The sequence below is a fragment of the Clavelina lepadiformis genome, chromosome 5 (genome assembly GCF_947623445.1).
Source record: "Clavelina lepadiformis chromosome 5, kaClaLepa1.1, whole genome shotgun sequence".
NCBI lineage: Eukaryota > Metazoa > Chordata > Ascidiacea > Aplousobranchia > Clavelinidae > Clavelina > Clavelina lepadiformis.
In genome coordinates this window covers 6,359,243-6,482,131 of record NC_135244.1, presented here as the reverse complement: position 1 = coordinate 6,482,131, position 122,889 = coordinate 6,359,243, and the positions used below count along the sequence as shown (strand labels likewise).

Below are 122,889 nucleotides of genomic sequence, written 5' to 3'. Positions count from 1 at the left end.
AAAGGATCAAGTGTAATGTAAACAATTAAAGCAACTCTTTTTAATCAAAATAAGATAAAAACATTTTGACCAGCAAGGTGAATCTCGGTAGGTTACGGTACTTCATGGTAATCAGGGCTAGACTAAGCTAGGCCAAGGGTAGGTTACTATGGCACAAACTGGCTATCACATCTGGTTATTTTACAGGTGCTATGTTTTTTGTTTTATGCGTTATTGCCGTAACTTTGATATTTTATTAATAAATAATATTTGAAATTGGTTGAAAACACAGACTTGCTTCGTTGTTACACAGTTTATACCGCGTATAATAAGGGTGTGTTTGAAGATACTTGATTCAGTAGTTTATTTTGGACACACAAACTAATCAGGCATAAGAGATGCTCAACCAGGCCTTTCTTGTCAGTGTCAAATTGAATGAACACGACAGTTTATTGGGCATGTCGAGAGAAGCACTCTTTCTCTTTAGTTGCAGGTGTGCCTTCGTCATCACTTGATGCTTGTCAGTCTATATGAACCTTATTTGTAACGGCATTTTGTAGTCATTGTTGATTGTTCCGTCTTTCAACCCCTATTGCTAGTTGTTGTTGTATTATTCTTTTTTTTAATTTTTGTGGTATGTCGCCCGAATTTGGGACGGTTCATCAGGACCATATGTTCGTCACTGATCACAGTACAATGCAAAAGGATTTGTTGAAGTTGCTTTGGTCGTAGCTATATAGTTTCAGCTGCACGTTTGTGGAGCTTTCTACATTATTAAAGTTGGATTTATTAATTGTTTACGCATTTTTATTTTAAATCAGGTTATGAGTTGATTTTATTGACAGAATGACAATGTTGACATGACCACCTGAAATGTTTCGGAATTTCCATCCAAATCAGTTCTTTTGCTTTTGTTATATAGTTTATTTCATATTTACCAAATACGCATAAAATAGTCAGCAATATATAAACTACAGTGTTATGGCATAGACAATAGAATTAAATAAAGGTTTGCTATTAATTTAGCATATTCAGTCCATGCAGCTTTCCTGTCCACGGGGGTAACACTATCAAATGAAGAAATATAAGTTCACAATCCATTGGTCTTGCACGACTTTCATAAGGCTGCCATCGTTATACTGATCGCTTTGCTGACATTAACAAATTAAAAAATAAAATAGAAGAATAATAAAGAAGAAAAATATAAACGAAAGATCGTAGAAATGAACTTACTCGAGCACAAATCATTTATTCATTTTGTCAAAAGATTCTGTTTTAAATTTGACCAATTGGGCAGTCTTCCAGGAGTTGTGTTGCAGATAAACAGAACGATATTCCTCTAGATCAAAGATTGCATTTTAGGAGCAAGTTACTTGTCCTTGTTAAACGAAGCGACACTCATAAAGCGCATAAAGTCGCTAAATTTGTGATCGTCAGTGGCGGCAGGTCGAATACCGGCAGCTGCGGCGGCGGTAAGAGAAGGCATAAATGAAGACGATCCGTAAGGAGAAACTCCGCCAAAGAGTCCTCGGATGGCGGGGTGTTGGCCGTAAGATGATGGAAACGGGGAAAGATTTCCCAAGCACGACATCGGCATCTGTCCCGGCAATGGATAACGTGATCTTATTGAGGAATTGCTGAACTGGCCCAGCTTAAACGCCCCATTAAAGTTAGTCGCTGGAATTTTTCCTGCAGTGTGCGCTGAAAAGGAGTTGCCTGCTAGCGAACCGTTTACAAAAGGATAAAATGCGGTTCGAGCATCCAGTGCCGGTGCACCCATTGAACCCTGTTGGAATTTGTAGGCTTGCGACAAATCACCGATGGGAGGTGTGCCTGGTGATATTGCGTCACCGTCAATGGTTGGATGAGGGCTCGTGTTGCAGCTTCCTGCTATAAAAGAAGGAAAAAATATTAATATTATTACCCTCTATCAATCTTTATGGCGCACTGTTGCTATTTTTAGGACAAAAACATACCGCTTTGTTGAGATAGGTTAATGGGATCTCGTGCGTTATCACGTGTGTAATTTAACTGAACATGAGAATTTGTTGCGTTGTCTCTCGGTGATCCCAAATGTGGTGAAGTTTTTGCAATTTTATCTTCAAATTTTAACACCTGTAGGATGATGAAACATATGACTTATAAATGTTTGAAAAAAACAAAGAAAATATTGAATTTTTAAGGTAGTGCGCAACAATTTACAGGTAGTTTCGTGCTAATTTTTACTACCCACATTCGATGCTAGAAATATACTGTAATTACCTTTTGTATTGCTTTCACCACATCGCCGTTGCAGTTTTTTAAAATTGAAGACAATTGCGACGCGTTGTGTTTGGGAAAAACTCGACATAACATCTCAAACCCGCCACTGTATGAAAAAACACGATAGATTTTCTGGGTTTCTTTTTATTTAGATTTATTATAATTATAACTTACAGCGAATTATATGGACTTAATATTTACAGATTAACTTGACTTTATACAGTAATTTAGTTAATTGAAATTACCTTGTTGCGTCTTGGTTTTGCGTTTGTGTTAGCTGGCTTGAATCGTATAGCTGATTTTCGGTTACGTCACTGGCCTGGTCAGCTGAGTCAGTTCGTGACAGAAGGGAATGCTTTTCTGGCGATTCGTCGATATCCAATGCAGGCCCCTGACTCGCGTGAGGTTTTTCAGGACTGTATCGACTTTCATTGTACGCCGGTGAGCTGTTTTCACTCATACCAAAAGGGGGACTCTTCCTAGGGTCGTCCGATCGCGGTGAGCGAGTGACGTCGGACTTTCTCTCCGTGTCGCCATTTTGATCGCTGTCCGAATGAACAGATTTGGCCGAGCTGTTGTCCAAGTGCGGTTGTTGCTGATGTACCGGTGATGACGACACGAAACCGTAACTTCCATTGCAATCATTTGAGATATAATCGTCGTATCTCGCACGTTTCGCGCCTACGAACGTACGTATTGTGATGACTTTTAAATAACAACGCGTTTAAGGTTCAAGTCATATCTTACAGTTACAAAAACTGACCAGGGAAGTTGAAAAACACGCAAAGACGACGCACCTGATGATGATAACGGGTCGCTGCTGGCTTTGTTGTGAATTTCATTTTCAATAAAGTCTTTTTTCGGCGATCGTTCAATACTTGCGATGCGTTGCGCGTTCAAGGGCGAAAAACTCTGGGTAGCTCCGTAGAGCAGTTGCAGTTCTCGTGTGTTATTTTCCTCTTGGGCTTGCTGACGTCTTAAAGCAACCTATATTAGGGTAATATTAATTAAAAGATGAAACAATTTCTGTTTAAAAAAAAATTTCCATATTTAAAGAATACGCTATTAAGAACAAACTTTTGAACTTTTGCTGTACATTAATTATTTATTCTGATTTAGACAGATTTTAAAACAGCGGATATAAAATATTCCTAAATTTCTTTTTGTTTTTATTCATAGTTCTACTTTGAATGTAATCTTCATAAGCAACCGTGTATATCCTACTTTGCAAATTTTCTTATTTGGTTTACTTTACACTGTGGGTATTACCTGCGCTGCCATTACTCTTTGTCTTTCAGCAATCAAAGTGCACTTTGCACAGAGGCAGTCTTTCCAACGACAATATCGTTTGTGACCCTTCAAAGCGCTCACTACCCCATGGTTTCTGCATCTTGCACATTTCGGCGTTCTTGGGTATTTGTCCGTAGCCCGAAGAAGTAGTGCTGCGGCTGCCGGATTTGAGACCGCTTGAGACAGGTTGCCGTAGTCATGGGGAGACGATGGTATGTGATGCAAAGCTGTTGCTTTCATTCTTTTTTAGACTTTTTTAGAAACAACTGTAGCAAAATAAATCTATGTATGGAAAATATTTTTTTGTTAGACTAACATAAATTCATATATAAGACACGTTTTAACATTATGTAACAAGTAATTTAAACGTAACTTTTAGATTAATATGTTATGCTCAGTGATATACCATCCTTACAAATAATGCTTTCTGCAAAAATGTCTTGATTGCTTTTTAAATAAGAATAAAATTTTAACAAATTTTTCCAAATTTACTATCCTTTAACTAAACTCGTTTAGGAATATATGATGGCGAATTCGCGACGGATAAATGATTTCAATTTTTTCGTTCTACACGCAAAATTACCCAAAATTTTAAAAACTGTTCTGTGCAACCACTCATACTGAAAACCTTGTCTTTACAATACTGCTTCTTGGTCTTGTTCTCTGACAAAATGCCGTCCAAAATTCTTAATAGACATGTTATATCCCTCGACAACAAATTAGTGGTTCGCGCATAAATAGTAATTGCCTTGCTGTTAGCGCTTTTTTCTAGCAGCTTTTTGTCACTTTTTCTCTCGTTTTAGGACGAGCTTCGAATTTCTCTCGCGCGGTTATTGGTGACGGAATTGTTTTATTGAGTTTCTTTTTTCAGTCATCGCGCTGGGACAAAAATTATACAAAAAAGCTTATTGCTCTAGCAACTGGTTTTAAAATCGTGTAAATATTTCTATGACATGTTTGCCAAAACAAAAACTAACAACTTAATTAACTGCACACCACAAAAATTTTCGGTCACATAAGATTTCGTATATATCAGCTCACCACAACAACGTTGTTTTGAGATGCGCCCGACGCATGATCACCAACCTCAACTGCACCGATGGGTGAGGAACCGCAGGAAATTATATATATATGGTATATAATTGTTTTGCCCCTCAGTTAGCAAATAAACCATTAGCACGTGTAAAGCTATCGACTAATTGTTTCCTCTTCCCATAATGTTATGGGGCGTGTGGATCTTTAAGAAAAACATCGTCCAGAACAAAGAACCTGTTTAGACAATGGTCTCCATAGGACCGGACACAAATTAAATGAACAATGGAAGTAATGGGAAAATAGCTTGTTTTGATGTAAAACAAACTTGATTTTGAAAGGTATGTAAATATGACAATAGATTATTTTGTTTAACTTTGTATTTCTAATTGTTGGGAAATATTTTGACAATTACTTCGAGCAAGAGAAGTCAGAAAACGACACAATGGACCCAAAAATAAGCCGATTTTCACATACACACATAAAGCATCACCAACACAAAATTGCTATTTCTTTGCGAATAATAAAGTATTTCTGCTTAGAATTGGCAGATTACTCTGATTTAATCAGTCCACCAATCTAGGAAGTATTATGCGATCTAGCTAGATCACAAAGTGTTCTTTTAACTTAGACGTTATACAATGACATATATTGTCAATAGCGCTGTTTGCAATTGTTTGCTTAATCGTTGAATCAAATCCTTTTGCAAATACGGTATACGCTCAACATCAAGCTAATGGATATTGAATCTACTTTCATACATTTCCCCTTATAATATCTGTTGTATTGATTACTAAACTAGGCAAACACAGGAGTCAACGTCGTATCTATCACTTACAAAAGAACGGTGCTGGTCAAAAGTATTAGAATCTATGAGCACTGGTACCGGAGACAACCCTTTGACGTATAGCACGTGAAAGGTGTGCTTTTCTCAGGTCAAAAGTTCACTGGAATCCTTTGTGTAAGAAATTATCCATAAAGCTACTATAGTATGAGATTTGCAAACATCGCCCATTGCAAGATATGTGATAATCGATCAACGCTCTTAAGTTTGAGACATTAAAATCGCCTGAAAGTTTCCATTCATTGTCAGCCGTGCGATTCGAAATGAATCAGAGTTTTTTACTTCTTCTTTGTATGTTGAAAGTGTCACGACTATCAGCAAATATTTAAACAGATGAATGCAGGAAAGCGTAATCTGGACCAAATCAGGCAAAAATTTCTTCCATCATTTTCTTGGGCAAACTTTTAACCTTTTCTTTGCCGATACTTACAACGATTCATGTTTTTTGGTAACATTTACCTAAACGTGATGAATTATTTTTTTGGGTTTAGATAGTAGAGTCATTAGGCAAACTCAGCCTTCTTGTGACCAAAATACCAAAGACTATCAAAACCGCAACCACGTTTCCAATGTAGCCAGCGCGATAGCGACTGTTTGAATCTACACTCTTGAATTATATAAACAACAATAATGAAATAATGGTCAAACATGTACTGAAATTGTAAAGGAGAAAGTGAACCCAGATGGCGTTGCGTTGTCATTTAAGCGTTTAATCCCTAAATAGTTGTTTGTCTAATCGTGTGTGGTAATTTGACTCACTTGGTTAGTTAGAATGTAAAGTCATTATTGGGTGGTCGGTTTTTCGCCTCCAAACGTAAACCAATATCTCAAATCGTGTATACTGTTACCGTTAAGTCTTGTGATGATAAACAGTTTCAAACGTTTCAAAGCTATTTGAATGTAACGCCATTAAATTTTCTGTCTGCTCATCTGCTTATAATCACCTTAAATTGTCCCAAATTTCAAGAGCTCAAAGCATTACGTAAATCAGTGGACTTTTTCATGCTGTTTTTGTTATATTACGTTACCGCGGTAAAAATGGAAGCATATATAAGACAACGAATAAGATTATGTCTTTTGTTAAAGCAACTTTGCTTCGTCGCGCATCAGGCTGGTTCTCGTTTGCGACCGTCATTTTGTTAATGACATTGACTGAAGAATCCCAAAAAGTTTTACAATTATATGCGAATAACAGTTGATAAAACAATTAAGTTTGTCTTACCAATTTGCTAGACTTGCACCAGTTCCTCGGAGTAAATATTTGTTTTGTTTCTGTCACTTCCTTCCATTTTTTGTTAGCAAGAAAAATGTTTGTGTCTGTCCCCACGCGCTTGACTTGTTTTTGTCTTAGATAAAAACAAGCAAATGGGAATGATATCCTCTGGTATTTAAGACGACAAAAATACGACATGGCGTGACCTTTAAAAGTAAGTTTGTGCTAACACCTTTTGTGTCATCCTCAGTTTGAACTGACTAAATTAGCGCTATGATAACAGCAAGGTGTGTTTAGAGGTATGTTTGCACAGTAAAATTAACTCTGACTTATTACGCCTGTACGAATTTCTTGTCTATCGTTTTAAAACTTCGAAATTAATCAATATTAGACCCCGAGAAAAGCGTACCTTAAAATAAGCATTAACCTGCGCTAACAAAACCCGCCACACGCAAATGCGCCTGACGTAATTTATCATGCACTTCTGTGAAAATGAGCTGGAACAAGTTAATTTAAGCGCTTCTACTGATCTTCGGCAATCTGAAACGTGTCAACATCGCGCAAGTCGTGAAGAGGCGTTCTCAATCGATAAGGTTACATCTTAATTGTGACACTGACAAGTCATTTCAAAGGGATTCTCGCAACTAATCGTATGTGCGTGGGGCTACCATCATGATTTAGGAGCATTCAACTTGGAATCGAAAAAATTTTGGATCCACTGCTTGCTAAGTGTTGTCACATAACCTGTAAGACAATAGGCACAGTTGTCAGTCTCTCCTATATGTCTCATATAGTTGGGATTTTAATGTGTTTATGTCACGTAAAGTGAGTGTAGCATTCTAAAGAAAGTAATAATGTCTCTGCTTTCGTTGGATGACACCTTTTGGAGAGTCCTTGAGGTGCTCTTGTTCTGTCTTGTGAGTTCACATTTTTATTATGTTGCCAACTGAACCAGGCTCAGCTATTTTAATCACAACTTTGTTCTAGCCTAATAACGTCACCAAGAAAGGAGACGATCCCTTTCAAAGGACTTGTATTAACAGACACCCACTCGATGACATAAACCAATCCCGAGATCGAGACTAACTCATAGATCGTTGCTTTTATCATACGCGTAATTAAAGTTTTGTTCGTTTATATATTTTTCCTTGTTTGCCTAATTATTAAACATCGGGTTTTATATAGGATAAATAAATTCGTATGATATGCTACGTGTTTGATTATTTATTTTACACTAAAACTATTTTCAAATAATGTCATCGAAACGAAAAACAACTAGGCATCAAATGTTAGACATTTCGATCTGACACTTAAGACTCTCTGATTACTCTTCAGTATTGGAACGATGTTTTTCAACAATGAAATTTTAATTTTCTTTTCTCAAATCAAAAGTTTCGCCGATGCTTCTTCACAATTCGAGTACTATCATTTAAAATATCTCACTGTATTTGCCAAGCATCATAGCCAGGGCATGTTTTAACCTGTAAAACTTACTTATTTGCACAATGTTCACAAGCATTCTTTTAAGGAGCGTGTTTGGCGATGAAGTGCCTTTGGATATTATATTGGCGATAATCAGAAGCAATATCAAATATTCTCCCATTAATAATAGTTTTTGTCCGCTTCAAAAGTACTCTTTGACATATCAGATCTTCTCAGCATTGTCCATCAATAATGAAAATAGCGTCTATTATGTAGCCGAGACGCGGGTGTATACGCTGCCCGTCATCTACCTCATGCGATTTAACTCTTTAATCTCGCATTAGCGCACGTGCTTACAATTTCAACGTTTGACCTGTTTTATTCGAACGCACGAAACAATAATCCCCTGCTTTCACTATATGCCTATAATCTTGCTATAGCATTAATAATGCTTGTCTTAATCGCAGGTGTTTTTTTGTTTTGTCATCGGTTTTCGCTCGAATAGATTTTTTTTTCTTTGAGCGGCTTACGACATGAAGCAATCAACTATGCAAATTGCTGAAAAGGAACAAAGTTTTACACGTTTTACTTAGTTTCATTATTCCTTAACGTACGGAGATTTGTCACAACAAGTTTTCGTTTTACAACTAAAAAAGTTTTAGAAATTAAAGTTTTAAAGGATTTGCCATAAACACGCACCTGCGTGTAGAGATTTGAAGTGATTGTATTTTAGCACCGAATTAGCTTCTGTTTCCAAATCTTTTTAACTTGATATGCGGTTAATCGCTAAACTACTGACTTTAGTAAAACTATAAAGACCACATATAAAAATTAATCCGAGTATAGCACGAATTGGCAAAAATTCCACGTATATACTATCCAGTGACATACATGGCAACATCAATTTTCTTATTGAAATTGTCTAAATCGTTTACAGGTAGGCAATGCACCTGCTAGAGTAGCTACAGCCACAAACCTGAACACGCCCGTCTAGCTTCGCCTACAGTTTACGATTGTTTTATAGGAATTAACTAGCCTTAAAGTACATAATAACTCCTGCTTAAGTTGATTTCGATTTTTAAATATACAACCTACAATTTGGAATGGGATCGTTTAGGATTGACTAAGAAGATCATTTTTGGACAACCTGCTATTTGTATGGAAACAATTTATCAAAGCTATTATTACGCTCTTGTAACTTAACCACATTCTGGTGATTTCCACTGAACAAATCAACCTCACCACGTCATATTATCATAGCCTTGTATTTTATCTTTGCTATGTTTGTAGTTTGTATTAAAGCTAGACATGTACAGGTGAGGTGTAATGCGGAAGGTAATAATACTTAACGGATTAATGTTAGGTTGTCAGTTGGGGTACAAGCAGTGTGTCTCAAGTGTATTCTCGAATTAATTTGTCGATGTATGACGTACACTATAGCAATATCTGTAAACTGACAACCAATTACAAGTGTGTTTTCCCGCAATTTTGTCATGTTTTGTTTTAATGCGTTGTCATTACGTCATATGCGTGGGCTAAAGAAATTGGATTCGGATCTAAGTCAATGTATCTACTTATTGCTTGAAATGATGTTGGCATGAAAATGATGTTAGTTGACAATAGCGCTCACGCTCTTTCTTACGTTAATTTCTTTATTTGCTAAAATTTTTCGGTATTTCTTGCTTCCGACCAAACTTGGATATAAAGAATAGCCCATTTGAGCCCGATAATCCAGCAATTAAATAGATTTGTGACAAAACACTTAAGGTTTGTTGGTGGGTGGAGGGTATATTTGGTGCTCCGGACTTTTCGAGAAAGTAATTGACCAAGTTGGGTGAACGTCTATTATATTGTAAGTACATTTCACCTGTAACACTTGGAAGTACTTTTAGGTAGGGCAACATTATCTATCTAATTACTCGCCAAATTTACAAATTCACATGTTGCAACGTTGTTACCTTAAAAAATCATACACGTAAGCAGCCTATTATACAGCTGCACCATGTAAACAAAAAACGAGCTCCATATTTTCGTTGGAAGACCTTTTTTGTTTTTACCTTAATCCTTTTCGACAGGTAATTTCATCGAATTGCTTATCAAAACCTTGTAGCGATTGTCTCTTTCCAAGGAGCTAATGTTTTTATAAGGTGAATCAAGTAGAGCGATGAATTTAATTCAATTGTAGTCGATAAGAAAACCATGATTTACCATAAAACTAATTCAAGTCAAAACTGTTTTTTTTATCGCGGAAAACTTTACATTGTATCCATATGATTACGACATGATGCTTTCACATACACACCCTGGATATCTTGCGCGTTTTTTTCTCAGCTGAAAGGAAATGCGCGGGTTTATGGGTTGGATTACTACGATCCTCTGGCGTCGCTGTTACACTAACAACATTGATCACCGCCCAAATCGTCATCGAGTCGAAAAGCCTTATACAAACTTCGTAACGAATGTTGAAATAATAAAAGAAGTAATTTTTTACTAATCATTTCTAAATCTCCCCTGCTTACACTATGAGCAAGAGGGAATATAACGGCTCAAGAGTTCATGGCGTACAACGTATTTTGAGACTTTTCCATAGGCCAATATGTGTACAGTAACATCATTATAAATCTGACAAGTACGGACATAAAATATTCGCGTTACTCGACGATATTGGAAGAGCTTGTTTTGAAAATATTCTTATCCCCTATACACAAACACACAATCTCATGTAGGTCTCCATAATGGGAAAAGAATACGTTAACGGTGGCAATGATAAGTATCCATATCGTTTAACAGGGCCAGGTGTTGTTATATACTGTTATTGCGTCCGGTATCTTTGCCTGTATACTAAATAAGTTCGGTGTCGGTGATACTATAACTATATGTTAGATCAAATTAAGAACGAAACGAAATTAAACGTACTCGGGATGGTTGAAAACTTGATATACAGGTCGGCTTTGCTGGACATCTGGCAAAGGGAAACACTACTAGGCTGAAGACGATTTGGACTGTTACTCGGATCTGTCCGTTTTTCTGATTGAGATAAGATTACTTGTCTATTAACGTTAACAAAACGTCATTTCACCGTCTGGCCGTTTTGCTTAACCTTTAAATGAAGCGTTCACCTGTGCCGATGAACATATTTGGTTATGCAACAAATAAGATATACATTGAAACGATTTTGTTAGGGGCCTTCGTGCACCTGTATTTTCTAGCAACACCCAATGCAAGAATCCAATTCGGATGTGTCAAGTTGCCATTGGACAATTTTTTTTGCCTAACAATTTTGATTTCAATTTTTTTTCGAAGTGGAAATTTTTCGAATTGAAAAAAAATGCTATAATCGTTTTATACACCATTTACTTTCGTTATATGTTTTTTGGGCCACTGATCACCAATTTGGCGTGGGCGAAATTTGGGCTTTGCCTGATAATTATAAGCAATATTCTTGCGACAAACTCGTTTTATATTATAACCAAAACGTTTATATTTTTGAACTGAAGCGCTTGTTCGTCGATATTTGGTGCTGTAAAATACAGCAATTATACGCGTAAAGGAATGCGTTATCCTCGGTCTTCTGTTTACACGCGCCTAGAAAGAGATGACGCAACGCACTTCACTCTGAAAGTGGCAATTAGCTCGACCGCGTCACGTGAGATTATATAAATACAATTTCATGCAAGGCATAACAATTAATAATCTCTCGGGTGGCGGTGTGATTCCGTAAACAAATCTTTTGACAGGTTCAAACTGATTAAAATGCCGATTACCGCGAGCAGTTTACCGTTGCCTGATTAAAACAATCGCATTAATAGCTGGCCTTTTTGATCTGCGATTGACATCATTGAATGTTTTGAAATACAAAAGAGCAAATCAGGATTTCTCTGTCACAATTAAAACTACATTTAGTTGCTTTGAAAACTAACATCAGTATTACATGATGTTTCTGGTTAAACGCGTTACACGTCACTGCTGTTTAATCTGATAATGACTGTTGTTCATCGTTTAGTTGTAAATCCTGCCAGGTGCGTTGAACGAAACGATCCAGTGAACCAAAATTTTACTTGAAAAATCATGATATGTTTAACTTTTTACATTTGCAGCTATAGTTTGGATACTGCGAAGAATTATCGAGTTCACTGTTTATCTGTGAACTTATATTGATAAAATAAGTTCTACTTTTTGTCCAGGTCTATACTTTGTACAGCATGTTTTTGGCTTACTTTTTTGTCGTAAATAAATTAGACTAATATTGTTTTTTTTTTGAAATTCGACTAATTACTTATATCATCACTTGCAGTGATTTACAAAAAAGACATCACAGTCATCGACCGCGAAGCATGAAAAATAATTTTTTCAGCTGACAGGCTCGGTTTTGAAAGACGCACCTGCGCCTCCAATTATCAGATAAATCAGAGTTGCCGTTTCCAATTGTTACAAAATCCACGTCAGCTTATGAAAGCAACATAAGAGTCGGTAAGGGAAGGTATAAACATGGTGCTGGGTTAAGCCAAAAGGAAGGGTCGCAAACGATTTGACGACAGCCTACTGGGCTTATTTTCAAAACGCTGTGCAGTATTTAGTTGGAGTAATGAAAAACATTTGCATGCCCTGAATAAATAAATAAATTTGAATTTGAAACCTGAATCGCCCTAAACTTCTGATCCTCTTGATCTTCTGGAAAGTTTTGAAGTGAATGGTATAAAAACTAATGAAAAGCAAAAAAGAGGACTTTCCAACGGTACTACATATGTGTTTGACACCATTTATTCAAGAATACCTGTGAAAGAAATGTTGCTAATTGCCGATAGGTCTAATGAGTATTTCTAGAATGTTAACCTGAGAAATTTTAAAGAGTTATGGTTTGGTTAAAGTCGACAACTCGCTAACACCTTGATGTGAGCTTAATATAACACGTACTATATATGCGGTAAATTTTAATCTGGTGAACGTTTTGTTCATAATCAAAACTCTCAATGAATATTGTAATTATTTTGAATAAAACTAACATATATGTAGGATTTTAAGTTAAAATGTCTTAAATAGAAACAATTAAGTTACATCGATTTTGTTGGAAATTTTTGTTAACTTCATTACCTTTGCTATACAGTCTTCTTTTCTCCTGCCTAATCCTATGTTGACAATTCTGGGTGGTATGCTACAATTTCAAACCATGGGACTATACCACCAAAGTAGCATGATTTTGTACAGGCGGCGCTTTATTATAATCGAAATTATATGTTTCTAATAGCTTGTTGGTGTGGTTAGCGTTTCACTTATTCTGGTATTACTGTTTGTAATACTCTTTAGTCCGAGTGGGGGGAAAATAACCCCAAAAACCTGCCGAAATGTCTCATATAGGTTTTCGTTCTCCGTCTCCGTTTTGGGGCAGTTTACCTTACAACCCGGATTAAACGCTACTTACTCCTGAAAACGTTAGTCTGTCGCGTTGTTGGGGATTAATTGTAAGAAGCGCTTATTCTTTTAACGTTTGAACCGGGGGACCACACACGAATGACAGGACGAAATGAATCAGTATTAAACAAAATCAAGATAGCAAGAAATTGTTTTCACAGAAGCAATGACGCAAGTGAAAGTTTAACATTTAAAAAATAGAGCCACGTTTTTTGCTTCTTATTTTCAACCGTTCTTTGCTGAGTGACGGCTCTGATCAAAACTCACAAGGTACACCTCAGGAGAGCCCAATGAACACCTGCGCCGGGTGGGTCAGGAGAAAAAGTTACAAAAATAAATCAGTTGAACGCGCGCCTGAAAGCCAATTGTCAACTGACAACTGTCATGACGTAACGAGCGAGCATCTTAAAACAAATACCAACAACTTGGTTGATGTGGTCACTAATGACGATTCGATGATGCAGCAATGATGACGACTTTGCAAAATCAAACTACACAGATATACGTCATAACCGGCAAAACTCTCAACACCCTTGTCTCGTCACAAATAACAGCAATGCTAACATTATGGCATATAAAAATATGTTGTTATCTAATCTTGCAGTGACTAGAACAGAAACTCGAAATTCTGGTTAACACAGAGGCTATCCATTGGTCCTGGGAAAATGCTTATTACAAAATATGTAAAAAAGGTAAATCGAATTCCAAAAACTTTTATGTCGAAATTTTGATTATATTTTATTGTTTTTTTCTTATTCCCTGTACTTAAACGGCGCTTTTTATCACAAAACTAGTCCAAAAATCACTCTTTATGGCCATCCTTTTGTGTATATAAAAAGTTCTAAAATTTAAATGAACTAGGTCATCAGCTTCTTGTATTGACAAAGTTTGAGCGCAGTGCTTAGCGTTGTTATCACGGATATTTTCCCGAAAATTGTCAAACTTCGAATAACTGGAAGTAAAGTGATGGCTCGTTTTAGCCTGGAATTGCGAGTTTACTCTGCATTGATTCATTATGCTGTTGTAAATTTCGAGAAGACTTACATTAGAGTTTTCACTGCATTTGAATTTCTACATGGTTACCTTCAGTTTTTTTTAAGGTTATAGGCTTTGGCGACCGCTATAAGTAATTTTAACAGACCGCGAATTTTAAAGACTAACTTGCTTAATTTCTGCTGTAGTTGCAGAAGTATAAATTATTAGAGACCGTTGGAAAAACTTAAGAGACGGTTTTATTCAACCTTGCAGTTGTTTTTATTTGCTTGAAAATAGTTTTACCACCAGGTTTTATGAAATATATCTTTATTGAGACGTTTTATTTTTGTAGGTGTACTAACAGGGTCATTCCGATGTCCTCTAAAAATTATTTTTGATATGTTCTTATTTTCAGCAACTCTTTAACTCCATCTAGTGCGGTAAAACTACGCAAATTTGAAAGATACTGGAGTAACCGGTCGCTTTTCAAGAGCACAATATAAACAGAAAAATCCTACACATCATCTTATGAAAATCAATTCGTATTATCCAAGCCCTCGTGCAAAATGCTGCATTGAGGTTTGTATCCTTTTTAGATTGATTTTTTTCCTTCTATGTAAAATGATTTCTAAAATATATTAAGCTTGTCAGGTTCTGTGGATAAACAAATTTTCCATAACAGACAGAACATCATGCTTGTTCTATATAACCCTACGCGTTTTGCATTGTTTCGTTCACATCGTAATAAACTTTGTATTAAACCTGGGCAATTACAAACATTTAGATCCAAACTAAGTCAAACGTTGTAAAAATATAGAAATCACTCTCAACCCCATGTAGAGGTACAACACTAACCGTCAAGTTGGGACAATGCGTTGCATCTTAAAGCAGCCACTACACTGTCAACAAACCGTTTCTGAATGACAAACCGCTAAGTCTGCCAATTTTTAAGTTATCACTTATTAACTCATGTCTTTTGATTGTTAGTATAACAAAAGAATATCAATTGCAACGTCAAACTAAAATCTAGTCATGGAGCAGCAAATTCTTGGCAGAATTTAAAATTTGTGTTCTTTGTTCTTTCAATAGCTCAAAACACAACGTAAGCTAATCTTTCGTCAATATGTCAAAAATAATGCGGCAATGTAATGGACATAAACAAAAGTAAATTTTGTGCTAGCTTGTGGCTGTAAGAAATTTTCACGCTCTCCTGTCATGGGTGATATTACTCTAGATGTAGAAAAATGCTTCATGCTATATTTGTCGCGATACAAAAAAATCTTTAGCGCATTACTATAGGACATTCTCTTAAAAGACAAAACCTGTCACATGTTTAATTAAAATATTTGCAATTTAGTAAACAAATTTGAACTTCTCTTTATCCTCAAAAATAACATTCGTGTTGTGTGATTCATTTGTGTCTCCCCTTTTAAAAACTGCCTTAGAGGATCATGCTAAATGATATTTTGTCACCAGAAGAGTTGCCAAACTGGATTTTACATCAGCCGTTGTGAAGGCAGCACAACTATGGCATGCCATACTGGACAAAAGTAAAAACCTTTTTGTGTAAAGTAAATGTGTTGGCTAAGTGAGACAAAAACGTGTAATCAGGTTGCTGTTGGTGACGTAATACCAAGCTGTTGTTCATGACGTAACCAATAAATGCTCAGTTTTTCTACAAAGTGAGCAGCTGATGTGGATTTTGTTCCAAGAAAAGTGTGCATTGGTTTTTACAAAAGAATATATCAAAAATTGGTTGTTTGAGTAAAGATAGCGTTTGCCAGTTTTCAGCAGCAACCAACATCAGGGTGCTTCTCGAGCATTACAGGCTGCTATTCATTACGTCATGAACAGCAGCCTGTCAATTATAAATTATTGAGCAGTAAACAATAATAAGGTTTTATTTGAAAACAGCAGGCTGCTGTACAACAATAACACTCATTCTTCTAATTACGACCCTCCCTTTCTAAACCACTAGTCAGCAATTACATGACGTCACCAATAACCGGATGCTATGTCAATCAGCAACTACGTGACGTCAACAATTTCAACGTGCCACTTAAAAACAGCAGGCTGCAAATGATGAGGTCACAGTAAAATTTTAGCATGTGCTCAGTTAAAACTGCTATTGTAATCACGGACGTAAATTAATTAATGTGTTAACTAAGAGTGAAAAGTGGTGGGTTGGGATCGTTGTTGGCCAAAGTGGACGAAAACGTTAGTCTGTGTTTTGGCTTGCTTCTGCTAATGTACTTGCAATTGCAGACTGGGTTAAGGCTATAAGCTAGCTTGAGTAACTAAAATTAGTCCGACATAACGGTTTTCACTTTTGTCCAATATTGCTTGCAACAGCACAACATGTAGGCTACGGGCAAACACGCGCAAGGTTATGCAAACAATAGTTACCTTTTGATTTGAAGGCGACAGTTCGATTTTGTGTAGTCAAGGAATGTAGTCGAGGAGTGTAAGCCGCGGAGGCAAACTAGCTTATTTGTTAGATACTTTGTGCGTATTGTATACGGTTAAAGTACAGCTTGGATGCATCCCGAAATGATAGTCTGTAGTAGTGTAGTGTAGTGTAGAATTGCGAGATTATCATCATATACTTGTAAAAAGGTATGGCAGTCTTTTTAGTAACGTTTGGCCAAGGACAGTTATAGTAAATTTTCTTGTTAGGATATCGTTGACCGTACCTGACGTAATTTTCGAGCTAGTTTAATTCAAACGGTTATTACCAAGTATGCTGGAGGCATATAATTATAAGCTGTAATGGTTGTTTGAATTATTAGAACTTGGCCTAGTTATAAGCTTGTTAATAAATGACTGTGGTTTTGTAATGGCATTTAAGGTTTACACTCAGCTGTTGCAGTGCGTATTCAGGGTAGCGTTTTTAGTAACTTTCATTGAGCATTTCGCACGTAAAAGAAGCACATCAGACGGAAAAACGCACCCGAGGCTTATATTAATAACCAAAAAAGATTTTATTTATAACCAGCATGTCAAGGTATAGGGTTTCATGTTATGTTCTAGTGTTTCATGTTACATTTTTTCACAACAGCTACAGATTCTTAAAATACTTCTGAGACAAAAATTGTAGCACGGTACATCAACACAGGTATGATGGAACAAAACAGTATGCATGGTTTTACTGAGTTGATTTTGGATTTGTTACGTGCAAAATATTATTTGAATTTAAGCGTCCGTTGTATAAAGCAATAGAAAAGTTTCTGTGTAGGCCGGTAAAAAGTATTTCCTTTTACTACAGTTTGCTTTAATTTCTTTACTTAGCTAAATATGGTGCGAGGTTTCAGATTGTGAAAAGGAAGCAAATTACAGTTTCTTTGCGGCTAAATTTTTGTATAAGTCGTAAACTGCAATCGAAATTTTCTGCTGTATGCAATTTTTGGGGTTTGAACTAAAACCCAGTGAACGAAAGCCCCATTGAACTAAACGTCCACCGGACACAAAACAACAGCGACCAAAAAACCTAATGGTTATCTTCATGTCCATCTTCCACCTTCATGTAGTTGATTTTACTTGCTTATTTTCAGTTTATTCCTAGGTTTTATGAAAATGTGTCTTCGGTAAAACGTTCTTGTTTTGTAGGCAACAGTATCCTTTCAATAGCCTTTAAAAGTGCTTAGTGATATATTTTTATTTTCAGCAACCCTTTAACCCCATCTAGTGCTGTCAAAGATCCTTCTATTTTAAAGCTGCTGGAGTAGCTAGCAGTCGTTTTCCAAGAACATAATAAAGACATAAAAAATCCTTTATACGTGAAAAATAATATTCTCAAGTTGCAATTTGTAACTCATTGTTTGTCTGACACTATGACATTGTCACTTTTTGCCAATAAAAATAAAAAATTCTGCACTGGGGACAAAAGTCTTTAGCATGTTCATTTTAAAATACTGTGTTTCAGTGAACAACTCTAAACTTCTGTTGATCGTCAAAATGTCTCGACTTTTAAAAGAGATGCTTTAGTGATCATGCAAAACTATGCTTTGTAACCAGAAGTGTTTTCACACTAAGCTTTTGATTCTGATATGTCGCATCAGCCGTTGTATATAGGCGGTACAACAAGCACGAGCATATACGTGTAAGTTTGTGCAAACAATTGTTACCGTTTGATTTGAAGGCGAAACTTAGATTTTGTTTAGTCAAAGAATGTAGAAGAGTGTTACGTGACCGAGGCAAATTAGCTTATTTCTTGAATATTTTGTATGTACCGTATATGGTTACAGCTTTCAATTGATGCACCCAGAAACGATGGTGATAGTCTGTAGAAGTATTGCGAGAATACCATCATGTTTTTGTTATAGGGTTTTTGGTATGTTCTAGTGTTGTATGTTATAGTTTTTCGCAACAGCTACAGATTCTTTAAAATTTCTCGGGCAAAAATTGCAACGTACAATGTATTAATACATCAACAGAGGTTTGATGGCACAAAACAGTGTGCATGGTTTTACACTGAGTTGGTTTTGGATTTTTTATGATTATATCATTATTATTTACTTAAATTATTTATTTTGATGATTAAATAATTTATTTAATTTAGGCATCCGTTATATAAAGAATAAAAAAGTGTCCGTGTAGGCCGCCAATAAACTTGACTCTTCATAATTTTCTTTTTTTTAATAAACATAAAATTAAATGAGTTTATTTAAGTTTTCAGAAATTTTTAAAAATTTACTTGTACTGACATTAATTTATTTGTTTGAATTTTGTTCCTTTTTGAAATTTATATTAATTTTTTTAAATTTACACTAATTTTTATGAGTTTAATTAAAATCAAGACTTTTACAATAGGTAGCAAGTGATTTGGCAGGAAACTCACTTTGGCTGAGAATAAGAAACGAACAAACCAGCTAACTACACGTTTTAAATGAGTTACCAAGGCACCGGTAACCTACTTCACACTGTGTTTTGCTATATTGCAATCTGACAGATCATTGAATGTTTACTAATAACTTCCAACTAACGATTAAAGGAAATGACCTTGGCTTTTAATCTGGTTTAAGTATGCCAATGTAACATATTTGTATTATTTGAGGCCATGATCAAGGTAGCTATATATAACCGTAAATGAGAAATTTAATGAACACTTCAAAAATAAGTGTATTTTTCACTATTGCTGCCGAATTTAAATGCAATATTAATGATGTTGTTGACGTTGTCGGTTTTGTGCCCATACGATGGAACTACAACATTTTTGCAGTTGTTGCTGTGCGTTTCTGGTCAACAGTAACACAATATATCGATGCACGTAAGTGTATAAGTCAAATACTTGTCTGCGGCACTGCGGGAGTAAAGGAGTATACGAAAAATGTTTGTTAAACTGCACTTCTGTAGATTAGTTGTTGTATTAATAGAACACCACGAATGTTCAAAACGCCACCATTTGAATGTCACCGATGCCCGCCATTTGAGTATCACGTGGTCGGCGTCATCGCGTGCTTTGTTGGTTTTGCGTCACTGATTCGTAACAGCGGCGAAACTTTGGTTTTGCTTGGTCAGATACTGTACATGAGATTGAAGAATGAACGTGATGGATACGATTTAGCTTGTGTTATAAATGTTTTAAACAGCAGAGTTGCACTGCTATGATTGTGCGTTCTTCTGGCTGTCGTTTCTTTTTCACCGAAAATATAGTATGCCTGCATTCGAGGTTAATTTTTGTAGTTTACTGTTAACCTAGTTGAAACGTTACGACATAGAAAATTAAATCTTTGTTTTAATCAAAAGCTAGGTTTCGTTAAACGTTGAATACCTTTATCTTTAAGAAAGGGTTTGTGACGTACGTACAAAAAAGTAGTTTCTTTTATTTCATGAGTTGCCTGATGAGAAGGTTAAGCTGTTTGCTGTGATTTTCACAGTAGGCTACACCTGAAGAAGCAAGCTCATGCTTGCAAAAGCTCGTGTCGAAAAATATAAAGTTAACCTTCAGATTGCCAAACTATATCCTGTTTCTTATTTTACTTCAAAGTTTGGCTAACGCGGTTCAGACAATATTAAATTACTACAGTATTTTTGATGGTACCAAGTTCAGCTCTCGTTGCAGCAGGATTTATTTAAGGTAACGTTTTAGCGAAAAAAGTCCAAAAAATCTCAAGAGATAATTTAACGTAACAAAGTTAAACTTTTCAAAGGTGCAGGTTTCTAAATCAGTTTTCGGAACACTATTGAATAAGATTCAATAATTAAACAGTTTAATGGATTTCTAGCAACTAAAAATTAAATCTGATACGTATAGGCCTATTTCAAAAAATTATACCTGTTCTGTATAGTCATAGTGTATAGCCTATGTATGCGTATCTATAACAATATAACAGCGCAACAGTGTGCTTTGATATGTAAATAAATTCGATACGACGGTTGGTAGCCTATTTGCGTGGGTGGATAAATATTGGCGGTTAGGTTTGGTGGCAATGAATGAATTTGAACTTAATGGGTTTCCACAATTCCAATCAGATTCTATTTACTTTACATTGCAATATAGATAGAAAATATATTGCATATTAACGTATTCATGTATTATTTTTCCCTGTATAACTATTGAATATAGTTAAGGTATTAGTAATTAAGTGTAAGGTATAGGCTACTGTCATTTAAAAAAAGTAAAGTTTGATTGGAAAAATTATATAGCTGTGCATTAACGATGAGCTTTCCACCAATTCAATTGATGTTGCGTAAGTGTAAATTATTTCTTTTCGTTATTATGCTTCTTGCTACCAAGTACAGTATACTGTACTGTATATACGCGGTCACGCAATAATTTAAACAAACATTTTTTCAGCTTTTGGATATGCTTCAGGAGTTAGCGTACCATATGGTCGGAAGGGCCTTAACACTTGACACTATTTTTTGGATCTGTTTAAACACCATATGTTTTGTTTGTGAACCGCCCACCGCTGATAGACCGTATGTGTTGCTTTCGTCGTGGAAACGGCTTTGTCGGCTCGGTAACCGAGTGGTTCGAGCGCTGGCCGCTCAGTGGACCTGGTGGACAGTCGGGCAATACTATATACACATCTAAAACGAAAATAAAAAATGTGTGATAGTGGGAAAATGCACAAAGGCCAGCTCGATAACCGAGACCCCAGCGATGAGAGATAAGACTCGGTCCGAAGATAAACATTATCATACAATATAAGAAGCATGTTTCAAAGTTGCACAGTTTTATTCCTTAATTACGTCATGTAAAGCTTTGTATAATTAGTAGGGATGGGCCGATACGAACCCAAACCCGAATAGATTCGCCGAATATCGCCTTTATGGAAGATTTGGGCGAACAGGAATATCAACAATGGCGAACCCGAATACAATATTACTTATAAATTTACTGACTTTTGTTAAAAATGATGATCTAGTTTCTCGACAAAGCTAAACTAGAGTCAGCAGTATTTATAATAAAGGTCGTTTTCCAAACGATTTTGCTTTTTCGATCATTTTTTAAACACTATTTTTCGAAAGAAAACGATTTGTTCATCGATTGCGTCATTTTACAAGCAAGACTTGACTACTTTTGGATGAAATTTTATTGTTTGGTTCTATTGCGAATAGATTCGGGATTCGTTCGTGTCGACCTTCATGATATTCGGGTTCGCACGAACCCGAATATTCTCACTCGCGGCGCATCCCTAATAATTAGGCTACCGCTATCTCATTGTATCTGGTTTATTTCATGGTTATTCTTTGTTTTATGTTTCAGCACAAGCAATTACAGTGCCAACAAGGCCAGGCCAAGTTCAAGTATGACCGGTTTTATAACTATTATAAACTGCTGAAGTTACTATTAATTGAATGTGTTGGACGCAAAATGGCGATATAGGCCTACGGTCACTCTAAAAGTGAATATAATTCTCCTTTTATATTGTATACATGTTTCAAATAAAGGGATTTTATTTAGGTAACCAGTGAAATACAAACAGTTCTGCAACCAGATTCGTTTTTGAAACATGTTTATGAAGTATGGGAAATGAATGTGCTTGTGGTATGTTTCTGAAATGCTAATGTCTGCATTGTTTCAACCAGACCACATTATTGGACATGGAAAATTTTTTTTTGCAGATGGCAATGAACCTGAAGAAATTTAAAAGAGAAAACTTAAGGTAATCACACAAATGAAACACGAAAGAAAATGTTGCTATACATTTTTTGCATGTGCAGTGAATTTTTTAGGTTTAAGCAAATTCTGGCGACATTGGACTTAGATTCAACTTAACTTTTTTCAGGTATTTAGATAACTGTGATCAAAATTTATTTGTTCAAAATCTAATAAGCTCACTACCGGATTTACAGGTACTGCATTAGGTTTCACTCTTACTCATGATTTGTTAAGCCTCCAAATTCTTTCTCAAACTATAAAATAATTATTTGGCAAAAATCAATAAGTATTGTCCCAAATACAAATACTGCTAAAAGTCTACTTTGAAGATAGTTGGTGTTTTAATCTTACACACATTTTTATGATCGAATAAATACTTTTTTCCCAGTTGGGTGACCTCGTAAAGATAAAGTTAAAACATCGCCAATTCATTCAAGCTACTGAAGCCGGATGGAATCATGTCATGGCCTCGGTAAAGCGGTTTTCCAATATTTTGTTTCTCTAGTATCATCAAATAAAAATTCTTGCCTATTAACTACTTTCAGTACTCTTTCAGGTGGATGGTTGTGCAGGGCGTGTTATCGGTATTTTACCGTCTGGCGAAATGGATGCCGTTGTGTACTTTAGAAACACCGATAGAAGGTAATGGATACAGAATTTTTTCTGCAATTTTTAACTTGAAAGTGTACTTGTATCAGACACAGCAAACAATTCTAGATCAATATGGGTGTTTAAAGTTTTAGAAACCTGCACTGCAAGACATTTATTCATTAATTGATTTGACTGAGAGCAGACAACATCTCATGCCCCCCTCCCCCATTGCCTAGAAACATATCTTTGCAAAAATGTGAAACGAAGTCTGCCCACTCCGGAGTCTCCAACCGGTATGTTCAGCAGCAAGCATTGAAGCAACTGTCCGTATCAGAGCGAGGCCTTGTTCATGCCTATGCGTACCATCACCCAATAATATATACTGCAGCTGAAGTTCGAGGGCATAATTTGCAAGTTCGTTGTTATGGAGCATTATGCCCACAAGAATCGAACCGTAGTTCTCCTCCAAGAGACCTACCGCGCCACTGCAGATAAACTAGCTCTTCGCCATCTCTTCGGTAAATCTCTGCCTGCTATGGAAATCATGTGGGTGTACATAAACGTTCAAGGAATGGGTTTCATGGAAATCGCAAAATTATAGCATATACGGCGCCTTGAATTTCGATACCATCAATGTATACAAGCTTGAACCCTCACGAAATCCTCGTCACTGCCTTTGTTTCCTTCGTCCTGTATAAAAGCTGATTTAAATGCCACCAGCATGTTGATTGAGAATAAAATAACACTAATTTTTTTATGTTAACAATAACATGAAGACTGCCTGGCTAATTACACAATTAATAACAACTTGGCTTTCCTTCTCAAACTTGGCCCAAACGACACAGCCGTTTTTTCTTCAGGTCTGGTTAACCGGAACAAACCCCCGCATGGCATTAACAAGCATTGACTATGACAACCAATCACCTCGCAGACGTGTGTTTGAGAAATCCCCGTAATTCTAACGTCAACCCTCGCTAATCACTACATGCAACTTCACGATATCAGTTCCAAGAACCCCAGTGAATCGATGGAACTTTAAAAAGGCAAACTGGAAGCGTTTAGCCGACGAGTCCGCATCAGGTTTACTATTTCCCGACTCTTCAAACCAATATTTCTGCAGCGCTTTAATGTACTTGTGGCAAGGAAAACCTTATAATACGGCCACCACACCAATTACGCGCCGTGCTAGAACTATTAATTAGAGTCTCTTTACCGCTTCTCCCTGCCTTTCCAGACACAACTTTGAGGAAAGCAGCCACAACTTTTGGCGAGGCACAATGTTAAGAAACAAGAGCGGTGGACGAAATTCGTCAATGCCGTCGACTTTTTACATTTCAGCTCAAAGGCTTGAGCATTCTTAACAACATTACTAGCTGATCTAACGCATTATTTTCGTTCGTGCCACGTCTCTACCAACGTTTTCACTTTTCATCTTATAGTGAAAAGCGGTATGCACGGAAGGAGTGACCACGAGTCATTTAGATTTGCGACGAAAAAGATGTCTAAACTGTGGAGGTAAGGAAGGCCTGACTGTTAAAACATATTTGGTGACTTATTCCCAAAAAAGTTTTCCGTTGCCCTCCAGCAAACAAAGCTTGGTAAGGCTCCGGGTCCATAACACATTTTCCCGGAACTCAATGCTGGTCCTGGGATGAAATCTTTGTTGTACAGAAATCTTTGTTTTGGCATGAAATATTTCTTTTCCTTTTGCTTCCTATACCACAAAGTTACTGTAAAACTCAGAGATGGACACTATCAGTCGCGCTCCAAAGCCTGGAGACCTGGGAAAAGTCGCGATGAGATCCGGGGAGTTATCGTCCAATATCTTTTCTGTATCTGCCCCTTAAAAACTCTAGAACGTTTGATCTACGTCACTCATAATAGACCCCTCTTCTCTCGTGAGCAGACCGGATTTAAAAGTGGGAAGCCAACCGTAGCAAAGGTCATTTTTATAATTCAAGACGTCGAAGATAGTTTTGGGGCTAAGGAAAAGGACGACGCTATATTACAGCTGTTTATGATACAGTATGGCACCGCAGCCTTATCTGCAAGCTGCTTCGTCTGCTACCGGACAGTTACATAGCTCATATGAGTATGGAGCTTACCACCGGTCAGGGCTAGCAAATTAGGCTACAACACTTGAAAGACGACATTCCACAAGGTTCCGTTCTAGTTACTCGATTTCTCAACATCTACACCTTATGGGCGTACCCAACACGATGTGGTCTAAGTCACGTCTCCTGTATAAATCTCCCGACCATCTTGTACTTGGTCCGGAAATTGGAAACAGCGAAGGGGACTTTTTGCGAGGACATGACTACAATATTATCTTTATACTACCAGAAATGTAAGTTGAAGCTCAGCAAAATTTAAATGCTCTCGACAACCATCCATTTAAAAAATAAGGAAGCAAAGTGTAAGCTAGTGGTTACCATAAACATGGCGCCTGCTATGCTCTTCTGTCCTGTTTTTAATGTGTTAAAACGCACTGCCACTGTTATTAGCTCACGCCGGAAACTTAGGTATCCGTGCGGCCTGTTGGTCGGACTACAAATAAAACATAAAATGGCAGAGAAGCTTGGCTATAGACTTTTATTTTCAGTTCCAACTCCCACTTCCTCGGGCTTTTGCTGCTTAGGAAGGCTTGTAGTTTTTGCTAAACCCTCTGCGAACCGACGTTGTCGATTACAGTCAACTTTTCACAAATGGGGAGTGGCAAACTTTGTGGTCTGTGATGGTGGCGCAGAGAAGCAAATAGCAGACCAACGTGGCAGCTTTCAGCATTGATCTGTCTGCGCCCTCTTCTGTCTTCCCCACAAAACTATACGGTCGGAGTGTTTTGGACGACAGCACTACCCAATGGCTGCTCGACTCCTACCCTAACATCTAGTCAGGGTGGCCTAAGAACTATCAGCTCAAACGACGACTAAGTCTAAGCATATCACAACCATAAATCTTGAAGCATTAATTTTTGTAGTGGTTATATATCGTGCGCAAGCGATAACATCATTATTTGTTATTCGCGCTTCATTATTGTATATTTCATTCTTATCTTCGTTTTTCTGTCTAGTTGGATTGTAAGCAGATCTGCTCTTGAAAAATGTTGTCAATTGGAACAATGTTCAGAATGCTTAGACAATTCTCAAGACATACCGGTTATTTTTTAATGATTTACAGTTATCTAATACAATCGTATTGTTCTACCGTATAGTTTTTATATAACTTAACAATCGTCTGTAGGCTTATAAGGGCTGTCATCAACCACAAGACTTATTTCCATTCTTGTAGTTTACGTTTAAGTCATTAATGTCGAATATGCTTTCTGGTCATTTGTAGATCGGTACTGACGTTCAAATCGATCCAGAATTGCCAAAAATGGTCATAAAAAATCTGCAAGCTTCACAATCACTCGAATTTGCTCAAGTTAATAAAGTAAGTCGTGTTATCATTTAGGCCTATAGCTACTGTAAACCGGTCATCGCCCGCAATGGTGACTTTTATACTCATTTCAATGTTTGTTTTCGATGTTTCATTTACAGTTAAGAGATGCAATGAAAAAAATTGTTGCCTACGACATTAAAGGGACTGCAATTGTCTCCATTGATAACTATCACTGGTTGGTATTTCAATTTCTTTCAAATATTCTAGAGCTGTCAAAAGATATGAAGTTGGTGATTCTTTTATTCTTTCAGTTTACACGTTCATCCTGCTCTGCTTAATGTCAGTGGTTGCAATGATCAACATTCTGCATCTCCGTCTCAAGTGATTATTTAATGTTATTTAATAAATCCTTGTATCATCAGAAAATATGTATCGAGTATATCAGTTAACGTTTTAACAGCTAACGCTTTCGGCCGTTAAGTAATAGGAAAAAAGACATGCATTTTTTAAACAGAAATTTTTATTTAGCCATCGCGAAAGTATCCTTTGAAAAAACAAGTTGTTCTCAAAAAGGACATTGAAAAGCTTATTAAGCTTCCTTTATGGAATTATCAGCTAACAAAGGTTTTATGGTTCAATTTTTATCGCTTTTGGTTCATAACTCTGCGAATACATCATCATAATTATAGTTATATCACTTTGCAGATCCTTGGCTGCAGAGGTGAAGTTTACTACCACGGACCCGGCAAACAAATCGGAGTCAAAGTTAATGATACTGGGTACTCGTAGTTCTTATATGCTTTATATTAGCTGTTGGGCCTACAGTTTACAACGGTTAAAAGTTTTACAGGAAGGCTATACAGTACTATAAATAGATACAACAGTAAAAATTCACTGTATACATGACTTTTTAATAGCACTTCCAATTTCACAATTTGTTGCAATTATTTGGCCAACCAGAATTACAACCTAGCCAGGTGCATGACAAATATCAAGTTGGCAAACGAATTTGAATTAAAACAGGCAAAAGTTTTGTTTTAGCAAAAAGAATTTTGTAGAAAAATATGCTTTACGTGGTTAAAATTAAAAAAGAAAGGTGATTAACTTTTTTTCAAAAACTTCTTGCTAATCTTAATTTAATTGTTTTCTCATTTTATTTTTGTTAAGCTGGAAATAAGTTATTGCCAGAAAATACTTGTTAAAACTTGATGCTGGTGTTTAATCATACTCCCAGATGCTTACCGTTATCTGTATTTAATTGTACAGATATTTAATAACGGAAGAATTTATTGCAAGTACCTGGAAAACACAGGATAAGAGACGAAAACGACATGCCAGTGAAGGTCGTGGTTTTAACAAATCAGATTTGTTTCCATTTCAGGTAAAATAAACGAATGATAAAAGAACATCTTACGATCAACATGAGGTCATTATAGTTGGTCTTGGTCTTATACTCGTATAGCATAATGTTTGTGGCAGCCGGCGTCTCATTAAATGCGGGACAAATACCGTATTATTGCCAAGATATTGGCATATGAAAAGAAAGTTACATCGTAGGCCTACTATGGCTACTAACTAAACTACTAAAGGAAAGAAAGTAGGTTTTTCCTTTCCACTCAAAATCAAATTACAATCTTCCGTTACTATAACCAAAAGGTTCATGCTTTATAAAACTATATTGTTCCGTTGAAAGTTCGCTGTAGGTATACTCAAACTATACACTTTACTGTTCAATGTTTTCTTTGCTGATGACGACGACATTGCTTCCAAGAACAGTTGCACTTAGAGAATTTTCACTGCTTTAATACTTTAGTTATTGGTAACTTATCGTTTAACCGTACTTTTGCAGTATGTAGCCTACATAAAAGTAATAAGCTGTTTATCAGTATAAGCTAAAGGTTAAAATATAGCCCACCAAAAAATGACAAATGTTTGTTGATGCAAATACTAAGATAAGCCCAAAAGGCAACGCTTACTCCTTCGGACGCAGGTGGACGACATTTTACGGCTGAAAATGACCTCAGATCCCCGTTTTGAAAGATGGCGTAAAGAGCAAAGAATTCCAATGGAATATGCAAAGGTGAAATACTAAGTTTTTAGCAGACTTAAACACTATTTTCCTTGTAAATTGCACCGGTTGTACAAATTTTAGTTATACATTTATGTATCACTTGCACAATTGTAAGTTTTGTGTTAAATTTAAATCAACAGGTATTGCGAGATGAACTTTATGTAGTTTTGGGGTATCCTCAACCAAGAGTGGTACTTGTTCGATGCGGAACTGGCGTTCCTGTGCGGTACGTGGACTTATTCTTTCTTAAAAGATTACGTCAAAAATCAAAGGTCGATGTTATGTATCCTTTGCACAATACAGATTAGGCGTTCCCAACCGTCTGGGTCAGTTTCATGTGAATGAACTTTGCCCTGTTTCCGATGAAGACAAACTTTGCTACAAGAACCTTGTTGAAGACACGAAACTAATAAAAGTAGGCTGCGACAAATATTAGTAACGGTAGTTTATTTATGGCTTCCTCTTTTGAAATAACATGAAATAATGCCCGCTGTAATTTGCCACTTATGAGGGCACCATGCGTTGTTTACAATTGATGCGCCGTCAACTTTACATTAATACAGTATTGTTAAAGACCTGTGTCATCATTGAAAAAATAATTTTGTTATGTGGTCACGTATACTCATATAGTATAGTAAAACACCTTTCCAACAAACTGCAATATTTGACCGATAATATTTGCCTCCGTATTGTTATTTTCTATCGCCCCAGAAATTTTAGAGCCCTCGATTAAGTATTTTTGTGTACTAGATTCATCAAATCCGACCTATGACATTCTTAATGAAGTGTTGCTCAATTTTTTGTAGGTTGGTGATGAAGTTGCAATCTATGGAGCAGAGCATAGTGAACTCATCAAATCAATTCTTGATTTGTTACCTTCGACACATCTTTTAACCAGAGAGCTAAAATTGGTAATTTAGCAGCATGATGAACGTCGTCAAAGTACTGTCTAAAAAAGCTGGTGTTTTTGAAAATTTTATCGTATGGTACGTCATCAGCCATCTACAGTATATAGGTTATATTATATACAGTATATGATATTTTATAACAGGCAATGACGTCAAAAGCCAAGCTGATTGCGTTTGATGATGACAAAGACTTGGCCATATTGGAATATTACGATAAATCACTTTATTCCTGTCCATCTACGTATATTGGACTTCCTTCTAAAGATCTCGACTGGGTGGTGACTTTAATTCATTTTCGAATTTAATTCATAGTAAACTGATCCCCTTCGCATACCCTGCCAACGACATTTATTTTTGTCAATAATACTTTTTTACATACACAAAGGATTCAGATCAGCCGCTCGCTTCGCAAGCTCACACTGAGAGTTCTAGCAAGTTACTAGAGCGGCAAGACCAATTGAAAATGCAAAACTTCAACCAGGACCAGCAGGCGGTGTTATTATCTCGTCATGGTAATATGCAGTCAGGAGAGCAGGAAATGGAAAGACCAGTTACTTTATTCGACACGGCAAAAAAGGTTGATCACAATGTTGTAACTGATTCTATTCTCTCAAAACTTGTCCTCCGATGTGTATAGATAGAAGTAAGCTTATTTTTTGTATCGTCATCTGTTCAATTTAAAATGCTGTTTGTATGTGCGTATGGCTTTTGCATAAACATTTATTGTAGTCATGCATGATACAAGTAGGCCCAAATTCGAAATTTTCCATATAGGAAGAACTTACAACTTCTTCCGATGAGCATTTAGCAGCACTTCATGTGACATCGCCTGCTGCAGATGCGTTGAGCGAGGAAGAAGAGGAAAGTGGAAGCGCAAATGAGGTTCAAGTTAATGAAACGTTGGAAAGCGTAGAAAGTCATCTTGGAGGTAAACAAATGTTAAAAGTCAACTGTTAAATATTCAAAACAAGCAAAATTTGCATATAACGGTTATGAATACAAGTCCGAAGCTATAGTTGCAGAATAATTTATATCAGGATAGATTAATTTCAGGTGGTGATCAACGCTTGTCAATGCTTGGTGATAATGAAGATGAGTTACGTAACGAACAGGATATTTATCCAACTACCAATGACCAGACTGTTATTAAAAAAAACGTACTGTACACAGCCCAAACCAAAGAAATCATTCTACGCTGCAAACTCCAAGAAAATGCCTCGCAAGCACCAGCAAATGCATTTTCCAGGCAATTAAGTAATGTTTGTCAAGGCACTGAAAGTTTGAGACCTAGTTTTCCACAATATGTAAATAATTATAATATTAACAATTCCACTTTTAACGCACCTGTCAACTTTGGTAGTAGCTGTGAGTGATCAAACTAAAAGATGCTAATCTGAATGTTGTGGAGTTTGTCATGCTCGTATAGACTTGAATTGCTTGTATATTCTACCACATTGCAGAAATTTGATTCGAAATTCGAAACCAACCTAATTCATCAGGAAAAAGTAAATCTTATTTATACTACATTAAACTTGCAACATTTTCTCAGAATTGTAAAACGTATTTCAAAACTGACTCAAGTTGATTAAGGCAGCTTTGGTACTATTTTAGCATTAGATACGATGATTAAGATTATAACATCACCACACACACTACAACTACCAAATTTACTTGTTGGTCTGATTATGAATTTTAGGCTTATAACCAAAAGCAAGGTCTCAACATACTTGGTATTTATTGTCTATATGAGAAGTCAGATTCATATTGTCTCAGTAACCAAGTGTACCAAGCACTTTCTGTTTATAAATTCGTAATACCAAACTAAAGGTGGGCTTGAAGATAATTGACTTCACTCGGCTTCTCGCCCGCTTGATTCAAATCTTCACCAACATGCTTGAGTTAAGGCTGCACAAGAAAAAATACCAAACTGCGATTTTTAGGGCTGAAGATAAGCCAATTAATAGATATGTAAGTTTGAATTTTATAATGCTAAGCAAAACCTGGTAACAAAAAACTGACCATAACTTTTATTTCCTTATCCTATGCTGCCACAAATCGTTTTTCGTAAGCCTGAGATTTATCACTTGAGGCCGTTTTGGTATGCGCCTGATAACTGCAATATATTTATAAGTTTTATGTAATTTTGCATTAAACATTTCAGAGTGTATATCCCTTGTGTGTTGTAAATGACTGACGCAAAACTATAGGGGAAAGTATATAGCATTAATTGAATAAGCACAAAACAACGAAATAAACTGCGATAACTATTTCGAACGATTTTGGCCGTTATGCTGTTTTTTTTTTTTGAAATTATAAGATTTGCTGGTTTTCAATTTTTTAAACTCATTCTGTCGAAACAGTAAAATGTAAAAGATAAAACTTTAGTAGACCTAGAGCCTTATGTAGTCCAGGGGTAGGAATGTGGCGGCCTTTTGAGCGGTTATTGCGGTCTTTTTACGATTTGCTTACTGCCAAAATAACAAAAAGCTACCTTTGTATTATTTTGTGTGAGTTGCGGTCTAACTGGCCCCTAGATAATTTAAATGCGACCACACCCCTGATATAATCTCATGAAAGCACTAAACAACGTTATAGGTGACATGGTACTGCTGTTTTGAAATCGTTCCGTGAGAAACTATAGAATTTAAAAACTTGTAGCATTATTAGCAACGTGCTTCTGCAATTTACATGAAGCGTCATAGATTCGAACTGGCATGGAAAATTGTAGTCTACACGTTAGACCGGGGTTTTAAATCCCGATTTTCATTACGTAAATTATGACGATAGTACTCTAAAGGTATTTGACCTTTAATGATGCTAAGTAAACCTGGTAAGAAAAGTTTTTATTTTTTGTGGTGACACAAGTATGCCGGTAAAATGTGGATAAACATTTTGGGTAAAGTTACAAAGCAAAATAGAGTGAACAAAAATTTTCTTGAGATGCTAACCTGTAAATGTTCTTTTCAGTAATTTGCTTTATGATGTATATGTTACATCATAAAAGTTTATGTCTACTGTATATTACATTTCATAAGAGCTTAACTTTGTAGTTGGCAAAATTTACTTGGCACTTGGAACGCTTTTCATTTACTGTATGTCTCATAACTGCAATGTATTAGTGATTGTTTGTAATTTTCAGGCTTGTCCATGGGACATTTTTTTCTGTCCCATCCCATCCCATCCCATAGCAATTCATGCCTGTCCCATCCCATCCCATCCCATGCCATCAAAATACAATTCAATAAATGTTATTAAATTTATGGAAATTTAAGTCTAATGTCTATTAGAATTGACTACATGTACAAAGAGAGATACAAAACGACAAAATTTATTGACTTTGTTAACTTTAAAGTTCAGAAAAGTTGTCTATCTATGACAATTTATTATCATTGGTACTCATATTCCGAGTCACTGTGCTCATTTAGCAAATTTTCAATGCCATGGGAATTGCAATTCGTGCTGTCCCATCCCATCCCATCCCATGGGACATTTCCCATGGACAAGCCTGGTAATTTTGCAATGAACATTTGTGGCTTTTATATTTACTTTATGCGCCAATAGCTTAAATAAAATTACACATGAATTTACAAAATATCGTAGTGGCATAAACATTTGTGCAAAATGTACCTTACTTTTGTAATGTCAGCGCTATAATGGTACAGCTGGTAGCAAATTTCAAATTGAAAGTTAGTCATTAAAGTGCTTTTACCGATTGCTTTATACTATACATTGTGAAACAAATTTCTTTGAAAATACGTTAATAGATGCAGCGATGGTAAACAAAATTTTAAAAATCAGTTTTCTGAAGCAACAACAGCCAACACCAAACAAATAATGTTATAAATTCTACTGTAAGCACGACTTTAACTGTAACCTTTGCATTATAGAGACTTGCCCCCTTTTCTGAAAAGCTGACAATAATCCAAATCAGTATGTACTTTCAACCATATAAGCATTGCATTAATTTGGGATTTTAGCGAGATTCATATAGCTTTTGGAATACAGTGTCGCGCGAGGTATTGTCATTCATGGAAGTTGGTTTTCGAGAAAACCTTTTTGACCCATGATAATTATACAGTAATAATTATAATTATTATACTATGAGCAATACTTTTAGAATAATTAGCAACACTGTTAGAGCTTTAGAACGACTTTAGAAAATTCCATTAGTTCTAGGCGCGTGGCAACAAAACAACAAAAGTGCCGTTTTCAACAGAAACTTAAACCAGCTATGAAAATTTAAAATAATCACTAACTCTGCCGCAAGCATTCCTATAGGCGTCGTGATTTTGAACTTTTAATTGTAAAAGATGCACATAGCGTATATACGTTGCCATCCCAAATTCCTTCTCACATTTCAGATAGGCTTAAACTGTTAAAATTGCTCATTATATCTTCTGTCATTTTGTTTGTCGTCACTGCGCGATCATCAGCTTTTGTTGCCCAAAACGAGAATCGTGAGTTTTTGAAGTATATTTTACCAATATCTATGACATAATTTAGCATATATAAACCTATAGCGTTACGTTTTCACTATTTAATAATGAAGTAATGATGTGGGAAAAATTCTTTTGAAAATCGTTTAAATTAATGCAATGCTCTCTATCAGACTTTTATGTTCTATAACTATTTGCTACAGATCCTTATAAAGGTTGCTTAATACTTCCACCAAAACCCAGAAATGGCCTCGTTTGCTACAGAAGACTGGGATATTCCTGGACTGGTTTTATACTGATGTCGCGATTGTTTTACCAAGTGTGATATAGCATATAACACCTGCTTCAATGGACAGTGGGTTAATGAGAGTAAGTGATAGTTCTTTTTTCAATATACCATTGATGTTGTGACGCAAATTTTGGCCAGCGTTAAGAGTCTTAACGAAAACTCCATACCATGTGACTGTTGATGGTCGTTCAGGTTAATTGATTTCTACCGTATTACATTACCTTGTTGTCTTCGTTTACTCTGAAGCTGATTTAATGTGGCTCGCGAAATAGGGAAAAACCCTTGCCTGGGGCAAAGACATGCATGACGTGACGATAATGCAGAATGCATCAGTCCTGGCGTGGGATTTTACTCGTGTAAGTGTAAGTCGGATATTCTGGAGATGGAAGAAGATCCGAGTTTTTAGATCATTGTAGCCATTACTACAGAAAAGGAAACGGCCTATACACAATGGATGTAAAAGTAATTAAAACTGCATCATACAAATTTAAGTTTCTTATTTTTTCTTTTGCTTTGCTTAAGTTGCTTATTGGCCTAATTTAACCAACGTTGTACCAATCCATTTGTCTAATTATTGATATAAAATTTGTCTTGTTTAGCCATAAGCTCTGATACCTATTTATACAAGTATTCGTTCATATCTAAGTTGTTCAAAAAACTAAAGTTTAGTAGGTAAAATACTTTTCTGTCAGGAATTTGCAAGAAGCCATTCCAGTGGCCAAATGCAGATTACACCCTCAAGCAGGATACTAATGAAGAATCTGACAGAATTTACTGGAACTATAGCCCACCGTACAAACAACAAAATGCTTCAGACAACACAGCGCCACAGCACAGCAAATTTGTTATGAGGGGTTTCGGTCGGACAACTTGCATCTGTCATGTCATGTCATGTAATTGTACCGGCGATCTACGTTTTACAAGCATCTTACCAGTAGCACCGATAGTCGAACGTCCTATACCGTTATAGCAGGTGCATCGAAATTTTAAACAAAAAAGCTTTTTTACCTGGTATATTCTCCTTGCAATCAACGCAGTATATTCAGTAAAAGCAATACGTGCATGTATAGGCTATAAGTTATGCGGAAAACATGTCTGTTTAGCCACATTACTTTATATCCATTTGTTTGCTTTCTGCTTCTATGCTCTGTCAGCACATTGCTTCATTTGCTTTTTACATCAGTGGTAAGAAAAGGTGTTGTAAACAAATCTAGTTAAAATACCATGTTATTTATTAACAATTTTCACAAGAATTGAACGTCGAGGCAGTAAACGTTCTACGCAAATTTTGACAAAACATCTTGAGCATCCATCGGCTTTCTTGCCAGTTGCTATGTAATGTAGTAATGAGTGATCTCATAACGAATGGTGCAGTTTCAACGTTTCGTCACCACGGTAACCGTGGAGTTTGTCTCAATCATTTTCATTGAAAGTAGAATGTTATGCTTTGCAAATGAAAAACTTTTTCTAAGTTCCAAGAACAATTGGATTGTAACATTTTTTCAAAGGCACTGTAACCTTTTGCATGTAACGCAGGTTATTCATGCTCGTCTAACAACGTTTGAGACTGCACCTTTTTAACAAAGCATATGTTAGAAAAAAATATTAGATATGAAATAAAGCATGTCTGAAAATTTTATTTATTCGAGTTTTGCATTCAGTGTCACTCTGCCACAATCCGGTTGCATCTATCAGCAGCAAAATTACTGCATCAAACCGTCTAACGTGGAACGTTGGAGAGAATGTTACTCACAGTTGCAATGACCACTTAGAGTTGATTGGTAAAATGACTGTGACGTGTGAGGCGGTTGATTCCTTCCCAAACCCACCCATATGCGTGTAAGTAGAGAACCGGACTTCGTGGGTTTCAGCATCGTACAGTTAGCATTTACATGGCTGCACTGAAATCAAATGTTAAGAACTGTTTTGAGATAATAATACATCGTTGTATTTTCGTAGGCCTGTCACTGAAGGAAGCGGATGAAGATCTTTACAAGTCTATGTTAGCGTAAATAACTAAAAAAATATGCCGATGACAGCTGTGCATGGAAGACATATGGAGGCAGAGATTAAATAACTGTTGAACCATTAACGCTGTTGCTTTATTATATTCATCAAGAAAAATATGCTTATATTACCTGAATATGTCATTTTTTTCGTCATAATTGATAAAAAAACAAAAGTCGGCCATTACGCATGTAACAGACTTGCAATTAGATGATATAAATTATATACAGAAGGCGAAAATGGAGTCAGATAGTCAAGTCACAGAGGCCACTAACTATTAGTGCCGCGCACACAAAAGTCATTAAAACAGTATGGGCCAACAAAATTACCAGTTCAGCATTAATGAATAATAATAATACAGTATTTATTTTACATATGCAATTGACTCAATACCCGTCAATACAGGTAGTCATAGGCCCATCAATGGTACGAAATATAGGCTAATAGACACGTACATCTTACATCGAAAATTACCTGAAAAGTGGAGGGACCTAGGCCATAGCTACATGGAGGCAAATGAGGTACTTGCCTTCGTAAATTTTCTGGAATTCTCTCTCAAGACATTTTTGGAGCTAAACTACATTTAACGTATTTTTCGGCGGCATGCTTGACACAATTGCCCTGAAAAAATTTTACCCAGGCAGCGGCCTTGAAAACCATATGAATCCAAAACCGAATAGATTCGCGGGACATCGCGTGAGTGGAAGACTCGAGCAAACACCAGTACTGTACTGATAAATAATGTTACTTAAATATATCGACGGATGGGAGAACTGAAGATCTAATTTGAAGGTTAAATTTATGAAGAACAGTAAACCTTATACAATAAAAACATTTACGAAACGAATTAAGGTTTTCATTAACATTTGATTTTATTTTAAGAGAAGAAACAAATATAGTATAAACATTAAACATAGGCTACAAGTTATTGCGCCATGTCATGAACTTTGGGTGCATTTGCTAAAACTACATTACAAGACTGCGTTTCTCATGCATATAGACATGCATTAATTTTCGACTAGCTAAGTTTCCTTTCATTAGCTAACAAGGAAAACCAATCGGAAATTTTTTTAAGGACGTTGTACTGGTAACCGCCTCGAAGGATCAGGTAGACACAGCAAAAACAACACAGAGCCTGATTTCATTGTATTAGAGATTCTTTGCTGTTAGACAGACAAAACGTAATTAATGAGTGCAATGCACCGGCACTTACATACACACAAAAAATATATATACGGGAACTCCGTCAAGCTCATTGTTACTACTGAATACAGATTTCAGTTTACATGAAAAGTTAGTAGGTACCTATTCTTTTAAACACATCTTATTACCAACATTGGTAAAAAGCCTTTCTTGTAAGGAAGGCAGCAAATACTTGCAACTCAAACACGTCAGGAGTACCAATCAAGCCTTGAACATCATCTCACTACAAAAAACGTTAAAATATACCTCAAACGGTGATTGTACAGTAATTGTTTGGTGACTTTAAAGGTTAAAAACGAGAAAAAAAAACAAGAAAAGCCGGAAAAAAGTAGGCGGCATTGGCCAAAAGATAATTGTGTCGATTTTGCTTCTAACAACTCAATTTTTTGACTTGCAACATTTCTGTGCAATTACGTTGATAAGCAAGAAATTATAATGGAACAAACAAGATTATATCGCCTTCCACACCACAGATACTGTATACCAAACAACAAATACACGTAATAAATTTACGACTGCAACCTGGGCCTGAAACTGGACGAAACTGGGCCTGGACGTTGCATAACTTCGTGAGTTATAAAAACTGCATTAAAAATTTTTAAAAATAAATGTTACATAGACACGATTAAAAAACAACTAACACATTTACAAAGATGTTTAGTTCAACAATGCATGATGTACGAAACTAATAACGTCAAATATGAGTAAAAATCTAAAACACAACTAATTCAGCTAGTTAAGCAAGGATTAACACAGTTCAACATTGACACTACACGCATTTATGTGCATAAGTGTTATTGTGAATACAAACAGTTAAAAAAATCAGTTAATCACACAGGTTAATAGATTCCATTCTACATAAGAGCGACAAAATAAAAGCAAAAACACAATTGTTATAATTTTTCTCCCTGCATCTGATCTAAAAACAAACACACATTCTACTAATACAACATTTAAGGAGATTTTTTCAATTCAGGCGTTCATTTCAGCTCAAGTCTTTATGATCCTTTACATTTATTGCAAGCCTCTTCAACAGCATGACGTATCACTCGAGCCGCCTCGTCCAAATCTTCCTCCGACATTTCCACCGACACCGCAATACGAATACTTGCTGGCCACTCGGATAGAAACTCCTCTTTCAATCGACTCGCAACAGTGATGCAAATTCCGTTTTTCATGCACTGTACAAGATGACGAGCGAGAGGTTATTGTCATGTTCATAGGTGAATGTTGTACGGTAAGACATTGCAAAGTTTGTATAAGAATAAGGGTATTCTCTACGTGATTTAAACTTAGTCATGATACACCACTAGTAACAACTCAAGACGGAGCTGCAAGCATTTCCTGATGGATGCATATTTTGGTTAGATTTAATTTGGCACTGTTGAACAGGAAAGGCCATCATTGCCTTGCCAAACAGCATTACAACAGTCAGTGTGCCCAAGTTTCAAGGCTGGAACATTTAACTGCGAGTCCGTCACGTTCACCATTACATCACGAAGTTAGTATACTATTAAATTAATACTAAGGGACTCGATATTCTTATTTTATATCAAACTAAAATACCTTATCAACGACATCGTGGAGAAATTTTAAGTCTTTTTCTGGAGTGACAGGATGCAGTCTTCGAAGATGGAAGCATGGCGATTCAGGATAACCAACAAGCTCAATTCCTTTTATTCTTAAAATAGACATGATTGATAAGCATTGAAAGTCAGTAAATATAACAAGAAACTATTGGTAAGTATCAATCAATAACGATTAAGTTTAATTGATAATAGTTGGCATACACTGCAGCAGACAAACTGATACGGTAATGATATGCGAATATTGTGTGCAGCAAACATGGTTAATTTTCAATGTACGCAACATACCCTTTCAGAAGGTCTTGCAAGAAGGCAGCTTTTTGCCTTAGCTGAGCAAAAATATCTGAAACAGATATTTTTAAAACAGAAATGACATCAATGAAATACTATAAAATAAAACAAGCGTGAATATGTGAAAACAAGATAATGTTTACAGCATTCAACAACACAAGAATTACAAGTAATTGCTGGTTACGATCATGAAATAGTTTTTAAAATAACTGTTTTATATAGGTTTAAACTTGTTCATATTTTTCACCTTTTGACAAAGATAGACTCTACCATGCTCATGCAAGGAATTTGACAAGCCACAACCTGACAATGCAATGCCAACAAGACAAGTTAAATGTTTTCTACCTGGGTTTTCTTCACTGATATTCAATCCTTCGATCGCGGCTCTTGCAAGAAGAGAGGGTAAAGAAGCAGAGAAAACATACCCCATGCCGGACAGGCGCTGGTGACCTACAACATAGTGGCGACCACAACAAAATCCACCCACTGATGCAAGTGAATATTCCATGCAGGCGACCACCAAATCTAGTTTTGACACCTGAAAATGTGTTTATTGTCACTATCATGACTTCAAAGGCAACAACATCCAGTTTTAATAGTTTATATAATGTATAGAACACAAGTGACCAAACATTCGCATCTGCTTTTGACACATTTCTTGCAGCACATTACACATTGGTAAATAAATAAAAACGGCAACTACTGTGGAAATTAATGGTTCCCAATTGCAACCATTGACTTTCTTGGAAACTAAACTTAAAAATTTTTAAAACATGCTTCTATGTTACGAACTTGTACAAACTGCATGTGTATCAAAAATGCTGGTGTAAAAATTATTGTTGAAAATATCAAATAGATTTTCAGTTAAATAACATTAAAAGGAGAACTTAAGTATTCGTACCATCTGCGAAACAATTGTTCAATTGCAAGTGTCTGGTAAGTATTCGCTGTCCTTGGTGACGAGAATGGTTAGTTGCAAATTTATAGTCTAACCCGGGCATCAAAAACACTAGAAACTTGTTCATATAACATACACAACAAAATTTACCAAAAAATTTTCCTAACCACATTATAAACAAAATTTACCGGAATATTGAAGTGTTCAGTAACACCTCGACCATGATCCCCAAGAACACCAAATGAGAGAGATTCTTCAACAAAAAGTCTTACTTTGTACTTAAATTTAAACTCTACAAGTTTAGGCAAGTCACAAATTTGACCGGTGTTCATGTAAATCCCTTCCACAACCATGAATTTTCTGATGACTGCCGCCTTCTTGGGATTCTGGAAATTTTTAAAATATATCAAAGAAGTTCAAATTATGCATTATTAAGGCTAAAGTAAAGCAGGTTATAAATTGTTTAAGATAAATTGGCCCAGACAGTCTACATGTGCAGTGCTTGACAAATAATGGGCAAAACACAAACTAACTTTTTTATCAATCTTCTCCTGTTCTATAAGTTTATCTTCCAAATCATTCATATCATTGTGTTTGAAATAAACTATTTTGCTTCTAGATGCTTGTAAGCCTTTTTGAATGGCAAAGCAAACGGCTTCGTCCCTGTAAAAAGTAAAGCAAACATTTTCTTTTACTTCTGAACAGTGCTACGTAAACGCGGAAAACTGAAAGTCGTTACACAAATATGATATCTCCTCTTTTTGCATAAGCAGGAATTGCACTAGCGATGGTTGCAAATCCGTAAGAATAAATCAGTGCTTCTTCGGCACCAATAAATTTTGCTATTCTCTCTTCCAATTCTAAATGGACATCTATAAACAAACAAACGTTTGTTGGGTATTTAACTTATCACATATAAACCAATGACATAATTTACAAAATCATGTCGACATTTAGTGGGATACTGGGAAAATGTACCAACCAAAAGTGCCATAAAATCCTCTTGGTCCACATGTACCCACACCGTAAGTACGAATACATTTCTCTATCTTTTCTTCCACTCTTTTGTTGCCGACTAGACCAAGAAAGTTCATGGAAGCAAAATTTTTGCATTTATAACCATCAACGACAATATTCTTTCCCACTTGTCTAAAAAAAGTTTAAACTGTTGGTATTAATATAATCTACACATTAATGAAAGCAAAATCATAACCACTAACGTCAAATGGAGTTGTTGTTAGTTGTTATGTTAGTTTTTTAAATTTCATACATCACTTACCCACTAACTAGCCGATAAGGTCTGGTTTTAGCTAAAGTTTTCTCCAAAGGTGGTACAAGTGGTTCTGGTTGCCAAGAACCTACTAATTCTTCCTTTTCTTTTTTTGTTAAGGTTTCTTTTTGGTGAATCTTGTAACTTTTTGAAAATATTAAACGTAAAATCCAAATCACCAAGAGACCCTCAAGAATGAAGTGATAAAAGGGAGCCTGAAACACATAGACCTCTTGTAATAACCAACACATTTCTAGTATCCCTTACATTCTATTGATACGCTAAAATGTATCAAAATAAAGACAATAATCAGCCAAAACAATTGCACGAGCTAACAAAAACTAAAACAAAAATATACGATTGAGTAAGACATTTGACAAAATTTATTTGTCATATGCCAACATTTTGAAAGGATTATGAAATTATATATAAAATTATTTATATATTTGATTAAATAGAATACCTGAAGCGCAGATTGAATGGCTTCAGCCACAATCCAAGGTTTATCCATTTCCATTTTATATCAAACAAACAAAGAAGCAATATGTACAAATTAAAATAATTAACAAACTAACAATTACACTGAAATGAAAATAATTGTTACATGCTAAAACCTTTCCATCATTTTACAGCAAGGCAAATTAGATGCAGTAAATTAGACGCAATAAACTAAGACTAAGCCATACAGGAAACACACAAAAAATGACTGCTAGCAGAGTCATAATGAACATGTTATATAACTCAATTTGCGCAATAAACCATGAACAAAACATTAATGACAACAGGAAATAGTACGGCAGAATTTTGATTAGGTACATATGCAGCTTAACTAAATTGTTACACAAATAGCTTGCACAGTTCGACTTAATAAATAAATTTTGCAACACGGCATTAACAAAAAAACTCAACTCAAGTATCAATCAAAATTAAATCAAAATAAAATCACTGACACAAAAAGGAGAGCAAATGGACGAATAATGTGAAATGTTACTGAAATGTTTATTACGAGGATCAATGGCTAAAACAACATCATGAGCTTATTGGCAGCAATTTCATCTCGGTGAGCAGCACAATTCTAGACAGACTTATTTATGCCATATGCTACACTGCAAGCAACAATTGTAACACAGTACTCTTTACTGCAATGAGTACAAAATAAAATGCATGATGATTTAAATTAAGAAACACACTCATAGTGCATATATGGTGTTATTTTAAAGAACTTCGATTCACAAACATTAATCAGTATAGGGATAATGTATTCACTTGAATAATTTAATTCATGACAACGTAAAGCTATTCATAAAACAAATTCAGCAAAATTTGATTGAACATTGTGAATTAATGGAAAGAAAGAGGAAAGTTACAAACGTAAAACAAACAGCAACAAAAACGTTGAATTTAATCTTTTTAAACAACAGTAACTGCAATAATCACTAAGAATCGTAAAATAAATAATTCTTTGCAATAATCAAAACTATAGTAAAATATGTAAATTTTATACATTATATATGATAAAGCAAAGGTTGAGTTGTATGACAAATATTATGCATTATTACATTTCCACAAAAAGTAGCAGACTCTGCAATTACCAAAGCAATATCAGTACGACTTAATATGTCATTAAGTAGAAAAATCATGCAAAACAAGCTTTATTGCAAACTTATGGGCAATATGATTTATGTAATAAACAGCAACCTTAAAGCACAATAACTACACAAAAAACATAAGCCAAGTACGAGCTACTGTAGTACCTATATAGGATATATATATGAATCCATCTGCATTATCCTACAAAACACATTTGATCTCGAAACTAACATAGCCACAAAATATTTGAAGCATGAAATTGTTAAACAAAAGAATGCTGATTTATATTAAGGTGATTATGATATTTTGCTAAATTTTGACTCAACCATCATGAAGAAAGAGGTAAGGAAAAAAATTAGAAAATATTGTTTGGTGTGTTTGACGTTCTTAATTTTACAGTATGAGTTGAAAAGAAAATTTTGCAGATGTAAACAGCACATTTAATAGTGCAAGAGTTAGCATCAGCAACCAGCGTGTTCACTGAAAAGATATGTGCAACAAGTTATAAAGAATATATTAATGCATTCAACTTTGTTCTATGATGCACAGCTACAAGACTAGTTATTAAAAGTATAGGTATTAAACTGTAGCATCTCTGATAATATTTGCTGCCCTTTCTAGTTCCTCGTCTGATATTTTCACAGTGACAGCCACTCTGATGCTTGGTGGCCAGTTAGAATTTAACTCTTCATCTTTCAATCTACCAGCAATGGTGAGACACAGATCATTTTTTGAGCACTGCAAATTATAATGAGGTTTGAACATTTTTACTTGCGTTTGTATGGATTAAAATTCAGAAAAATTTGCTCGAATAATGGACAGTTTTAATTTTATTCACAGCATAACCACTGCGACTTTCCACCTTTAAATATCATTGTTTTTGCAGCTTGATTTCAATTTTATATTCTATAGTCTATACAGAAGTTTACTGAGCCATTGTTTTCATACAACCTTATTCACAATATCCTGCAAAAACTGCAGGTCTTCTTTGAAAGATACTGGATCTTTTCTCCTGAGATGAAATGCAGGTGAGTCTGGATAGCCAACCAGTTCAATGCCTGGGATGCTGATGACAAATTAACTGTGCGTGTTACAAGCAACAGAACAAGAATCAACTATCGATAAAAATAAGACATGGAGGAAGATCAACCGTTTAAGTTAAATTTACAATAATTGGATAATAACTTTGACTGAAAGTCGTTTTTTTTGTTAGTGAAAGATAAGCTACCCATTAAGAAGTTGTTGCATTTTCCTTCCTTTGTATTTTAACTCCTTAAGCATATCTGTAATGAAAAGTAAGCTTTTGCAAATGTGAACAAGATCTTACAGCATAACATGCTTTAAAATTTACCTAATTGTTTTCATGCTCAGACAATGAATGCGCCTTGCACATATATAATGTATTTTTGGACACTTAGGACACATAGAAACAAAATGTTGGGAGTTTTAATTCGTACACAGAACGAACATTAAAGCCAAGACAACAGAAAATATACAATAAAAAAGCATTACAATAAATATAATCAATAAACTATGTTTTCTACTGAATAAGCTTCTGTGTTCGTTCTGCATATAAAAGTATTTTTTGTTTCACCTGCGTTTTCATGCATTATATCAAGCGCCTCCATCGCTGCTGTGGCAAGAAACGGTGGCAGGGAAGCAGAAAACACGTATCCTTGTCCTGATAATCTTTGATGGTCGATCACATACGCTCGGCCACAACAAAAGCCACCAGATGATGCTAATGCATACTCCAGGCTACCACTGATCATATCTACTTTGCCAATCTAATCGCAGTGATCAAAGTTGGAAATACTGATAAACCCATCATTTGCAAAGTAACCGAATTATTTATGATTAGTGAAAATGTCTGCTGTTTATTGTAAAATGTTACTTACTGGGATATTAAAATGCTCTGTTATGCCTCTTCCATGCTCACCAAGAATGCCAAAGGACAAAGATTCTTCTACAAAAAGACGGACTTTGTATTTGTATTTCAGTTCAACCAACTTGGGCAGATCACAAATTTGACCGCTGTTCATGTACAGCCCTTCAACAACCATAAATTTGCGAGTAACCGATGCTTTCTTAGAATCCTGCACAAAACATATCAATAAATAGGAGTAAACATTGAGCAGTTATACTTTGGCTGATTGGAATATATTGTACTTGTACTAGCATAAAAGCATATATTACATGTGGTAACTTATACATATTGCCAAGCAAACCTTTTTGTCAAGCTGTTCTTGGTGTTTTAATTTTTCTTCCAAATCTCTCATATCATTGTGTTTAAAGTATATAATTTTGCTTCTTGAAGCCTGTAACCCTTTCTGGATTGCAAAACAGACACCTTCATCCCTGCAGAAAACTTAACTCTTAATAAACTTCTAAGCAGTTACTACATGATACTTTATTCCTAAAGTAACCTTACGCAAAGATGATATCTCCTCGCTTGGCATAAGCAGGTATAGCGCTAGCGATACTGGCGAATCCATAGGAATATATAATTGCACGTTCACTTTTTATAAACTTTGCTAATTTTTCCTCGAGTTCCACATGAACATCTGTAGCAAATATAAATAGCATTATTTTGGTGAATTTGTTAAAATGAGTGATTTAGTCACTTAAAATTTACTCAATTTGTAAAACTACACACTGGGTCAGTGGCTACATTGAATTTGGTTGCTTACCAACAGTTCCATAAAAAGCCCTTGGTCCACAAGAACCCACACCATATTTTTTGATACTTTGTGTTGCTTGTTTTTCAATGCGAAGATTTCCCAAAAGGCCAAGAAAATTTAATGACGCCATATTAAGACACAATCGGCCATCAACTTCAACATTTTTTCCAGGTTGACTAAAAGATTGGTTTAAATAAAAAGGAATTATGCTTGCAATGAATATCTGAGATTAAGTGCTAAGCATGTAAACATGAGGGTAAATGATCCAAAATTATTCACACTGGCATAAATACCCATTCACAGCCCGATAGGGGACTGCCTCAGAAAGAGTTTTATCCAATGGAGGAACTAATGGTTCAGGAGTCCAATCCATTACTAAAGCTTCCTTTTCAGATTTTGTAAGAGGGACTCTATCTTGTATCCTGTAGCTTTTCGAGAACAGCAACCGTAGGATCCAGATCACAAGAAGTACTTCCAGAATTAAGTGGTAAAGGGGAGCCTAAGTGCATAATGGATCAGGATGTCATATATACAAAATTGATATTTGTCCCTTTTTATATAAGTAATAAATATATATCATTGTTTCGTAGACAGTCATTATAGGAAAACTTCACAAGAGGCGAACACAAGAGTAAAAAATGTGTCCAGCACCACAATACAGCATGTGTAAGCCATAATGTATACAACAACATTGTTGTTTTAATGTTTCCAGAACATAATTGCTAATTGTATTGTTACAATTAAAATCTTTTTGGTCAAAAGCAATATCACAAGTGGTTTCTTTCATATAGATATGGTACATCATTTTTGCACACTGTTGTGACATTACAACGGACTCAGGGAGCATGAAAAATAAGGGAAAAAGACTACAGCTAAAGTCTTACAAAGCATCTCCAAAAACTTGTGTCAGTGGTGCAGGAAACCTACATTGGACATACACAAGTAAAACAAAGACAGGGTTGTGTTTATTATGAAATGATACTCGTTTGTCTTCACCAATAGATGCCTGAAAGTTCAGTAAAATATCTATACGTAACAATAGTCTAGTGCAGGTTTAGTATTAAAAAAATGTGTGGAAAGTATTCTGAGAGACTGGAGAAAGGTATCTGATTGGGGCCACGATTGCTAACATATTATAACTTACAACTGACAACCGCAACAGAGTTAGCCTATGTGGAAACAGACAACCCTAAAATTAAAATACATATTTGCACAAAAGTCGCAATGATAAGTGTCATCATCAGGTTTATGATTTTCCTTTATTCCAGGGTGTGCTATGACGTCATTCAGTCATGCTGTGGTTAGGTGCCTATAAGTATGTCTGTTAGCACAGACATCATCACGATCACAGCTTAAACGACAAAGTTGAAGCGTTAATACACTCAAATCTGTCAGTGTGTTTTTGTAAAAATATATATTGCTTAGCAAAATCTTCAGTTTCTGCATATGCAAACAAGCATATGGATGAAGGAGTAAAGCTATAAACCGAAAAAAAATAAAACGTTGTTTATATTATGAAATCACAATCTAATAATTGCTGTTGTGCACATAACCTTCGACCATGTGACTTTAACCATGACAGGTGAATAAGACTAAAATTAATTAAAATTATTTAAGACAATGTAATAATAAAAACTATAAAATGCTATAAGCTTTGTGACATATATAGTACATGTTAATTGTTACACTACACTAAAGCAAGCATATACTATCCAGAAGCATAAAGAAAAAGAACACACGCCGCAGAGTGCCTCTCTGTGCCTTCATCACAAAAAACTGAATGCAGACAATTAAACATCGCTTAGTCCAAATTAGTCAGTTACCTTCAGACTGACATAAATATGACAGACACATAGGTGTTAAAAACAGGATAAAGTCCACTTCAGACATTATTGGCTAGCAATTTTATGGTTCCTTTCCAACCATGTGTAAAATGACAGTTGCTAAATTTTGATTTCATAATCTAAAGTAAAAGTGTTTTGGGTTTTATAATTTGATTTAAACTGAATTGGTCTGTTATCTTGTTGTGCTCCTGCCTTAGGTGACCTTTTTTACCTATTAATCCATAAGACAAGTCTTAATGCCAATGAAAACTAGACTGAAGTTGAATAAAATATACTAACCTGATACATGCTGTGGATGGCTTCTGCCAACACCCACTTGTGTGGCTGATCCATTTGATTAGGAAACTATTGGTCCTGTTTAACCAAACAAGTTGCGCCAACAAATACAAATAACCAAACCAACAACCTAATCTTGAGTAGATTCATGAAATATTTACATTACAGTAATTAGTGTACATAAATATTGTTGGCCTTAAATCAAAGCATAGCTGCCAATAGTCCAGTCAGTATGTTGGACAAAGGATTTTAATAAAATTTAAGGTCAAGCAGTTATTGCCAAAATGTATAATAATTTTGGCTCATTTATGATGGAGGTGGCGGCCTTGATGACGTTACAATGCAAAAACAATATACTTGATGATTGGGGCTTGGGCTGTTTGAATTAGGTATTGGTAGGCTAGCATAATGCACTTTGCATAGAATACGTCTTCATAATACGTAGGTGATTAGTAACAGGTATGTATATATTCAGCATAGGAATGTCACAGATGAAAGTTCATATGTACTACAGTAGTAGTATTCTTAGTTTTACAGTAGTTAAGTCAACAATTCCCAGCTTTTTCGTATCATGGTGCCATGAGCCATAGTGGAAAGTGTGGCACCTATACGCATGAGATTTATCAACATGCACGCCAATTTACAATAAACAAAAAAACTGGTTGTTTCAATGCCAATTTACAATATAATAAATATACAGAATTCAAGCTTGAACTTCAAGCCAAAATTTTTGTTTTTGCTGCACACACAATTTCTTGTTGAAAATTACCACGCTTTCCAGTCAGGACCATGGGAGGTACAGTGCATAGGTTACATGTAATGCATACAACAGCTACAAAACTTGGCGACTATTTCTGTATTTGTTTATGAAACCTAGAATTTTGTTGTAAGTTCATTATGCGGCATTTTATGAAAGAATACTAGCTAAGTTTTGATGATTAAGCAAACTTTTGATTTTTTAAAATTTCAAATGACATTAAAAGACTAGGCTAAGTGCTTTGAACTTGCAATTAACTTGGCTGAACAAGAATAAGTTGAAAATTTAGGCTTCACCTCAGGCTACAAGAAATTCTTTGTATGCTACACAGGCAGTGAGGCTAATGTACCAGCACTGTCACTAATTTCTATGTCAGTAACGATACATCATAAGCTGAAACGGGTGTAGTATACAAGTGCCCAACCAGATGATGTCACAATTTGAGCAGCTGGGGTCTAGTATACAAAGACATCCTGTGGTTGTGCAATTGTATACTAGACCCGGTGGAACCAGCTTGAATCAGCCTAAATTCATATTAGACCTAATGCTGATTTGAGAAGGCGGCAAGGACAAACAGCTTTCTCATTGATTTGGACTAGCGCAAGTATTGTATTGTTTGTATTTTTTATTTTTTGCCATTAGCTGTGCGGAGTCAAAGTTAGGATGCTAACCGTTGTAGTTATAGCACAATAAAACACATGCTCACAAACAGTTAAGGAGCAGGAAAAAGTGGCAAAGCCCAAAGGCTTAAAACATGCAAGATAGAAATAATACAATTGTGCTATAAGATGGTAGGTTAGCATGGCCACCAAACCCACAAAATAATTCTTAAGTTTAACAAATTTAAGGCCAAAATAACACAAACAAACAAACAAACAATTACACTGTTGGAAGATGTATAGGACATGTTTCCTAACATTAAAACACGTATATTAATAGCTGAAATAAATATATGAAGTAACATGGTTAGATTAAAATGACAATGACCATCTTAAGTGCACAACAAAAGGATGTTTAAAGAAAGTCGCACAAAAAATCCATCCAAGGGACCGGAATCCCGTTTCTGTGGCCAAGAGAGGGCACAATATTGAGGCGCCCAAGTGCACTAAAAGATAGACAGTACGGATCAAATAAAAGAATATTAACTTCATTACGAAATCATGCCTCTATATTCCCTTCAACTACAGTATTTGTAAAAAATAGTTTATACACCGAATATGGCGTACGCACACTGGTAATCTGTAAGTATTTCGGTGACTACTGACTATATAGCCTACGGCGATCTAGCACAGAACTGCACAACCACATGATGCATTTTTATATTAGGCTAGACCCCAGCTACTCTAATTGTGACGTATTTTGGCTGTGCACTTCTGCACTAAGCTATAAGTGAGACTCGCCTACAGACGGTATAGTTTGCGAACTGAAATATTTTCTATTTCTAGCCAATTTTCTATTTGAAGAAGTTAAACATACTATTTTTTCTAACCCCTAAATAATCTTATAACTATTCTAATCCCTTCAGATCCAACTCCTCACTATTTCGTTTACCACTGAATTCTAAATTATTGGTCCTATAGGTCTAGCTTAGGCTATCCGTTTCATTCCGCAAAATATAAACATCGTATGTAAAAGTACGGTAAAAACTGAATCTTAATACATCCGAGTCCTAATGCTGAAATAAATCTGTTAGGCCTAAATCTAGCTTCCGACATCTTTGCCTGGTAAGATAGTAAACACTTGGTTCAGGCTAGGCTATTTTTCAACTTTCGTAAACAACGCCAGTGAAATAGGGTCAACACTAATCTACGGAAGTGCGGAAGTTAGAGCACTAATCTACGGAAGTGAGGAAGTGCGGAAGTTACAATACTAATTTAAACGGTGATCGGTCAATTCAACCCACCGACTATAAACAAGTGGTGCCACCGGTGTTTTGTAATTACTGTACTGTAATCAGAGTCATATTTGGGGTTTGCACGTTTTTTGTGCTCGCGGATTCTTTGAAAAACCCGAGTTGATACAGAACACACACACAGCCTTGAATACCAAATAAAGTCAGTTACATTCCTGCATTGCGCCGGTTCAGTATTTTGTCGCCTGTGAAACTGGGATGAGCAAGATCCTTCAGGAGTCATATTATCGGAGTTATAGAAGATATATCGCGGCGGCTTCTCACGTATCAAACCTATAGCGCAACAAAAACATTACGCTATATACATGTGCTGTTGAGTTGATCCTGATCCACGAATGCGGCTAAGTAGATATTATTTTTTTGGCAAATAACATATGCCAAAGTACAGGCATAACTTGACCCGGAGTGACGTGTCAAAAGACAAAAGAGCGTCCGTATGATTCCTTATCTGAAAGACGACTGAATCGAAATGCGAACAGGATCTAAAGAGAAAAAACACAATAATTCTTGGGCAACTAAACGTGGTGTCCTCCCGCTATCTAACGGACAGGGTGGAGAACGCTACATAACACTTTCCTTCCTTCGAAATAGTGTAACGGGGTTAGGCAATTTATCACTAGATAATTAATAAAACTACAGAAACTGACAGGGAAAATTTACACGATAAAGTAAAGCAGGTTATCGGCGACGGTTTGGCCAGCACACTCCACACACAGCGCAAAGGAGTAAATGGCCACAGACAATGAAAGCACAGCGGGAGGCAAGAAACAGTAAAGAGAAAGTTATCGATCTTACGTCGGCGATTTTAGACATGTAGAAAGAAAAGTAGGCTAAAGTGTATGATATGATATAGGGCAAAATTTTAAACAATAAGGTGTGAACAAATTTCATATTATAGGATACTATGCAGACAAGACAAAAAGTTGATAACAAATTCGGACCATCAAAACTACAACTAACTTAGTGTACGTACAACTACAATACCGTAATGCTTTTCAGAAGGTTCTTTCCGTGTGAGCTGGACATCGACGTCTGTTTGTTAATTCGCCGGGAAGCAATGCTTGCAGAGATTGAGCTATGCCCGAAAATTTGCTGAACAGACAAAACGGTGTCTCGTCCATTCGGTGCGACCTCTGGTCAGAACGACGTTGATTGTCGTTGAAAAAATGCCTCTTGTCGCGGCAGAGAAGAATATTCCCATACTTGCTTAAAAAGGCGGTAACAGTAGTAACTTACAACACGTCAAAAGCTGCACATTCCTTCGCACATCTTTCTGTACACGATCGTGCAGGCTATCATTCGAGTACACTGCAAAAATTAATTGGTTTCTTTGCTAAGCTGACTCCATTCTTGACGAGTTATCCGGAGTTATCAAAATATATAGCGTAACGTATGGCATTACGCTATATATGTATATGATTGAGCTGTTCCTGATCCACAATTGCGGTTAACTTGATATTATTTTATTGACAAATAACATGTCTCGAAGTACAGGCATAACTTGACCCGGATAGACGTCTCAAAACAGCGTCTGCATGTCTCCTTGTGTAAAAGACGACTGATTCGAAATGCGAATAGGGTATATAAAGAGAAAAAACACAATAATTTCTTGGGCAAATAAACGTGGTGTCCTGCCGCTATCTAGCGGACGGGGCGGCGAATGCTACAAACCTTCCCAAATACGTTGTTTGTGACATCCACAAACCCAATCAACTCACTGTGAATTGTTTAATCCCCATTTTTGATTGTATCGACATGACAAGCGCAACAACGCTCATCTCAATTCTGAGTCTCTTTCGCACCAGTTCTTCAATTCAGTTCTGCAGGAACAAGTCTCAAAACTGCAGGTAGGCTACATGTTAACATTTTAACCCAACGTTGTATTTGCTTGAAACATCGTGCCAATCAGGGATGCTGCAGAAAGTACAACCAACGTCGTTGTCAACCGTCTACTATCGACTTGCCTGATTCCTCCCTGCAGCCAAGGGGCCAGAGAAATGAAAGAACAATTGAGATTAACACAATTTTATATAACAACACTGCTACCAACTACAAGCATCAGCATAAGTCGAAAGTATATTACTTCCATCGAACGTTTGGCAAATTAGCTATGAATTGCAGAAAGTCCTGCAAGTGCTGCAAGCCAAACCGCAGACATCCGCACTCGCGATTTCGTTATCGTGAGCTCGAGGCAAAACCTCCCCGAATGGAGAATTACTTCAATCACAAGCAATATGAACAACGACGCAAACCTGCACCATAAACGACGACTATGTCAACACAGATTCTTGCCAGTCGCACAGTCCACACGATGTCAATGCAAACTCAGGTTGAAGACGAGCCAGTGCCACCACCACCAAGCATCAATCAATCAATCATTTATTTTTCGTCAAAAGTGCGGTGGAGACGAAAAATCAAACCAGTTGTTACTAACACGCACCAATAAACGGGGAAAAAGTAACAAAGCCGATAAAGCTTAAAATGTGTTCAAAAAAAATTAAGGTAATGATTGCTGGTAACAACTAGCAAGGTGACATTGTTCGTAATTATGCAGCTTTTGAAACGGTTTTCAGATAGAGCTAACTCGTATCGAATGCTTTCTTAACATAGGGCTGGAAACTTTTACATTAACACTGATTTTAGCACAGTCTTGCGTACCAAATAAAGTACTTTTGGATTTAAGTTACATTGCTGTATTGCGCCAGTTCGATATTTTGCCGCCTGTGTCACCAGGATAAACACGCCCCTTCAAAGGTCAGATTATCAAAGATTATTACCGCGGCTTCTCACGTATCACAGACCTCGTCGGATACGTTACAAACTTTTCGTTTTTCTCGGTTCATTTACCGTTTTTGATGATTACCTTACGTTACTATATAGTGTGTATACGCTTGTGTTTCTTGCAATGGGTCAGATAAGAATACTCACATCATTAATTCAATATTTAGCTGACGTGGGCTATAGTCATTTTTAGTTCCATTGTCTGCGAATAAAGTTTTGACTGGCTTTTATTTGTACAGACCGATCTGCATGGCAAAGTTCGCTGAGATGAGCAATGAGCACGCCCCTTCAGAGAATTCGGATGAAAATAATTTTTCGGAGACAGAACGGGGCTGTCATTCTCTCTCGCTCTCTTTTCTCACTAGGCAATTTACAGATAGTGATCACAAAGCATTTTTTTAATCTATAAGGCTAAAACAATAGTACAGAAAATCGAAAATTGATGCGTTTCTCCATGAGAACTGAATTTATTTGTCCAAGTTAATATTTTATATAAAGGTTAGGAACTAATACGGTTAACGTTAATACTGTACCGATAACTTGGTGTAAAAATATTTTTTCAGAATTAAGATAGCATTATTTTTTTAATGATTTCACAAAAATGTAAAGTCATACAAGTTAAAGCAGTAGCTAACGCTTTCCAAACTTTCCAAAGCCCATATGATGACAGTTTTACTTTACAAAGAAAACTGAAAGCCAGCACTTTAGCACTTTTACAAATTTTTGCATCTGTGGGTACCGGTAACTTAACTGTTATAAAAACAAAGATAGGCTACCACGTAAAATAGCTTACGACAAAAATGTTGCTGAATGGAATGGCAAACTACTCAAATTTTTCATCAAAAAGTTTTCAGAAGTGCTTAAAATAGGGTAGACTACACACTATTAAAGGAAAATAAAGTTTAAAAAATATTTAAAGTGAAGGGTAAGTCCAAAATCAAGTTGGTTGTAATAGATCAACGTAGGAGAAAGAATAAATCCTCTAAAAATTAAAGTAAATTGTTAAGGAAAGAAATTTATGCAGGCATTGAAAGATGGGATGTGATGCAAAGCATAAAATTTGTAGGTCTTGTATTTTTTCTCATCTGAATCTTGTATAGGTTTCACGTTGATTGTAGCTTATTACATAATTTCAATTAATTTGCCTTTATGATGGTGGCCATGTCCTAAGCTTCAGTTTTATACAAAATCGACAAGAGCCTGCAGTTCTTGGAGCGAAATTTTGTCGTAGTGCTTTAACCACACCAATTAGCCTACTACAAACCGTAGCTACATGTATCCGTAAATTTTATAGAATTCTGGCACAAAACACTTTTAGCGCAAAACTACAATTCATAACTTACTTGACCGGGAACGCACTTGACATAGTCTACTTGCATTTTCATCCTGGCTGCGGCTTTGAATTAATAACCACAAAACGAAAGCGTAGCCCATACTAAATATTAGCGTTCTTTCAATGTAATAACTTAATTTTTCCAAAACGAATATCGACCAGTCAAAATTTTGCACTCATTATTACTAAAAACACGAAATATTTTCACACAAAGGTTAAAACTGACAGAGTAAAGTTCTTCTAAGCAAGTATGTTTCAGCATTGAATGACAGTGCATTTTACATCTAAAGCTGACAACCTAAAAATGTTTAATTTAAGTAAGCTATGTTAGCTAGAAACAGAAAATCATCATTTCTAGCAATAACGGCATCTAATGTTTGCTGCTTCAGGAATTTGGGTATGTATGTTAATGCATTCAATATAGATATATTATTAACACACATAGATTGTTATTTTTTTAACCTTGGGTCATATATTTTTGACTGTGAAAAAGTTCAGCTTATGTTCAAGGAAACGCTTCAATTACAATCGTGTATTTATTTTATTGATTAGTTATTCATCCTGGTGAGAAGCGGCAGTAATTAAACAAACAAAATATATGTTTGTATTTTAGTCTTTATTCGAAAATCTAACAGAGGTAACTCATATTTTTAAAAATGCAGAGCTGCAGGGGTTGCTGCACTGTTTATCAGTCTTAACTTATGATATTCGGACTTAATTTACCTGCCGAATTAATGATCTGACTCCGTGTCGAAAACACGTTGATACAAAAAATGAAACTCAAAGTGTGTGTGTGTCCGCGAACTCATCACGGGACGACGCAGCGGGCGGCGCGTCATCAGAAGATCCAGAAGAAGACGGTTGGTCACAAGAACGTCGAAGCAAAGGCGACGGTTGAGTTTGTTGTGGACGTGCATCTCGTGCTTGTTGTTGCTGACGCCCAGCGCGAATACGGGATACAAGAGATCTGGCATACTGTAAATGTTGCGGAGATGATCGGATAAACCCGATGGTATGGAAGAGGGCCCACATCATGGCAAGTAATTGCAGGAGGAATATAAGGGCTGAGAGAAATGGATTCGTAATCTGCGACAGTGCAAGCAGTAACGTTTGTTTTGCGGCGTGCGCGAATGTGTCTGCGACGTAAGAGCCGTTGATCGCAGTTTCATCAGTTGTAGTAAAACTCGTCGGGGTCACCAAAATGCAGGGGTTGCTGCACTGTTTATCAGTCTTAACTTATGATATTCGGACTTAATTTACCTGCCGAATTAATGATCTGACTCCGTGGTTGCGTGCGGTTAGAATTCTCTAACCTAACGTTTTACTAGCCGAAAGCTCTTACGTTATTACAGATACAGTTTATCAGAAACGGTCCTTTATTGTAGGAACTGTACAGGTTCCGAATATGACACAATCACAAACTTAGCATTCACCATTTAAAACATGTCTAACGAATTACAATTAACACGACTAACGTAATACGTGCGTACGATTCTGTATCTCTGTCTGCGCGGTTACTCGCGTATCAGTTCGAGTTTATAAAGCGGAGCGATGTGAGCGGAAATATTCAACACAATATACACAAATATGTCAGAAATCGCAAACGATAAAATAAGCGTTGGGCAATGGGGATTATTTACAGTTAAAACTCGGATGTTATGAAATCACCTGGTAACGTACTAAACGGAGCTTTCACATAACGTTATTTTAGAGAAAGTTTCCAAATATTAAGCGACAATTGCAGTTTTATCACTAAACAATACTTCAATAAATAACTGGCGAATACTTTCCCACGAATGATATATTGGTATTGAAAGTGGCTCCCAGGCCACTACAGAGCAAAGATTGGAAACATGTTTGAGTTCACCAAAAGTGTCTCATGATATAGATGAATTCTAATTTATGGAAATTTAAAAAATGAAAATTGCTGTGTTTGAAAAATAAGTAATTTTCATCTTAGGGAGCATGAAAATTCTATCACCTTTCACACAAAAGACTGTATTCAGAATTTAACCTTAGAATTAAACTAGAACTGCAGCCTTGAGCTCCAGTATCCAAATGCAATGCATGGAAAAATTGCAAAAATATTATTAGTTTTACATACATACATACAAGTATATGTAAGTAAGTAAGTACTCTCTGATGAATAATTGGAATAAGAAGAAAAGCAAATCAGAAACATGATCAGTTATAGGGAGAGTAATTTGCATTGAGAATCAACAACGTGAAATGTTTACACACCGTACTTGAAAACTGGTGAAAAATAATCACTAAAGAAAATTCATTAGGATAGTGGTAAAAGAAATGCATATTATTCTTTATGCATATCACATAAACAATGGCTGAAGTCCTGTGAGCATTTTTCAATTTTTTTTTCATAATTTAACGATTACAATGCATATGCATAATTTTTCCACTAGTTCAGGCCATTATGATTTCCTTTGTTCAGCAAAAGCCTCTTTAACAGCATGACATATCACTTTAGCCGCTTCTTTTAAATCTTTTTCTGACATTTGCACTGATACCGCAATACGAATACTTGCTGGCCATTCAGATAGAACTTCTGCCTTTGTTCGAGTTGCCACAGTGATGCAAATGCCATTTTTCTCACACTGCAAAACATAAACAAGCCCAAGTTTAAAATTGTGCTTGAGCTAAATGGCAAGTTACATAGGTGCCAACTCAGAGAGACAACATCACCCTTTAAAAATTTGTGATGGTCTAATTCCAATAACTATGATTCTGTTTCCGTGATAAATCTATTTCGTTAAAGGAATTGACATAGGCGACTATTTTTTATTGGCAAAAAGCACCACTGTAAATGTGAATCATTCTTGGTAATGAGTGATTCTTACACAAGGGTTTATGAAACACTACAGGTAAAGATGGAAAATTCTTTGACATAACTTATGATGCATTTTTTACAAAAATATTGTTTTCGTGCAAAACAGACGCATTTAAATGGTACTAAAGTTCAAAAATATTCATGTGTGGAAGTATTTGTCTTTTTATAACCAAGAACCAGAATTGCAACCAAAACAACCAACAGTTTTAAGCAATTCTTTGATCTAATAAACTAACCTACAGTGCCATAATATCATTGGTAAATCAACTTAAATTTTGTCAAACATTCCTCCTAGCCACATCTTTGGAAACAAAATTTTTGACCTTGTTTCAGTGGAGTAGTTTTAGTCATACATTACCACAGGAAATGTGATAGGGCGTTTAAAAACTTTTAAATTAAATCAACAAGTCTATTTTTAATGAAACTATCATGTGTTGCATGAATTCCATTCCTCTTCTGAACCACTTAAAGGCAATTGTTTTGTTTAACAAGCTCTGAAAAGTTAAAGTTGTGTGTGACATTCTGAGTAAAACTAATAATCTAAACAGATTCAAATCTTTCAACTATTGATAATAAAAAATTATGCGGCTCATATGGGCATTCCAAATTTCAGCTATCACCCCTAATGGAGAAGATTGCACATGCCTGATTTCAACAGACATTCAACTTACAATTTTTGTGTGATTTGATAAGCTGACAAAAATGCTAGATGGGCAGATGCATTCAGATATTTGTTTGCCAAACGCCCAACTTCAGTTATCAGTTTTAGTGTTCAGTTCAACTCAGTACTTCTATCAGACACCCAACCAATAGTATGTTTTTGTTTGGCTTGAGTTCCTGGTTTTAGGACTGACCAGTGGCAAAATCTAAGTTCTCTTTCCGAAGAAAAAAGAACTATGGCATGTTTTAGCAACTGAAGAATTCAAAATGTCTTCTGTTCATGCTGCACCCTTGTTTTTACATCACTGCTTTGTCATTAAGTAATGTAATGTCAATGTAAGAGCTGGTATGCAATTCATCGTTACATGTTTATAAAACATACTTTGGTGGAGCAATATCATTTGCATGTATTTGGCAGCATTCAATCATTTTTGTTTGCCTAACTGTCTCATATTACTTCTGTTGTTAGAGTTACAAAATGCATCTGCAATGATAAAATATAGACATACAGAAATGTTTCAAAGTAATGCATAGTAGGACAACACCCAGAAAGGTCAAGTGACATGCAGTAAAAAGTCTGTTTAAAAAGACAGCAAGCACCTATGATAAGTTACTATTATATCATTAAGCATTATTATCATCACCCAGCAACTTATAGCCACAATATAATTTCTTGTGAGACTAAAACACCTTATCAACGACATCATGGAGAAATTCTAAGTCTTTTTCTGGAGTGACAGGATGCTCTCTTTGAAGATGGAAGCATGGCGATTCAGGATAACCAACAAGCTTAATCCCTTTTATTCTGAAAATAAACATGATTGATTAGAATTGAAAGTCAGCTCAGTATAAAAATTTGATGATAAACTGGATTAATAAATATGACCAACTATAAAAGGCAATGACTATTATGTTATTAGTGATCACACAGATCTGCATAAATCATGTTTTACTGTATGCAACATGATAAGCAATACATACCCTTTCAAAAGGTTTTGAAAGAGAGAAGCTTTTTGTCTAAGGCGAGCAAAAATTTCTGAAACAGATATTCACAAAATTTTAAAGAAAATAATGAAGTATATGTTAACAAGCAAGAAGAAAGTGTGAAAAAATATTTAAAATATCAACCAAGGATTTCATATGTACTTCTAAGGACCATGGACAGGGTAATTACACGCATTTTGATTGTAGTATATTTTATCATGCTTTATAGGATTTTTTTATGATAACTGCTTCATGATACTTCAAAATTTTTTAAAATGTTCCGTTCCTTTACAAACAAACAATCTGATAATACCATTATTACAATTAATATCCAACCTACCTGGATTTTCTTCAGAGATTTTCAATCCTTCAAGTGCAGCTCCAGCAAGAAGTGGAGGTAAAGAAACAGAGAAAACATATCCCACTGCGGATAGGCGCTGACTACCTGCAACATAGTGGCGACCACAAGTAAATCCACCCCCTGATGCAAGTGAATTCTCCATGCAGGCAATCACCAGATCTACTTTTGATATCTGAAAATAAAGTGGTTTTCTTGCCATTGAAAACTTGGAAAACAAGACTATTTCATAAAAAAATACTTTTATTAAAATAAAATGCCAAATGCTCATATATTTTGTACACTGTCACCGTATTCATTTCACGAAGCATGTTGCCGTGTCAACTATTATGACATGGCACAAACACCATTCTAAAGAACATTACAAACAAAATTTACCGGAATATTGAAGTGTTCAGTAACGCCTCGACCGTGTTTCCCAAGAACACCAAATGAGAGAGATTCTTCAACAAAAAGTCTTACTTTGTACCTATATTTAAATTCTACCAGTTTAGGCAAGTCACAAATTTGACCGGTGTTCATGTAAATCCCTTCCACAACCATGAATTTCCTAACGACTGCAGCTTTCTTAGGATCCTGAAAAATTCAAAGAGAATGTAAAATCATAGCCAATCTGCATTATTAAATATGAAGGAAAATTACCCATATAGTTTTACATTTTCTAATCTTATCCAAAAGCTTGTAAAACTGTTGTTAAACTTAAATGATCCGCTTAAAGATTTTGAGGAATCATGTACATTCCAAACCAGTTTCAAATAAATGGTTTATGAATAAGATTGCAATAGGATGCTCAGCAGTCCATCCATACAACTGCACAAATTAAACACAATTTTCATGAACTGTTAGTGACACAAATATTATAATATTTGATTTTTTTATGTTTTGAAAAACATTCAATTTTATGTGTGTTGAGCTTGCAAAGTAACATGTATGCACAAATCTGTAGGCTGAACCGCTGTCACGTAGGGTTAAGCTAACTAAAATATGTTGGGCCATACATCCAATTGTACAAACTTCTCTGTACAGTTTCTTCCTAGATCAGTAGTTTTAGCAAGTTGACTTCAAACTGTCGTATGATACATAAATTGCAATTGACTTAGGTGATTAAACTTTAGTACATTCATTTAATATAAGGCTTTTGTAATTGAGCCACAGGCTTAGGTGTTGTTCATGGCAGTTTATTGAGCAGTGCCATAGCAATGAATTTAGATTTGCACAATCTGTAAGGCAGAAACTTTTACAACTACTGATTGATCCTAACTTTCGTTGATTAATGATTAATTTTTTTTTCAAACAACTCCTTTTTCGTATAAAACAATTCTGTTTGTGTTGAGATGGCAATGAAACTATAATTAGCTCCATTATTAAATTAATTCAAGACATAAAAACTAATTTTTGCAATGTGTTTCAGACCGTGGACATTGACTTCAATGCTTATCAGCATGCAACACTGACCTAGGTTGGACGATGTTGATCGGAAACTTTTTAACTTCATTCAACAAATAAAGAAAATTAAGCAAAGTTCTCGAATCAATCAGAATGTTACTTTTTTCCATAAATATATAGGATACTTTGCTCTAGAAGACATTGTCAGTTCGTTACTCAAATAGAATCCAATTTCATTCATTTATTGAAGACCGTCACAGAAAATTTTATTGTAAAAATAAAATGGATAAAAAGTGAAAGTCTTGGAAAAGTTTTGGTATGCACAATAAAATTTGTCCACAGTGAGTTTTGCTACAGTGAATATTTGGACTAACTAGACTAACTTCTCAGCTGTTTCTGAAAAAATAAAGTTGCTTGTACTGACCTGAAAGTTCATATGTACACACAGTTTTTGTATAATCGAACACTACATTGGAAAACAAACTATTTAGGGGAGCCTAGGATCATATCATATCATTAGTATAGTGCATAGCAGACTATTAGTACTTTTGACTTTTCTTATAATGACATCTTTACAGGTCCCTCAGTGCTGTCATTCTAATCTAAACAAATTATATTATACATGTATTATTTAACAAATAATATGCTTACTTACTTTTTTGTCCATTTTCTCCTGTTGCTTGAGCTTATCCTCTAAGTCGTCCATATCATTGTGTTTAAAATAAACTACTTTGCTTCTCGAGCCTTGTAAACCTTTTTGAACAGCAAAGGAAACGGCTTCATCTCTGAAAAAATGTGAACATTTCCATGAAAGCAAGAACTATATACAGTCGCAATCAATGTATGTTATGTAATCTAAACAAAATGAAAATAACATCAAAAATTAAAAGTTCATACGCAAATATGATATCTCCTTTTTTCGCATAAGCAGGAATTGCACTCAAGACAGTTGCAAATCCGTACGAATAAATTACAGCTTCTTCTGCACCCATAAATTCAGCTAGTTTCTTTTCCAGTTCCAAATGGATATCTACAAACAGTGATGGTGATGATTCATCTTATTACAGAAACTGTTGGATGCTGAAGGGCAAGGTTTTTAAAAAAATTATTGAAGCATTTTAAAGTGAACATATAATTAGGAAAAAATGTAAATACCAACCAAAGGTGCCGTAGAAGGTTCTTGGTCCACATGTGCCCACACCGTAATTCTGGATACATTTTTCGATCTTATCATCCACTCTTTTGTTGCCAACTAAGCCCAGGAAGTTCAAAGAAGCAAAATTTTTGCATTTATGGCCGTTAATAACAATATTCTTTCCCACTTGTCTAAATTGAATTTTGTTTGTTTAAACTCATCTGCTTATAGCATTAACATTTATGCTTAGTAAGTAATGCATTGTGTAATTATACTTTAGGTACAGTTTAATATGAGCTTTTTGGCATATATAATTACACATTTAATGCTTTTCATAGTTTCGATGAGATCAATATAATCTGCCCTATAAATGTCACAGTTATAGAAAGACATTGTAAAGTATCAATCTTTAAAACCCAATTCTAAAACTATTAAACTTTTTTTGGAACCTACACAATTCTGATTATATTAATCTCAGTGCTGGAAACAAGTCTCAATGGTCATGAGTCATGACAAAAGTCAAGTCAATAACATTGCAAGTCCAAGTAAAGTCGAATCATTCTAATGGCATTCCCAAGCCAAGTCGAGTGAGTAATGTTTATCAAGTCAAGTCCAAGTTTTAAAACATACCAAGTTACAAACAAGACACAGTTTATGATTTATTTTTTGTTTTAGGTCAATAATAAATGGCTTTCTGAATTCTCGTGACATAAATGTAATCGTAAATTCTGATTTATTCCATTTCTGACGCTTTTGTAGAATGTGTTGCATAGTGATTTTTGAATACATTATTTTGCCACTATAAAACCGATTCTACAATGAACTGAAATATTTTGCTTTATGATTCGAGTCAAGTTAACTGAAATTTTTATGTAAACACAAGTTAAGTCAAGTCTTTCCAAATACTTGACTTGAGTCAACAAATCATTGACAAATCAAGTCTTTCCATCTCTGATTATTCTGTTTCAGTAAATGCAGTGGTTACCAGCTTTTTCTGAACTAACATATCTTTGTGAAGTCTTTAATGAAATAATTCTGTGATATCAAAGGAATTAACTGTAACCATCTTCTACTACGTCACATTAAGGACTTCAAAGTATCATACAAGTTGGCCTTCATTAACAAAACAACTGAAACCAACTAGAAAAGCAGTCAGCTTGTTATATGACAGATCAATAACCCACCTTGCAAAAAAATTGATATTTAAATAAATTAATTCACAACCAAAACAAAGTTGTCATGATATTTCAAGCCAAATCAAGCATGATTAAAATGCAGTAACAGCATTAGAAACTGATTAAACCAAATAAGTTACACAAAAGTTGTTTGCAAATACTATTTTAAGTTTCTAAATTTTCCGGGGATGACCCTATGATAGTGTCCTATAACAGACTTTTTATAGAAAAGAGTTTGGTTGTTATTAATACAAAACTATGCCAGAATAGAAATCAAAAATCTGGAGGCAAAAATAATCTACAATAAAAAACTATTCTACTGTATTTTACAAACCTCTAGTCATAATAAAATGAAGAGCAGGGCATCTAATTTAAGAAATGAGATATTTCTTACAACACTTCCAGATCCATTAGTTATGTTTTTATAATATACAGTAATTAAATATGATAAGACAATCAAAGTTATTTAATTAAAGTTCTTATATTACTCATCACTTGCCCATTAACCAGCCGATAAGGCCTTGTTTCAGCTAAGGTTTTCTCCACAGGTGGTGCAAGTGGTTCGGGTTTCCACAAATCTACAAGTACTTTCTTTTCTTTTGCTGTTAATTTTTCTTCTTTATCTGGAATCTTGTGAGGTTTTGAAAATATTAAACGCAAAATCCAAATCACCAGGAGACCTTCAAATATGACGTGATAGGGAGTCTGAAACATATAGACATAATTATAAGTACCTATTTATACTCAACAGTAATAAAAACGCTTTTAATGTTATTCAATTTGTCATTGTTCAATTATAACACCATCTAAAATAAACTATACGACCTAACTGTAATTTAGATCACTATAGCATCATTTCATTTTTATCAATAAAACATTAATTGCAAATTGATATTCCAACTGCAAATACCCTTAATTCAATTAAAACATCTTATCAAACATATTATAAAAATATATACTGTAGTATTAATATATTTGAAAGGTATTTTTAACAACAGTATAATTTAATGCTGAAATATTTGAGGTACATTAAATACCTGAAGTGCAGATTGAATGGCCTCATTCACAATCCAAAGTTTATCCACATCCATGATGTCAATCAAAACAAACAATTATAAGCACAGAATATGTAAAAATTATCTAAATCTAATAATTATAATATTTTTCAAGTATGTAACAGGTGACTTCTGAAATATATATATGAAAGAGGTAAGCAAAAAATAAACAGCCTAGCTGAAAATTTTAATACACATTTATAGAAGAGCGATTCAGCTATGAACTACATTTATTGGACAAGCTCTATGGCACACTAAAGACGTAAAGAACTTCCCATACAACAAAGTAAGGCACATTACAGGCGAAATATATCAACATGCCAATAATGAATTTAGGAACAAATTCTTTTCTTTGAGACAATGAAACTTTTCCCAGTGTTTAACCATGAGATAAGACAATTACAAGTTAAAATATTAATACGATAAAAAGAGACACTAAAATGAAACACAACTTACTTACATAAGCACCAAACATTATCGTAATAAGCACTGACAGTGCAGAGTTGTATGGTATGAAAATATTTAACTTCAGACTAAAGAAAAGCTTTGCATGCCTTAAACTTAATGCTCGAGCTCCGGTTACCAAACTTGTCCATGTACAGCGGTACATTAACCGTGGATACATTTTTTATTAGTTTTCCAGGTCTCTTATACTTTTGCACTCAAACTTGAAGGACTCAATGGGAAGGAGATAAGAAGTAATACAAAAGAAATTATGGCGTAATAATTCCTCATTGTTCTATTCTGACATAGGAATGCAAAAGTAAAAGAGACCCAGTTTTCCTAGGTTTTGGTTCAAATTGTTCCCAAATTTGAAACTGTTCACTATTACCACATCTCATTAATTTGAATATGGTCTCAATGCTACAATCTTTTAAACCAAACGTTTGGAAAAGGTGGCCATGCTAACTTTCAATCGTTCAGCATCACTGCTATGAGCATCTTGCAGGTTTTAAACCCTTCGACTTCACTGTTCTTCTCCTTTTATAGTGTCACCAAAGTTAATGGCATTTAATAAAAGACATAATTCAATACAATCTTACCTAGCATATACAACATTACAATCCCGTTTTCCCTAACATGTACAACGTACAACGATGTGGAAAACCCATTTTAAACTCAGTTAGGCATTCCGGTTCCTTATAGAACAGATTGCAAATAACTTAGACTTAACCTTTCCTAGAAGAATTTTCTTATAACATCAGCTATTGTGAAGAATTTTTAGAGGCCGTGGTATTTGACCTTATCTATTTGCAAACGTTATTAATCGAATCATCTACACTACACCAAAATACCGATTACTAAAAATGTTTTGAAGCTTGCAGACAATCTACGGAGGGCAGAAAATTTTGAAAGTTTTAAAAAAATACGAAATCACTGAAGCATGAAATTAAAATAATGTCATGCCGAAATCTTCTTTCAGCTCGTTTCAATGACGACGCTGAAAATGGTAATGATAATGACGAATGGACATTGGCAGTACTGGACAATATGTTGGCAATAATGGCCAATAAAGGTAATGAAATATGGACAAAGACAATATGTATTGGACAATAACGGTACAGTGTTTCTATTTCATAAAGAAAGGTTACACTTTGTTATTAGGTTGTAACTAACCCAAATGTGTATTTTGGATAATAGACAAAGACAAGAAAGTGTGAAAAAGTGCACTGCAAAAAAGACTACTACAAAAATAACGTAGCCCAATTTTATACAATAAAGATTTAAGTAACGCTATGAAAAAGGTTCGTTGTTCGTAATTTAATTTAACAAACGTCGGACAATGGTAACGGTAACAGGTACTTCAATTTTGGCTATAATAGCAGCTCTTTCCGACACTGGTCCGTTCCTTAATCCCAACGCCAAAAGAATCCTAATTCCGTACCTTAATAAAAAATAATTGTAACTAAAGTTTCGATAAATTCTTCAGCTTCATTCAATACTATTGCCCAAACTAACCCAAGCTATCAAAGAAATCCAAAATATTGTAATGATCGACAACTTTCTTGCTTTAACCAGCTATCCATTTTGTCTTGGCATAATTCTGGTGACAATCAAATTAGGAACAAGGAAATCTTTTATTACACAATTTTTGAAGTTAGACTAAATTATGTAGGTCTACTTAGATAGTTAACTGGTTATTATTTGTAGTTTACAATAAATTCATAACATTCGTCGATAACATAATTCGAAAACATCCGCACAAATTCAAAAAACATTTGAAAAGTTTTTTATTAAATTTATATAAATCCATAGAAATTTATGTAAATTTAAATAAATTCACACAAACCTAAATAAATTTTTATATAAATTCAAAAAATGCATAGAAATTCAAAAAATTGCCCCAATAAGAAATCATGGAAATTTAAAAAAACTTAAATAAAATCAAATACCCTGTAACAAATTGAAGTGAATTCATAAAAAAATTATAATAATTTTTAACTTATACTGTAAATAAAAATAACCTTTAACTAGAGTAAACCTAGTTCAACGACGCTGGACTGGTCTTTTGATTTCAAGTAAAAGTAAACATTTATGAATTAGCGCGGTTTTTAAGTATCTATTTTGACTTCTTCAGTCCAGAAACAAGTGGCTTACTTCTAAACGAGAAACAATTTTTTTGTTCACAACGAATGTTTGTACCCAACGTCGAAACGAAGGCCTTCGCCGCTCTAACGTTAGTTTTGTGGTCGCTTTTAATAAGAAGTTGCTACTAGTCATTTATTTAGTATATTCAGGTTTTATTATTGAACAGAATGATTTCATTTCTGAAACATGGTCTGTACTTGGTTTCTTGATTGAAGCGAATGTGTATTATAATAGATTAAACCGAAGCACATTGTAGCTTGGATGGTCTTAGCAGGTTATTCCCGACCAGGAGCTAGGGCGCTAGGCGACTCACACATCAAGAGTGATAGCCTATAACAAGTAAGGAGTCGTTCGTTTATGAAGGGATGATTTTGAACAACACTTCGGGTTTGTGGTAGGTTTACCAATCATAGTTGTAGCGGCAAGCAATATTAAAGATTATTAGCCTACACCAGGGGTTCCCAACCTTTTTATGTTCTCGTACCACTTAGCCACCACGGATTGTCAACACGTACCACTATTTTCAAAACAACTAATTTGATCCAATATTCGCACAGCAGCATTGTATTAATAACAATGACAGCAGGGAGCAAGATCGACAAAAGTAGCTTACTGAGTGCAGAGAATTTAGTACGGAAAGAAATAAAAGTGTTGTTCGCATATTTTAGCAACTAAAAATTAAATTGTTATTCTACTATACTGTATATCGCATGCAACGGAGAGCTGCTCGCGTACCGCCTGAAAAGCTCCCGCGTACCACTAGTGGTACGCGTACCACCGGTTGGGAACCCCTGGCCTACACGTTTAAGTCATTTTAACGTATTGACAACTGAAACCAAGAAATTATGTATCATGAGAAAGCCTAAACACCGCAGAACCATCAGGGTTGCAATGAAGTCAACGAAAAGAAATTAATTCAAATGCGGTAGAAATAACATCTTAATGTTCAAATCAAAACAGAATTGAATCTTTTACAACATTATAGCAATAAATAACTTATTTTATTCCTTCGTTGAGGTTGTTCCATTGTTGGTCTTGGGGATCGTGTTCTATTTCTTATGCACTTTTGGGCATTTCTGTATAGGCTATAGCTTTATCTTAGTGCTTATATAGCCTATGCAGCAAGGATTATTTTTTCGTAAAGCATTGCTTCAACTTTTAATGAACAATTTCCCTTTCAATATAATGAGTATATACTTGGTATGATCATAGTTTTCGAAAACGTATTTCTTTTTAACGGGATTTTTTAAAACCCTAGTTGTAATATGATATAAAATAACGTGAGCGTCAACTCCACAGACGTCGTTTAAATTCTTGACACTTGTTAATTATTTATATGTCGCCACAACAGCCGTTGCAAGACCACTTCGCGCATAAATTTTTAAATGACGGTTAACACCAAGCTAGTGACTGAGTGAAATGCGACAAACTAAAAGAGACGACTCAAAACATTAAGCTTTAACGTACTGTGACAAACAGTCATGATTTCGCAAGTTTACATGTGGTTATCAATTTTTTTTTTGAAAAACTAAAAACCTTTTCCATCGCCCACAATCCTAAAAGAGTATTAAGCTATTTTGTAGAATTTAATAAACCGAAAACTATTTAACGAAAAATTCGTACCTGATTTTCATCACCCATTTTTTACAATCGTATTGCTCTAATTATGATTACGTACGAATGATAAATTCAAAACAAAGCCTTATAATAATAATTATAAATTTTTGAGCATATCTTAGCGCTGTGGTGCAAAATTTGTAAATTCATTAAATATTAAAACGGCAATTGACTTTCTTTTTTCTCTATACGTCACACGTTGGTTAAAAAGGGCGCAAAAGAGAATTTAAACCGATCAGGTAACGACTAACGTCGTTTGAAAAGATTAAAAAGTTAGAACTTTCTTTATCTTTAAAACCGATTCTGTGTATGAAAAAGTTTTATTGAAGTAACATGTCAGCAGGTTCATAGCGTACAGGGTGAAACAGCGTTTCAATGGACGTAAGCTAAACGCAATTTAATTTGATTTTCGGTGATGTACATTTAAAACAGATATTGAGATATTGTAGTCCTTGCAATTTCAAAACGGTTAAGGAAATGTTGGCAACTGATAACAGTAGTAGTTGGGGTTATACCAATGATGCTTCAAATCCGTGCTTTACCCAGGCAAACAACAACTCCAACAATAACAGGAGTGTTGAATATGGATATAGCAAAGACTTGATAAGTGAAGACCGCAGGTTTCCGAGTTTTAAACAGAACTCAAGTTCAACAACAAACAAGACTCCCTTGTCGTCAATCACAACACTATTAAGTCATAAAGCAACCATCCAGATTCCCGTTGATGAAAATCCCAACTCTGACTTCCAAAATCATACAACGATCAACGCGGAAGAGCAACGTTTGGAAGATGATGATGACGAAAATGAGCAGGAGGTAGAAAAGGAAGATGTTGACGTTTTTATCGATTTTCAAGCCCCAGCGTCGTGTCACTACGGTGAATTTAGCAGATCGTCCCCTGTCAACTACTTCAACGCCCTTCAAAACAATTTCGAACAAAATGGTGCAACGGCGCCCAACGTTCAAAAACTGTGGGAATTCGGCAACACCGGTACACCTTCAACGCCTTATCAATTTTCGTGCCCCAGTTTCTACACAACGTCAAGCGCTATTCATCAGAATACTTCAACAAATCTGGTAAGTTGAAATAGTTTTTTGAGTAAATTTAAATTAATTTTTATTTAAATTTAATTTTTTTCCCTTACGCCAATTTCGAAATATTTCAAACCATATAACAAGTATGCTAAGTGGACATTTGCGGCAAACTATTGAAGATTATTTGATCCTTGACCGAAAGCTATAAGCCAAATCCACAACATTATTCAAAAATATAGGAAGCGTTGACAAATGTTAATTTTAATTTTGCGAAGCCACCTCGTTTTTCGTGGAATTATTCGGTTGCAGACATATATTTACTCGGATCTATTTGCTTAGACCGATTAAACTTACAAATGTTTGAAAGTGTTACAGTTTAACGCTGCAAGAACACATTTATCTTCGAGTTTTAAACAAAATCGGTTATGCGCAATATAGCAGGCTAAGCATACGCTAACTGCGAAATGCGTATAGCTTACCTTACTTTACAACTTTGTGCTTGATTTAAAGGCGTCGGTTGGTATAACGAGAGCAAACACTTTCACAATTGTATAGCTTTATAACAAATCAATTTAGTTGTTTGTTGAATAAATGTAATCGCATCCATACAATTATCAACTACTGTTGTAGACGCAAATTTTTAATTATCAAATTAATTCGTGTCGCGAAGGGGTGAGTGGCCGCAACCGAACGTATTTTAACCGTGAATCGTATAAAGAAACGTTAATCGATTTTCAGTTAAGATCGGCAAACGCCCATCACGAATCAAACTTTCGCCTGGAGCAATACACAAGTACTTATTGCGCCGGCGCGTGTCAATTTCGATATAATGTAAACCAAGTCAACTACAATGGGTTGTAATTGACGTGGATAAGCGACGAGAAAATTTCCTGTCTTGTCGATCATTTACCTTTTCGTTACAAGTCACAAACGTTACTGTTACGACTACGCTGCAGCTGCAACCCGAAGAAAATCTTACAATTGCCTATTGCATAATTCAGGAAAATTAGTGGTTAGTTCTGGGCGGAAGCAATTTCAGCCTTGAACCATGATCAACAGCTTTAGTAACCAATCTTGATCTTAATAGACTAAAACAAAGTTTTTTTTATATAATTATTTAGTGCAACAATCAAGTCGTTCCAACGAGTCGTAAAAGACGTCAAGCTGCAAATGCAAGGGAAAGAAAAAGAATGGAAGGGTTAAACAAGGCCTTTGATGCCCTGAGAAACGTGGTGCCTTCAATTAGCAGGCGCAGGTATTGTTAGTTAAATGTTTACTTAGTAACATGATGTGGTAACCAGTGAAGATAATAATAACCTTACACGATGCACCGCATAAGATAACCAAACACAAAATGAAGCCCGTCAGAACAAATCATAGACTATCATTTGTTTGGTCGTGTTAAGTTATACTTCTAGTCCAATATATCTCAATTCAAAACATACATACTGAAATATCGTAACAGCATTGTGACCGTGTAATTTCAGGAAATTGTCCAAATACGAAACCCTTCAAATGGCTCTTAACTACATAGCAGAACTTGGACGTCTACTAAACAAGGATGAGGACAAGAAAGAAACATCGTCAGCAGAAGACAAGGAAAGCGCTGCCAAATCAGAAACACAGAAGAATACTAATATAAAAATGGAAATACTTAAAAAGATGTAACGTACAGCTACAGCATATGCACAATCAAACTATAAGTTGGGTGTCTTTTTACTAAAACTTTGAATTTAAGTTCCTTTTCCTGCCATAAATCTATTTGATGCTGATGTTGTAGTTATAGGCCTAATGCCCGGCTTTGTTTTATCCATTTTATATAGTCTATTTGCTCTGTTCAAACAGTATTATCATTAATAAAATTACTTTGTAATAAATAAGAGTATACTGTTTTGCAAAAGGCAGCAAGTTGTTTTATTTAAAAAAAAAAAAAAAAAACAGCGGTTGGCTACATAGCCTACCGAAGGCTAAAAATATGCGTCATTTTTACAGAAATTTAAGTGAACTTAAAAGAATGAGAAATTAATCTACCTTCATGTGTGTGTCCAGTGTTCACACAGTTTTGCACCAATATGGCGCCTGTGAGACTCAGACCGTATGAAAAACACTCATAAATAAATAAAGAAAACGTTATTTAAAACCAAGGCATGGTTGCGAGTCAGTTGGTTGTCGTGTGGGAATACGTGCTCATAAAAATACTTTCTATCTTTAACAATTCAAAAAATTTAAATAATGCATGAGTTTTGAGGCAAATTTACTCTGTGAAACAATGTACAGAAACCTAGCAGCTTTTGATATTTTGCATTTGGAAATAACCAGTCGGCTTAAAAGTACTTTCGTTTTACTTTCTGTTGTGGTTAAATTGTAAGCAACCAATCTACTAAGCACCATCTCGAACAGGTACAATCATTCATAATTATCAATACCATCTATCCATTCCTATGGAATTACATCTATACTTTGGGTAAAGAGGACCCAAACGTTAACTGTTAAGATGTCTATGACGTTAAACTATATTAGGGTAATCCCCAATAACATCTGCAGCCAGATTTAGTTCGAGTCTTAAACTTAAGGAGACAAACATTTGTTTAAAGGGTCGCAGTGTGTCGAAGTTTAAAAAAGCACGCGCTTTTACAAGACTTTCTGCAGTTCGTTTTGTAGGCAATACATATGTTTGCTGATATTTTTAAAATATCATTAAAATTATAAGCGCTATGGATTCTGCAAAGCCAACCGCCGAAGCAATGGATACCCTGCTAGAAATTTCAAGAATTTTAAACACGGGATTAGACGCTAAAACTTTGAGCGTTTGTGTGCAGCTCTGCGAACTTGGAATAAATCCAGAAGCTATTGCCACAGTAATTAAGGAAATAAGGTGTGTACTAAGGTGGATACAATGTAGAGTAAGCCATAACACATTTGAAGCTATGTTTTTTGTTAAGTTTAATTTAGCTTTAACTTATCAATCACTATATATATATAAATAAATAGCCAAGCCTCTACCTTTCTCGTACAATACAATAATATTAACATATGAATGGCAATCTGACATACAGGCCTATTTCTAAAGTAGTTGGTATATATATCTTTGGTGGTGATTGTAAAGTGGGTAATTGTGCCAGTAGAAGATGGGTTACTGGTTTGTGTGTTTTCAAACTCTAAAATGGGGTGACAGTTTTGCAAGCGAATTAAAGCAACTAAAAAGCATTTTATATCATAAAATTGAGTTTATATACTGAAGATACTGAGGATCTTAAACAAATAGTTTGAACATACTATCACTTTGACTGTAGTCAGCTGTTCATTTTCACCGTGCAGTATAAGATTATCTGGGTCTGAGGTGGGAATGCACAACCGTGTCAAAGTGCACTACTAGATTTAATAAATTTATTTGTGAGATGACCAGGTCACTTCCATGTGGTTGTGCACTTCTTTTCTAGGCCAAGGTTATTGTTGGTTCTTTCAATTTACAAAGTTGTTACCATGCAACACTGCAACAACTTATAAACTAAGCTTTTAAAATGCTGGAATGCTTACCCTGAATTGTTGTTATTGTGTTAAAGTATGTTTTTAAGATTTCTCCAAATTGCGAAGTGAGTGTGGCATCATTGGTGATTAAAGAAAAATTATATACCCATGTAAAGTTTTCTAACATTTTTTTCATGGGTATCTAATTTTTTTTATGGCTAGTAACTCAACAACACCTTCTCCATTCTATCAATTAACTTTTAATTTTATTGACAGGACACAGACAACAAATCTGGAGACACAAAAAATGTCTACAACTACAAAGAAATGAATTCTGAAGACAATTTAACCATTATTACATTGCATAACTTTTTAGTTTTGATCTTTATCTTCTGAACCAAGGTGGTTAAGAGAGAGTTGGAAAGTACATATTTCATGCTTTGTTGTGAGTTTTCTTATTAAGTGTGTACAAGTTTTGATTCAAATGAACTGGATATTACCATGATAATATATCAAGTTATAGATAAAAATATCCAAAAAAAAACTTGACAAGTACAATGACTGATGTTGTGGATTATCATCAGGAACAGACATATTTTAAAAACTTGTATGTCACATAAATAGATCAAAACAAAATTACCCTAAATGCAAGGCTCAGTTCTCAATTTCTGCTAAAAGTAGTACATCATATAGGCTTGCAAGTTGCGTTAATAAATACATAGAGAAGTAGATTGAACATTTCTTAAATGCCACTGCAGATGAATAAAACAAATGCCAGCAATTTCAAAGTACGGTATGCATATACACAAATCTACCCTGAATAGAAGATTACCATATTGACAGACAGAAAATAATGTTATTAGTACATTGTTATTCCACATATGGTAAGCCTAAATCAAGCAAGCGAACCGCTGTACACAATGATTAAAGTTCAGATACAAGCATTACTTTAAAGATGTAGATAAATGGGTTATGAATCACAAGTTCGATGAGTATAACTCTGCTACACTGGCATCATAGTTATATGTATTCTGACATTACAAAACAAATTTTACACAAAAATTGAGTCTGTAACTACTTCTCTTTGTGTACCTTATCATAAATCTCTGGCATTCTTTCTTCACAAAAAGATATGCTTGCTCTTACTTTGCCATACAAAGTGTGATCAAACATAGCATGAAATTCCGCTTTAGTCAAGTAGCTATCAGCATAAAGCATTTGAAACCTGGTTAAGTATATAGACTATGTGTTAGGCGATATTCTTCAAATGTTAAAGTGTTCAAATCATCCAGCATGAGGCTTATAGAAAAGCTATATTATTTCTGAAGCGATGTCACAGTACAATACCAAGCATTTCAGTATTACCGTCAGCAACAGCATTGGTGGTAATCTTAAGATGACTGTACACCAGACACCCAGCAGTGACGCAATTGCATTTATCTGTACACTGAATGTGTCAAGAAGCGTGTCTTTCCATGACATCAGATTTGTGATGTCATGGACATGTGATGTTATGGATCAGATAGCTGGTGTTGCAATGGAAACACTGTACTTTACCTGTAAGCTGAAAATCTATAAGCTTGCCACGTTTAGAACATCTATTTAGGTAACATCCTTGTCATAGCCTTGTGTACTTTTTACCACATTATACATAACGTAGACAATTTCATTTTAAATAATATTGTAATATGCCACATTTCAACTTGAATTGCTTCAGTTAGTGCGGTTTTTCATTGTGTGAATGTGCGGCTGGTGCATAGCCAGTCGCAAGGCCACCTTAAATCACTTGCAAAAATGTGGGTGAAACAAGCATGCTTTTTTGGTGTGAATGTGTTGATGTGCGAAAATTTCATTCAATGTACAGACAAAATCTCAATGTTTTTTCCTACAAATCGTATCTAGCTTACAGTCACTTAGACTATGGCAATTTGAATAGTGCAGACATTTAGCTTCACACTAAGTAGAGCTTGAACATATACATGAATAAACCTATGTTATCTTGCATTATATACTCCACTTATAGACCAAACAACCTTAATATGGCTTAACACAATACACAATAAAAGTAGCATATTTTGCAGGAACTTGTCCATTGTCACAGCAACTTTGAGTCAATATTGAACTTCGGTATAAACTTAGGTAAATCATACATATTTAACCTTACTCAAATCTAACCAATGGAAATGATACGTGGATTAGTTACCCTCCAAAATCCTTAGTAGCCTTCTCAAGCCTTCTAATGGTTTTTACATTGTTGAAATTAGCTGTCCGTGGTTCCCCATAAGCTCCAATATCCATGTACATTTCTCCGTCTTTATTTGTGGGGTGGATCATTCCTGGGTTATCAGGGAGGTAGAAGGGGCACAGCCACAATGGATAAACCTTTGCAATAAAACAGAAACAAATTACAATTTGCCTTGTTGATTCCTGGAAGTGACAGTTTCTGTTTTCAAGCATGAAATTACTGTTATAAGCACCTTAATCTCTTTGTCAAATGTATTCAAGCATTCCTTCATTTTTCGAATTGGGACCAGCATGTCTTGCACAACATGGTGATCTTCATAGAGTTTTTTCACTGTCTCACCTTGTGTTAATTTCAGCAGTGACACTTTAGGGGGCACCAACCAACCAGCAATGAGCCTAAAGACGGGATGGTTTCCGAATGGAATAATATCCTGCACAATTAAAAGTGTCCACAACTGTGTCAGTTGATAAGTTGACTTACAAAAAGAATTTCATTGTCCACCTGTAGCTCCCAAAAAATGCTCCTTGTGTGCCGATGGTAATAATCTCTTAAAGGAATGTATTCAACTTTAGGTCCATTTTGTAGGCATTTTTCCACATGTTTGAAGAACCAAGGCTTATACCAACTCCCAATTTTATTCAGCTAAAAAATGTTTGATATTATTTGCAAGCTGATAACTTTAATCAACTTACTTTCTTTGAAATTTTTGTTACACCTTTCCGGTTTCAAAGATGTCTGTAAAATTTCCAGTCATTACAACAGCGGTGTCTTTTGAATATGACAAACACTCAACAAAGTCATTCTTTTCTGTGTCCATAGATTCTGTCATGAAGAACATCATAAGTATCATATATATTAGCAATGCATAAAGGAATACGAATTCGCGAACTAGTGAAACACAATAGCATACTTGCTTTTGACATACAACAACACATTACCTTCCGTGAAACACCTCACCACCGCATCAATGCTATGTTTTGGATGGTAAGCAATACGAACATATTGTTTTGATGGTATTATCTTGACTTCTGCAGACACTAAGAAACCAAGCGTACCGTGGGACCAAGGTACAGCATAGAATAGGTCAGCATTTTTATCCTAAAGCACAATAAATATTTCTTTTAATAATTTGTATATGTGATCAATACTTAAGTTTAATTTAAGTATCAACATTTACTAGCAAATGTACATTTGCAGCATTAGTAGTAGTCATATATGAATCTACCTTAGTGCACGTGACTACAGAGCCATCGGGTAAAACGAGTTCATAAGACAGGCAGATATGCTGCATTAAACCATACTTGTGGGAAGATGTTTCAACACCTAGATAAACACTATAGGTAATAATTAATGAGCAACAGTTTTTTTTTTGAAAGTCATTATCTAACAATAGGCCTGCTATGCAAACAGTTCAATCCAGGGCAACAGCATTTCGTAAGAAGGGCAAAGTCTGTGCAAACAAAGATAGAAGTGGTTGCCTTATTTTAAATAATAAAGAAAATAAAGAGTGGTACCGGTGCCCATTATCAATCCTCCGAGAGTCAGATCATCCAGTTCGGGTACAATGGGCAAAGTCCAACCAAGTGGCAGCAGCAGAGAAGTTAGCTGGCCCATTGTGACAAGTGGTTCAACTCGAACAACCTATAGCATTATCTGATGCATTGGGCCTTGTTGCAAAAGCATTATTATGCAGTACATCCACTATAATTAGTTACAGTGGTACATAATTATTACAATACAATGTAGAAAAATAGCCTCATCATAGACTCATTTTTCTACAGACAACTCTTTTTCGGCTTTGAAAGCAGGTCTTCATAGGGCAATACTCTTGGTATATGTACTCAAAGTTCGCAACAAATGTAATTTTAAAACTGTGGCGAGATAAATAGATCTGTTTGAGCAGTATGCTTGCCCAGCCTGCTGACCATTAATAAACATGTTGAAATATTAATAAAAACTAGCACACTTCCTTCCCATACTAACAGTTATTTTCTCATTAAACAATCTTCTAATTTGATAAACAAGGCTTTCAGCTATTTTGCATTTACATTTTAGAACATAATCTCAATATTATGGTTAAGGTTATCAGTGTTGTTATTTCGTTTGTGTGTCTCAACCGGAATGCTAACCAGTTTCTGTTCACTTTCTCCACAGTATAAGCACCTTGCAGTGTAACTGCAGTGAAAAAACTTTAATTGTTTGACTTTAAAAAAAACAGAAAATCCTTTTAATATTGGTTAAGATAAATTTCCCAGTTTGTCATGACAGTCTGTATTTTCTACATGATTAAAATAGTCAGGTTATTATTGATGCTCAGACAGCAAACCATTCCGATGAAAGAATGTGTATTTTACACAAATTTAGAATTGTATTTAGATTTAATATTAATAATAATTTCAAATTAAGTTAGTTGTAAGTTAAAGTTGTTATACTTCCATGGCTCGGGAGTATATATTCATTTTCGAAATGTAAGGATAGAGAAAGTGTAAACCAATCACGCTAATTATAACATTTTAATAAAGCCAATATTACCGAATAATTGTTTAATCCATCATATTTAGTGATTTGCAAAAAAAACACAGAATTAAAGAGAACATGTCATAGCAATTGCCCTATAAGTAAAATTCTACTTTGAATAGGTAAATGTAAATTAACAATTGAATTGTTATTAGAACAAATGTGAAGTTTTTTGCTAAGCTTAAAATTGTTGATCTGTATGTGATTGTTTACTTAAAAGACTAAAATCTTAAAGTAATGTATCTGAACTCTAGACTTGAGACTTTGATTTCAAGTCCTTGATAAAGTTACAGCAGATAATGTCAGACAAATATTAGTAGAAAAAGAAGGTCAGGAGAATAGTTACACCGTAAAAAGTAAAACAAACCCAAAAAATTCAACAGTCTGCTAAATGCAAAATCACTGTCATTAGTTTACCTGTCGTTTTGTGTCCACTTCTAAAATGTCCATCAGATTGATATTAATTTTCTTCATGTCTTGTTTATATTTTCCCAAACGTAATGAAACAGTTGCCCAGCCTGGTCTGCCTGTGCACATTTTTTTACCATCACTTGGTTTCCAGTTCTTCACCTAAAACACATCATAATTCAACTTTTCAAATTTAAAAAGTACATACTTTACAAGATCTTCTTCATGTTACATATTTTTCGGTATTACTAAAAATTAAAAATTTGCCTAAAAAATTCATCTTGTTAAAAATTCAAGTCATCAATTAAAGAAGCATTATATTAATATAAACATAACTGAAAAACAACATTTTGTGCGCTTTACCTGTTGTTGGATGTTTTTCACCCTGGCATCGTGTTGTTTTGGGGCACTATTAAATTTAAAAATCACCCAAGCTCTGATATACATAAAAACGTCAAAGAAAAATGAAGCGGGAAGTAAAAAAAGACAGACTATTAACCATCTGTAGTGAACCAAGACATGCTCCAGCCCTAAAAGATAAAAAAGTATATATATTGTTTTAAATTTATATCTTAAATTTAAAATAACATAAAATAAGTTTCAAGTAATTACCTTTCTGTCGAAAGTAAACCATCATTAATAATAGACTACAGATCGCTGTCCCAAACACAAAGTTTTGATCAAACCACAAATAGTTTAAATAAGACATTTTTCTATATTGTATCAGTCCTAAACTTGATCAACCTAAAGTAATCTATACACACTAGGGACTGCAAAATAATGTTTAGTTGAAAAATAAATTTTAATACAAATGAGTCAACATCCTAAGACTTCGTACTCCACACTATGATCCTATACTGCCAAACAAGATTTAATCTTACCGAGTTGAATACAACTGCTAAAACATAATCCAAAAATAAGGGATGCATCAAAATGAAACATTTGTCTTAAAAGTTATGAAATTTGAGGTGCTTTCATGAATACAAATTTCATTCCTCTCATAGCAATTTTCAATCTGTCCAATTATACTCATAATTAAGGCCATTTAAAGTCATTAAAGTCATATTTTTTTCTATGCATCAGTAAGTCGTGAAATCAATTTTAACGCAAAAACCGCATCCCTATGAGGTATATTAAGAAAGTTATGAAGTCATATTTTCCTGGTTAGGTCATAAATCAGCTTTTTAAGTTATATAGTCATATTTTTGAGTTATAAAGTCATATCGTTGTATACTTTAAATCAAAAGTACCAATTTAAGCGGTGAAGCAATTAAGCACTAAGAAAGTAAGGCAATTTCTGATTGAACATTCATTCACCCGGTGCAACTAAACGATTTTACCAGTCAACTTGTTCGGGCATTTGCATCAAGTGACATTCCATTGGTAAAAGTACAACATCCATCAATTAGAAAGCTGTTTGTAGATTTGGGAAAAACTGTACCCTCTGAATCAGCTTGTCGCCAAAAAGTATTTGAATTGAGTGAAGCAGACAATCAAAAACTGCTGGATAAATTGAGTGAAAAAGAATTGTTTTTTGTGATGGATGAAACAGATTTAAGAGGCAAAAAATTTCTGCACACGCTTTGTGGTACACTGGACAAGCCTGAATCTTGTTTTCTGGTTAAATGCTCTGTGCTAGACAGATCGCCAAATATAGTCAGAAGATAATACATGAACTTGACGATGTGGTGAAAGAACTCAAAATTAACAGAGAGCAAGTGAATTTATTGATATCTGACGCAGCAGCTTACATGTGCTGCGCTGGAAAAGTCTTAAAAGAGGTATATCCTAAACTGCTGCATGTAACATGTGTTGCGCATCTACTGCACAATTGCGCCTTGAAAATAAAAGCCTCCTACCCCGAAGTAGACAATTTGATTGCAAAAGTGAAAGCAAGTATCTCCAAGAACAGAAGCAGAGCTGCCGATTTCGATTCATGTGGCATACCACCACAGCCCATAGTTACTCGTTGGGGTAGCTGGTTGAATGCTGCTCAATATTATGCCGAGAGACTTCCACAAGTGAAAGAAATAGTCAATGCATGGGAAGGTGAAGGAGTTATTGTAAAGAGCGTCAAAAATTCAGTCAACGATCCAAAGTTGACTAGTCAGTTAACAGAAATATGCCTCCACTACAACAATATTTCAAACTTAATACTCAAAATGGAAAGTTGTACGTACACCATCAAAGAGGCCCATGCTGATCTAAATGCCCTTGATTTCGGAAAAGATCCGCTTGAGCTCAAAAATTACATTAAGAAGTGATTGGACAAAAACGATGTGAAACAAATTATGGAGCTACAAAGACAAGACATTTCACCAGCGCTTTATGCAAAACTGCAGAAGTGTCAACCCACATCAGCGTCTGTGGAGCGCTCATTTTCCTTACTAAAGTCATTTTTACGTCCAAATCGTAACTTCAAAGACTCTAACATTCCACACTACATGAAACTGTACTACAACAGTGATTTAAAATAAAAATGGATGTGTATTCCTGTTATGTTGCGTATGTTTTACTCTTTAGTTCCGTGAGTGACGTTGTTCGCATATAAAAATACACGATTTTCACATAAAGTCATATAAAGTCATATTTTCCAAAAAATAAAGTCATATTATTGATTTTTTAAGGTCATATAAAATGGCCCTACTCATAATACAGGAGTTTTTTCAAAAAAAATATTTAGTATTAATAAAAAACCAAAAAACAAGCATTTATGCTACAACCTAATTGAGGTTAGTTGGTAGCTTGTCAGTCACTGCTCTATCTAAGAAACCACAAAGATTGATTTTATGGTTAATTAGACATATCCCTTTCCGTGGTTGGTTTAATGATTAATTTCCAACTCTTTTTGCAAGAAATTTAAGAGAAATGAAAAAGTCAGGAACATGCGGTGTTAAAACATTGTCAATGGTTCAAAGGTTGTTCTGTGGTTCTGAAAGCTTATTCCGATAAATAAATTAATCATTTTCATAGTCACCTCATTGTTAGCCTTAACTGGCTGCAATCTTTTATTCTGCATTGGCATTTCTTTGTCAAACGAGCTAACCAATGAGGTTACTTTGAAAGGCTTTCTAGAAATTCTATCATCTCCCAATATGTAACTTACAGAACTAATCTAAAAATAAATACATAAATAAATTTGGTAACTGATAAAGGAAAATAGGCGATTAAAAAATTCCTGGAATTGGTCATTAACACAAGATGACGCTGTGCTACTGAACAATTGGTTAACTTTTTAGATTTAGGCCAGTAGATCTTCTTCTTGATAATTGTTTGGAAAATTTGTATAAGCCAACTGAAAACAACTACTTAAATAAAATTGGGTCACCACGCACACTGAGAAAGATAAGCAATTAGGTTGGGAAAAAGCAGACAAAAAACTAGAATTTAGATAACTACAATTTAATTGGGTATTTGGGTTAAGTACTATTTGTGATTCTGGCAACTACAAAATCCAGCTATCGAGTTAAAAGATCATAGTGGGAAGTAAGGAACACACATAAAACTTTTAAACATGCATGCTAAATTATTCACATCCATTTATAATAAACAAGCAATTTAAACCAGCTTGTTTAAACTCTAGTTTATTATAAATATATATAAACATGGTGCTTCAGTTCATACCCATAAAAGTTGGCAGAACTGCAGTATGCAACTGATTTATTAATTGTTCATTTTAATCCCGTCAGCACGTTTTAGATAAAGATTGTGCTACCCGCAGTTGCATGTACATTGTAATATGCATCCAATTCTTTACCCTAATTCTAGCTTGAATCGTTTGAGCGCATTCACAAGTTTTCATGGAAAAAAATTGCACATTAGTCACTTACTTTACGAACTTTCCAATCAAGGTTCTTAATTTTACATCAAAAGTTTGTCCATGTATAGACAATTTATCATTAAAACAGCCATAATCTCCAGTCTGGAAAAAGAATAGGCTACATCAAATTCCAATCACATGATAGTAATAACCACTCCTTAAAAGTGAGCCAATTTTTAGATGTCTATCATCGAATTAATGTGATATGCCACTTTATTTTGTTTATTTTATACTTTTATTGGATATCATCTCATTCTCTCCAAGACATTATATATAAGGTTTCTGGGCAGTTTGAGTAATCATAAATGTGAATAATTTTTTTACTGGGTCATGGTACATGCTTCACCTACTTTTTATAAGCCAGTTTGGTATAAAACTTCACCAGCATTTATGTACTATAGCTAAACCTATACTTTTAGACTGTATTCCGTTTGGACAAAATTTCGGAATTACTAAAGTGTTAATCCATACTAAAAGTTTGTATGATGCTGCGTACATTAGCAAATGTACCAATCCAAAGACAAAAAATTAAACAGTAAATTGTTTTAATAAACATGGCAGAAACGTTTGGGTTAAACCTGGGATGTCTAACCTAAGGTCTAGAAAGCGATCCACTGACAAGTTTCATCCAGCTCCTAACAATAGTAGCAACTGTCACCATTGTGGGAAAAACTTACATGCATTACATCTTTCATTCTTCCAACAAGGCTGCACAGCATCAGCTGAACCCGCTGTGCAAGTGTGATCTACATAGGTAGGGCAAAAAATTTAAATTTTATGGACATTATGATTGCACAAGGTCTGTTTTCCGTTGATATTTGAAGCAGCTAAGTTGTGATATCTGAGGAAAAATGTCACTATCACAAGCCCGACAGAAAAGTACGTCTGTTCAATGAAAAACTGTGCGTGCAAAGATGCAAAAGTCTGAATTCTTTGTTTATTTATTATAAATTGACACTCAAACAACAATCTTTGCTTTTGTTGTTTATTATAATTTAATGTGACGATAAAAAAGTTCATTGTGCACGTTGATGAATCTTGTGTATGCATTTTCCGCACTTTCCGCACTTTCCACTATTGATCTCAAGCAAGGCAACTTTTTGGTCATAGTAAAAAGTAATGACATCATCAGCGAGTAAATGTAGGGCTAAGAAACGAAATTTTAATGTTATTATTTATGTACCGATATTTTGTGAGAATTATAACCAGAGCTGGGGTCAGGTGCAGAAGTGCACAACCACAGAATACATGGTATACTAGACCCCAAATTCACAAACTGTGACATCATATGCTTGTGCACTTCTGCACCAGACCCAAATTTTTTTGGCTGTTGTTGGATGTCAGGATTGTCTGAATATGAATGATAGGGTATAATGGTTACCTGGACAGGAAAGGATAGGCTAGAACTTTTCGTTGACAACTAGCCTGCAAAGATTAGAAGCACAAACTGACCGTGATGACGACCAAATCATGATGGGGACTAATGATGTTCGCTTCGGGAACTGGTGATTAAAGTAGGGGAAGTACCACTATCAGTGCCAGCAGGAACATAAAGATCTTAATAATACCCATTATTGCAACAAACGCCACAGAAACAAAACCAAATGCCGTAAAGAAATTGACGAAAAGCTAGAACTAACTTTGTTAACATTTGAGACAAACCCGAATCAAACTGAATCAATTTCACCACTATTGGTTTTACTTCTACTTTGTTTGTGTTCCTTTGTCGGTTTTCCATGGCGTCCCAGCTTGTTTACGTCTCACTAACTTCACGCTTATGCTGACTGAGCAGATTGATCTGTCTCCTATTCACAAAGATTTCCCTCACAAACATAACGTACAGGTACATAGGATACTTACATAGAACACGCTTATTCTATGCTTGTGTTGATTGGAGCAAGGTACTGACGAAACCGAAAAGTGCCCAGTGGGATTCAGCTGCAATATCGAACAGAAAGATAAGAACACCCATCATCACTTGGAGCAGAGCCAAGGCTGATACCGTTTTACTGTGCTTGCAATTATCACTTGGTCAAGTTTGTTGAATTGAAATTACATGCGAGTTGTTTTTTTATGTTTTTTGAGAGGATTTGAAATATTGTCTGAATATAGTGATGCCTGGAAAGGATACGCATTCATTGTATTGAAGTCAGATTTCTTGAAGATTGATCAACTTTTTTAATATCGACAAGCGTTGTTTGAAGGTCACATTGACCACAACTTTTTACTAAAAATCTACAAACGAGTGGGATGGAGCTGACTAATCTGATTGGGACCTGGGTTGACTCGTAATCCGTGCGCTATGATCATAGTAAAGGAAGTAGCACTCGCAAACACAGCGCGAATAGAATAGGCTAAATCTAAGTGTACAATTTTCTATCAGTGCCTTAATTCTAAAGTAGTGGCACACCTGTCTTTTTGTTTCCTTGTTTAATTAAAATTCTTTCGTTAACCAAGCTAAAACAACTCTAAATTATACTCTTGTTTTTGACAACAACAAAAATCTTTCCTTCCAAGCAAACAAGCTAAAAACATCTGAGTATTGAGCTGAGTTGGCCTGTATCCATGAAGAGGTTTGTCTTGAATTAATTTTGTGTTTGTTTAACGTAGCTCGCTCGCTCGGTTGAGTTAAAGAAACGTACAATTTACATGCGAGAAATTTGTTTTAATCCAGTAAAGCGTTTTACCTGCCTGTGACAGGGAGAAAGAGAGTCTCCTTTCTTCAAAATAGTAGAAAAAAGGCTGTAGCCTACACTGCGCTTGCTGGTGTATAAGCTCAAAATCATTCGAGCTTAGCATAAGTACTCTCTCGTTCGCTTTCTAAGTGAGCGTAAACGGCTCTACCAGAAAATCCAGCTCAATTCGGAGTCATACAACTTTTGCACATTGATTTCTGCACATTTCTTAGCAAACGGAGCAGTTTTTATGGGCATTTATTTTGATGTTATGTACGGAATTAAAGCATATTCCACGATTTTATCAACACGTTCCAGAGTAGAAATGTCAGTGACTAGATTATTAAAGTAGCCAAAAACCTTTTTTTCGTTCAAACCATTAAGGTGTAACTTGAAATGAAGTTTGTTTGTCTACGAAAATGTTCGTGCCGCCGCCAAACGAAATAAATTTTCTAACATTTTAAACGTTTCATTTTAACAGAAACGGTGTTTTGCTTTCCGTACGGCTTGCTTTCAAGTATTAATTGACTTGACTTCATTTGAGTGGTATTTTCCAAATGACTTGACTGGAGTCACTTGTTTTAAAAGACTTGACTTGATTTGAGTTTTAAACGGCGGCCTAAATGACTTAAGTTTTGATTTGCGACTCGAGTTAGATGACTTGCTTACGACTCTGTGAGTATGTTCTAATATTGCAAAGAATTTGATGTCAATAAATTAACACTTGCAAAAAAATAGAATAAGCTTACCCTACTTTTGTCATAACCATAAACAGCCAGAATAAAAACGTTGTTTTGAAGCAAATTCTTTGAAGCGTTTTGAAGACAGTAGCTAATATTTTATGTGTATATGATCGAACTTAGGAACCAAAAGTAACAAAACTTTGGAAAGTAGAACTAAAAAGTATTATGGAATATCTCGAAATATTTTTTGTAAATTTTAAAATTTTACCTGCCACAGAATAAGTATAAAATTCTTTAACTGATGGTGTAACTATGGTTAAATTTAGCGTACCGTTATCGTTACCATTAGCCTATCATATAAAAATGACTTGGTTTTTTTCAGTGCAAAGGCATGACCACTTGCGAGCCGTCAAGACCAAATTTAAAACGGTAATTAATCTGGTTATGACATACAGAATAATGCCAGCGAACCTTATATTTCTATTGTTTTAATTGATGCTTGAACAAGTGTATACAAAAACGTTTTTTTTCTGTGGAAAAACTTGTCTTTTATAGTGATCCATTTGGCTGCATACTGCAAATACTTTGCAAAATATTAATATGTCGTTAAAAATGAGATTGTTTCCGTTTACTTAAAAATATTTTTGCCAAATTTTTGCACTTTTGCCGTTTCTTTTTTTCCAACACAGCTTGAAGTGACTTAATTACACGCCACAACCGAAAAACGTCTGTCTGGCATTACTTTTGTATACTGTATATCTATTCGGCTGGTGTCACTAAAGAGTAACAACTCCTTTGCATCTATTAGCTTGGTGTGCCGTGTGGGTTCATGACTTCAAAAAAATAAACACTCTAAATTACGCAGGCAATAAATCACAGTAATAAACTTGTGCAAGCTTAAGCAGAGTTGTACATGAAAAATATTAGAGCTTCATACTGTAGATATTTAAAGTACACAGAAGTCTGCAAATAGTTTTTCTAATAACTTACTTATTGTTGAGTCGTTGACTTTTCATTTATTTCTAAGTTAGTAGGAGCCACAATATTCTCCTTCTTGTTTTAGAGATCTTTACTTAAACTTCGAAAAATTAACTGTGTATAGCTTAAGACGTGCGGTTAGAAAGGACAAGGAAGCGCAGCCTCACTTGGTAAAGTTGAAAAAAATAATTCAAAAAACCACGATATACCAACCACACACAAATAATGACGATTTTCATGATATGCATAAATACTCTAAAGTTAGAGCAATTCAAACCATTTCTGATGACCAACAACTGGCTCTGCCACACCCAAGATCGAAGCATGTCGCGGTACCTTGATTTTAGCGTAGTGTTTCCCAACCTTTATTGAGCCACAGCACATATTTTACAGTGAAAAAATCATATGGAACACCAGAAATTATTATATGAAACATAAACTTGACCAGATATTAAATCGGAGGCTTCAAACTTGGCTCACTTTTTTATGTTTTTAGCACATTTTTACTTGAAATAGTTGGCAACACTTTACTTTCAGGTATACTATACCCATCACATTTTTTTACGGACTAGTATACACATAAGTGAAAATTCTGTATGAGCTTTACTGTGCCATTTTCATCCAATGGAAGAGCAGTTGAATGTTCTGCCTGTCAATCAATTGTCAATCAATCAATCAACCAATACAATGATGCTGCTTACATAGATAGACAAAGGAACACGCATTATTCTGTCGCGGCACACTTGGTGATCTCTCACGGCACACCAATCTACCGTGGCACTTTGGCTGGGAAACACTGTTTTGTAATATATATTTAACATTCATATACAGTATCCTACAGGTATAACCGTATATCCCTAAAAACGTAATATCTGTTTATTTTCATGTCCAATGTTTTATCCCTTGAATTGAATACAACTGGAAAAATTGCTACAAAAGTTTAGTTTGGATTTTTATTACGATGTTTAGATTATTTCAGCGTTGCAATTTAAAGTAGGTAAACTTAATGTATGGTGTATGGTTATTAATGTGTAACGAGCATACGAAATAGTCCAAAGTTTATAAATGCCAGATTGTATTTCACTAGGATGAAAGATCATAAACAGCAGTTAATTATGCAAAGCTATACACTACATATATCTCAGGCTACAAACGAAGGTAGCCGAAAAGTAGATCGTCACAAGAAAGGTGAAGGTGAAAAATATTTTCATCTTTTCATCAAACTTAAGGCAGCTTCAGGTCTGCATGCGGCCGCAAAAATATTCGACTATAAAGTGCTCAGGAATCGGTAATCTAAAATTGATGAATTAGGTAAAGGAATGATAACAAAAAAGCAGGCGTCTATGCATTGCCAAGTCACCAACTTTCCCATTTGTCTGACCACTCAATTTCAATCAACAAGTTAACAACAAAGGCCACGAGGTCATCCAAAGTACGGCAGTTGAAAATGAGCAAGGATGAGAGATTAGGTTTCAAGAAGAGTTGACGGTTTTTAACGCTCCGACAAGCAAATAGTAGTTTTCGCTTATTCAAGTTACTTAAGGTAACTACTAGTTGATTGAACGTGCCCAAGTAATTAAATAATTTTTTAAACTTGGCTGCCCAAAAACACCCAGGTATAGAAAATATTTCCAATCACTCACAAACACAATGCAAACATTCCAGAAGTCTCATTGTGAGTTAGTGTTACAGCGATCAATCACGTTTAGAGTTGCCCTTTGAAACAGAGCCCTGATTTGACAACAAGACTAATAGCGCGTGCCTTTGAGCCACATGGGCATTGCTACATTATTAGATTAGCGTGCTGTTTTTTTTTCAAGGCAAACTGTCAAATGAGCTTGCATATTCCAGACTCTAATAAATGTACCAAGACAGATTGATAGCTGATGTAAAACTAAACCGAATCAGGGAAATATTGGTCATGGAGTGAGAAAGGCACTTCGACCACGACCACACAAGTCAGGCGCGGTCATAACAGTTCGTAGTGCGCAGGTCACCTTCCGTCGTTTTCGGTGAGTCAAGTGACGTCAGAATTAAAATGATCTTTTTGCGTGTCGATCGCCAAATCACTGATTCATTCAATGGCACTGGCCACATTTTGCGATGTTTGTCGCGATAGGCGCATTCCTGTGCCGCAGTAACGTGATACCACACGGCCGCTTCTCTCACATACCGATTAAGGGGATTTTCATTCCTGCGGTATGTTTGTGCAATAGACAAAACAATCCATTCCCGTACTTTTCTATGCAAGCGAAACCTTCCCGCGAAATACATTTTGGCGTGGGCGATGTATCAGCTTTATTCCTTTATTTGTCGAAGATCTTGCTGATGTTGCGAAAGTCGTTATAAAGTGTTTGTTAAATATTTTAATTGCCTCTTAACTGCCACCCCACTTACCTAAATGTTTGACTTATAACTCAAACTGCATGTCAACAAGTAAGTTATAGCACAAGGGAAAAAACCAATAGCATTAAGATATGTTTTTTTTCTATGTATTATCTTATTATTACATCGACATTGGTATAATTGAAGCATTTTAGAATCTAAATTTTGTATGATGTATTTTCAACTCAACTTTAAATGAAATGAGTTTTAACAAAACTTAATTTATCTCGGACTCCCGTGATATTATCTTGTAAAAATATTCTTATCAGTTACGACATTTTGTAAATCTTTACAAAAGTTATAATTTTATCTACGTCGACTGCATTATATAACAATTGACGTATAGATAATATTTGGTTTAAATGGTGCGCTTATTCCAAATTTAATAGTGAACGCTATCGAGTAAAAAGATAAAAACGTCTGCCCGGCATAAGGCATTATAAGTCGTTGAAATCATCAGTTAGCTGTGTTCAGCTTTATTCTCTGAAGTCGCCTTAGATTACACAGTTAACGTTACATCTGCGCCAGAATCCGAGCTGGCGTAAACCCTCATCACGTTTCGGGGTCCTTCAAATAAAGCCGGAATAGAAAAAAGGGATATTCAGTTGCTCGGGTCGTCTAAACTATTTTAAACCGTGAAGAATAGTAACTTTTTTCTCCCAAACAGCAGCAGTTTGTCGAAATATAGTTACTTTCTCTTCGCAGAATTCGACAATTTATGTTAGTACCAGCAGTGGTCACAAATCTGACAAGAAAGTTTGGCAACATTTATTGTCGTGGGAAACTCAAAAAGCCACGCTTGTCCATAAGGCAAGGATTCAAAAATAGATTAGAGATAGTGAAAAAAATAGAATTCATGTTTTTCGAGGTACAAGTATAATTTGTTGGTAGTCAGTGTCATGACAGCCGTTTTATGACAGCGGAATTGCTTTAACGTTTTATTGTTTTCAATTCCCAGATACAAGAAGTGTAGCATACACAATTTCAGTTGCACATTTTTTGTAAAAAGACAGCTTTTGCAAGTCTAAAATTGTTAGTTATGAAGTCTATTCCCGTGTCTCCACCCGACGGAGGTGAAACGATCAGCTCGGAGCCTTGTACATCGCCGTCGTGCGATTTCGACCAAGAGATCGGCGCCACCAGGAAACCTCTGCGGACACCGAAGTGTGCCAGATGCCGCAATCACGGTGTGGTTAGCACCCTAAAAGGACACAAGCGTCATTGTAGGTGGAGAGACTGTCAGTGTTCCAATTGTTTACTCGTGGTTGAACGTCAGCGAATCATGGCTGCTCAAGTGAGTAAGATTGATCAAAAGTTTGAGGTGTCAAGCCATTTTTGTTTGTTTTTAATGATTTCCTACATTTTTATTTGTCTCGACCTACGCTATTTCTAATTTAATCATATACCTATTTTATTCATTTGTACTTTAAAAGTGAGGCTGTTATATTTTCATAAGGAACAACTCTTGTTGAAAACATAACAAAAATATTATCATAGTCTTTTGGGATCTCTCACCTCTCAAAATGAAAAAAAGCTATAGCTTCAAGAAGTGCAATATGTTGCAGTCGCATTTGCGTTCCTACAAACATTGGGTGGGTTCGAACTGTCGTAAATGATTTGCTCACGTATATCCACAACCCCGAAAATTCCTCTGCAATTTTTTTCTTGTAAGTTCATCTTTCGTTTATCGGGCTCGATAAACTAGCGACACGTTTAGGCAAACAATGATAATGACAAAATTGCTTCAGTAACTCTAAAGTTACTGTTACTCCACGGTTAAATAAGATTGTTATAAACAAATATTCAACATCTTGCTTACAAACAGAAAAGGTATACAAGAGTACCCGATACTTATTTTAGAAACCATGCGAATTAAAAGCAGTCATTAACCATACGTGAACCTTGAGGAGAGAATGTATTATTATACTTCATTTAGAAAAACTTCTTTAATCAATTATATGTGTTACATATTAGTAGCTTCAAAATTCCGCCATTTTTAAATCTGGGTATGTTTACAAAAACCTATTAACTTATATAGCGGAAAGTTAAACGGGAAAAAGCTCCCTGTCCTTATACCAATGACAGGGAGGGGATCGCATATTAATCAAGTCGAACCAATATATTGTTTATACCACCTGCAGGAACTTACTGGAAAGATAACTCAAAATAAGTAACTTAACCAAAGTAGCTCTCCATGAGAACTACGTTGATCAAAGGTCACTTGACACCAGACCACGCGTGTTATGCAGCAAATATGAGAGCTTTTCTATTCTCGGTATGCCCGGATATAGCGCAACTGATGACCTTAAGTAAGCAAAGGCAATTTATTTACAAAGTTGAAGTACCACTCCACGAGTTATGCGACTCATTTGGGGAATGGCAAGATACAACTTTTTAATTTTTTAAATCAGTGTATGCCATATATTTCTGTCATGTTCATATCGAATATATCTCCTTTTAAAAATTCGTTTACATATTTGGACAGCTTTGTAGAACGAGCAATTCGACATAGCACATTTGTAAATATTTATGAAAATTGTTTCGCTTTTGTTATTGCACTTTCTTTTTTCTGACAACGAATGCAAACACAAGGCGTTTGTTTATACCTAAACACCAAACAATTGACAATTAAACCTTTTATGCGGAAACAGAGTTCATATTTCAACCGCACTGCACTTGGTGCAGTCAAACCAAGTGGCCCGCTTCAAGTCGCAAAACGTCCGAGAAAAACTCACGTTCGGTCTGGCACACATCTATCGTGGGAACTGCAGACAAATTTTCAGTGAACAAACGATATTATTTGGACGTCGTGAGACCGGGGTAACCAATCTGTTTATAAACAAGAGAACCGATCAGTAAAACTAAGTGCACCATTCATCACAAGTGGAGCTCAAACTATTTAAGTCGCAGCAGTGCTATTTTTAACATAACATAATACGATATCTCAATACAACTTCTTTCCACACATTACAAACAATTTTGCGATATGGAAGGCATTCCTTTTTTACTAAATTGATCTTGGAAATAATTCTAGCGTTACATTTTACACTTGGTATAAACGCGCATTCTTCAAATATTTCCAATAATGATTTACGTTGCGAGAACAAAGCTAAAAGCACGTGTCTAAAGAAAAATATCTAACGCCCTGATCTGTAAGATCAAAGTGAATTTTGGACTCGCACTTTCTTGTCCATCTGTGCCAGTAAGGATTTAGAGATAAACTTCTTGCTCGAATTACAGCTGCGGTACCAAATAGAGTCAACAAGGAAAGACGATACGACGCTAACAGGGCTAACTTCATGCATTGGTTCGGTAGCGATCTCTCCGTCTTCTTAAAAGATCACAATCAGGGTAAATTTTAGCGGCGGTCAGAAACAAGCCTCTCTTGCCCCAAATGTATACGGCTCGCTTTGTGGGGGAGGGGGGCAGATTCAAGAGTGATGTCCTTTACTGGGCGCAACAGAAGGCCATTAGATAAGAGATCAAGAGATAACCAATACAAACAAGATGCTAACGTTTGACGTAATGTCCACTACAAAAGTTACCCATCAAAGGCGCCTGCATAGCCTGAGCCACAGATCTTTATAGTCCAGCAGTTGTTTCTCGTATCGTTTGGTGAGTCACTTGCATACCTTGTAAGCAAAATTCCGTCTAAAACCAGTTTCATCAAGGAAGACAGCTTACTGCCATGAAAACAAATCATTTCACACTTCTTTAAAATCTATTTCTCGTAAAAACGACCAAGTGAAGACCAATAGGAAACAGAAATTTCCTCAAACAACGTTACCTTTTTTACTGTAAGGCAAGGTGGCTCAAACAAATTTTTCTAGTTAAATAATGTTTTTAAATTGTAACATTGCCCGTAATCAAACTAAAATTGAAAACCATAAGTTTAGTGATGATTTACTGATGTTTTTTCCTGGAATTAAATGCTTTTGGTTAAAGATACAGTATACTGTATAGCTTCAGATGGGTTGCTGCATTTTAGTTATTTATCGAAATGCAAATAGTTTCAGTCGAAAATAAGAGATGCGATTAAGAGCATTTTCCATAAGTTTGCAGTATATTACCTACAATTTCTTAAATATTTTTAACCTTTAGGTTGCGCTAAGAAGGCAGCAAGCCTCGGACGTGAAGAAGGGTCTTCGAGTGGAAAGCGAAACAACGATGAATGCAAATTCTGATGTAAACCAACAGGGAAGTTACTCTGATGCAGGACTAGTCACAAGTGACGCTACAGCTTCATCGAGAGTCAGATCGAAACATTTGCGCAACATTAACGGCTTGTCAAAAAATGTCACCAGTGGTAAGCACATAGGAAACGGATGAGTAGAAACTTTTTATCCTGTATAACTTCTCAAACTGAAACTATCCTCTAAAATCCTAAATCATTGTGCCTTGTGTTGTTTGGAGGTATCATTATACGGTCAACGTTATTTTCGCAGGAATTAGCAAGCAGCCTTTTCAGTCGGGAACATCCGAAAAAGGCGTTCGTCATATTCTTCCACCGATGAGTGAGAGAATGAGAAAGAGAAAAGCCTTTGCCGACAAAGAATTAGATGACGTCATGATGCAGCGAGAATTAGCTTTGGGCTGTCCAAGCAACGGTCAGTTTGGACTTCAGCAACAGCTTCCGACTGATGGAAGCGGCCATTTTCTTTCAAACGCCTCCCTATGTCCAGCAACAAGCCTTTCTCCCTATTCAACTGTGCTGGGGATGGCGCAAAATCAAATGTCGTGTTTGCTTTCGTCTGCCAATGATGAATTTGACCCAAAAACTGCACCTTTTAACTATGTTTCCCATAACCACAAGAGACCATCTTTCTCTCCCATCAGTCCGAATAAGACAAACAAACCTCACTCAAGCCTAAGTGATGAAGAAATGCAGCGCTCTCCGTCAGAATCCGTTAAGCAAATTTCTTCACTGCCCAAAAAACGCGTTGTTCAGCAATTAGGAAGACCGGAGAGAAAGGTACAAAGCGTAGAAAATCCAACTCCCCAAGTTCAAGAACACTCTACGAATTTTAAGATTTTTTCAAAATGTGAAGGTAAAAAGGAAATGAATTTGGAAGAAAAAAGCGGTTTGAAGCATGTTACTACCGGTTCGCCAAATTTTGATCACAACAAACGTAAAGCGAGCATATCCGAGAATGGCACACGAGACAAGACAAAATCCCATCAGCAGAAGATAAACTTTTTGTCAGTGATGTTTCCAAACTGCAAGCAAGCTCGCTTGGAACAGTCTGCGGCTTCAAGCAACGATGAACTGACACAAGTTCAACAGCTGAACAAGCAATTACTCGACTACAAAACGGTGGAAAATCATCCCGTTATCGGTAATTGTGTAGATTCCAGGTGTTCTTCACTGGGAGGTGTGCCCAGTAATGCTTTCCATCTAAATCAAGCCGCATCTCCGTTCCTTGTTCAGCTGGGCGAGTACGAACGCTTTTTGGCACGTATTGCCATGGCAACAGAGCGAAGTGCCGAAAAGCTCTTTTACAATCAGTCGGCTTTTCCTTACTATGGACAGTCAATGAGGTTACCTCAGTCTAGTGTAGCAGACTATAACATCTACGGCAAACTTAGTCAAGCGTCCTATTTACCGTTATTAGGTCATCATATGCCAGAACAATATCTCAACCAAATGGCAAATTATGCTACTTTGCTGAGAGAGCAGGGTGCGAATAGCTCCTCAGATGTCTTAAACGGGTTTCCTTTCCAATATAGCGCAGGTGTCCTCACGGCAAAAGACCAAAAAAGCCCAGACATGTCGTCGAAAAGACGACGAATCAGTTCCTTACACGATGAGAGTAGCGTTGTCGATAAAAATAATACGAATGTAAGATCGAATATGTCGTACTTGAAAAAAATTTCTTCCTCATCAACAAGAGGCGATTCTGGATGTGGATCTTCGCCTGAAATATCCTCGTCGCCTTCTCAGATATCAGCTACTTACAGTGTGAAGTTGCTAAAGCAAGAGTATGCTGAAAACTCGGGCAGCAACCGAGCCAGTCCTGAATCTTTTCCTTCATGGCTACAAGAAAGGAAACGAAAACAAAATGGAGTTTCAGTTGTCCACTTTGATTATTGCGATAACACTTATCCTCAAGACCATAAAGCCTCCTTACATTGCCCCAAACAAGGATTGTCCTGCAAGTGCAGCACAAAAACTAAGCTTACCCCTTTTACAGTGCAGTCTATCATTGGTGAGGCAAATGCTTAACATTTATAGCACTATAATATTTAATTCATATTAAGAATCACTTAAATCCATTCTTGTTCGTGGTATGCAGTATTATAAATTTATAAAATACATTTCTTTTGTTCTGTAATTCCGGCGATACCGTGAGTTGTCAATGTCTGATGTAATTTCTTTTTTGTCTTTTACTCCCTTTACAGACTGTCGTTTTTTATATTTTATGGTATTTTGTATCAAATATCTGATAAGACTGCCGAAATGTTTTCGCATTTTATACTTAATAAAAAAGATCATTTAATTACAAAACATCCATTTGGCAAGTTTGGCAACAGCAAGATCAAAGCGGCAATTGTAACAAACCTGTTCTTTATTATGAGATTTATAGGAAAGCCGCATAACGTTAGATGCAGTTCAGGATATTGCAATAAGTATTACCACCGTACAAAATTTCAACGAAGACGGATTGAGGGAATAAAGTTTGTATTATATAAAGGTGTCTTTTTCGCAAAAAATATTACGATCAAAGCCTAAACGACTGAATAAAGTTACACAGAAAATCAAACAAAGCTTTCATGTACCGAAAGCTACTCGTAAAATTTGGAAACTATCTATACACACCTGGTTTACCAATAGAGTTATACGGTCAGAAAAGTATGTCGTCTGATATATACACTAGAGTTACAATATTATGTGCCGGTCGTTTACCTGAAATTAAACACTAAAATTAACCGACAGAAATACTGCCTTTCCGTTTCTTTTTTGAGCTACATTATATGCGAATTAGGCTAACCCACCCATATTACATTCGGATTCAAAGCCTTAATTAAATATGACCTGTTTCCTTCATATATTAAATATCTTATAAACAACCCGGACTTAAAAGTTTTCAACCAAACTGAAATATAAAAATATGGGATTTTTGGCTACTTTTACAATGCAGATGAACAGTATTATGTATTTGGTGTATTTCTAGCTTTTGCTGCTTGAAATCGACGCGATTTGAAACAACATCCGACTTCAAAGCGATTTCGTTATTTAATTACGTCAGAGAATTTAATGTCAGTTATGTAGGCAAGAAGGAAATCTTAACAAAATCCCACTGAAGTCATTTCATGTCTTAATGTTCAGCAACGCCAAGTGTACTGACATTCAATTCTAGCACCGTTCATATATGTCTACTTTAGTCATTGTGACTAATCTGATGGAGCGCAAGCAAAGTCACCATTCCTATACTTCCATCTTTATTGTACGTGCTCTATGTCTATAATTTTTTCTTCTCATCATAAATCAAAAAAGAAAGAACAAAAAACGTGACGATCATTTCACAGACACGACGTCAGGTCGGGGCAAATATTTTAATTCAGCCCTTTCTGTTACGAAGTTTTCTCCTAAGGATATAAGCATTTGCCATTGCATTAGTAAGGTTGTTGTGCAGAGCGTAATCCCCAAATCCTGAAGCATGATGTATACCTATAAACAACTGCGTCGCCAGCATATACGAAGTAAGTTATAGATAAAAGGGTGTTCATAATGCCTTAAGTGTGTCTAAAGTAAATCCCGTAATTTACAACTACGAAAGGTTAATTTTGTCTGCGTGAGTGGATTCAAAATATTAGTTTACAAAATCTGCTCAGAGTCCCGGAAAATTGGACAAGTCGGCATCGCTGAGCTTGCAGATGTGGTTAATCTTATGCATTTGCCTGTTGCCGGTGTTGGTGCCAAGTCTGTTACGATCAAACGCCGGGTCAAAATTGTCCATTAATTCACTTGATGTGGCCGACTCAGACTCAGCGCTACTGTTTGCATGTAACAACATTAAAGTAACATAGGCCCCTCGACCCAGAACAAAAGTTTACTTTGGGACCGTACTTACATGCCGTTGTTTTGTAAGAATCATAGTTTGCCTACTACACAATGTTATAAGGGGTCATATATTATAGTGGTGACAACAACTGTAAACAACTTTTTCAAAAACAAAAAGGTTGTTTGTCAATTAAAGTTCTTCACGGTTGTTTGCTTTTATCAAAAGATAACAATCATCAGGTGTATCGTCATCCCCATCTTTTTCGGCTATAATCCGCCTTTGGATCTCGTATGTGCTGCTACTAATCTGCTATTCCATTTACAGATTGTCTCCAACAGCGTATGGCGACCCTCTAATAGACAGAATTTTACATACAAAAATCACAAGCCCTATTGCCTTGCGGTTACTGACGTTATCGGTCCAATGAATCACACCCAAACACTTGATCTCTTCTTCCTAAAACCATGTAATAAAACCGGCCTTTGAGCAGTCATCAGCAGTGAAGGTGTAATTCCTTAAATCTGCTTGCCTAACTTTTCCAGCGAAAAACAAAAATATGGAGCGTTTTATGATCGGTTTGTTCTGAGCTATTTGTTCACCCTTAGGTTGAACTTAATACTTTACACTAAACATCGAAATGATTAACTTTACAAAGTTTGCCTATAGACGACCTCAAAATTTGATTACTAAACAAAGCGGTATGAGAGAACAGTTTTCATATGTTACCAATCTTAGCAAAAAAATATTTGTCCAAGTTTCGGCAGGCAGCACACCATACATTACTAAAAATACATAAAATATATTACCGGAAAGCGGGTTATGGGTTGATGTTAAATTTTCTGAAATACGACCAACAGTCAGCTCAGATACGTGTTCAATTGTATTTCGTGAACAAAATTCTAAAGTCTTTCAAAAGCAAAACAAAAAATAAAGGTTGCTAGTTTCTTTGATAAGGTTCGTCTGACGATATCGTCCATACTGGCCGAAATCCCGGGGTAGGAAGTTTTGCCGGATCTTCTACGGATTTTGTCACTTCAGCTGATTCCGAAGACGTCGTTTCACTAAAAAATGTAAAAAATGTAAAAAATCAGTAAACCTTTTTGTATAATACGGAATGAAATACGGGAAAATTCTTGAGCGCTAACTTAAAAAATTTCGCTGTTTCTCGCTTAAATTGAGCGGAAAAACAAAAGCTTTAAACTGAAGTAACACCCCTTGTTTGGGGCGAATTGCAACGCATTTGTACAAACGCACATGCTTAAGCCATGATGAAAACATAAAAAACTCGTTCTTTCGTATTAGGATTGACAAATCAGTTTTTTTGTTTGCTAACCTTATAGTGAGCGTGTCACCCAGGCTATAAGATTTCATATACGTCTCGCCCAGATTATCAGCGGGCCATATCGGGTTGATTGACGGAGTGATGTGGTGAAACGACACCAACACTTTCGTGCAAGCGTCTCTGTATACGATAACGAGTTTTTGGTGCGAAAAGCTCAACAACTTTGCAACCACAACAAGTAAAGATGATAAGTAAGACGTCTGTCGACACCGGTCTTTGTATTATTCTCTTCTTAAAATTATTACATACGCTAAGTGATGACTAGTGGAGTTCGACCGAAGTTCGAGTGACGCTTTTCCTTCGGCAGAGGCTCCCTTTTTACTAAAACCATCGCCATTAATCGTGTATGTATTTACAAGAGGGCATAAAATGGATTTCTCATAATTTCAGTTTGAGTTTAGTCATAAGGTTGTAGTGCGTTGGCAGGGTTACGACTGGACACATTTTTTTCGGCCAATTTACAAACTATTAAATACAATATCTAGCGAGCTGCCCACAGAGATTTTAACTGTGATTAATCTATTATATCGCATCAATAAGTACACAAAGGATAGAATGTCAGACACAATATTTATGATTAACACAGTAGTTCGGGTTGAAAACCCGACTGACCCCGCGTCTCGCTAATTTTCAATATGTCGACGTCATTGAAAAGGCGATGACGTTTTGACAGCTTAGTGATATCACAAACGAAACTTCGCGACGGACAACTCAACCCGAGGAAGACTTAAACAGCTTGTTGCTCTTTTGGGGGCTGAGTGAGAGGGCGCGCGCTGCTCAAATTCCGGCTTAATGATGCGGTGTTGATTAGCGCAAAGTAAAAACAAGATCAACAAAATTAAGACAAAAACTCCTGATGTAGATCCAGTCGGCGACGGGGCGTCTGCACGTAACGAGCTTTGATTAAAACTGGCTTCCAGATAAAGACCTATGGTATATTATTCCTGTTATAACAACTCGAACCCGATAACTCAACGAAAGTCGTTACATTAAACGCTTGGCTAGCGCGCATGAGTAAGATGTAGCAGTATATTGGTACAAATTGGGGAGTAATCAAACAAACCAGGGAAATTAGGCGGTGAATCGTACCTTTAATGAGCGTTTGATTGATGTTTTGGGGTTAGCTCGAAAATAACTCCGAGCAAACAGTTCATTAACGCATACCGTATGCCCCCTATGTAAGGGAGCTATTCTGGTCTTTTGAGAGGGTTCGTTTGATGTCAAAAAAGAACGATAATTTGACGACGGCTGACGTAAAACTGTTTACGGGTGCTGTTTATACCAATCGCGGAGGCAAATATGCATGCAAATCTAGTTATCTCTTATACGCTGTGGAACGTGCAGTGCTTAAGGTTAGAAAAGCGACGCAGCGGGTACGAAAGTCTTTGAACAGCCTGGAAGTTGTTTGTCCGTGCTCAACCAAGGAAACAACAACGCTTTCAAGTCGAAGGTCTACAAAACCAAAACCTAAAACAACAAGAAAACTCATCATCCTGACGAAAGAAATTATGCAAGCGGTCCGTGTAAAGCAAAAACAGGAATGTTAAAACACGATATTTAGAGTAAATATCGTTTCACCTAATCCACAACCTTCATATCGACGTTCAACCTATGTGCTAATCGTTCCACAGAAGAATACCAAAATTCCCCGGCGACACTTGACAAAATCTGTCAACGAGTAAATAAATACAGGTAACGACGTAGCTTGAGAATAACAATATACAAAACTGCGTCGCAAGAAATGTCTACCGCCTGGAAAGAGCCACAATTCAAGGCCAACTTGAAGAGCGGAAACAGGTGCATTGTTTGATACCGAAAACGCTAAGAAGTGGATCTTTTCAAACCCGTAAAAAAGCAAACTTTTTAGATGTGGTATCCCATTGCCAGCAGGGAAGAAGTTTACACAATTGCCATTGAAGTTATAATTGCACTACGAATGAAGTAAAATTTTAAGCGCCTTTGTAGCCTTATGGAAATCCCTGTGTCTAAGTACGTGACAAATTTATAATGCATTTACAAATAAATAATGCATACTATAGTGATAAATTATAATTGTCTACATTGTTATTCTTCGTGTAATAGTCAGTTTATTTTTAACGCAAAGGAAACAAGAGTGTTACGACCTAAATTATGGAAGCAGCATTTCGTTGATGCTAGAAAGAGTTGAACTTATAAGATATAATCCCGAAAATCTATGCTAAAAATTTATTTTCGCCCCGTGAGAAAGAGTTGGGTTTCCTTATTGGGTTCTGAAGCTCAAGTGTCAAATAAAAGGGGCTATTTCCCCACACAGCGACGTGCAAGGTCATAAGAAGAACAGAAAGAGAGCATCAGATGGCAATTTGCTACGAAACATAAGCCGTGTTTTGGCCAAGGTTTCTACAATCCAATCAGCTGTCTCCCACTCGAAGGTCGTACAAGGTAATTTGTTAGTAAGCAACTGCAGCTCACAGGCGATCCTGAATGAATTTAAATCATGCATCAAAAGACAACAAAGGAAGTGTCACACGCCATTCAGGGTAGCGCCACCATGTCCGTAACCCTGAACCCCATACAGGGGGTCACGTCGTGAGATCAACCAAGACAGAAAAAAGCTTAGTCTTGGGGTATGGGTCTCGGTGAAGCCGAAATTGTTTAGGCTGCGCGAAGATGCACTTTGTAGATGGGCACGACACGGCTGCGAAAGTTTACCAGCGTCGCCGAAATGAATGGGCGATGTAAACCAAGACACAAAAACGTGACGGTAACAACAAAAAACGCTGGTGGTGGCCTGATACGAGAAGCAACAAACTGAGTAATCGTATACTAATACACTTTTTAAAAGGGACCAGGCTACCACGCTTCGTTTATAAGGCAAATGAGTACCAGGGTGAGTTAATAAGAGAAATAAAAACAGGAAAATGTTGTCACAGGGTACGTGTGGGAATTCAACAGGGGTGGCCGGATTACAGGATTTCGTATCACCGACTTTGGGAAACAAAAATACGATCCATGGCATGGGAGAAAACGCAAATCGAGGCAAATAGCTAAGATAGTTTCTTTGGCATAACGCCTTCCCTTGGTAAGCTAATCACTTAATTACATCATTTGAACTTTCCTCAATGAAGTACAGCAGGCTATCAAAAATGAGTTCAAATCACTTTCGGGATATCTGGAATTTATTTTTTCTGTCTTTTTGTACGGCAGATAGTATGCCATTGCATTTCGACATGCACACGCTCATTTGTGGGAGTATAATGGCCAATGGGTAATGAGATAGATAACGGGTTAGAGAAATTGTTCTAACTGGCGTAAGGTGGTCTTTTTAATTGTGCTCAACCTTTATACGAGTATAATTCATTCGCTGTTGAACTTTAAAAAAGCGGCGTTTGTACTTGGCACAAAAAACTTTTTTTTTGTTTGGAAAAACAACGCAACCCAGAACTGCAATAAAAACTACTCCATACCGCCCACCAGCGGAACTGAAAAAAACATACATAAATTACTCATGTCCCAAGTACTGTAATGAGATAAGGACATGGCTATCGTTCGTTATTCTCCCGTTATTTTACAACAAGAGTTTATGTGTGCAATAGAACAACAACAATGCAACAGATTAAAAATTAAAACTGTGTACGGTTTACTTAAATTTCAAAACAACAGCCATCCTGACAAACAATCAAACACCCACCTTATACCTGCTTCTATTCTAGGACTAACAGAATGGATTGCACTGGCAATTATAAAAGGAGGTGCAGCTTTTCTTCGCTCGTCTCTTGTATAATAGTAATTTTTAGCAAGTTTGAAATTAACACCAGGGGGAATATTTGGTTTCGGAATTGTTCTGCAAAGCAAGATTAACTGCTTACGAAAAATAAGCGTTTAAACAGTGATCGATGCATTGTACTTGACACTATTTATCACGTTACGACATGTGCAGAGAAATACCGTGGTGAAATTTCATCCTTGTAACGAAGCCACATCTTGTTTCTTCTCTGAAAGAGAAAACAAATATAAGTAATGGTAACTTGAGTGTTTAAATAAATCAACCTCACACATTTCTATTCGTTACTAAGTCACATAAATAACTCACCACACCCAAGTACTTCGTAATTGCAGAAATAATAGGTGTTTGTTGAGACATCTTTGAGTTTTAAATTACGTGTGAAGTCAGACAGATATATTACATATAATATGTATATATGTTAGTCTGTGTCACAGTTTGGTTTCAGTGTTAATTAACAAAACTTAAACCTAAAACAAAACTAAAATGACTAAGATGGAATATCACCACCAGATAATAGATAGTATTGTTGGAACAACACATCATACAACTCAACACAATATGAGCAAAAGAATTAAAAACAAAGACTAAATGTACATAAAACCAATAATTTTAGCATTTTTACTGCATTAGTGAGATTTTGTAGTTTGGAAATCTAGGACATGTACACTTAAACAACAGTTCTGACAACAATATGAATATAATCGAATATTGGTGAGAAACAAAACCTTAACAGCTGATAGATTTGATAAGACTACGACAGGGAAGGCATTTTGGGTTCAAATTCCTGGAATAAAGATATTGTAACCCATCTTTTTGATTAAACTGTTACACAATTTCAGCTGTAATTTTTAATGCTTCAATTCAACTAGGAAAATTGTCAAAAGAATGATCAAGTAGGTAAGGTAAGCTATTTTCGGATCCATTTATCTCAGCTTCAGGAGTTTCAATTGATTTGGAAATATCCTCGTCACCAGTTTGAAGCATGCTACGAAGTGCAAGCTCTTCGACTTGTAATCTACGCAGCTGATCTTGGAGCTTCTGTTTTATCTCCATCAATTTGTCCTTTTCTTGATTCAGTGCAGTTAACTTTGCAGCCATATTAATAAAGCTATATTTGAACTAAATACATAATATTCTTGATGCTTTAAAGTGATATCAAGATGTCATACAGGCTAGCCAAAACAAAACAGACAAAGTTGTCATAAATGCAGCATTCCAAGTAGTCAAAAAGGCACAATTTAGTTGAGCTTAATTTTAATATAATCTAGAAGTCTTGCAAACAAAGAATATTTTATAAATCGAAGTTTAGTTTCTTAAACTGTATACTTTTTGCTTAAGGGTGCTAACCGCTATACCATGATGTAAATTATGGTTTCAAGATTTAATTAATGAGAAAGAAAAAGCTAAATCCTAAGAGCTGCAACAGTTTATTATGTCCCTGGTCATTCATACGGCATTCATTTTAGTCTCATCTGTAGCCTTAACCATTCCTTTGAAATAACATGTATAACATTAATGTTATTTGTCCTTATGGGCAGATTTCGAAAGAAATCACAGCAAATTATATGCCAATTTAACACAACTAACAGTTAGCATCTTAAGAAAGGTTTGGGTTAGTTAAATATGGCTCTTAATTTATATCCAAGGTAAATTTGCTGAATGGTACGCAAATGAAGTGCATAAAAATAAATAAAACATACTAAACCTAATTTAGGGTACATATATAAGAGATATTTTTCAAACATGACAATTGTGCAGTTTTGATCTTCCGTATATATCAGGTATGTCTATCACTCAGAAAAGTTTTTGTACAACTTAAACCGGCAATAATTCCTCATAATTTACTTAACACGGTGAGCTTTGGACCATAACAGTATAACGTAGGCCTACAGTACAGCAGTACCTATGTAGAAAGCTTGCATTTTAGCAAAGGAAGATTTACGCCAAAAAAATTACGTTTCATGCCATGCCAGTATTAAAAGGGGGGAAGGGAAGTGGACATGCTAAATGATGATTTTAGTCATTTAGGGTTTAATTAAACTGAGTTTTAAATTACAAGGTAGATTTAGGTTTTTGTATTATAACGTTTACATTAGCTTATCGTTAGGCGATATTATTGCCTTCTTCTCTGAAGGACTTGATTTGACTTGCATTATTATAATTTAGCATGACTTGACTTGACTTGAGCAAATTAGTAATTTTACTTGACTTGACTTAAGTCGCCTAGCCTATGCCAAACTCTGCAGTCTTGCAATGACATATTACAAGATTTTCCATACAGGCTACACTGTGCCAATGGAAAGTGGGGCACGTGCACGCACGAAGTTCATCGACATTGAGACGTCCACGTCATGACGTTTTTGTCTTCATGTTGATATATAATAAACAAAGAAAAGCTGGTCGTTTAAACACCAATTTATAATAAATAAACAAAGAATGGAGTCATTAGTGCACGCCATCACGACAAAATTTGCGTCTTTGCTCGCACGATTTCTTGTCCAAAACTGCTGCACTTTTCAATAGCATAGCCTAGTAGTCTTTCAACACTATAGTAAGCCTATACAGACAAACAGAAACAGTTCAATAAATGCCATTGTGCTTACTGCTTATTGTGTGAACGATAAACTTTCTACAGTATTTAGTTTGTTCACCACACATCACTGACAATTGACATCAGTGGGTTTATCAGATCTTAGTGCCTGCTAAAGCAAGCAGACGTTGTTGCTAGGCCTGAAATGTGCAGGCTATTATTACTATCAGGAACTAGCCTCAAAGGTAAATTAAACTCGAAACCTTTTCCATATTTTAGACTTAGATGAGTAGGCCTAAAGCGTGGGTAAGTTCACCAACCTATGCGGCCAGGTCCAAAGCAGTTATGGAAACGCAACTCTTGCAGCGTTAGACGAAATAAATAAAATTCTGGACTTCACAAACAAAACATTAAATCTGGCATCCTGGGGTTACGCTTCTACGATATATTCTCGACTTTTAATAAAAGAACTGTAGCGACAATGGCCACGCCACCAAGTCTTAGGTTTGTTGGTAAAAAATAATTTATGTACATTTATGTTCTTTGTTTATCTACAAATAGCTAAAATAGTAAAACCCCAACAACCAACTTACTACTGACTTGACTTGATCATCAGCAAGAAAGTAAGTTACAGAACACGTCCATTTGGTGCGCTTAAAAACGACGTTAATGACAATGACGGTGTCGTGCCAAACGGTGACCCCTTGCCAACTATTGACCCTCTGTTGTGACGTAATAAATTCATTCATTTAATACGCAATAAGCTCTATACACAAGTATTCTAGGTAACTTACAGACAGAATTAGGCTAACACCTGTGACCTGTATGCGGTATTTTGTTTGCCAGTGCACATGTATTTACAAAAGTTACGGTATCATACTATTTAGCCACTGAATAGGCGCACGTTTTCTGCTGAGGGAAATCCTTTAACAGACAATCAATTTGTTACATTACAGAGGGAGGTCAACATTTGGCACTACAACAGTAACGGACATTGGCGATGATATGGTAAACAATGACAATAACGGTAATAACACAACGGTCAGACTACAAACCTGCGGTTTATATTACATTGTAATGCAAGCTTGACTACACTAGCGGGCAAAGAAACGACAATCATATATCCTTTTAATATTTTCCATAAATGATAAAGTTATATAGCTTCATCATCACTAGTTGCGTAAAGGGGATTGATTCGTAAATCTCGATTGAAATGTAAGTCTTCCCTTTCCCTCTCGGACGCAAATTCGTACTGGTTTGTCGCCAAATCTTCCCCATGCGATGACTCAGCAGCAGCTGAAACGGGAATTTCGTAAGCTTGATAGTCTTGCCTTGCTCCTATGGTGGCGTAAGCTGCGTCTCTGGATCCTAACTGATCAAACGGGTCAATGGTAGAGCATTGCGATGTTGATGTATGCGCCGATCGTTGCGGTATAGATGATGTACATAACGAAAGTTCTGCAACCATACTACTGACTGAGAAGAGGCGTGATGGCAAAGGCGGGCCCATTGACGATGACTCGGGTCTTTGACGAGACCTAAACGAAGTATCTATGGTGTGATAGATGGCATTTTCATGTCTATCTCCGACTGAGAAGTAGTTGTCGGAGTTAAGTCGACTTGCTGTCGTCTCCTGATCACGAATGATTGTGTCATGGTAGGCAGTAGAAATGTCAGTGGGATGCTAAAGAAAAATCAGGGATTGCGCTCGTAATCAAGTACTGTACTTTTTGAAACGCAATCTTTACTAGACTAAAAGTATGCTAGTTTTATAGAGCACTGAATCAATTGAATTATGGCAAATTTACCAGTGAATCATTTTCTTCTTCAACTGAACTTGGCTTTTTACAACATAATCTCCAACCACAGTACGTAAAGATACAGAACAACAAAAAGGCAACGAATGCGCATAAAACGGTAACAATCGTTTTTAGGTCTTCTTGTTTGCGGTTAGGAAAGGAACTTTTTGAGGTGGTTTTCTGCGTAGGCAACAATGTCTATACAAATGAAAAGTATAAAGAGTTAAAAACGACTTAAGTGCATTCTAATCATGCAGCTCTGTTTACTTTTCTGTAACTTATTATTTATAGTAGACTATAGTTGAAGCAACTGAATCCAGAGCCCGCTCTTTCATATTAGGCGATCAAAGTCTGATCATTTATCAGCAAATAATATGAAATTGTTTCAGAATACTGTAATCTAGATAACTATTTTTACTGTTTGCTCACCATGGAGGCATCAGAGTGAACTTCAGTGGTTTCAAGCAATGACTTTGAAGCGGTATCAGAAAGAATTTTAGTTGAAAAAGTAGTATTTCTAAAGATAACAAAAAAAATTTTTTTTTGTGATTTTGCATATTTTAAAGTTAAGAAAGGGAAGATAGCTTAAAATTTATGAATTGCCTTTGCACTGAAGTAGTTGCAGGAACGGGCCTACTAGCAATTCCGGAACATTCACAAGAAACAAAAGTTTGAACTTCACAGGGTGGGTTGCTGTATCCGTAGTCGTCAAAACAATGATCGGTTTCCAAAAGAACATGAATACTGTCGCTATTAGACACAAACATGGTTCACGTGTTATGAAATTTGTGTTTTACTGAAAACAAGATGTACGGTAAAACAGAAACCAAAAAGAGAGCTGCAATTTACTTCACTTGACTAATGTTTTATGAATTTGATCAGTTAATTCGCAAAACTAAGCTATAGTATTATTAATGTGTTTGCAAAACTGTTAATGTTCGCCAAAATGTAGGCTATAGCTATATTTACGTGCAGAGGCAATTTGTACGTGTTGTCAGCTGGTCTTTAGGTCCGCAGTAACTGAACTGTTCTCTCCATACAGCTGAATTATTGGTTGCGCAAACATATTGCCTTGTTTTAATGTAACGATCGCCACTTTTGGATAAGTTTCCTAAGGAGTCACGCATGTCAACTAGTGATCTTCGTTGATATGCCTTGGGTTGCATTTTGCACGAAGTCCACTGGATAAACGAAGGCTCTGTCCATAGGCCGACCCCGTCTATTACTTCAACTAATTTCTGTGCACATGTTGTAAGGGGAAAATTCATTGTGAGTCGTTTTATACACTGATATCATCAGCTCATAACAATCGTGCCGTATAGGCTTGTTGGTTATTTGCTCTAGGAAATGATAGGTTACTTACTCTCAGTGGCTGTCTCCAATTTTTCTTTTCGGTTTCAATTGCTGCAAGAAATTTATTCACTGTATTTTCATCTAATTGGTCCTTGCCAAAGCAATGATTTTTAAAGGCACTTTTATATAACTTGTCTTCATAAATCCCCGTGTCACAGACCCTTTCTTTGCCGGAGCACATAAATTGGCGTGCGACCTATAGACAGTTAAGCATCACATGACAGAGTATTAAATTTTATAAATTATAAAGCAGCATGTTTTATATTAGGGTCCTTTTATATTATTGCTACATTTTTTTTTCTTGCTGGGCCATACAGCGTATTCTTCATAAAATTTATTTTTTCACAAAAGTGCTGCATTTTCTCATATCTCGATTTATCTTTACTCAACTAAGCACTTTTTGCAATCTCCTTGATTGTCCTTCTCCCATCTTGCAGGATTTCCATATCGACCAGCACCTTGAATCTCAAGAAATAAAAGTAATTTTAAAATTAAACCAAATATGACCATTATTAGCGTTGTTTATAGATGGCTGCACCTATCTATATAACAACTGACAGATAGGTAGGTTGCATATACCTAACAAGGAGTGTCTGTTAGGTGCTCTTGAAACAAATTACTTTTCCGATGATGCGTTTCCGGCTATAGAAACGTATCAAATCCTTTTTCTATTTCGCATTACAGCATTTACTGTACGAAGAATTGGAACACTGCACACAGGACTGTTTAGTTCAATTCCAAATCACATTGCGAAAAATAACTGACCCCAATATAAACGCAGTGGGCTAACTTTTGCCCTGAGACGCGCAGCCTAAATATACCGGTACATGAACATTGATATAACTTCATACAACATAATTAAGTGATGGCAGTGCGAAAATCAAATTTTGTGCGTAATCTTAAAAGTTTGGGATAGTGACTAATTACAAAATATTCAAAGCATTGACGTAATTGGGTAGCGTGTTATAGCCTGTAGGGGGTTTCATTATTATAGGTGCTTTGAATTATTCCCGAGTCGTGATTAAGGTTTGTAGCTAGTGCAACCTGGAAGCGGAAATCTTACAGACTTAAGGTATGCACGTGCATGCACAATTGCACACGTTTTGTGATTATAAGTTAAGTACAAAGGCTGTTTCAGAAATGTTTCAGGATTTGCCGTACAAATTCTAAACAGGCTTCGTTTTCTTGAAATAATGTTGACTAAAACCAGCAATGGTGAACCCTAGCTTGACCATCGTGATACATACATGACTTGAAGACTGGGAAAATATTTGTTCTATTAAATCCGGGTCTCTTAACCTTTTACTAATTTTTACCCACAATGATTCCAAATAGAAATATTATGAAACATGTTTTCATAAAGATTTTAAATAGTAAAGAAACTGTTTCGGGAGCAAAACAGGTATCCGTCTGTTTGCATTAATTAAGAACAGTGTTTGTTGTGGAAAAATGGTACTTCCTTGACGACGCTATTCACATCAAGCGTTTATGCGATGAAAATCGCTGAAATATAGATTTGTAGTGCGGCAATACCTTAATTCACATAGTGAAAGTTTCATAAACCGTAAAATATGAGTGTGTTTTTTCCTTGGCAAACACCCCCCTGAAAACTTGCTGAAATAGTCATGCCGCATTTGACTTCACAAAGGTAGTACCGCAATACGCATTAAACAATGTGATAGAGTTGTTTCCAACCACAAGCTAATAAAACGGAAGATAGTATCGGAGCAGAGAGAATGAAGCTGGATAGGACTAAGTTGATTTAAATATGAAGCTTTTATATTTTGTTTGTTTTCTGTTTTTGGGTTTAGTGGCCGTGCTGTAACTTAGTTGTTAATGAACAAATTTTCATACACCTTTTTGTGTAAATCAGCTACAGCTAAGTTTTACGTTGTAATACATTCTCACCAGAACATTCTTTTTAGAGAATTAATTGAAAAATAAACCTGCGATTCGCGGAAGATAAAAACTGAATTGTTATTTTTGTGTTGGCACTAAGCAGCGATGCGCTGGCAAAGAACTAAATGCGACCCTGACTGACTGGCAATAATCGCCACTAAAAAGAGGACTTCTGCAAAAAAGTCATTGATGTTTTCGTTGAAAAAAAAAAATAGCTGCATAGATTTGACTTACAAATAAATGCGAAAGCATGCTGCAGGTTTTTATTTTGATTAGTAGGACACTGTTTTTTATATGTTGTTGGATAAACATTATTGAAAACACAACTCTACAACAATTAGTGCATCAACAACAACGAGCCTCATTGCACGTCCTGATCAGCAAGTATCTGACCGAAAATGCGCAGTCCTAATTTGTTATACCAAGGATAAAAAGAATTATTAGTCTTGTTCCGAACATCCAAACTACCTCGACGGGGGTTATATCCTGATACTTTTGACTTACGGCTTTCGATAAAACAGAAAACGGAGTAACTCAAGATTTGTAATTGAAATTTGAACAAAAATTACTAAAATACACGATTGTTTTTATGATATAACTTGTACGCACCGTGCAATTAAACATAATTGTGCATATACACTTATACAGTACTAAAATTATTATATTAATAAAATCTTATTATAATCTATTAAAATCTTTGTTTCTTTTGCACGACGCATCGACGTTTCCGATGAAGTAATTTTCTCTGTTACATCTAACAGTACATTGTATACAAAAGCTACAGATATTCCTAATTCAACGTACAACATACACAGACGTACGTTGAACAAGCTATTTTACTGCAAAAGTTTCTCGAGAGCTTCCTTAAGCTTCGCCTCACTTGCTCCAACAACTTCATCAACCTGAACAGAAAACATTTAGTTTAGTGATTATGCAAATATTCCCAAAAATGTATCTCTAATATAACGCTAATTATGATGGATGGAAGCAGTTTTGTGAACAATATGAAATCAACAAGCGTGCCCACTGATATTTGAATTATGTATGAAAGAAAATGTAGGCTGGCTAATGCATTTTGGAATGATTACGACCTCTCAGAGAAGCGAGTAGTTGCTGACGACGTTTACTTTTAGCAAAGAAATATCATACTGTTGACGGCGGCCATGGGCATTGCACCAAATGTATTTACACCCACCCGAGACTGCATTTGTAGTTCAGATGGGCCGAACCTGAGCTTGGAAGTCCAGCTTTAACACCACCATTCTTAAGTGTTCTCACGAACACGAGTTTTACTTTTGGTTTTACCTGAGTTTGGTTTTTGAAGAAACGTGAAGTTCTCCAGAAGTTTTTTTCTTTTTGGGCAAAGGATGACGTAATGAGGGAGAACGTGCATTGACCAAATCTTATCTTTTCACACTTAACCCTAAAAATGTTACTTTTAATCTTTTTTGGTTTAGTCAGTTTGTCAATCAATATTTTCTGTGTCGGTCACAACTCTTTCGATCAATTTTAAGACATAAATTATTACAATTAAATAAGCAATCAGGATATCTATTAATTTACTATACATAACTGTATAGTACATGTGGTGACATTCCTTTGTTTACGCCGGTTTGCCTCGCGCACAATCACGTCTCCTTAATTAGTCCGCCGACTTAATTCAGTTATAAGCGCAGTGTCGGCGGGTCGACTGCTCAATAGTATTGATTGAGAGTTGGATCAATTACATTATTTCAGTTCAATTACAATTACAATTACAATTACAATTACAATTACTTCCTTACATGTTTCAATTACATTACAATTACAATTACTCCGTGCTAAAAATATCAAATTACAATTACAATTACAATTACAGTTATAATTACTGTTAAACATGTAATTGATTAATCATAAATTTAACTTCGGTAGAGAGGTGCTCTTTGAAAACCGTAGCGACGTAATTAGCTACAATCACAAACTATTCATGTTTCATTCATGATACGTAGAATACCCTTTAATTAAAAAAAACTCGAACGTTTTCGAATATTTCAACTATTCCTAATCATGAGTACTGAAAAATACAAACACAGAAAAACTTTTTAAGCGACTGTTAACAACCAAAAGTTTGAGCGACTGGCAACGACTAACAACGAATAGGCTACAAGACAGGCAATGAAATGTAATCAAACGAATACACAAAGCTGATAGCGGTAAGGCGCGAGCGATAAGGTGTGTAAAATTAAAATAAATGCAAAAGGAAAGAAGCTCCTGATAACTACAAATTACAAAATTTTGGTTCGCATTTACATTTTCACTTGCTCAAAAACTGTTGGATTGCATTTGATGAACATTAGGGTGCGAAAAGTTTCTGGCCCCAGTAAATTTCTTCTTGCCGTATAAAAGTTACCCGCAATTGAAAATATTCTTTCTGACGGGGCTGATGTTGCTGTTAGTCCCAAATAATCCTTGGCTAAAGTAGAGAGCGTGGGAATTTCTTCTGACTTCTTCTTCCAATACATTAGTGGGTCTTCATCGAAATGCATGGTTTCTACCCCCAAATAGCTGTCGACTTCACTTATTGAATTTCTCGGTCTTTTCTTTTTTAAGCCTTCTGCCATAAAGTTAAATAGCTTTGGCTTTTTTGCAGGGTTTTCATCCTCTTTGCTACAACTCTCTTCGTCATCCTTGCCAAGTCTACTTGCCACAGGAGTTTTCAGCAAACGTATTGCTTCTTCTTTTTCAACGTCATCTTCAATCCAGCTGTTTTTAAATCGTAGATCAAGAAGAGATGCAAGTCTGTTGTCCAGAGAATTTATATATGGCAACAACCTTTTAGAAACAGAGTCTTTAAGATTAGCTGCCAGTTTCTGGCAATAGTGGAGATTTGAGTTTTTTAGTAGTTCCATTGCTTTCAGTAAGCCAAGCACTACCGGACAAATGCAAGAGGATGTTACAATATTTTCTCCTTCAACTTGCTGCATTGCTTCCTTGAAAGGCAGTAGCACACTCACGAGCTCACTCAATGCCAAATAATCTTGATTTGTTATTTTTTCCCGTGACTGGATCAAGGTGAGAGCCGCGTTAACTTCTTCGTGATCCTTTAAGACACTTTGCAACATAACAAGCTGCGAATTCCATCTTGTCACATTCTGTGCTCTTAACGTTATTTTTTTACGTTGCAAATAAGAGGTAGCATTTACAGATTTTCTTACTGAATTTACAATTTTGGCCACCTTTCCCAGCTGCTTCCCACCGTAAGACTTAGCAAACTCCGAATGTTGCAGACAATCCTTAATACAAAGTTGTTGTGTATGAGCAAAACAGCTTACTCTTTCTGGTAAGTAAGTGAGAAGAGCATGTAAATCAGCACCCTCCTTGGACATTTCTTGTTCAGGATCAGGATTCAACTGTTTCTCATTGTCCTCATTGATTTCTTCACCAGTTTTATGCAGTGTGAACTCAGGAAGGGAAACCTGAAATGCTTTTATCATGGAGAAAGCATTGTCTGACACAACCTTTTTTACTTTTGTTGTAAATCTAAACTTTTCTATTACGTTGTCATAAGCCTCAGCAATGTTTTCAGCTGTATGCCGTCCTAAAAATGAGTCCACTGCCAGGACAAAGCTGCGTAGCTTCCATTCTGCATCAACAAAATGCATAGTGATGCCCAAGAAACTTGTCATGTTGCGGTTAGTCCAGAGATCAATTGTCAAGTAAACATTTGACAAACGTGCAATTTCACGTCTCATCTCTTCTTCCATTTGCTGAATAACCGTTGGTATAAGGGAATTTCTAAATGTGGAGCGGCTTGGTATTACATATCTTGGTTCAGCAGTCAACAACAGATTTCTGAATGTTTGACTATCTACAATACTTAATGGTAACTGATCACAAGCTATTGATTTGAGTAGAGCTTTTGTTAATGCTTTTTGAGTGGCATCATATGAAGCAAATCGCTGGGAAGAAGAAGTTTGAAAAAATGACTTGATAGTTGGTTGACTCTGATCTACCTATCTATCTATCTGTCTTCTTCGTGTTTTCCTGGTGTTTTCTTTTGAGGTTTATATATTTAGGATAAAGATTGGGAGAACATCTCTTCAAATGCGTGATCAAGTTTGATGAAGCCTTGGTTGAAAACTTGAATTTCTTTTTGCAATTGTTGCAGCAAGCCTCAGTACTGGTCAAAGATTTAAAAAACTCTGACAGTGGCGTAGGAAATGGTTCAGCACAGGTTTCGGAAGAGTTTATTTGCTGTTCATCCATTTTTGAAATATTAAGATTTAGACTATATTGTAATTTACTGAGTTTTCTGTTGCTGCTGAAGTATGGGAAACAGTTTAGCATGGCTGAATTATGTAGTTAACGAGGCACGCATAGCACACCTATGTAAATAGGCTTAATTATTTTATGTTGTGCTTGTCAGGTCTCAATAACAATGTAATTGAAATTGTAATTAGGCAAAAATTTTATCAAATTACAATTACAATTACAATTACACAAAATAAAAATGCTTCAATTACAATTACAATTACAATTACATGAAAAATGTAATTAATTACATTCAGCTCAATTACAAATTACAATTGATCCAACTCTGCAGTCAATACTACTAGTTTGTACATATAAGTACTATATAGCTCCTAACCGATTATTTTTGTTTTAGGGCTGTTCTGTTCTGTTTTTAATAAAGCCTAAGTTACTTGAATGTCGTGTTTGAGTTTCGAGGTCATAACAGTACATATATTTACTTACTTATATGTAGTGTACCCATTACTTATGTAATGGTGTAAACACTGTGGGTGCATTTTATTGGCTGGAATGGTGTGGATGAAATTACTATGGAACCACATGTAACAGTGAGTAAATGTACCTGAAAAGCTTTTCTTATAGCAAGTGTCAGTAGCCTGCAACACTTAAGGGCTCAGCCAGGTTCTAATGCCAGGGGAACAAGGAACAGTTCAAAATTCGGGCAATGCAATACAAAAATATCAAAAAACCAAATAAAAACATGTGTGTGAACTGTGAATCAAAACCTGCACAACAATGACAAACAACGTAAACGGGGCTTAAGCAGTGACGAATCATCTCTGGGTATAAGTCGTGCAAAAACTTTCATACCGTATCATTTGCACATCGCTTGTCTAGTGTGACATCCAAAATGTTTGGCTAACAAATACATAAAAATTAATTATTTATGAGTGACTACTTCAAATAAACGCCAGGCAGTTACTGTATTTTGTTTATGGTATTTGCATAACTGTAATTTGGTTATAAGTAACTGTGGAAATAGATATTTAACAACCGCTTTCGGTATACACAATTCTACTTTCATATACTGATGATTGAAAATTTAGACAAAATCAAAGAATCTAATTTTAAAACCGAAGCTTGATTATACAACTTGCATTGAAATATACTAAGAAAACACCAAAGGATTTACAGCTAATTGTAACAACGATCACTGTACCACTACATACTACACTATAAGCAACTATTACTACAGGACAAAAAATTGCTGCTATTCAACATACTTTATGCTGGTGAACTGTGTAACTTTATACTGTACCCCATTCCCAAATGTGTAACGTGCAGATCATTTAACAGAATAAACCATTCTGAAATGGTGTACACCAAGCTTGGGTGACTTAAAACAATGTGTTGAAAATGTCTTAGGCAATACGAAAAAAAAATCAGTGCAATCTATGCCAGTCTGTATGTTATAAATTTGAATTTTTTGTCCAGGAAAATTTGCGTAGTACACCACTAGGTTATTTGGCAACAGACCAACTTGAACAAGTTTTCTTGCGTAAATATAAATAATTGTTCTAGATCTGTGGCCATACAGAGATGTCTCATGAGTGAGACTTCCAAACATATTAACACAGGGTTGTAGAAATCAAATGTATCAGAATGGTCCATTGGCAAGAGGTTATATTGTTATGTTTTGGTTTGGTTTTTCATTTGTCAGGTTAGTTGAACCTTACGCACATATAAATTGCAACAAACTTTTGTTGCTTACATGAGACATCCTGTTTATTTTTTATCCAAGCATGACTGTCATGCACTAATGTACATGAACTTTACATTCAACCACCTACATAATAATTAGTAGAAAAGTTACATTTTTGTCCAGTAAATTTATTGAGAATTCTTTGATTTAGCAGTAACATAGTTTAGTGGTTCACTTTACTTTTAAACTATACCTCTCACTCACGTACCGAATATAATATATCCTTTGAAAGTAATCCTTACTCACACATATATACAAATCTAAATTGTTATAATAACATTATTATAGATATGTACTATGCCGACTACATACATATTTCATCAACTTACCTTATCACCATCTTTGAAAAATAAGAATGTAGGCATGGCACTTATTCCATACTGTTCAGCGGCTTCCTGTGAACAAATAGTATGAGTTATCAGTTATCACATGAAGTGCTATTCACAATATTTCTGAAATGAGAAAAACTTTATGGGAGGTGGATTGTCTGGCAGGCAACTACTCTAACTTCACTTGTCATAAAAACGTTTAGAGACAACTGCTAATGTCGCACATATTGCAATGTTAATACAATAAAAAGCAATACACAGAATAAACACCAGAGCCAAACAGAAAAAAAATATCTATTAATTACACAGACATTTCAGTCAATACTAAAACCATTATCAATATAATGGAGAAAATGGAGAGATGTCCCGTTAAGAAATAAGCTAGCTCTAGCAGTTGTTCTGCCTAGGAGTCGTAACTCCCAACACTTTGATCCTAATAAGGAAAAAATGTTATAAAGTTAACTTAACCATCTTCCGTCCAAAGCGCGACTGGCCGCTTAGTATGTATTTTATGTAACAGGGTATTGTTGATTATATACACCCAGTATCCACTAATACTCTACATTAAGTTACAAAAACCTATAGTCTATAAAAATCCAGATACAATGGTGAACAATTTATACTTACTGCGTTTTCATCAACATTGACTTTACAAAACGCCACTGCTTCGAAATCCCCTGCCATTTGCTGCAATACATAGAGTGAAACAATTTAAATTTCTGAGTTCTAACCATTCGTTTTTCTTCTAAACCAGAGTTTCTCTACTGGAAAATCATAGTACAGTATTGGCTAAAGGTGCAGAAACATTTTAGACAATACCAGGAATTTGTAGTTAACCAATATAATAGCTGTTAATCAATATAATAGTGATATTGTTTTAATTTTCTGAAAACCATTTAATTTTTTCTTGCAATGAGTTGGTCAAGACTGAAGAGCAAAAATTGTTAAAAACCGTGTTCTATCTGATGAAAACCAATCAAAATCAGTATTATGTCAAGATCACATCAGATACCGCAAATTTTGGCGATATCATCCGGCATGGGCCACACCAATCCGCATAGAAGTCAACTGCAACAAACTTGTTCTCACTCAGTTTTTGTGCAACCTCTTCCTGAAAACAAAATTTAAACTTACATCATTGCATTAAATAAGCAGTCACAGTTTTGGACATCACAGACCACTTGTTTCATTTTTTTTAATTTCATGACCCAATGTGATAAATTTTATGAAAAAATAAATTCGTAAAAAGATGCTCACTAAACTTACCTAACTTTGTTAATTTTGAAATTATTAATTGAAGTTATATCTTACTTAGTCAAAATTATGTTTTATGTAAACACCAAACGTGCAAGTTCGGTCAAAAGTTGTGCTGGTTTTACACTCATCTCATAACGTCAAAAATCAGGCATTTTCTCGACTTACATGTAGAAAATAGCACGCAATACTTCGAAAAACTCAATTAACATTTCTTTAGTGCCGGTAACATTATATTTGTGAGTTAATGAAGGCAAAATTTCCTTGCACAACTTGAAAACTGACTGGGGTCCAAATTCAATTTAAAGCAGTTCCTTGCAACATACGGGATACATTTAAAGCAACAAAAAATGTTTTTGTTAATTGTCATAGTTAGCCCTTATTCCTATGGAATTCTAGTGCAGATCTGATGATATTATAATGTTATCAGTCAATCAGTGTTCTATTTCGTGGGTTTAACCACAAGCACAAGGCTCACCGTCGACAACTCATGCATCCTGATGTGTTGTATTAAAGCGTCATTGTGAAATGAACAATGGCAATATCACCAATATAAACAATGCAAAGTGGATAAACGTTTTCTGGTAGGCGGTAGGTTGGTTGCTTTACAACTGGCATCATAACTTAACTCCTTTCTTGTGATACTCAACAAAATCTTGAGATAAAAGCTGCAGATGACCGTAAGACCCCATTCAGCTTTCTTTGATTTTCGTATGTGAAAATGCGTGGATATGTGTGTGCTGAGTCTAAACAATTAAAGGTTAATCATTTCAGCTAATGAATTAATAATTTTAGTATCATCCCAGTGAGTGCATAGACAGCAACAACGACGTTCTTGTGACACAAAAGCCTCTCGCTTCTCATGCATGGCAAGAGTGTGATCATTCATGTGACGTACCGGGCCAGGGCGTGATTATTCATGTTTAAGTGTGAGTTTTAAGTAGCGGCCGCGTGTAATGAAATCATCCGTTACAATCACTCGTTTTCCACGTAACGTCAAACTTTTGTTAGCTGCCCCGTAGCAAATGACATTAAGTCATGATTAAAAGCCATTCATTAATTATAATTAGGAAAATCTAAAATCCCAGGGCAGAAAATGCCATCCTACCAGTCCGTCTTAGGTGCCTATGAACGTTTGTAAAAGAGTAAAGGAATTCCATACTTGATTCTAAACTTTGAGGAAAGAATAATAGTTAAGGTTCTCATTGAGCTGGTTGAACGTCACTATTGAGAGTAGGGTGGCCAGTTCCTTTCTCTCGGTCACTTTTCACCATAGAAAAATATACCTTCCCGGTTTTATCACTCTGAGTGGTGGTGAGATTGAGAGAGCTGTTTTTTAAAATATCTACTATCTACAGCAGGAGATTCGAACTAGGAGCTAATGATTGCCAAGCGAGTCACTTTTCCACTCGGCTTTGAGCCCTGGAATTGGTATTTCCAATAATGAAAGTATAAAAAAACAGTCTCACCGGTAATAAGTCACAGCAGTTTACTTATTTTTGTTTAGCATTATTACCAATTACGTCACGCCTGAATTTCAACTAACACACAAAATGGACACTTCCCAGTAAGGAAATTTAGCAGTTGTCACGTGAAAGTAAAATTCTTGAGCTCATTATAATGAAATAGAGTTCTTTGTTGTCATATCATAATAACTGCTAAAAATTCTATTTTTTCAAATGGCAGTATACTAGATGAATATAATCATGTGTTCAGGAAATTTAAAAACATGCTGCTCATTTAAACATTGCTACATCTTCAATGTGATAGATAGCATTAAGGAAGAGTATGCGTGAAAAATTAACGTTTCTATGATTTTGTTAGACTATTACTATGTAGACTGTAGACCAGGGGCGGGCAACTTCTTCGGTCGGCGGGCCTGATATGAGAAAATGAAGTACTTGGCGGGCCGGATCCATGAATCGATACATTAATCGTGTATGGTGGCCGACCGACATTAATCGTGTATCGTGGAATCGTATCCTGAATCGATACATTAATTGTGTATCGTGGCCGCAGGCCACGTTATCATGTAAGACCGGAAACTGTCTGCGGGCCGCTTAAAATCCCATCGCGGGCCGGACCCGGCCCGCGGGCCGTATGTTGCCCACCCCTGCTGTAGACTGTAGAGTCTTACACAAGCCTGTAAAAATCCTGCTTAGATTAATCAGAGGACAGTGTGGTTGTTGTTGTTTTTTGGCATGGAAATTACCCTAGCAGCTGACACGTTTTAAAGTTTAATCTAAGCGATAATTAGCAGAAAGTGTACTGTTGAGGTTTATTACAGACATAACAATACATACGTCAATCTTACTACATATTATGTTTCTTCAGTACTAATACTTGCTTAAACACACTGTACAGAATCCATTATGAAGCATGGACAGGTAGGATTTTACATCTTTAAGTCACACTTCAATTTTTGTAAGCAAAAGCAAGCAACAAAAACAGGCAAGTTTATATGACTTTTAAAGTTTATCATCTGGAAAATATGCTTTATGCCATTTAGGGGCTTTGCAGATAGGTTTCTTATCCAAAAGTAATATGATTAAATGTTAGCTGGGGTAACTGTGGTCAATATAATTATCCAGGCAAACGATGATATGAAATAAATTTCAAAGTTATTGGTTCCTAATTATAAAAATACATCTCTTCACAACTCGACTAAAATCACACAAAAAATTTTTATATAATAATATCACATCCGGTTAAGAAATAACTTTAAAACGTGATTCATACAAACCTTAGTACTTAGAAGTGTGACCGACATGTTGTAGTGGCTAAAGAACAGTCAAACAAAAACCTGAACAGTTTTACAAATGTCTATATAACATATGTCTGTAGAAAATATCAATTTCAGAGAGGTTTAAACAATACTTTGCCAAACAGGCATAATATGAGAATAGTATTTTGTATGGTTGGGACGAGTCGAATCTGAGGATTCGGTCATACATCAGCCGACTTTCTATCCTGTCCGAGTAATTGTCTTCGTATTTAACAAACGTTATTTAAATGAACACGATATGAAACACGTCTTTACCCACATATAAGCCCCTTTTCAAGACAAAAAAATCAAGCCAAACAACGAGAGGGTGCTTATACGCCAGCCCTAAAGTCTGGTCAAAAAACTTTACGTCTTATGGGCCGAATTTTAAAATTGAATATTAATATTATTAAAAATTGTACCGTATTTTACGGACCATAAGGCGCACCTGATTATAAGGCGCACTGTTAATAAATTGCTTTGATTAGTTTTTTGTTCATACGTAAGGCGCACCGGGCTATAGAACGAAACGTATTTTAAGGAGTACGGGTTACCGTATGTTTATTTATATAATAATAGTATTGGTACTGGTTTTGAGTGTAGGCAATAAAGCACTACTTGATCCATACATTAGGCGCACGATCAATTTATGAGGAAAAAAAAGGATTTAAATTGCGCCGTATGGTCCGTAAAATACGGTAATTTTAAGTTGAAAACAGTGTTTGTTTTAATTCACAGCTAAGCTTAGTAACTTAATCATCAAAAGAGTCTTTTCAAAATTCAGTAACAGGTGAAATAAATGCTGCCTTTTTATTGCGTAAAGGAATTCATATGCTACCAGTACTCATTTAAGTGAAATGTTTACAACTCAGCGTCTAGAACACTTGTAATTTTGAAAAATTGGGTTGACAATTTTCATTGCTAAGTGAAAAAATTTTGCCACCCAGGTAGACGGTAACTCGGAAAGGGTCTATTACAGTATTATGAGTGATTATACAGAATATATGTGTATAAATTATCCAGACTGGAAGGCACGGCACTTTTCGAAGAGATATTGGGGTGACCAGGTACAGGGCGCGTAAAATCTCGGTCTGTATTTCGTGGCAGCTGCACATCCAGATGAATTTCAAACAAACTTTCTGCACGCATAACTTTATAATTTTGAAGACAAATCAAAAGCCAAAAGTTATTTTCACGCCAAAGTTCGTTTGAACGATGCAGCGCATAATTCTATGCTGTGACCTTGCATTTGTAGCATCATTCCTATCCGAGCGAGACGCTACGGTAATACTTTAAGAAGGGGACGCAAATGCAAAGTCTACGCAGCTTACTATATTCGACTATGAGAAATTACTAATTAGATGTAAGTCAGTCACAAATCTTTAAATATAATCAAGTGGCAGTCAAGTCTAACCGCTGTAACACTTTGTACAAAAGAGGTCAGAGCATAGATATAATATAAACACTATATCATTTATGAATCGTGGTTATACTACATCTATGGCAAGGGTTCTTAAACTTTTTGGCACACGCCCCCCCTTGACGGTACCTAAAAGATCCGCGCCCCACCTCATTGCAAAATAAAAAAGCATTAAACAAAAAAACAATTTATTTTCAATTAACTTTCATTAATGTGACGGATGTAGTTGTTTTTGGGAAACCAAACGTTTAATTCGAGGCTTTGTAGAAGATATTGCACATCTTTAATGAAGAATGTAGAAGATAATGCACATTTTTTCATCTCTCGCGCCCCCCTTTTGAATCTTACACGCCCCCCAGTTTAAGAACCGCTGATCTATGGTTTCACATCATCAAAATCGTTCTATACAGCATTTCAAAATTGAACGCAAGAAATTGCCAGCTACTATTGTGCAAATAAATGATAGAATCCATTTCATAATTAGCACTTTTTGGACAGGTGACAAGGTGGGCAAACATGGAAATTATGCAAATTTCATTATAATTTGCTCCTTTGGTGTTCGTTTTTTCATTTATCTTGATAAGTGAAGGAGCAAATGTTGCCTCTTTTCCCGGGTACTAAAACCCTAAGTACACTTCTGATTTCATGTTGGGGCAATCTTATGTGGGTGCAATGATGGTCACAGAGACGGATACTATTCATTGATACTAACAAATCTCAGGGCGAAATTGTTGCTGATTAGGGTCGGGTAACCAGTCTATGAAAGCACCCTGCATTGTCGTGATGTCGTAGAGGTCAGTGAACTTGTCATTTTCAACCTTGAAGCCTACTTTATACTGTTGTTTACTTGTACAATGTTTACTTATTGTGAGTCATAAACCATTAAGTGAAATAATTAGGTTGATAAGGTGTGATGCTCAACACACCTCAAAACGTGTAAAATTTTTGGTAGGTCCTAAGTCATTTTGCGGCAGCTGTAGGTTAGGTGCAGCTCTTGCTTCGGTTTTGCTTTACACAATTCATGTATCTTTAGTTTAGACAAATGTAGCCTATTGAACAGTTTTTGTTGTGTCTTAGCTGCAGTTTTTTTAGCAGTGATTTGTAATTAGCTCATTTCCTTTTTCAGAATAGGCTAGGTCTGTGTTCAGATTTTTGCACTTCTTTATTACAATAAATTTTAACTTTTTGTACAATAATGCGTAATTTAACTACTTGAGTTCTTCATACGTCAAAATTTGTCAAAAAAAAGTTTTTTAATGTCAAAAGTTTCAATTTTTAGGTCAAAACTTTTCGTTTTTTAGGTCCAAAAATAATCGCCCTTAACCAAGCCAGCCGTAACCCGAAATCGATAAAGTGAGGAACAGGATTCTGAAGGCATTTGTTAAAAATTTCTGAAAGCAAGCATTTTGCTGAGTCATTTCATAGAAATCTAACAACAATTGTTTTTAATATTCTATGGTTTTACAACAGGACGGAGATCAATATTTTTCACCACACCAATTCAAAAATCGAAATCTGTTAATTTGATAAACGGCAAATAAACTGACAAACTAGAAAACTACTACAGGTACATGCTCACCAACAGGGTCAACAAAAATTAATTTAGGAGCTAAACGTTGGGACTCCAAAATTGGAAGTTACGACTGGTTTCAATGTTTTTTAAATCACTTTCCAATCACAGTTTCAGCTTGAGACGGCTTCTAAGTTCTAGCCAAAGGCGCAGTCTATTTTTTGCTCTACCTTATCTATTCGATTGTAAGCCGCGGCTTACAAAGTTTTTTT

The 122,889-nt window shown here is 35.7% G+C and overlaps 13 protein-coding genes and 2 long non-coding RNA genes across 17 annotated transcripts; 4 read left to right on the top strand and 11 right to left on the bottom strand.

The window, feature by feature from the left end:
• Nucleotides 1-1,348: 1,348 nt before the first annotated feature.
• Nucleotides 1,349-3,771, bottom strand: LOC143458916 (doublesex- and mab-3-related transcription factor A2-like). Its single transcript, XM_076955824.1, has 6 exons — nucleotides 3,511-3,771; nucleotides 3,039-3,228; nucleotides 2,487-2,922; nucleotides 2,242-2,347; nucleotides 1,956-2,094; nucleotides 1,349-1,869 (listed from the first exon to the last, which is right to left on the bottom strand). Exons 1-6 carry the CDS (start codon nucleotides 3,769-3,771, stop codon nucleotides 1,349-1,351), a joined length of 1,653 nt encoding a protein of 550 aa, XP_076811939.1.
• Nucleotides 3,772-20,518: 16,747 nt separating this feature from the next.
• Nucleotides 20,519-31,651, top strand: LOC143459890 (uncharacterized). Of its 3 annotated transcripts, none has more exons than XM_076957204.1 (22): nucleotides 20,912-21,115; nucleotides 22,138-22,178; nucleotides 22,336-22,419; nucleotides 22,497-22,537; nucleotides 22,661-22,727; nucleotides 22,922-23,005; nucleotides 23,090-23,175; nucleotides 26,195-26,279; nucleotides 26,461-26,556; nucleotides 26,664-26,740; nucleotides 26,817-26,886; nucleotides 27,034-27,129; nucleotides 27,211-27,284; nucleotides 27,772-27,886; nucleotides 28,496-28,585; nucleotides 28,717-28,802; nucleotides 28,880-28,991; nucleotides 29,383-29,487; nucleotides 29,628-29,759; nucleotides 29,870-30,061; nucleotides 30,259-30,412; nucleotides 30,527-30,666. In XM_076957204.1, exons 1-22 carry the CDS (start codon nucleotides 21,085-21,087, stop codon nucleotides 30,529-30,531), a joined length of 1,923 nt encoding a protein of 640 aa, XP_076813319.1. In that variant the 5' UTR covers nucleotides 20,912-21,084; the 3' UTR covers nucleotides 30,532-30,666. The 3 variants fall into 3 exon arrangements, with proteins under 3 accessions (XP_076813320.1, XP_076813319.1, XP_076813318.1); XM_076957203.1 differs by having other exon boundaries at nucleotides 20,924-21,115; nucleotides 30,538-31,651; XM_076957205.1 differs by lacking the exon at nucleotides 30,527-30,666 and having other exon boundaries at nucleotides 20,519-21,115; nucleotides 29,870-30,127; nucleotides 30,259-30,357.
• Nucleotides 31,652-37,347: 5,696 nt separating this feature from the next.
• On the bottom strand, nucleotides 37,348-42,067 carry LOC143458903 (serine palmitoyltransferase 1-like). Its single transcript, XM_076955809.1, has 10 exons — nucleotides 41,928-42,067; nucleotides 41,474-41,679; nucleotides 41,177-41,343; nucleotides 40,934-41,066; nucleotides 40,728-40,857; nucleotides 40,383-40,580; nucleotides 39,642-39,834; nucleotides 39,294-39,348; nucleotides 38,986-39,100; nucleotides 37,348-38,600 (listed from the first exon to the last, which is right to left on the bottom strand). Exons 1-10 carry the CDS (start codon nucleotides 41,979-41,981, stop codon nucleotides 38,418-38,420), a joined length of 1,434 nt encoding a protein of 477 aa, XP_076811924.1. The 5' UTR covers nucleotides 41,982-42,067; the 3' UTR covers nucleotides 37,348-38,417.
• LOC143458904 (serine palmitoyltransferase 1-like) lies at nucleotides 42,047-50,386 on the bottom strand. Its single transcript, XM_076955810.1, has 10 exons — nucleotides 47,859-50,386; nucleotides 46,029-46,234; nucleotides 45,745-45,911; nucleotides 45,486-45,618; nucleotides 45,283-45,412; nucleotides 44,953-45,150; nucleotides 44,649-44,841; nucleotides 44,283-44,337; nucleotides 44,006-44,120; nucleotides 42,047-43,792 (listed from the first exon to the last, which is right to left on the bottom strand). Exons 1-10 carry the CDS (start codon nucleotides 47,910-47,912, stop codon nucleotides 43,634-43,636), a joined length of 1,410 nt encoding a protein of 469 aa, XP_076811925.1. The 5' UTR covers nucleotides 47,913-50,386; the 3' UTR covers nucleotides 42,047-43,633.
• Nucleotides 50,387-56,826: 6,440 nt separating this feature from the next.
• On the bottom strand, nucleotides 56,827-64,364 carry LOC143459169 (serine palmitoyltransferase 1-like). The gene is made up of 10 exons (XM_076956193.1): nucleotides 64,219-64,364; nucleotides 63,681-63,886; nucleotides 62,031-62,197; nucleotides 61,769-61,901; nucleotides 61,527-61,656; nucleotides 59,864-60,061; nucleotides 59,468-59,660; nucleotides 59,125-59,179; nucleotides 58,834-58,948; nucleotides 56,827-57,250 (listed from the first exon to the last, which is right to left on the bottom strand). The coding sequence occupies exons 1-10, from the start codon at nucleotides 64,270-64,272 to the stop codon at nucleotides 57,068-57,070; spliced, it is 1,434 nt and encodes a 477-aa protein (XP_076812308.1). The 5' UTR covers nucleotides 64,273-64,364; the 3' UTR covers nucleotides 56,827-57,067.
• A 2-nt stretch (nucleotides 64,365-64,366) lies between these two features.
• On the bottom strand, nucleotides 64,367-66,557 carry LOC143459172 (uncharacterized). The gene is made up of 2 exons (XR_013117744.1): nucleotides 66,196-66,557; nucleotides 64,367-66,121 (listed from the first exon to the last, which is right to left on the bottom strand). It is a non-coding gene; the product is annotated as an uncharacterized LOC143459172 (long non-coding RNA).
• Nucleotides 66,558-68,797: 2,240 nt separating this feature from the next.
• On the top strand, nucleotides 68,798-71,365 carry LOC143459170 (uncharacterized). Its single transcript, XM_076956194.1, has 3 exons — nucleotides 68,798-69,519; nucleotides 70,599-70,732; nucleotides 70,965-71,365. The coding sequence occupies exons 1-3, from the start codon at nucleotides 68,920-68,922 to the stop codon at nucleotides 71,143-71,145; spliced, it is 915 nt and encodes a 304-aa protein (XP_076812309.1). The 5' UTR covers nucleotides 68,798-68,919; the 3' UTR covers nucleotides 71,146-71,365.
• Nucleotides 71,366-72,040: 675 nt separating this feature from the next.
• On the top strand, nucleotides 72,041-73,506 carry LOC143459171 (mitotic-spindle organizing protein 1-like). The gene is made up of 2 exons (XM_076956195.1): nucleotides 72,041-72,352; nucleotides 73,222-73,506. Exons 1-2 carry the CDS (start codon nucleotides 72,192-72,194, stop codon nucleotides 73,274-73,276), a joined length of 216 nt encoding a protein of 71 aa, XP_076812310.1. The 5' UTR covers nucleotides 72,041-72,191; the 3' UTR covers nucleotides 73,277-73,506.
• LOC143459168 (delta(24)-sterol reductase-like) lies at nucleotides 73,190-78,881 on the bottom strand. Its single transcript, XM_076956191.1, has 11 exons — nucleotides 78,728-78,881; nucleotides 78,479-78,645; nucleotides 78,125-78,277; nucleotides 76,705-76,831; nucleotides 76,416-76,513; nucleotides 76,129-76,288; nucleotides 75,906-76,012; nucleotides 75,692-75,832; nucleotides 75,423-75,620; nucleotides 75,149-75,327; nucleotides 73,190-74,170 (listed from the first exon to the last, which is right to left on the bottom strand). The coding sequence occupies exons 1-11, from the start codon at nucleotides 78,822-78,824 to the stop codon at nucleotides 74,020-74,022; spliced, it is 1,578 nt and encodes a 525-aa protein (XP_076812306.1). The 5' UTR covers nucleotides 78,825-78,881; the 3' UTR covers nucleotides 73,190-74,019.
• A 3,985-nt stretch (nucleotides 78,882-82,866) lies between these two features.
• LOC143460590 (uncharacterized) lies at nucleotides 82,867-84,028 on the bottom strand. Its single transcript, XR_013117910.1, has 3 exons — nucleotides 83,576-84,028; nucleotides 83,317-83,437; nucleotides 82,867-83,082 (listed from the first exon to the last, which is right to left on the bottom strand). It is a non-coding gene; the product is annotated as an uncharacterized LOC143460590 (long non-coding RNA).
• Nucleotides 84,029-89,618: 5,590 nt separating this feature from the next.
• On the top strand, nucleotides 89,619-95,151 carry LOC143460962 (uncharacterized). Its single transcript, XM_076958666.1, has 3 exons — nucleotides 89,619-89,950; nucleotides 92,758-92,962; nucleotides 93,102-95,151. The coding sequence occupies exons 1-3, from the start codon at nucleotides 89,696-89,698 to the stop codon at nucleotides 94,877-94,879; spliced, it is 2,238 nt and encodes a 745-aa protein (XP_076814781.1). The 5' UTR covers nucleotides 89,619-89,695; the 3' UTR covers nucleotides 94,880-95,151.
• A 2,373-nt stretch (nucleotides 95,152-97,524) lies between these two features.
• On the bottom strand, nucleotides 97,525-102,240 carry LOC143459356 (NADH dehydrogenase [ubiquinone] 1 alpha subcomplex subunit 7-like). The gene is made up of 4 exons (XM_076956476.1): nucleotides 102,074-102,240; nucleotides 101,929-101,975; nucleotides 101,672-101,824; nucleotides 97,525-97,720 (listed from the first exon to the last, which is right to left on the bottom strand). Exons 1-4 carry the CDS (start codon nucleotides 102,122-102,124, stop codon nucleotides 97,597-97,599), a joined length of 375 nt encoding a protein of 124 aa, XP_076812591.1. The 5' UTR covers nucleotides 102,125-102,240; the 3' UTR covers nucleotides 97,525-97,596.
• A 2,681-nt stretch (nucleotides 102,241-104,921) lies between these two features.
• LOC143458910 (uncharacterized) lies at nucleotides 104,922-108,040 on the bottom strand. The gene is made up of 7 exons (XM_076955815.1): nucleotides 107,840-108,040; nucleotides 107,460-107,645; nucleotides 107,066-107,334; nucleotides 106,700-106,846; nucleotides 106,526-106,613; nucleotides 106,106-106,294; nucleotides 104,922-105,981 (listed from the first exon to the last, which is right to left on the bottom strand). The coding sequence occupies exons 1-7, from the start codon at nucleotides 107,957-107,959 to the stop codon at nucleotides 105,451-105,453; spliced, it is 1,530 nt and encodes a 509-aa protein (XP_076811930.1). The 5' UTR covers nucleotides 107,960-108,040; the 3' UTR covers nucleotides 104,922-105,450.
• A 1,877-nt stretch (nucleotides 108,041-109,917) lies between these two features.
• LOC143460096 (uncharacterized) lies at nucleotides 109,918-119,782 on the bottom strand. The gene is made up of 5 exons (XM_076957484.1): nucleotides 119,667-119,782; nucleotides 116,682-116,780; nucleotides 116,297-116,356; nucleotides 115,670-115,735; nucleotides 109,918-110,250 (listed from the first exon to the last, which is right to left on the bottom strand). The coding sequence occupies exons 1-5, from the start codon at nucleotides 119,691-119,693 to the stop codon at nucleotides 110,185-110,187; spliced, it is 318 nt and encodes a 105-aa protein (XP_076813599.1). The 5' UTR covers nucleotides 119,694-119,782; the 3' UTR covers nucleotides 109,918-110,184.
• On the bottom strand, nucleotides 110,257-115,663 carry LOC143460095 (zinc finger BED domain-containing protein 4-like). Its single transcript, XM_076957483.1, has one exon. The coding sequence runs from the start codon at nucleotides 113,089-113,091 to the stop codon at nucleotides 111,634-111,636; it is 1,458 nt and encodes a 485-aa protein (XP_076813598.1). The 5' UTR covers nucleotides 113,092-115,663; the 3' UTR covers nucleotides 110,257-111,633.
• Nucleotides 119,783-122,889: the final 3,107 nt, after the last annotated feature.

What these genes read in the sequence shown, in the direction of transcription:
- LOC143458916 (XM_076955824.1), bottom strand. Translation starts at nt 3,771, where the DNA reads ATGAAAGCAACAGCTTTGCATCACATACCATCGTCTCCCCATGACTAC. An exon ending in CAAAACCAAGACGCAACAAG is followed by an intron (nt 2,348 to 2,486) that starts GTAATTTCAATT and finishes TTTTTCATACAG; the next exon opens with TGGCGGGTTTGAGATGTTAT. An exon ending in TAACCTATCTCAACAAAGCG is followed by an intron (nt 1,870 to 1,955) that starts GTATGTTTTTGT and finishes CTTCTTTTATAG; the next exon opens with CAGGAAGCTGCAACACGAGC.
- LOC143459890 (XM_076957203.1), top strand. Translation starts at nt 21,085, where the DNA reads ATGAGCTTTCCACCAATTCAATTGATGTTGC. An exon ending in CAGATTTGTTTCCATTTCAG is followed by an intron (nt 27,887 to 28,495) that starts GTAAAATAAACG and finishes CTTCGGACGCAG; the next exon opens with GTGGACGACATTTTACGGCT. An exon ending in TAACCAGAGAGCTAAAATTG is followed by an intron (nt 29,488 to 29,627) that starts GTAATTTAGCAG and finishes ATTTTATAACAG; the next exon opens with GCAATGACGTCAAAAGCCAA.
- LOC143458903 (XM_076955809.1), bottom strand. Translation starts at nt 41,981, where the DNA reads ATGGAAATGGATAAACCTTGGATTGTGGCTGAAGCCATTCAATCTGCG. An exon ending in AGGATTTTATGGCACTTTTG is followed by an intron (nt 41,067 to 41,176) that starts GTTGGTACATTT and finishes GTTTGTTTATAG; the next exon opens with ATGTCCATTTAGAATTGGAA. An exon ending in TCCACGATGTCGTTGATAAG is followed by an intron (nt 38,601 to 38,985) that starts GTATTTTAGTTT and finishes CATCTTGTACAG; the next exon opens with TGCATGAAAAACGGAATTTG.
- LOC143458904 (XM_076955810.1), bottom strand. Translation starts at nt 47,912, where the DNA reads ATGGATCAGCCACACAAGTGGGTGTTGGCAGAAGCCATCCACAGCATG. An exon ending in CCCTATCGGGCTGTGAATGG is followed by an intron (nt 45,912 to 46,028) that starts GTATTTATGCCA and finishes CCAATCTTTTAG; the next exon opens with TCAACCTGGAAAAAATGTTG. An exon ending in ATGCAACAACTTCTTAATGG is followed by an intron (nt 44,121 to 44,282) that starts GTAGCTTATCTT and finishes ATTTGTCATCAG; the next exon opens with CATCCCAGGCATTGAACTGG.
- LOC143459169 (XM_076956193.1), bottom strand. Translation starts at nt 64,272, where the DNA reads ATGGATGTGGATAAACTTTGGATTGTGAATGAGGCCATTCAATCTGCA. An exon ending in AGGAGAAAATGGACAAAAAA is followed by an intron (nt 60,062 to 61,526) that starts GTAAGTAAGCAT and finishes TGAATTTTTCAG; the next exon opens with GATCCTAAGAAAGCTGCAGT. An exon ending in TTTCAAAACCTTTTGAAAGG is followed by an intron (nt 58,949 to 59,124) that starts GTATGTATTGCT and finishes GTTTATTTTCAG; the next exon opens with AATAAAAGGGATTAAGCTTG.
- LOC143459170 (XM_076956194.1), top strand. Translation starts at nt 68,920, where the DNA reads ATGTTGGCAACTGATAACAGTAGTAGTTGGGGTTATACCAATGATGCT. An exon ending in AGAATACTTCAACAAATCTG is followed by an intron (nt 69,520 to 70,598) that starts GTAAGTTGAAAT and finishes ATAATTATTTAG; the next exon opens with TGCAACAATCAAGTCGTTCC. An exon ending in CCTTCAATTAGCAGGCGCAG is followed by an intron (nt 70,733 to 70,964) that starts GTATTGTTAGTT and finishes GTGTAATTTCAG; the next exon opens with GAAATTGTCCAAATACGAAA.
- LOC143459171 (XM_076956195.1), top strand. Translation starts at nt 72,192, where the DNA reads ATGGATTCTGCAAAGCCAACCGCCGAAGCAATGGATACCCTGCTAGAA. An exon ending in ACAGTAATTAAGGAAATAAG is followed by an intron (nt 72,353 to 73,221) that starts GTGTGTACTAAG and finishes TTTTATTGACAG; the next exon opens with GACACAGACAACAAATCTGG.
- LOC143459168 (XM_076956191.1), bottom strand. Translation starts at nt 78,824, where the DNA reads ATGTCTTATTTAAACTATTTGTGGTTTGATCAAAACTTTGTGTTTGGG. An exon ending in TGAAAAACATCCAACAACAG is followed by an intron (nt 78,278 to 78,478) that starts GTAAAGCGCACA and finishes GATGTGTTTTAG; the next exon opens with GTGAAGAACTGGAAACCAAG. An exon ending in GCTACTAAGGATTTTGGAGG is followed by an intron (nt 74,171 to 75,148) that starts GTAACTAATCCA and finishes ATACTTAACCAG; the next exon opens with GTTTCAAATGCTTTATGCTG.
- LOC143460962 (XM_076958666.1), top strand. Translation starts at nt 89,696, where the DNA reads ATGAAGTCTATTCCCGTGTCTCCACCCGACGGAGGTGAAACGATCAGC. An exon ending in AGCGAATCATGGCTGCTCAA is followed by an intron (nt 89,951 to 92,757) that starts GTGAGTAAGATT and finishes TTTAACCTTTAG; the next exon opens with GTTGCGCTAAGAAGGCAGCA. An exon ending in GTCAAAAAATGTCACCAGTG is followed by an intron (nt 92,963 to 93,101) that starts GTAAGCACATAG and finishes TTATTTTCGCAG; the next exon opens with GAATTAGCAAGCAGCCTTTT.
- LOC143459356 (XM_076956476.1), bottom strand. Translation starts at nt 102,124, where the DNA reads ATGTCTCAACAAACACCTATTATTTCTGCAATTACGAAGTACTTGGGT. An exon ending in TTACGAAGTACTTGGGTGTG is followed by an intron (nt 101,976 to 102,073) that starts GTGAGTTATTTA and finishes TTTCTCTTTCAG; the next exon opens with AGAAGAAACAAGATGTGGCT. An exon ending in AAGGATGAAATTTCACCACG is followed by an intron (nt 101,825 to 101,928) that starts GTATTTCTCTGC and finishes CTTGCTTTGCAG; the next exon opens with AACAATTCCGAAACCAAATA.
- LOC143458910 (XM_076955815.1), bottom strand. Translation starts at nt 107,959, where the DNA reads ATGGTCATATTTGGTTTAATTTTAAAATTACTTTTATTTCTTGAGATT. An exon ending in GAGATTGCAAAAAGTGCTTA is followed by an intron (nt 107,646 to 107,839) that starts GTTGAGTAAAGA and finishes AACTGTCTATAG; the next exon opens with GTCGCACGCCAATTTATGTG. An exon ending in ATTGGAGACAGCCACTGAGA is followed by an intron (nt 107,335 to 107,459) that starts GTAAGTAACCTA and finishes ACATGTGCACAG; the next exon opens with AAATTAGTTGAAGTAATAGA.
- LOC143460095 (XM_076957483.1), bottom strand. Translation starts at nt 113,091, where the DNA reads ATGGAAGAAGAGATGAGACGTGAAATTGCACGTTTGTCAAATGTTTAC.
- LOC143460096 (XM_076957484.1), bottom strand. Translation starts at nt 119,693, where the DNA reads ATGTCGGTCACACTTCTAAGTACTAAG. An exon ending in TCACACTTCTAAGTACTAAG is followed by an intron (nt 116,781 to 119,666) that starts GTTTGTATGAAT and finishes TTTTGTTTTCAG; the next exon opens with GAAGAGGTTGCACAAAAACT. An exon ending in TGATATCGCCAAAATTTGCG is followed by an intron (nt 116,357 to 116,681) that starts GTATCTGATGTG and finishes TATGTATTGCAG; the next exon opens with CAAATGGCAGGGGATTTCGA.